This window comes from Acomys minous, assembly GCF_964271855.1.
Source record: "Acomys minous genome assembly, chromosome: 13".
In the NCBI taxonomy this organism is placed as follows: Eukaryota; Metazoa; Chordata; class Mammalia; order Rodentia; family Muridae; genus Acomys; species Acomys minous.
In genome coordinates, this window is record NC_140495.1 from 53549550 (window position 1) to 53656816 (window position 107267).

The following is a 107267-nucleotide window of genomic DNA, read 5'->3' on the forward strand; positions in this document are numbered from 1 at the left end:
AAGCAAAGTAACCTATGGGAGAACATCCACCACTCACACTCCGGGCCGATCTATGTGGCCAGGTGGGTAGAGCAGAGCCCTGGGGAAGAGCCTCGTGCACCAGGTCCCACAGGTCCCACAGGTCCCACAGGTCCCACAGGTCCCACAGGTCCCACAGGTCCCACAGACCGGCTGGAAGCCCATTCTTCTGCAGGAGAAGTGCCCTCTGGGGCAGGCTGAGAGCTCTAACTAACAAAAGGGCAAGGTCGTTTCTAACAAACTGCAGCAAAGAAAATGTGATCAGCACTGCCACCAAGTGGTCATTCCTGGAGGAGGCTTCCTAGGTAAGATGCTAAGAGGTTCCTTACATAATCAACTCTCAGGTCTAGAATCGCCGTTTACTGATAATTGACGCTGGAGGAGACAGTCAGCCAGGCCAAGAATTAGAAAATTTCAGAAAATAATAGTCCACTGTCTCCATCAAATTAATGGTGAGAAGGAAAAATAATGACTGGGCAGTACTAGGAAGCAGGGAGCAGGGAAAAGTCTTACTCCAAAAGACAAGGTTTACACCAGGAAAATATGTATATGTGGTGGTCTCGTCTGAATCCTTATCCTAGCAAGCAAGCTGTGAAAATTGGACTTTTTGAAGGATCTGGGGAAATGGCTCAATGAAATGTTTGCTGCACAAACCTAACCTGCATTCAGATCCCTAGAACTCTCAGAACAAAGCTGGAGCTGCCGCCTGTGAGCCCAGCGCTGAGAAGCGTTGGGCAGGAGGGCACTGAGACCACTTTGCAGACAGCCTAGCCTAACAGGTGAGCCCCAGGTCCAGTGAAAGACATTCTGCAGAAAATAAACAGTCAAGGATGACACCCAACACTGCCCTCTAGTATACACACGCATACATGTACATACACAGCTCATACAGGTTCACGAAGGAGAGGGCACATACATACACACACCATGAGGGCTGAAGCACTGTGACAAGCAGATGTGCCTGGTTGTCTGATGAAAGTAGAAAACAGTAAATCTTGTGATAACGGTGCTGGGGTTATCTTTAGGAGAACGCTTTGGCTATTAGAAAGACAGCATGCATGGCTGATCACACATCAGGGGGCTGCATTAAAGGTTCTGGCAAGGAGTGGGTTAATAACAGGTCAAAGGTGGGAATTTCCCTGCTACAGCTGAGCACTGAGAATCAAGGCGTTGTTCTTTATGCTCTTACAGTTGAGGAGCTCGCTAACAGGTAAAGTCTGACCCTCAAGGGAAGTTACTGTTGATTTGAAACTCAATATTGTGACATGGTAAAATATTTCCACCACGCTAGTGGGCATTTCCTGAACTTCTTGTTCCATGTCACACGCAGACACAGCTGTGCGGCATGGCTGCTGCTGCTCTCCGTGTGGCAGTGTGTGGTATCCACCAAACCATGCAGTTGTAGACTGCTATGAATGTCAATGACACGCAATAGAGATATTTAACCTTTCCTTGTGTGGAAAACCAAGCCATCTTTTCCCCTTTTTAATAGAAACATCTATGTGACGAGGTGGACCGCACACACATCCTCTTCCCACAGGGCCAAACCACAGATGCCCCAAAGCATGGCTCCACATCTCCTCAGCGCTGTGCAAGGTGCCGTTTCTTTCAAACTACCCGGAGACTGAGACGGTACCCGTCCCTTTGTGTGTGAATGTGTTGGATTGTGCTCAAGTTAGTGCAGGTGCCTGAGTCCAGAAGAGGGTGTCAGACCCTTGCTGCTGGACTTACTGCCAGCTGAGGGCCGTCTGGCATGGGTATTGGGAGGACGCTGTTGCTTGAGCCATCTTTCTAGCCCAGTACCTTGACTCTCTCTAGTACCTTCACACCCCTGCCTAAAACATGACTATTTACTGATCTCTCTGCCTTTAAGTTATGAACACAACCACACTCACATTTGCAAGACTGAATGGACGGTGACTTCATCCTGAGCGCAAATGTAACATTCTTTGTTCTGACTTCAATGCTTTTATTTTTGGTTGACACCCTCTTTCAGAAAGATAGAAAACAGACATGTGAGTGAGCAGTCTATTTCTCTTTTTTTTTTTTTAAAAAATAATCACTCCCTAGGCTCATCTTAATATATTTTGCTACTCCATGGGGGAAACAAAAAGCTCTGAAAATCAAATTGGCCTTTTGTATTTAAATTTCAAATAGATGGATGCCTATGATCACATCGTATTTATTGGTTCACCACATAAACCAAAGCAGAAGTCTTTTCATTGGTTCCAGTGTCCTTTGATTTCATGATTGTATTTTGTGAGCAGAAAGACTCTAACCATATTGTGTGTGATCATTGATTTATAAAATGTTACAGATTTGAAGGCAGGAAAATGTCCAAACAGGAAGGGCAATAAAGGGTTTCAACAGAGTTTTAAAGTTTTGACTAAAATAGCTTTATAGTAATCTCTAAATTCTTTTTAAATTTTCTATGTTTTTTTTTCATATGGCTCAGTGGGGAAAAGTATATATATATATATACACCAAATACAGCAACAGCTCTTATAAACTGAACATTTTATCCCTGAGTCAAGACTACTTCATGGGTTTGTGTTGGAAGACTACTGGATGTTTTTTGATGACTAACAATGGTCATTTCATTCTACCAGTGAGAGGGCAAGTGGCATGTGGTGTAAAAGGGGGGACTGTCCTGAAAGTGTCATTGTCTTCCTGTTTAAAGAAAGCACTTAACCTATCATCAGCTGCGTGAGACTCTGCTCTACGGCCCAAGCGCAAGTCCCAGCTCAGCCATTACTAGTGAGTGACCAGAGACACTAACTCCACCTCTTAAGTCCTCATTTTTTTTTAAAATCCAACACAAATCATATCTGTATGCCTAAGATGCTTGTTACCCTGCACCTTCAAAACAGAAGCAGGTGGGAGAATCACCTGGGTCCAACCAGCAGGGGGCGCCCCTCCCCTTGTCACATCACAGCCTCTCCATACCCACCCTCCCACATCCCTGCAGGTAGGACTCAACTCTACCTGGGAGTGAAAAATGCAAGCAGGATGCCTCTCCCCTACCTCATACGTGTGGGCACCTCCTATTTGAATCCTCTACATCCGTTCCCTCTGCCATCTATTCACCCCTTCCTGTGGGGGCACCCTGACAATACTGCACATCTGTCATGCTTACCTCAGCCTCACTGCCAACAACCCAGGAAGACTTTTTACTTAATCTGGGACTTCGCTTCTCTGCCTAAGGTCACAGAAAGGCCAGGCCATACTGCATGAGTCTGGAACATAGTAGGTCCAAATAAACATGCATAATAGAAATCTACACTGTGAGGAGAACAGATACATTTCTATAGCAACCGACCAGAGCACCTGGCCTCTCTCCCAAGAGAGAGGTGATAGCAAGGGCTGTTGGTATGGAAGTTTCTAGAAGGCATAAAGTACTTCTTTCCAATCTGAAGGCAGCTGTAGAAGCCCAGAGGGATTATGGAAAGGTGAAGGGATTGAGGCATGGAAACTTAGGCTACTGACTCAGTGTGTCCACACTTGTCTCAACAGCCCTTACACACTACTGTGTTTTTTTTGGACCATAAGATGCACTTTCTCTCCAGAAAAGGGTGTGTGTGTGTGTGTGTGTGTGTGTGTGTGTGTGTGTGTGTGTGCAGATAAGGGTGTGCCTTGTGGTCCGATTGCTGTTTTTACTGTTTTTCTTGTTTCACTGCTCTGAAAACTGGGTACGTCTTATGGTCTGAAAAATATGGTACTCTTCTACCTCTTAAACAGTCAGATGTATTAGCAGTTACAATTTAGCCCCCATTACAGGTAATATGATTGATATTCAGAGAACTGAAAGTCAAGGTGACATTGCTAGTAAGTAATGGGCAAACATGACCAGTTTGGGAACTGCTCTAGCCACCTGTACCTCCACCCTGAAATACCTGCACCTGCAATTGTCCCTACAGTTGACGGGGCCCCCAGCCACATGAAGAAGGCAGAGGGAAAGAGTTGAGGGAAAGGTCCTTCCCTAATCTATAGTGTAAGCATTTCCTTTTTTGGTATATTTCTTTCAGCCTGTGTAACTGGTCTACCTAGTAATAAATGCTCAGTAGATACTTGTGGATTGACCAAGTACAGGTCTACAACCTAACATAGGGAGAGAACTTACAGGACTGTTTCCATCACTCTTATAAGGGTGCTCGAAGGAACAAATGCATTATGGGGCTGTAGGTAACTCATTATGTTGTCAGTAAGGGCTGTGAGAAAATCTATTGGTGTTATATCATTCTTATCCATGTGCCCTGGTATGCTGTGTTTGCTCACTTGAAAGAGCACATGTCTTCCTCGGGGTTTCTATTGCTGCGATGAAAAAACATAACCAAATACCAAGTTGGGGAGGAAAGGGTTTATTCAGCTTAAGCTATCATTGAAGGAAGTCAGGACTGGAACTCAAACAGGCAGGATGGGAACCTGGAGACAGGAGCTGATGCAGAGGCCGTGGAGGGGCGCCGCTTACTGACCTGCTTCTTGTGGCTTGCCCAGCCTGCTTTCTGATAGAACCCTGGACCACCAGCCCAGGCATGGCCCCACTCACCCAGTGATCACTAATTGAGAAAATGCCTCACAGCTGAATCTCATGGAGGCATTTCCTCAAGTGAGGCTTCTTTCTCTCCGATGACTCTCGCTGTGTCCCTTTGACACAGAAAACCATCCAGTACAAGACACCAGCTCTAGTACACCACCTCCACCCCATAAGGACCAGGGACACCATCTAGGAGGACAGTACAAGGATAGCAACAGAAGCTCCCCCTGCCACAGGCCAAAGTCAGTTATCCCCGTACATAAGCATCCCCAACTCAAGGGTTGGCCATTGCGGTTTTCCAATGGACCAGAGAAGATATCAGGTAGAGTAGCTTTGGAGTTTTATGGGGGGAGGGGAGGGTGGGGGAAGGCAGGACACATATCACAGAATCATGAAGAAGGTGTGTTAGGGGAGAGACAAGGCCTGTTGGCCTTAGTTTGGCTATAAGTCACTGTGCGGAAAGGATACGTCCCGCTCTCCTGTGTCATCCTTCTTGCTCAGGAAAGAGATTCTCCGTCTGATGTCAGGGAAGGTTACAGCAGGCTCAAGCAGCGGGCAGACAGCCTCAAGGAAAAGAACACATTTGGCTTGGCCCAAAGCTCTGGCCTGAAGTGACCATCGCATCCCCAGCCATCCCCAGCCAGGAGGGATTGGCAGGCAAATTGGGCTTCCCGCCTGGATGCAATTAGCTATCGACAGCCTTCAGGACTCCACAAGCAAAGATGCCCATAGTGCAACCTGAGTTCCTCTGCAAAGCCATCATTTTTCTTTCAATCTCATGTGGGGATAGAAATATCTGAGACCAGGAGGCCTGAGCTGACCACTGGGTCACCACGGAGGCTCCTGGTCACAAACCACTATCCATTAATCACCCTGACAGCGGTGGTTACAAAGCACGCATTGTGCGAAGCGAGCCCTGCGCTTCCATGCTGCATGGGAACTGGGAAGAGGGGGGGATAATTGGAAGCATAACGTGGAAGTCCACTTCCCAACTCCCTTCCCTTAGCGAGTCAAACAAGTCTGCATTCCATACAGTCAGTCCACGGGGTTGTGTAGCACCTGGTGCAGGAGGAGATGAATTCTTAAACAATAAGCAATCAAAAGGAAACGAACTACAGGAGCATTCGAGTACTAACCAGTTAAGAGGAACAAAAATAAATAAATAAATAAATAAATAAATAAATAAATAAATTTTTAAAAGGCATTTAAAAACAAGTAAGAACCTTAGCATCTGCTGCTAAGTGGCTTGTCACCAACTGGGCAGATACGTTGTGTACAAGTGGGAGACGAAGTGGGGCTCTCAGCCATCTTCTGGAAATGTTGTGCGAAAGGTTGGTCCTCAGCCAATACAAGTTTGGAAGAAGGAGGCCTCATTGAAGGCTGAGGGAGAGGCTGGGATGGGAGGCCTTTCAGAACCTTGGGTGACAAAGCAGAAATTCCCCGTAGAAAAGATGGAAATCTACTGACAGGGTTGCATGATTTTTTAAGATAGAAATTAGGACAGAGTGAGAAATGACCTGCACTTGGAAGATCAGAAGTACACGGTGAGAGTCAGTCCCCGCTCTCCACATAACTATGGAGGATGTCCTGCCCATTGGCTAGATCAGAGTAGGGGTTTGATGTTTACTACTTGTATTGTCCTTGGTTAGTGCAATAGTTTGAGCAGACTCACCTGGGCCCCGTCCACCCGTGACGACATTTGACCATCTCCCCTTGGTGGGGAGACCTGACGGCACTCAAAGAAAGAATAAACAGACTACCAAGATGAGACTTGATAGCCTATGATCATATAGTGGGGGAGGAGGTCCCCCTCGGTCATGCACCTAGGGGAGGGGAATAGGGTGAAAGCGGGAAAGAGGGAGGAACGGGAGGATATAAGTGATGGGATAACAATTGAGTTGTAATCTGAATAAGTTAAAAAGAAAGAAAAAAAGAAGAAGAACACAGTGAGCAGACTAAATTCTCAACTAAGTATTCGATTCTGCTCTGTCTTCTGCTTGCTAGAGATAACGGCCGTTGGTTTTGAGACTTAATGGGTGGCCAGGGACTATTTGCTGGTAGTGGCTGGTTATTTTATCTTAGATGACACAAGCACACTGAGCTTGGGATGAGGGGCCCTGAAGATGTGTCTGAGAGCCTCGCCAAGGGGAACTCAGCCAACACACTCATCTGAGTTGATGCCTAGAACTTCTGGTCCAAGCATCGGTCCATCAGACTCTATACTCTGTAAATCAAGGCCTGTAGCTCAGGGGCTGAATCAGGACCCTCTCTAGGCCAGGAAAGTCCAAGGAGGAGATAAATGGCTGTACCAGGGCAACTATCAGTAGGTATCCATTGTACAGAGATGCCTGCCATGGCCAGACACCTTTCCAAGTGATACGCAAGACGCATGCTGGCATTGCTGCATTGAATCTATAATCGAATGAATTTACCTATCTGTGAAATGAATCCATTGTGCAGGAAGTAGGGACCATGGGATGCACAGCAGAGAGGTTAAATTAAGAGTTCTGTCAGTAAAGGCTACTACTTCAGGTTTGAAAGTATATCTGAGGAAGTGAGAGGTAAGGGCAGCAGTGATTCCTAACAGAATCCAGAGTGCGTGTTAAGGCTGCGTTCTCATGGCTCCTCTGCACCTTTCAGGCCAGGGACCTGAGTGGAGCCTGGGGTAGGAGTTTGTGACTAACTTCACAGGACCCTCGGCATGTCTGGGGTAGGACACCTGACAGAAACAAATGCTGGGAACTGCACTTCAGGGCAGGGATCTATTTGAATACGGAGCATAGTGGTGAAGGAAAAGTTGAGGCAAGCCCAACCTAGGGTCAGGAAAGAGGGCCAATACCATCAAAGGGAATGAAGAAAACAGAGAGGCCAAGAATATGATACATAATGCCCTTATCTGAGTCCAGGAGGTCAGACTGGAAAAACAGCTGTCCCTGGTGAGGCAAGACCAACCAAGCTCAAGGAGACAAGACGTAGGTCAGATGCTGATGGCGTCAACCATATTGTACACATGATAATCCTGGATGTGCATAATTTACTCAAAACAAAGTAAAAATACTAAAATCACAATGAGGTGGGAACAGCAGTTCATGGACGTGCCTACACTCAGAGCTCGCTAACCACATGGGCTTCTCCCATGAACATTACTGCATTTAACCTTCCCGATTATCCTGTCATGGAACTTAGCTGCAACGCTCAAAATTATGCAAGTTCTCCAAAGCAGCATATACAGAGGAAAGGCAAAGGCAGAATCTGAGTCTATGCTTTAGGAATCCCCAGTCTTTGCCACCGCAGCCCCAGATTTCCTCTAACTGAAAAAATAATGCAACAAAAATATCTTTCCTAGGGAAGAAGTTTTACCTGATCACTACTCTTTGAGATATAGATATCTATCTTTTATTGCCTAGGAAGGGGCCAGGGGTGACGAGGGGGTGGTTGTGGTCAGAGTAAATTGCACACTGTGTCAACGCATCCTAAAATCGTTACTTTGTGTAACTAATGAGCACCACACAGTTGCTCAGTTAGCTCCTAGCTGACGTTTTAGACCTGGAAAGATGGAAGGACACAAATAGTTCAAGTGCAAGGCAGATGTGGTGCGCACACAGCACTGGCCGCTGGAAGGAGGCTTTTGCTCCGTTTATTTTCCTTTACTGTCTGGTTTTTGAGACAGATTCCTGCTGCGTGGCTTTGGGTAACCTGGTATTCAATATGTAACCCAGGCTGTGCTCAAACTCACAGATGCTGGGGTTACGGGGTCCGCTATGACAGCCATCTGAGCATCTCCATCTGTAAATGCTGCATGACTCTTTGGGGTTCATGGTCCTTTGTTTGGGGCCCAGCTCCCTAAAGCGCCAGCCTTTCTTCCCTGGTTTTAACAGTTCCACAGTGACACCTGCTGGAAGAAGGCGCAGCTCAGGTCCCGGTTCTCTGCGGAAGCACTCCTGTGGCTGCAGCAGCGTGGGTGGCTATTCAGGCTGCGCAGCAGTCACCACTTTCCTTGCACACTTGGCCGATGAGGGTGCACATTGAAAGCTGAGCTCTCACATGATAAGGACCCAGACTTCGGGTCCTTAGGGGCTGGGTCGAGTTCTTCCACAATGAAGTCAGGAAGTCCTCAAAGGAAGGGCATCCTCAGCTCCAGGCCCGAGCTCCTCTCACCCGCTGTGGTCAGTTCTTTCCCGGACACACCATTACTGCTGTGGTCAGTCAGCTGTCTCCCAGGCACCACTCCTGATGCTCTGTTTGTTTCCCTGTGGGTCTCCAGGATTCGTGGCTCAATTATAAAGTAAAACTGAAGAGGTCCCTGGCATGACCAAGAAGGCGACAACTTCTGCAGAAAAGGCCAAAATGTTTTAGAAATAAAGCAGGAAACAGTCTTGCGGGTTTCACCAGGTAGCATAGTAATTTGGGTGATGTATTTTTTAACTGTGAGGATTGATAGAGAAATCACTTAAATATAATGTGAACTGAAGATTTGTCAGTTCTGTAGTTCATGCCGTGGCAAATAGAGAAGTAAGTGTGTGTGTATTTGGGGTGGGGGGACGGGCGTGTATGTGTGTGTGTGCCTGTGTGTGCCTGTGTGTGTGTGTGCCTGTGCATGTGTGTGTGTGTGTGTGTGTGTGTACAAAAAAATCAGCTCTTATTTGAGTCCTAACTCCCATGTTGCTGGGAACTTTGTATTGTTTAGAGCAGTCTTGTTTCTGAGAAAGAAATAAAATTCTGCCTGTCGATGGGATGTCTCTTGAGCCAATTTTTCTCCATTTTTGTTTTCACCTCTTGGTTGTTGTTTTGTTTTGATTTTAAACAGACACTCTGATGTCAGGACAGCCTGATGTATGGGGTCTCTCCCAAATTTCTGCACCTGAACATCGTTTACCAGACTGAGAAACCCCGCGCTAACCCGAGTTCCTGCCCTACTTATCCCAAAGGGGGCAGGATTTGGGGAACAAGCAAGACTAACAAGCTTGGATCTCTCCACAGGAGAGTCGCATAGGAACTACTACCTTCTAATTTCTCCCGAGGTTAAGCTGAGTTTTTACCACAGTCTGGAAAACAGACCCTAAAAGCCCTGTAAACACTGAGGGGCTCGCTTTCCTCAAGCCCTCCAAGGAGACAAGTCTCCTTCTCCTGCCACTCTTTCCCACACTCCCTTGTACTCCCTTTCCTGTCTGGCCAGACCTCAGTCATCCTTAGATTTCTAAAGCTCAAGGCTTTAGAAATTTTTCTGGTTTTCCAAAAGGAAGCTTTCCTCATAGGTGCATTGCGCCCTCTTGTGGCAAGCTTAAAAGTTGCAGCCTGTGTTTATGATTTTTAAAGCTATAGGTCAATTGCTTCCTTCTAATGGCTCATCAATAGCTAGCTGTCACTATAAATTGATACCAATCTCAGACCTGCGACTGCCTTTCACCAAAACAAACCCACGACTTGTTCCAGTGTGCAAGCTCTTTAAGGGTCTTTCTTTTGCCTAGACACTTCTCTCTCCCTGGTTTGTTGCCAGAAAAGCACCGACTTCCTGTGCTTCTGGGTTGCAGTTTCAATTAGGGTTTCAGAAGTCCCCCGCTGAGAGTGAGACTGCCACTGGCAAACCGTCAGGTGGGCTAACACACATCTCTCTGATGTGACTCAGCAATGGCTCTCTTCCTAGCACAGCTTGCTTACAGCTCTAGCTCTTGTGTGTGGTGTTGACTTTCTGCGCTGTTTCAGCGTTTACACCTGAGGCCTGTCACGTCTCATGTGGGTCCTGTTTGTATTAATATTTTCAGATCTCACCAATAAAAGAACCATTGTGAAAATGAATTTCAAAAATTTATAACAGGTCTTGGGGAACAGTAAAAAAAAATCTTTATAGACTTTTAAAGCAGCTTGATTTAATTATTCCATAATCTTTCTCACTGTGTCCCATAAATACATGTAATCATTGCTTGTCAATTAAAATGGGAAAAGATAAAGCAACTGAAGGCTTCAGAATTGGTACCATATGAAGACACTTAAGGCAGTAAAGTCAGTTCTGGTCCAGATGCACACCCCAGTGGTAGCGATTGTTATGTCTTCTCATCTTCCAGGCATTTAAGTCAATATCAGAAATCCAAGTCAATCAGAAATCTGCTTGAAATGCTCTGATGTCCTCCTCAGGATCCCATTCAGTCATGGAAGTGGCACGATGCCTTTAGCACCCACTGCTTAGACCATGTGACACCAACAAACTGATAACGGCAAAAAGAATCCTATCCACACTAAGCTTGTGGTCAAACATAAGACAGAAAAAAAACCAAATGGTTGAAAAGCATTTGAGATCTGTTTATCCATAAAAGCGCCGGCATGGCTCTGCCAGTGACTCCGTGCTCTGTGCAGTGTCTTAATCAAGGACACTGGCTCTCTATGTGCAGGAACAGTCAACTTCTTTGCCCGTTACCTGGAGAAGGCACTGGTCCTTAAGTGTCCTTGGACCTATTTCTTTCCCTCGTTTTCACATTCATGATGCGTCCCAAATTCATTGCCTTCTGCTTTTCTTTTGCCAATGGCTTGGTTTAGTCTTTAACGTGTCTGTGTCTGAACAGCTGTGACGCCCTCATAAATTTGTGTTTTCTGCACTCGTGTCACGCAGGCCTTCCTCTCAGCTCTCCAGGGAGTGTCAAAATTATCTTCTGAAATACACCTCTGGTTTGGTTCCTGCCTCAGTGTTGGATTTGTTATACACTTAAAAAGGTTTGGCCGAATGAGCTACCACTACAAGGCCAGGGAAGCTAGAAAGAACCAGCCCAGGACACCAACAGGGAAGCTCCCATCTGGTACTGGGTGGAGTGCTAAGTAATGCTGAAGTTTTTCAAGACACTTTGCATGTTTGCTGCAAAGTTAACCTTAGTCTTGGAGTATGATTCAGTGATTGCTGTCTTCTTTCTAATGCAAAGGAATTGAAAATGTATGTCACCAAAACACTTAACCATGATGTTTGTTACAACTTGATTCATGATTGCTAAATTTTACTTATAATCAGGATGTCTTTCAACATATCAACAAATAGAAAGAACTTTGGGTTATCCAGAAAATAGATTATTATTCATTGCTAGTAATAAGTTACACACACTATCGGGCCATGAAAAGATTGAAAAAGACACTTGCCTAGCAAATATGAGCCCTTACTTTGACTCTTACCACCACAAAACAGAACAGAGAAGGAAAGACAAGAATTGAAAATTAACGTTTATGCTAAGTAAAATAAGGCAGTTTCTAAAGGCATATAAAACATAACATTCTTGGGAAAAAGGATGGTGGTGATGATGGTGATGATGATGATGGTGGTGATGGTGGTGATGATGATGATGATGATGATGATGATGATGATGACTTACAAAACAAAATAAGTGATTTCAGGCATTGGCAGGAGCAATGCATGAGTATAGATGACTTCGAGGCATGGTGCTATTGTGTTGCTATCATGAACTTATCTGAAATAAAATATACAATCTAAAGAGTGAAGCCTGGCCTAGCCCTGAGTTTGGACAATGATGCATCGACAATCATTCACCAGCTCTCTTGGAGGGTATGTGTCATGCAGAGATTCTGTCTGTGGGGACAGAGAACATGGGCAATTTCTGAACCTTCCACCTTCTGCTCCATGTGACTATGAAGCTGCAGCCGATAGGAAGAAACGTGTCATCCCAAAGTCCAAGGCGCCATCACGCCTCAATCCCCATCCCTCCGTCTGGAGATTTTGACGTTCCATGTGGCTCACGAATTTGTTGAATTAAGTTAATATTTGCCAACTGCTTGTATTACCCTGGCCTCTGGGGGTGAGTTTACAGGGATGTCATAATTCTTAACTAGTGTGTGAGGCATTTCCGTAAAGGCTTCCCCCCTCTGGTTTTCTTTGGCTTTTCTGTGAGCTGTTACAATCACTAAGCACTTCCCACGCCAACTTCCAATGCTGCTTTGTGCACTGCTGATTGTGCTCATTAACCTGAGTTTCCAAAGAGGGTGACAAGTAGAATGGTCCTCATCTAAGAGGTGCTATTTGGGCATCAATAACACCTCGGGTGAAACAGGTGATGGGCAATTTTCATCTCTGCATTAAATTAGAAGTAGACCCCAGGAATGTTTCATTACAGAGAAAACAACCACCAAGTGGAAGCCGGAGTGATTCACTAAAGAGCCTCGGCTTTTGTAACAACCTGCTAATAAATTCGGAGTTCAAGCCACCTGCTTACATATTGGACCATTTGCTTCCTCGGGAGCCCTAGCTTCTCTTTCTGGCACGAATCTACAGGCAAGTCAGTAGTGAGCTGAGCATCCACACTCCTGCATCCCAGTGGCTCTGCACCCTTTCCAAGTCAACCTTGCAACCTTGAACCTTCCTAAACAGTTGCTGTTTGTTTGAATGGTATTATTATTATTTCTGTTATTTTTAATATTAATTATTTTAAGGCTTATTTATTATTTCCTTATGGGTTTTGCCTGCATATATGTAAGTGCATCACATGTAGGAGGCAAGAAGAGGGCACAGGATCCACTGGAATGGAAATTGTAAGTGTGAGCGTCTTTGTAGATCATGAGGATCAAATCCACGTATTTATTTACTCTATTCACTCTTAACTGCAGAACCACGTCTCCATCTCCCATAGTGAACGGACCTCGAAGTCAGCACACGACACCCCTGCCACCAGTCCGAGTTCTCAACACAAAGGAGGTTTACTTGTCCCAGATGGAAAAACAGGCAGCAAATATGAGACAAAGACAGGAGATAGAGGATGAGGGAGAAGGGAAAGGAACAGGGGAGAGGGAGAGGGAGATTCGCCCCCTGAGGGACAAAGGACTGCCTCTGGATAGAGAGGAGACAGACATGGCACATGGGCAAAGTGCAGTTGATGAAGGTACAAGGGAAACCCTGTGTTGGGATGGTGTGTTATAGTGGGGCATGTTAATTAGGTGAGCCAAAGGGGACTTCTGCGTGCTGAACTTCAATACTTTTGATAGCTGGGCCTTGGTACTCAGCCTCAGGAGGAGGAAGTGACCAAATGGGAGCGGGAGGGGGATAGCTTGGTGGCTGGCTTTAGGGATGTAACCTAACGGTTTAGCAAGGCAGAGCGAGAAGAAGGGCAAGGCCTGCTAGAGCCATGTTTGCCATGCTCAGGCCTGCTAAAGCCCCTTCACTTAGTATTTGTCCTTTTTATTTTTACACTGTCTGCTTGTCAAGATGGAGACACCCCTCTGCTGTCCCTGCTGGTCTCAAACCTCAGTGCTAGATGGTTCTCCGTCCCACCTTCCAGCCTCCCGAGTAGTTGAGTCCAGCTTGGGTTTTTTTTTCTCTTTCTCTTTTTCTTTTTTTCTTTTCTTCTTTCCTTCTTTGTTCTTCTTCTTCTTTTTTTTTTTATCCATTTGTACAGATTATAATCTCCCTGAATCACCCATCTCCCCAAAGCCAACTGTGCCATTCAAATGAGAGCATACGGTTGGGGTGCGCAGGTGACGAGGGAGTGGGGTCCTTTACATTCCTCCTAGACCCGACTTGAAACTAAAGAGTAGCCAAACACTGCAGCATAACACATTTCTCTCCTTAGGCAGGCTGTGGACACACAGCTAGCTTATTGGTGGGCTGTTAATACCCCTTACAGTTGGTGTCAAGGTAAAATGGGCCTGAGAAATAATTTGCTGAGTTGCCGTACATAGTCATGTTAGGCCCAGAGACTTACACTTATAGACATATTTATGCCCTGATGGCCCCAAGTCATGAAGCAGAAAAAAAATGGAAAATGCAAGCTCAATCAATAATTCAAAGCACTGGGTCTTTGTTTAATGACCATGCCTGCTAATTAACTTACATGCCCACTAACCTAATAGTGCAGGGTCCTTCTGTGACTGTAGCCTATTCACATAGATGGGATAAGATGCCATGTCACTGACGTGGCAGCGTCCCCTGTCATCTCACATCAGTGTCATGGTATCAAATATGCTCTCACTGCGAGCCCTCTGACGCGATTCGCTGAGAGGAATATGACACCGGAACCGAAGCCCCTCCCTAAATCTATGAAAGCATCTGGCATGCTGGACAAGTACTTGACTAATCAACTCTAAAAGCTGTCAAGGTCACAATAGACCAGGGAATTGTCTTTCCAGATGGGTGAACTGCCACAGACCAGAGGAGACCAAGGGACATTGCGGCTTAGTTTATAAAGAGCAGGGTTCAGAAGATGATCTTGTGTAGAACGTTGGAGAAGAGAGGGTGTGGTCCAGGGCTCATACTGCTCCAAGGAGAATCTCTAACCTCAGGAAGGTCCACCCAGCTTTCAAGAGCTGCCACCTGTGGAGAGAACAAGCCAAGCTGTATGGCCTCTCTGTCCCCCAGGACCCCCCTATGCCCCCCTCGCCTTCCCACTACTTTGTAAGTAGAAACTTCGGAAACACACAGCACTTGATCTGATTCTCTGGGAGAAGTTAGGGCATGCTTGGCTTTGTAGGCAGGGAAGAACACCGAAGTAGACGTCTCACTCCACGTGAAGTACAAAAATAACTCAGCTGCTCTTCCAACAAGAAGTAGATCCGTGAGTGGTTCACGTCCCTCCGACAGTGAAGGAGTCAGTGAGAGCCCTGTGCTCCTCTCCCCAGCCCGCCCTCCACCTCCCGAACCCTCCATTTGCCTGGAGGGGGGAGCGCCCCCTCCACGTCCTCACATGATCTCCATTCCGTGTGGCAAGCGCTGCCGCAGCACCCACCCTTCGCTTTTCACATTGTTCCCATGAAGTGTGCTGTTAGGAGCTCGGAATAACAAAGATTGCTGTCATAATTAAGCTCTGGGATGTATTTCAAAGACTCACAGACATCAGCGATGAGAAGGCCCGGCAGGTCACCCAAGCTTGTCTCCCTGCCAGTGCAGGAGGCTGCGCACAATTTGGCGGATCTGTTATCAGGCTATAAAAAAAAATTCTAAACTATTCAAAAAAATTACCACATTGTATAAATTATAATAAAAAGTTTACCTTATTCCAGAGCCATTCTTGGGTGGGGGTGGGGTCACTGAATAGCTTTCTAAAAACAATTACCGTTCTATTTAGGATAGATTTTCCAAGGTGAAAATGCGGTTATTTTCCTTTCAATGTGACAGCCCGTGCTTATTGTTATTCACGAGCTGCCTCTCTGCATCTGATGGTGTAAAGTTTAGCACTGACCCCAGCTGTCCCTCAAACGATATCACAAACAAGGCTTACAAGGCTTCTAGCTTCTGCTGCCTTCTCCTAAAGGGCTGGGCTTGAACACAGTTGATATTTTACAGCCTTTGGACTGCACATCCTAGGTACAAAGACATTTATTCCTCCTCCTCCTCCTTCTTCCTCCTTCCTCCTCCTCCCTCCTCCTCCTCCTTTCTCCTCTTCCCTCCTCCTCCCTCCTCCTCCCTCCTCCTCCCTCCTCCCTTCTCCTCTTCCTCCTTCCTCCTCCTTCCTCCTCCTCCTTCTTCCTCCTTCCTCCTCCTCCCTCCTCCTCTCCCTCCTCCTCCTTTTCCTCTTCCTCCTCCTTCTCTTTCTCCTCCTCCCAATCTTTTTCCTCTTCCTTCTCCCCCCCCTTCTCCTCCACCCCCACCTCCTCCTCTTTCCTATCTTTTAAAATGAAGTTTGGACATCCTCCCCATAGTGAGACTTTTGTCATCTCACCTTGTTCAGCTGGATGGGACCCTCCTCAAGGAAAATCATCCAACCTCTGTCATGTCCATACTGATAATGTGATTTCCATAGAATAGGCCAAAGTCACCATAGTTGGAAGTCTTTACAGGCCACAACGCTTGGGAGAAGCCTGAAGGGGTCTCTCAGATGGAAGGCTAATTCTGACCCAGCCCCACATGTCTGCCAGAAGTTTGGTTTGTGGAAACACAGAGCTAAGGGCACAGACAAAATGCATTGACAGGTGTGATCGCTTCATCAGACTAGATGTTCATCTGTCACTGTCACACTGGGTGTGGAGAAAGAAACCTGTCAAAACATCTCAGTTATTTCAATTACTGTGGTTTATGTTTGCTTGTAGGGTGATGAGTTCTGAACCCGAGACTATGTGCTCTACCCACGAGCTTTAGCTTACCCCTAGTACTCCTTTTTCCCTAGAACGTCCTCTATTTGGTATACACAATGTGCCTTTTTATAATACCTCAGAGAATGTGGGTCGTGTCCTATGGAAAAGCAGCTATCTTGTGGCGAGAGCTACCTCCGGTTCTTCTTAGCTGGACACATTATGTTTACAACAGGCCATGCTGGAAAACCCCCATGGAGCAGAGGGCCCCAAGAAGTCAGTTTTTCACTGAGCCTGCTTCACTGTTCTTCACACAGCCCCATGAAAAATGTGCACGGGCCGAACCCAGTCTCTACGCAGAAATTTCATTTGTCAGCTGGAGAGAGCGCAGCATGTGCTTTCCCAAAGTCCCTGCTTTGTGAGTGAAGCTGACTTGCCATGAAAGCTCACAAATCCAGGATTGGCTCTGGTGCCATGGCCGTGACCACAGCTGTATATAAATGCTTAATACCCATATACTAAAAAATTCCCCTGCGGTTCCACACACTTCTGAATACAGAGGTGTGACTCCTTGAGTAAAAGCGGTCCGTTGAATGACGTTTGTCCAAAATTGATTGGTCATTAAGTCTGAGGATTACGGTATTGAGAGTACTAGGTAAAGCTTTGGGTGAAACCAGCTGCAGGGATAAGGTGTCTCAAGAGCCTTGATGAGGAATGAAAGAAAGATTAAAAGGCAAATCTACCTCAAGACACATAAGCCTTTGGGTAGAACAGAGCAAGCCCTCAGTTTGTGAGTTACCTCCAAGGAACACGGGACCCACTGTGAGCATCTATCCAGCGATGCACTGCAGCCTTTTGGGGCCAACTGCTCCTGTACTTCCTCCCTTCTCTGCTCTGACTCTTGCAGTGTGGGGTCATGCTTCATGCCCGTTGGATGGGGACAGGAAGTTGATTAGACAAATTTCAGAAATTAAAATCAGAGTAACACAAAAAGCCAAGCGGGAGAAAAGTAACCACTTAGGCTGCCTGGAACCCGGAGGTGGGAGCCATAACACTCACAGAGAAAGACCCCTGCAGATTTGTTTAGTAGGGTCTCTTAAAAGGGCAAGCCAGCCAAGAGCAACCTCTAGGGCCTCTGGAGCTCCCGGGACTCCTAGGGAGGTACCACATGCCTGGCGCTAAGATTTTCATCCACTAACCCACATCTCTGGTAGCCAAATTGTTCGCCAATGTGAGGTGCCTTTGTTTAAACTCATTTTTAAAACGATTATATTTTTCAATTGGCTTGTAAATTAGTGTGGATTCGTAAGGCTTCTTCATATCCTTTGGTGAGTCCACCCTCTACCTCCACACCCCTCCTTTCCCACTGCAGCCAAGACCACTTGGCTCCCAGTGTTCCTGCCCTGCTCTTTATATCCCAAGTACTCTCTTTCCTGTTGTTGATGTTGTTGTTTTTGTTGCTGCTGCTGCTGCTGCTGCTACTGTTGTTGTTTCTAGGAATGCAGTATCATAGGTTTCTGAGCAGCTTCCTTCCTGCCCAAGATCAAGCTAGTTAATCCTCCCAGGATGAGGGGAGGATTAACTAGGAAGCTACTGGTAATGGTTGGTGGCTGCAGAGGCAGGAGACTCAATCTTCTTTAGGACTGTGGCCAATAGGAGGCTGCCCATGAGACAGTAGACGATCCCCATGCTGCTGTCCATAGACAACACTAATTGGGCTCACTGAGGTAAGTAATAAATGGCATGGCATTGGGACAGAAATGTCACGGGGGAAGAGGAGAGGGGCAGTCGGGGATGGATACATGACCAAGACTCATTTACATATGCATGTAATTTCATTCTTTTTAAATGTGTATTTATTTATTTACACTAATTCTGATTATTATTCCCTCCCTCTTATCTTCCCATTCCTACCCTCCCTCCCTCTTCTGCCTATTCCCCTCCCCTAGACCTCAGATGGGGGGGGCGCCCTCCTACCCCAACTGTCTGGTGACAGCCTACTAGGTCTCATCAGGATAGCCTGCATCCCCTTCATCCTTGCCAAGGAGCAATGACCAAATCACAGGCACCAGAGTGCATCTCACAGGGTCAGCAACAGTCCCTGTATGCAATTTTCAAAGAATAAATCTTTTAAAGAATATGTTTTTTAAAAAAACAGCCAAAATTTGAAAAACATTATTAAAGTTAAAAGAAAGAAAGAAAGAAAGAAAGAAAGAAAGAAAGAAAGAAAGAAAGAAAGCTGGGCGAACATCCAGGTATGCCAGATGCAGAAGAATAGTAGAAACTGAGAAAGCTACATAAAGATTAATATGAGAAAGAAGACAGAGGGTAATGGGAAGCCCTTCCTCCCACGGCATCATCCACTGAACAGAGCACGCTCAGTGTTACAGATGCTCTGGGCGTCAACTTGACTCCATCTGGAATGAGCTGAAGGCCCAGCCACTGGGTAGACCTGTGAGCTAGTTCTCTTTATTACATAACGTGATGTAGGAGCACCCACCTCTAGTCTGGGCCGCTCCTCCTGGTGGACATAGAAGGAGGAAGCTCTTCGCTCCCTGCCTGCCTGCCCTCACTCTAGTGGGCAGCTCCTCGCCTTCACTGCCTGGAGAGCCTACTTGTTCTGGATCCCAGTGTATACACACAGCCTCGTGGACTGAAAAAACCACTGGATTTTTGGAATTTCTATTTATAGGCAGCTGACGCTGGACTAGCTGGACCATAGCCTGTAAGACACTCTGATAAATCCCTGTGTGGTGTGTGTGTGTGTGTGTGTGTGTGTGTGTGTGTGTGTGTGTGTGTGTGTTGTATCTGTGTGTCTGGGTAGTGTGTGTATGGTATGTCTGTGTGTATGTTTGTAGTATGTCTGTAGGATGTGGTGTGTATGTGTGTGTGGTATGTGTGTGGTGTGTGTATATGTTGTGTTAGTCTGTGTGTGTCTGTGTGTTGTGTGTGTGTGTCTGTGTTGTATGTGTTGGGTGTATGTTGTATGTGTATATTTGTGTTTGTGTGATGTGTCCATGTGTGTGGGGCGTGTCTGTGTTGTATGTCTATTGTGTTTGTCTGTGTGGTGTGTCTCTGTTGTGTGTGGTGTAAATGTGGTGTATGTGTCTGTGTGTGTGGTACATGTGTATGTGTGTGCAGTGTGCTTGTCTGGGTGTGCTATGTGTGTCTGTATAGTGTGTGTGTGTCTTTGTGGTGTGTGTGGTGTCTTATGTGTGTGGTACGTGTGTGTTTGAGTGTGATGTGTGTGTGTGGTGTGTGGTGTGTGATTTGTGTGGGTGGGTATGTGGTGTCTATGTGGTGTATGTGTCTATCTGGTATATGTGTGTGGTGTGTGTCTATGTGGTGTGTCTGTGTGGTATGCGTATAGAGTGTGCATCTGGATGTGTATGGTATGTGTGTGTCTGGTGTGGCATTTGGTGTGTGCATGTGTCTGTATCATATGTGTTGTATGTGTGTATATTGTGTTTGTCTGTGTGGGGCTGTCTTTATGGTGTGTGCGTTCTATATGGTGTGTGTGTACTGTTGTGTTTCTCTGTGTGTTGTGTCTCTGTGTATGTCTGTGTGGTGTGTCTCTATGTATAGTGTATTTGTATGGTAGGAGGATATCTTTATAGTGTGTGTGTGTGTGTGTGTGTGTGTGTGTGTGTGTTATGTGCCATGTGTGTCTGGTGTGGTGTGTGTGTGTGTGTGTGTGTGTGTGTGTGTGTGTGTGTGCGCGCGCACAAGTGCACAGTACCCATGGAGGTGATTAGAGGGAATCATACCCTCTAGTGCTGGCAGTTGTGAGCTGCCCGGCATTGGTGCTGTGACCAGAACTTGGGTCCTAGAAAGCTGTGCTCACTCTTAACTGCCGAGCTGTGTCTCTGCCACACTCCATCCTTCAGAACACTGTAATCATTTAGCATAGGATGGCCCAAATTTTGTTAAAGACCATTTCTTTCTTTATAGTTGTTACTGTTTTTGTTTGGTTGACTCCATCCCCCACCCCCCCACCCCCCCACCCCACCAACCCCCTGCCCCACCCCCGCCTTTGGTTGTTTTTGAAAAAAAAAAAGTCTTTTGTAGCCCAGGCTGGTCTGGAACTCACTATGCAGCTAAAGATGACCTTAAACTCCTTAATCTCCTATGTGCTGGGGTTACAGATGAATGCCACCCTGTCTTCCGTGGGTATTCTGTGGCATCCCACCATAATGTGTGATAATGAAGGTGAGGTTCAAATCCATTCTTTTTTTTTGCTCAGCACTCGCTCCTACTTTCAAATCTCTCATCTGCTTCTTAAGCAGGGGCAATTGTGATTTCTTTTTAAGAAATAGTCTTCCAACATCAAATGACATCCAAAGGCCTTTGGGAAGAAAAGGGGGACAGAGGAGAAACGCAAAGCCCAGCTTTGAGGCCGCACAGAAACTCGTCCTGAAGGGCTGTGAAGCTGGGGAACGTTTGAAGTCATTTGAGAACGCCCTGACTCCCCTTGGCCGGCCATTCCATTCTATTCAGCACTTCTTCGCCGCAATTTATACGTTCTTAAGCAAATGGAGAGGGAGGAAAGGCCAATGTTCCTGTAATACAGAACACCACAATGACAGCCTAGCCGGACTTCTCCGTGCTATGAACAAGAGGGTGTTCCCAAAAGAAGTTCTGCATAAAGAGTAGAAATCACAGACACTGTGCCTTTAATTTCAGAGACCAGGACCCAGTGCGATGCTTTCTGTTGAGTTCAGCCATGTACCAGTTTGCAACATGGGTGCCTGGCGCAGCCACAGTAGCATGATCTGTGCTTTAAATAGCTGCCAAATAGCCCATGTGTGGGCTGGGGGTTGGCTATGAGTGGCAGAGAGAGGACCCAGCCTCAGACTGAAGCTGCATAACAGGGGATAAGGACCAGTGATGGATGGCTGGGCTAGTTTTCTTTTTCTTCCACTCGAATGGATCTCCCATTTTTAGTAGCCGTAATTCCATTTGGAATTGTGTTTGGCAAGCCTATTCAAATCACAGCTTGGGGGACTGCTCTTCTCTGGTGGTCTGTTTCTGCAGTGCAGGCACCATACAATAGTCACCTAGTTTTGAAGTTTGGTGGGTTCTCCTCTCTACCCCAGGCAACCTGAGTCAGTGGAGGCCATGGGGTATACAGATGTTCCCACAATGCTCATGAGAAGGAGAAGACAATGGTCTGGAAAGGAGATTTAGCTGCTGACCTCTGCAGGGTAAGAACAAGGTGTACAGTTACAGAAACTTGGTCATTTTAAAACGACAATAGCAATAGTTGATACCCTTTGTGAAACGCTTACTTGGTGGCAGGCACTGTTCCAGGACCCCGGAGCGGGTCCAATCCCACACACTAAGCGACTGCAGCACAGAGAACTGGACTTGATCACCTGTCCAGTCCCACACTGCTCAGCGTGGAATCGTCGTCATCCCCACGTGGGACCTCTCTCTTTGCAGAGCTTCCCTGTTTCTGGTGCCCACAGCTGGCCTACCCATCAGCAGGTGGGACTCGGTTAAAGGCCACACTGCACAGCTCAGGGGCAGGAGAGCTGTGACAGTAGCGTTGCTCAGAAGACTGCGAGCAACTCAGTGCCTTGCTTGAAAGAACATGGGCCAGCCCTGCTGGAAAGCCACTCTCCTCTAGCTGCCAGTGTGGCCAGCTGGCACTGCTCCAGGCCAGGCGTGCTTTCTAGATTTTCCTCAGATGTTGCAGATGTTGTTCAAGTGGCTTCAGACTCTTCTCTGAATTCCCTTGGTCACTGGGCATGCCACGCAGGCCGAGATGCCTCACCACCCATCACCATACCATCCAGTGTGTCCCACCCCAGTGCTAACCCACCATGGGTCAAGGATTTAAAAGGGACTCCCTTTGAGCAACTTTGCGTTTCCTTCATACAACTAACCTAATGAAACCTCCAAAAGTCTGTTCCACTTAGAAATGCACAAAGCCGTTTTCTTTCCCAATTTCGGAGAACATGGGGAAAAATCGTGGAGCCTCAACCACCTAGAGACTTGCTTTCTAGCATTCTCCCTGTGACGCACCCTCTCTGTTCCTGTTTCTTTTCTCTGGGAAAAACGACAGATGCAGACAAAGTAAGCAGTCCCACAGCCACCAAGACAGTGCACAAAAACTGATATCATCATTTTCAACCGTGTTCAAACTTGCATTTCACGGATGCTTAGAAAGCACTTCTTGTTCCCTGTTGGAATTCTCTGGCCCATGCCTATCTTACTCACAGTCACCTTAGGTGAGGCTTCTTGGATTCTTTCTCTGTAGTGCGCGGGGGTAGTAGCAAAGTCACTAAAAACATGGGCTTAGAGCAGGCCAGCACACATTGGGAAGTATAGCTTGGCCGTGGCTGGGAAGCATAATCAATCTTTGAAATATACTTTGTGACACAAAAGTGTTAAAGTGGTACAATGAAGTTAAAAATAAAGCTTGGGCCGGGGAGATGACTCATCGGGTAACAGCACTATCTGCTCTTCCAGGGGACCCTGGTTCTATTCCTAGCACCTAAAAGGGGACTCATAACCATCTGTAACTCCAGTCCTGGGACATAAGATACCTTCTTTCAGTCTTTATGGATACAAGGCACACATGTGGTGCACAGACATATATGTAAGCAAAACACTCGTACACACTTAAATAAATAAATAAATAGCACACGCATGCACACACACACACACACACACACACAGAGAGAGAGAGAGAGAGAGAGAGAGAGAGAGAGAGAGAGAGAGAGAGAGAGAGAAAGGGACACGTGTGCATGCACACACTACAAGACTTTACTCTGCAAAACCTCCTAGTTGCCTATTAGAACTGCTCCTGGCTCCTAGTGGGCGCCATCATTTGTTGCTGCCTCACCATTCCTTTCCGCTGACTACCTATGAATATGTATTACTTTTGTAAAGCAAAACAGCTTGGAGAATTAAAGGATTTCATTAACATTTTCCCTCTGTCCTATTGTGTGGATTAGGCAGTCACCTTGGAAACTATTTTTGAGAGAGCTTGGTAGGTAGTGAAATCTGGGCTTTAAAGCTGAATATTTCATGATGAAAAACAAACCCTGTAATAAAGCGATGAAGCAAAAACATTGGCTCAGAACATCTCGCTACCTGTGGACTGGGAAGAGACAGGGACTGTTCCTGCTGGAAAGGAGTCAAATGCTACAACAGGCAGAGTGCAGCCCTCCACTGGCCTTCACTCGAAGGGCAGAAAAGCAGCCTTCTCCAGCACTGCCTCCGAGGGGTAGATGGGGATGCAGGCTAGAGCTGCAGGTGTGGCAGAAGGCCGGCCCCACAGATGTGGCAATAGGTTGGCCCTGCTTGTGTGAGGCCCCGTTTCTGCCCAAAGTGAGTAAGCTACAGATTAAGAAATACGAGAAGTTTTCTGTATCTAACGTAAGCCCGTATTTAAAATCGTCCTTCAAATTCTTTCACCTTATCGCCCCCTTTTAATAAGCTGCATGTTGCTTATGTCTCAAGCATTTTCCAAGATCACAAGTGAGCAGCGTGCATATTACAGACTCTCAGTGGCCAGTGCAGGAGACTGTAGTAAAGCCTCTGAGTCCTGCTCTTGCTTTGTCTTATTTTTTTCCCCTTTCTTTTTGCGACAGGGTCTTTCTTGGTGACCCAGGCTGACCTGGAACTTGAGAGAGATGCTCCCAGCCCTGCCCCATGAGATTTACAGGTATGCCTTCAGACTGTCCACAGTAGGAAGCTGAGTTCTCACACCACCAGCAGGAGCCACTATGGTTTGTCTAGATAGGAGTGAAAAATCCAACCTTCAAAAGTGAACCACAAACTTCTTCTTAAACACTTCAGAGACAAGCGAGTCAGGGGGAACGTATCTGCCTCGGGAAGATGGAATGGTCTAGTTGCAGCAGCATTTTCATACTGAATCTTCTGTCCATCTCTGTTACTACTCAGAATTTTAACAGATTTATCTTCCAGTTGTGTTGACTTCAGGATCTTATTGAAGTGCTTTGACAAAGAGCAAAACATTGCTCATTGTGACATTTTCTAGTTATTTCTCTTTATGTGTTGCCGATAGTCCTTGTACAAACCCTACACTGAAGAATAAAGATACCAGGCCTGCTTTACTTATTTTGTGTGTACACATACAAACACACACACACACACACACACACACACACACACACAGCACCTACCACCATTTGTGACATGGTACCTGCTCACATAGCTGAATAAACAAGATAAAAAAACTGATAAAAAGTAGGGTGCAGTAAGTTCTGGGTTATAAATTTAAAGCCCAGGAGAAGGGCTTTGCAGATGCAGCTGTCACTGCTTGCTGCAGCCATGGTCAACCCCACTGTGTTCTCTGACGTCACAGCTGACAGTGAGCTGTTTACAAAGTTCCAAAGATAGCAGAAACTTTTCGTGCTCTGTGCACTGGAGAGAAAGGATTTGGATGGAAGGGTTCCTCCTTTTACAGAATTATTCCAGGACGCATGTGCCAGGGTGGTGATGTCACAGGCCATAATGACACTAGCAGCAGGTCCATCTATGGGGAGAAATTTGAGGATGAGAACTTCATCCTGAAGCACACAGGTCCTGGCATCTTGTCCATGGCAAATGCTGGACCAAATACACACAGTTCCCAGTTTTTGCTGTTTTTATCTGCACTGCTGACTGAGTGGCTGGCTAGCAAATGTGTGGTCTTTGGGAAGGTGAAGGAAGGCATGAGCATCATGGAAGCCATGGAGCATTTGGGGTCCAGGAATGGCAAGAACAGCAAGAAGATCACCATTTCTGACGGTGGACAATTTAATTCTTCTGACCCATGGGCATCTCACCCACCAGACTATCCCTGCTGTAGCTCAGGAGAGCACCCTCACCCCATCTGCTCACAGTACCCTGTAATCTCTGCTCTCACTGAAGGCCTTTGGGTTCCATATTTCCCTCATTTCCCTCCAAGTCTAGCTGGACTGCAGAGTTAAGTTTATTATTGTGAATACAAACTAAGTAAGAGAGAGAGACAGAGACAGAGAGACACACAGAGAGACAGAGAGAGAGAGAGAGAGAGAGAGAGAGAGAGAGAGAGAGAGAGAGAGAGAGAGAGAGAGAGAGAGTGTTGGAAAGCAGATCTCCAGACCAAGGTTTACCACTTCCTGCACATCCAGGCATCTTACAGGCACCCAGATAATCAGTTCACAGTGAACCTAGCTGGCCTGCTCTTCCGTAGAGGGACTGCAAAAACAAACAAGCCAATTATAAGTGAGTATACACCACATGAGTCTTTCTGGGTCTGGGTTAACTCACTCAGGATGATCATTTCTAGTTCCATCCATTTGCCCATAACTTTCATGATTTCCTTGTTTTTTATAGCTGAGTAGTATGCCATAGTGTAAATGTACCACAGTTTCTTTATCCATTCTTCTACTGAGGGACATTTAGATTGTTTCCAGGTCCTGGCTATTATGAATAAGGCTGCTATGAACATGGTTGAGCATATGTCCTTGTTGTATGCTGGAGCATCTTCTGGGTATATTCCAAGGAGTGGAATAGTTGGGTCTTGAGGAAGCCCTATTCTCAGTTTTCTGAGAAAGCACCAAATTGATTTCCAAAGTGCTTGTACAAGTTTGCACTCCCACCAGCAATGAAGGAGTGTGCCCCTTTCTCCACATCCTCACCAGCATGTGCTGTCATTTGTGGTTTTGATCTTAGCCATTATGATGGGTGTAAGATGGAATCTCAGAGTCATCTTGATTTGCATTTCTCTGATGACTAAGAATGTTGAACATTTCTTTAAGTATTTCTCAGCCATTCAATGTTCCTCTTGTCAGAATTCTGTTTAATTCTGAGCCTCATTTCTTAGTTGGGTTATTTAGTTTGGTGGTGTTTAATTTCTTGAGTTCTTTATATATTTTGAGTATTAGACCTTTGTCAGATGCAGGGTTGGTGAAGATCTTTTCCCAGTCTGTGGGCTGTTTCTTTGCTCTGTTGACAGTGTCGTCTGCCTTACAGAAGCTTCTCAGCTTCATAAGGTCCCATTTATTAATTGTTGAACTTAGAGCCTGGGCTGTTGAAGTTATGTTCAGGAAGTTGTCTCCTGTGCCAATGAGTTCCAGGCTCTTCTCTACTTTTTCTTCTAACAGATTTAGTGTATCTAGCCCAAAAGGGATGTCCAATGAAAGTGTTCATTTATCAGGAGATCGGGATAGATGCGGGGACTTCCTATTGGTACTCTAGGTGAGGGAAATATGGGAGAATGGGGAAATAGAAGGATCCAGAGGGTCGTAGAAATCCACAAGAAGAACATCATGATGGGCAGATCAGACCCCAGGGGGGTCTGCTTAAACTACTGCACTAACCAAGGACAATACATGCAGTAAACACTGAACCCTTATTCAGATCTAGCCAATGGACAGGACATTCTCCACAGTTGTGTGAGGGTGGGGACTGACTCTGACATGAACTCCAGTGCCCCATATTTGACCACTACTGAAGGGGAATAGGGTGAAAGCGGGATGGAGGGAGATAGGGAGAGAGGGAGGAATGGGAGGATAAAAGTGAGGGTGTAGCAATTGAGATGTCATCTAAATAAATTAATTATATTTAAAAAAAAAACAAGCTAGATATTCTGCTCTGGAAGAAACTCTTTTGTCCAAAGAGTGATAAGTATTAAATCAATAGATTTTAGCCACCAATTACCAGAGTCTATCCAGAAGATATTTTTAAAATGTCATCATTTGCACTGGGAATTTATAGAAAAGCATTATCCATGGATTGCACATGTAACACCACGTATGCCCTGATCCAAGGAGCAGAGAAAGGCTAGGCCTCACTTCTCACTCACCACCAGGGCAGGCAAACAGAAGCTTATGATGTCCTCCATTTTAGTGAAACTTAAGAGCTCTGTAATGCCTGAGATATATAAATATTTGGAGAAACACACACATACACAATATATATAAATTAATCCAACTTTATACTTACCCTTCTCTAAGACATTTACAAATACTCTTTCCTGGGGCCCACTTCCCTGAACCTTTTGTCAATTGAGATAGTGTATCAATACTTCTCTTATTGTTAGTCTATAGGTCACACTAACATACAAGACAAGGAAAGTGATTCTTTCTCTGTATGTCACTCTTTTTAAGTTGCCCAGTTTAAATATCTATGTGTTCAAAAAGTTTAATGCCTTAGGCACTGATGGACTGTTCCAACAATGGCAGTTAAAAACTGATGGAGAAAATAAATTCAAAGAGAAGGAGAGAGAAAAAAGAGAGAAAGGAAGAGAGGGAGGAAGGAATTAAGGAGCTGTCGGGGAAAGTAGACTGTCACTGTCATGCTCTCGCTGACTTAAGTCACCATCACCCTGGATGCACAGATGCAGGAGAGTATTAAGATCTTGGCTGTGTTTGCTCTTGTTTTATCCTAGTGAGCCATCCTCCCCATGGACAGCCTATCCTGGATGCTGATGCGTTAGCTCTCTGGAGCAAATTTGGACTGTTTGCCACACGTGTGGAACAGAGAGAAGTCATATCCCCACTGAGCCAGGAAGATGCGCAGTCATTCTAATCAGTTTCTTACAAAGACGCTTTATAAATGTATCATATGAGAGAAAAGATGAGGCCTGGGGTTGCCAGCACCGAGAACAAGGAGATGTGTGAAGGCTGAGAGCTCCTGACAGCCACAGGTCATTGCTAAGCAGGGGCCTGCTGTGCTGAGCTACGGTGGTGTCCGACGGCTGTGCAGTGGCAGAAGGCCATCGAAGTCCATGATGTGCACTGACGCTGGAGACCATGCTGAGCTCCATGGCACATGCTGATGCCAGAGGCCAAGAGGAGGTCCATAGTCCACGCGTATAAGTCCATGACCCGTGCTCCCACTGACTAACAGGCAAGGAAGCGCCTTTCGCTATGGGGTTGATGACTGTAAACGCACAGTTGAGAAAAAGAAACATAGAAGACTTCTGTGACAGCATCTACCCCCACACCACATCACCACGGGGGGGAAAAAAGTAACAGCCTAGGCTGAAAGCCATTGAAGAGAACTCTTAAGCACTGTGATAAGTATGCAAAAGTGCAGCTGTTTACAGTGATGGCTTCAGGCTGGGGTTCAAATGGGGAAGGACTTGGTTTTCTTTAAGGAGGTAGATATGCAGACCATGCTCCAGTGAGTATATGGGCAATACAAATTGGACTTGGTTTTCTTCCCTTCCTTTTGGGGAGTATTTACAAGGGTAGGGGTGGACCCGGGAGTACTGGGATATGCGTGTGCTTGTGGTTTATTATGTAAATTCACAAATAAATCAAAATTTATGAATGCGTGAATAAATATATATATCATACTACTATAACTACATTTTACATAAATCAGTTTTTCCATATATAGACCAAAATATATAATTTAGATAAAATGGGTGGAAATAATCGGCTTAGCAGATTTACCATGTGCTTCTGTGCAGGTGTAACATTTTTCAGAACTAAGGTTTCCAAAGCTTTCTAAAAAAAAATGCAAGGTTAGAATTTGAATACCAGCCACACCATCCGAAATACAGGTGACCGAAAAAAGGAGTTCACAGAACACAGTTGGCTTAATGCTGCCTCGGGAGAGGTGAGTCCGAAACTTAAAAGCCACAGATGGCCAGACTCTTCTGCTGTGATTTCAGAGTTTTCCCTAGTATCCACCACTCACCCTCCCGCCCCCCCCAACACACACACACACACACCCACACACACACACACACACACACACTGACCTTGCCACTGAGAAAGAACCAGAGCTTGCTTCTGTCAACGCCTTTGCCCAGAGTCTAGAGACTGAATAGGACTTTGGACCACACTAGGCCACACCTCTACCACTAAGCTGTATTCAACAGCCCCACTCCCTTTTCCCTTTCTATTTAAGATAGGATTATTGTTAGGATGCACAGGCTAGAGTAGAACTCAGTGTGTGGTGTGGTCAGGCCTTGAACACTGAGCTCCACTTGCTTCTGCTCTGAGGAGCTGGCATGGAAGGACAGTGGGCAGCAGCATGCTGGTCTATAGACAGCCTTGACTAGATAGTTTCCTCTCTGTCTTCTTTTCCCTTCTTTTCCATCTATTTTAAAGAATCCATTGTTTAGTGTATGTGCATGTTGTAATATGAAAGGCGTAGAATCTCCCTGTGCCCTCTCTGATTTTGAACAGGTAAGATGCTGTCTTCCTGATCTTTCTGGAATCTTCCCCGACATTTGACTACTACTGAAAAATCTCCACTCATGTGATTCCTCCAGAGAATCAGTGAGAATTCAATTCTCTATTCGTTTCTGTTTACAAACCTCCCATCTCCAGTGAAGACCTACCAAAAGCAAATGTTGTTTTTATTTTCCTCCTGACTATGTTTCCCAACACTGCTGGAGTTCCTCGTACTTCCTGGCTCCTGCATCCTCAGGTCCAGCTATCGATCGGCCATCTGTGTCTGCATCCAGCAGGGTAAGGTCCTTTAGAAGGCCAGTTTGGTAATGTCCATGAAACCTAAATTAAGTTATGGCTGAGTTGAATAAATCGTCATCAGTTGAGTGACACTGTTAGGGTGACACTGAGAAACAATGACATCACTGCTCTCCTCAGAAAACAACCCTGTCAAGCTACCCAGCTCACTTACACTGACTACACCAATCCATTTCCCTTTCCATTTATACCTATAATCACAACACTCTTTGTCTGAGTCTGTGTCTGCCTCTGTCTGTCTCTGTCTCTCCCCATCCGTCTCTCTGTCTCTGTCTCTCTCTGTCCCTGTGTGTGTGTGTGTGTGTGTGTGTGTGTGTGTGTGTGTGTCTGTCTGTCTCTGTCTCTCTCTCTGTCTGTCTGTCTCTGTCTCTGTCTCTGTCTCTCTCTGTCTCTCTGTCTCTCTCTCTCTCTGTCTCTGTCTCTCTGTCACTGTCTCTGTCTCTGTCTCTCTGTCTCTGTCTCTCTGTCTCTGTCTCTGTCTCTGTCTCTGTCTCTCTCTCTCTCTCTCTCTCTCTCTCTCAAACATACACACACACACACACACACACACACACACACACACACATACACACACTCCTGTACCTTTAAATGATAATTGCCAAATGGTGCTATTTTCTCTACTGTATTCCTTCACAAATGAATTTAACCTTCAAATTCAACACAGTATTTCACAGATGCATGGTAAAATGACCACAGAGAGCATGCCAGGCAGTGTGTTATTTTACACTCCCCTGCCGTGGAAACCTAAACTGAACCCCTCATTAAGCTGCACTGTGTAGTTTCTCCAGCTGGCTTTAGTTCATGTGTTTTCTGCTGTTCACTGACCTAAGCCCACTGAGAAAGTCCAATACACAGGGACTTCACAGCTGGCAGAAACAGCAAGGATTCCACACACCTCCCTTGCTCTTTTCACCTGCATCACTGGAGCACTATCTCATCTGTTAAATGGATGCATTACAGTACAACAACAACACTCAAGACAGTTAAACCTTTCCCTTGACTGCTTCCCAAATGGGCACCTGTGCCCGAAACAGAAATGAACACAGCATGGACAGTTGGGATGCAGTGCCCACAGACGTGACACTGTCACACTCATTTCCAAGCCACAGTTTATATACCAGCCCAGCAAACACAACTCAGCCACATCCCGTCCACTTCTTAGGCAGTTGACAATGGTACATAGCATCAGTGTGACCCAGAAGGACTTCTGCTGTGTGCCTCTGCATGCTTTGTCATCCCATCAGCTATTTGGCCAATTGCCTTATGATAAACACACAGTAGCCACATAAGTGAATGAAAAATAAGGGCAACCATCTGAAATTTATAAATATTCAAACTTTTACTAGAAACAGCTTGCATGTGAAATTTAAATGGCATACAGTCCTGAAAAAGGTTCCATTCCAAAGTGCTGCAAAAAAAAGAATTGTATGTTCAGATGACACAAGCTAACCAGATACATCTAAGCATCATCTGGAAAACTTAATGGCATTCCGTAGCTTAATATCACAGGCAATATGCATAACAGAACCCAGAATTACTTTTCTGATAACCAAGCCAAAGAAAGCAAAGAAGTAAACGAAGCAATATCAAAAGGAAACAGAAGACGACAAAAGGAAAGTAACACAAAAATGTACCAATGGTCTTGAAATGGTTTGTGACATGAACAAAACCCCTGGAGCTTTACAAATACCTGGCACCATGTCAGGCAAATCCGATCACTAAAATGCCCTCAATAGACAGCGCAGGCTCTGGATACCCTTGCAATTCTCCCTCTGTGTAGCAAGCAGGCCATGGAGAAGGCTGGGGCAACATCACCATTACGCATACAGCAGATCAGAAGAGCTAATCTGCTCACCAGAACCCCTTCCAGGTGGTCATCCCCCTGACTCAGTGCTGCCTTTCCTTCTTGCTTAAGCACAGAAGGCATCACTAGATCCCCAACAAAGCGCCTCACTAACAGCAAACCCCTCCTTGAGGGGAACTTTCAGAATGTGAGTACCATGGAGGGAGCCTCTCAGACATGGGCTTGATTTCAATCAACAGTCCTGGCAAAGGAACCTCTGTGATATGCAAAATGCCCATGCTAGTGAGTAACAAAGCATGATATTTCCCCATGAAACTTTGTCTTGCATGAAGTAAGAAGAAATTGTATGCTGCGACTGTTAATGCATCTACTGCGAAGAAGAAGAAAGTGAGGGACAATATGGGAATCGAACGACCAGGAGAACTGGATCCCCTAAAATGTTAGGGAAAGGTAATATGCCACAGCCTTCATAAAGCCAGGTTGTTATAGGCCTCACATAGAAATCTGGAAACTTTATAGCTGCACAATATTAAAGGCACGTTCTCTCAATAAATTTAAACATGCTGAACATGTTAGCAATTTCAGTTTTAAATGGGAAATTTAAAATATCAAGTAGAATTATGCGCTAAGCTGAGGCTCTTGGCTTTTACATGTTTTAAATCATATTACAATCCAGGGTTAAAGCCCCCTTTAGCGTTACCCAGTTCTGCTCTGCATTGTGTGCACTTTGTTGCCCTGTGGGTTTGCTGCTTCAAATGGTGTTAGGGTTTCTGTAAACATGCAAAATTAAGAAAAATCTCAAGTGATGAAGTTGGCACTAAATTAGACAGAGCACATTTGGTGTTATTGTTGTGGGCCATTTGAGCTCAGGAGTTCAGAGTTCTGAGAGTGAGAACAACTGTTACCTATTTTTATAAAATGAATCATTTGCTCAAAGATGTCAGTGGGCAAGCATGTGGCTGTGTGTGGGCATGTAGGCGGGGAAGAAACAAGTGAGTCATCTGGCATTTGTTTTCCATCCTTAATCATTCTCCTCATTAAAAAATTAGAAGAAGTACATGTCAAGGAGACCCTGAACTTAAGCTTGGTTTGCTGTGGGTAGCCACATCCACACTCTGCATTTACTCCAAGTCATCTGATGGACCCACCACCTGCTCCCTAGAGACCTAGTTCCTTGCCAGCACAGAGGGCTTTGGGTTCTAGAAAAGTGAAAGGACCTGCTTATGAGGGGCAATCACAAGTAAAGCGATTGACTCGTTCATGAAATTAACAGCTCTAAATGTACCTCAGCTAGCTTTACACAGATACCATCGCTAACACAGACCAGAAAGAGGAAGAACAGTGTTTTGAAATCCCTCCTGGAAACCGTTGTGGTGAGAGTTAATGATGGACCTGGATATGCCGCCCAACAACTAGGAAGAGTAAGCCAGCTAACAGAGAAAAGAATATGCCAGCGGGGGCCAGAAAGAATGACCAGCCATACAGAACGGAAGGCGAGAACTCCCAACAGTCCTTCATTTTCATGGCTCTGTAGCTTTCCATGTCAGCCACCGCCTGGACCCAGATGACATACAACATCACCACCAGGGAGAAGAGGACACCTAGGAAGGAGAGAAGAGCATTAGCCATTCTGAAGATATCACCCTCCAAACTACCCTAAAGTAATCATTTGTTTAAGGGTAAATGCCTCTGTTATGAGCTAAATCAGACACCACGCTACGGTTTATGAGCTAAATCGGTGGTTCTCAACCTGTGAGTCTTGACCTTTTGGGGCCTGAATGCCTTTTTCACAGGGGTCTCTTAAGACCATCAGAAAACACAGGAATTTACATTCCAATTCATAAAAGTAGCAAAATTACAGTTATGAAGTAGCAATAAAAATAATTTTATGATTGGGGTCACCACAACATGAGGAACTGTATTAAAGGGTCACAGCATTAGGAAAGCTGAGAACCACTAAGCTAAACAGACATGCTGTTGGCCTTCCTATTTTAAAGCATTCTGTGGACAGCTGTATCAGCAATAAGAGACAACAGCCGCAGTTGGTGTGCGTTTGTTGAGCGCTTAGTGTTTGCCGAATCTGTTTGACATTTATGCACTCTAATTGATGCTGGGTTAGAAGCAAGCATTATAACCTATCACTATTCCTTTTAATACATACCTGGTCCAGTAGAAATAGTACCATCAGCCCCAGGGCATTAAGTGTGCATGGACACAGCTAGTGGTTTTCTTCAAACTCTTGCTAAACCATGGGTACCCATCTAACGCTAGGTAACTGCAACCAAACGTGGCCATGGACACAAAAGCTATGTGAGCACCACACAAGGACAGACATGACTGCTGGGATATAAAAACATGAAATGACAAGCAAATGTGATATTTTATTTTATGTGTATGGGTGTTCTGCCTGCATGTATAGCTATGTACCATATGCATATATTCAGTACTGGAAGATGCCAGAAGAGGGTTTTAACCCCCTAGGACTGGAGTTGCAGATGAGGGAGAGCCACCATCAGGGTCTGTGAATCACAAGAGCAACCAGCCCTCTTAACCCGTCTCTCCAGCAGCCCTTCCACCCATCCATCCACTCATTGTAATATATATATTAAATGAACTAAACACACACATGCGATGGAATCACTGTCTTGAAAGAACAAAGAAATCATACTAATGACAACAGAGTCTGAGAAATATAAAACCACAGATTCTAATCAAATTCCAAACAGGCTTTATTGAAATGAAAGAAATGGAGGGAGAAAAAGGAGGGAGGAAAGAGGGAAAGGAAAGGGAGGGAGGAAGGAAGGATAAAAAGAGAAGGGGATAATAGAAAGAGGAGGAAGCAAGCAAAGGAATAAGAAAATGGAGAAAAAGAAGAAAGGCAGAGAAGAGGGAAGGCAGAAAAGAAAGGAAAGAAAGTGGAAAGGGGAGGTAGGAGAAGATAGAGAGGAAATAAAGAGAAAGGAAGAAGAGTGAAAGAGGGAGGAAAGAAGGAACAGGAAGGAAAGGAAGAAGAAAGGGCAGGAGAGAAGGGAGCCAAAAGTAAAGGGAAAGGAAGAGAGAGGGAGAGGGGAAGGAAGAAGAGAAAAGAGATGGGTCAGGGAGGGAGGGGGAGGGAGCCAAAGAGGAATAGGGCAGGAGGCAGCATCACAGCTTAGCAACCCCCACACAGCCCATCAGTTCGAAACCCTGCTAGAAATATGAGTGGAGATTTTATCATCCTGATGAGACCTTGACCTCAACCATTGAGAAGACAGAAGCTTGTGAGTAGTGACATCTGAGCACAGCGTTGGGAGCATACTCTTCCAATGTAGCTGCTACTATAACTACCAGGCAATAGTTCATCATCGGCTCCTGAGGCGTCATCAGCTTCTGATGACGTCACTTGATTTCTCATGCACTAGCGAGTGGCTGGCTCCACACAATCTGCACAGCCTGAAGGATTGGGGGCATGTGCTGTTGTCCAAAAGATCAAAGCAAGCATGACAGTTACAGTTATGCTCATTGAATTAGTGGGTGGAATGAACAACTGGCATCGTGTACAGTCCACTGATGTGTCAATAAGTTGGACATAATAGATTTCTAAAGAGGAAGTGCTTATTTTGACTCAGAGTTTCAGAGGCCAGTCCCCGTGGCATCTGGGTGCTGTGGCGTTAGGGCTTGTCACAACTTAAAACATCATAGATGAATCACTTGGCTGAGGGCGCCATTTTGGAAGAGCAGTGAAGCACCAAGAGAGAGGAATGAGCCAACATCCCCCCAAGAGTATGTCCCTAACGGCCTAGCTATCTCCCACTAGGTCCCGTCTTCTAAAGAGTCTACCACTGGCAGTAGAGCCACAGGCTGGCGTCCAAGCCTTGAACACGTATCCATTGAAGAAGACTTCAGATCCAAATGATAGCAAGTATAAAAAGTTGACACTTTAATTTCTATGCGTCTAAAAGCTAACTGCATTTCTATTGCTAAGCAGAAGGGGCAGCACACTGATGGAGGGGAACGGCTTGTGAGAGCTCAGCCATCCAACTTGCTCAGCACATTCTCTCATCATTGTCTTACTGCCCTGAGGGGTGACCCACTACCAGCAGGCCACCAGTTCAGAAAGAATCTTGAGGATCAGACTAAAGAAAGGCCTTCTCCTAATGACCATTCCAGCTACAGATCAACGGGAAAGTAACGGCAATATTTCTCTAATAAGACACCCTCTTCATGCAGGAATCTATATGGTAAGTGCACACGCTGGCCCATGGGATGAAGCAACCACCACTGGGTACCAACTGGATCAGAGAAACAGCGGAGATGTAGCAGGAGAGTGAACGCTTGACAAGGCTTGTCCACAGTATACCTGTGCCATGTGGTATGCAATGACTCTGGGCCTTTGACTACATTTCACAGCACCTACATACACAGTATTGTCTGTGAACGCGAAGGTTGGGGCACTGCCATAACATCCTTTGCCTCCTTCAAACACAGTACAAGTCTCCATGTTATTTGCTGCTATAGTTTTGCTCTTCCTTTCAACACAGAAACATCACCTATTCTGACATTCTTATTAAAATATAAACTTGCCTTTGTGAAAAATCAGTCACCTTATATGCATCTTCTCAAAAGCCATGATTGGATTTAGAATGTTTAAAAGTACATTGTGAGAAATAATGCCGATGATTATTAATAAGAAATAACTTGTACCTAAACAATGCTGTTATTTGGAGAGGAAGTGCATCGTGAAAGCATTAAAAACACTCATTCCGTTCATTCTTTAATTTGGTCATTAATTGACGCAAATTAACACAGTCCATTTAATTTATCTGAAATCAGTTTGTGGTTCTGTCTTACCCATGGGGCAAAACACTTGGAACCTCCCTGCCCATTAAATTACAAATGGTAAGTGAGGGTGGGAGATGGGGTGAGGTCCTTTAACTGCTAATGCAGTCAGATTTAATCACCAGTTTGTGGCCAATAGGGGAGTCAGGTAGCTGCTACACATAGCTAGACAAATCAAACAACAAAATCATCAATTCTAAGTGGAGCTGTGTATCTCACTACTACAGATTTGAAAAATAATAGAAATCAAGGAAGATCTCTGTCCTGTCAGAGGGAAACAGAATGCATCAGAGTAGATTCCCAGGAGCCAGTAGGTGGCTGATAGACATGAGAAATGTAGATGAGACGATGATGCTTCCACGGGCTCAAACCTTCCACAGAATACTAACCATAGAAAAGGGAAGGGTACGTGATCCTAGAGAAACCTGTCAAGTGCCACCCTATTCAAAGCGATCAAAGTTAACCACTGCACTCTATGTCAATGTGATGGTGGCGGACGTGGGGCGAGAGTTGGAGGGCAGTGTCACTGAATCAAGACGCGGAACCTAATCCCCTCATGAAAAGGCATCAAAACCAAGTCCAACACCATTCCAAAAGCCCACAGGCCTGTGCCCTTCAAAAGTTCCAACGTCCCAAAAGTCACAGTAACTAAAGCTGCTTCTATGGAGACCCCGCCACACAGTAACTAAAGCTGCTTCTATGGAGACCCCTGTGACATAGTAACTAAAGCTGCTTCTATAGAGACCCCCATGACATAGTAAATACAATTCGTGCGTCGGATCCTTTGTTACAAAAGAAATTAATAGAATGACAGTTACAAAACTGATAATGGAGGGAGCTGGGTGAAATCACTTGCAACATCAGTATAAAACTGATGACAGTCCCAAAGCAAGAAAAAATAAAATGACTTTAAGGGGAAAATGATGCGAACCTGTGGCCACTTGTGCTGAGAGGAACGTGGGTGGAGAGGGCTGGAGGCAGCATGTGCATCCATCAGGAAAGATGCCCGACCCTTGGCTCCTCATATGCAACCACCACGTGATGTGGAGTGTCTCCATGGGACAGCGCTACTTACACGAACTCTCTATTGTCTCTTTACAGTCTAGGATTTATTTATAGAATGTGAACAATAAAATGATAGGGTAACAAAGGAGCTACAATTCAAACCCACCTGACAATCTGACTTTAGTAGACTAGAAACCAGTGCCAATATTAGGCAGCCATTTATTTTTTAGTAAAATTATTATTAAACATGACCATATTATTTCAAAAGGCCAAATGTATTTATAATCAAATTTTGTGATAGCTGTTTTCTGGAGTATAATTTTAAAAGTTATGAAATAGCTCACCAAAGGAAAAAAATACCAAAGAAGGGTCTCAACCATTAGGATTTATGGTCCTGCCAAACCATGGATAAGGAAGTGAGTGGGGTAAAGGCGCACTGACTCCCTCATCAACAGCATGTGCCACCTAGCCTGCACATTTTACACAAGTCATCTCACAGGGTTACTGTTTTCTTTTATATGCCTAAGTTCAATTTGGAAACCTGCCCCCCATTACCCAGAAACAAAGGGCACAACATCCAGTCACAGATGGACAGTGAGCACAGTCGTTGGCAATGGCAACAGAGAGGATAAGCATCAAGTAGACTCCCCCAAGGCCAAGGCACTCTACACACAACTAGAAAGCTGGTCATTATGTCACAAAACACAGGAACAGAAGAATTCTGACACGACCAAACTTTTGTCACCATGCTGCAAAAAGAGACTTAAAAGTACATTTGTATGCAGAAAATTAAGACAAAGAAAGGGTTTTATTTAAGTTCTATGTTTTCATCTGGCAGTGTGTGTATGTGTGTGCATGAGGGCGTGTGCATGTTTGTGCAGGTGTGTGTATTCCTGTGTGTGTATGTGGGTGCACGCGTGTGTGTGTGTGTGTGTGTGTGTGTGTGTGTGTGTGTGTTAGATTGAAAGGGAATTTATCTTACAGTCTCAAGCATTTGATTACTTGATCTTCTGTTGGAGATTTGGGGGGAGGGTTAGAAGGTTTGACCTTGCTGGAGGAAGTGTGTCTCCAGGGGTCGGCTTTAAGAGTAAAATCTCTCTCCTACTTCCATTTTGCCCTCTTCACTTCACTTGCATTTGAAGATATGATCTCTCAGGGTCTTGCTCCTGATGTTTGCTGCTATGCCTCCCTGGCATGATGGACACGTAAATAAAATAAAATAAATAAATAAAATAAAGTTTTTCTTTCATAAATTGAATTTGTTCATGCTGTTTAATCATAGCAGCAGAAAGGTAACTAATACAATGTACATGAATTATTTTAAAGATATTTGGGAGTGAGTTGAAAGGATAAATTGATCTTCAACTGTTCACGCATGTGCTTAAATTTAAGTCATAGGTGGTGATGGGCTACTTTGCGAATAATTATGAATCCAAGGTAATGCTTTGGTATCTTTTTATTGTGCTGATAGACAAGTTCATTGGCAAATTATTTCAACTATTAATGGATATAGGAAAGGCCATTCAATGTCATAATTTTAAAAAGTGATTTCCAAGGAAGTTAAGGTAAAAAGAAAAGTAGAATCATCACAATTTTTTTCTCTACTTGGAGATGCACAGACACCTTTCAGAGGATGGAAATGAGATTTGTGAGCATGCAGGATGACCCATGCCTGTTCCCAGCTCTCAGGAGGATGATCCATGCCTGTTTCCAGCTCTCAGGAGGATGACCCATGCCTGTTCCCAGCTCTCAGGAGGATGACCCATGACTGTTCCCAGCTCTCAGGAGGATGACCCATGCCTGTTCCCAGCTCTCGAGAGGTCAAGGCAGCATCCAGGATGACCCATGCCTGTTCCCAGTTCTCAGGAGGTCGAAGAAGGAAGTTTGCTATAAATTCAAATCTAGTTATGTAGTGAGTCACCAGACAGATCAGAGATATACAGCAATACCTACCACTCCCAAAAGAAAGAAAGAAAGAAAGAAAGAAAGAAAGAAAGAAAAGAGAGAGGGAGAAGGGAGGGAAGGAAAAGGAAATCTACAGTAGCTAAATGTCTACAAAGACCAAACTTTACCCAAGGGGATAGCTCAGAGGGGAATCTATTGGTAAATTTCTCTCATGCATCTGGCACTATCTCCCAAACACCCAACAACAAGGAAAACACTCCCGGAAGCTGCAGAGGGACGCAGAGACTTTCAAAATGGAGCTGTCTGGAACGGGGGCAGAGACTTCCACTAAGAACAGAAACAAACAAAAGCTCAGGCTCATAGGTTTCTTAGGGAGAACAGCAATGGAGAACCTTCCTTTAGCCAGCAGGCCCGGAAGGCAGGCCAGAAGGGGGCCATCTACTGTCACTTTGTAACAGAAACAGTGACTCATCATGAGATGAAGTCAGCGTGAGAGCTGTGTTACCAACGCCTATCTAAAGGTCTCAGGGCACTGAATGCTTGGGAGTGGGGGGATGCAACATGGGGTTTTTGCCGACAATATACAAACAATCTTCGTAACATTTAGTAACAGCTCCTACCTCATATTAAACTCTCATACTTTGGAGTTTCTTATGTGTAAATTCCTCTCAGGTTTGTTGTTTCCTTTTCTCGTTCTTTTAAAATATGGTTAGATGAGTTTTGGAAAACAACAACAACAGGAAGCCATAATATCTTTCTCCCCTACGGAACCCCTTACGCCCTTTCAGAATCCCATTGCCACTCACCAAAGTGCCCCGTAGTGACTTGGTTTAGACTTTAGGAAATCTTACAAGGGCAGGCCCTACAGTGTGTGGGTTTTCCTGGAACACTTCACCAAGTGTATACAACCCCCGCCCACTGTAGCTCATGTTAGCAGTAAACGCCAGCTTGTTTATCCATTCATCTACCTGTCAGCATTTGAGGGATTCTAGGTGTGGGCTGTTATGAATTAAGCTACAATAAAAAAATTGTTTAGTGGTACTTTGACATATTCATAGAGTTTAAAATGACAGATAGCATTTGCTTAGGAAAATGGTTTTGCAGTGGGAAACTGAATATATATATATATATATATATATATATATATATATATATATATATATATATATATATATCCATGGCATACTGAGAAAATGGCTGTGGGTTAGGATGACACTTGGCGGGGGCTGAATTTACCTTCCCTCCAACCCCAACACCCCAGCTGCCCTGCTCAACCCAGCTGAGGACACAGTTCTTGAAAAGCAGTGGGCTGCAACCTTAGTTACTACACTAACCCAGAGTTCTAAGCAGAGATTTGATGGTCGCTCAATGGCGCTGTTGCACAATTAACATTGTATAAAGCCTATAGCGTGGGGGCTATTTTGTGATCAGTTGTTTGGGGTTTCTTCATTTAAAAAAAAACCTCAACATTTGACTTGGAAAACATAGAACAACGTGTGAATCAATATAAAATATGATGAGGCTTAAAACACCTATGAATTAGTCTCCAACTAGAAATCAGAGCGTTCCCATGCTTGTGCCCATGTGGCTGGGATTCCTCTGGAAAGAGGTGTGTTTTTCCATTACTAAAGAAGCATTTCTAGTCTTTTGTTAAAATATACTAATATTTACAGCTAAGAGCGAAAACCAGGTGACACAGCAACTAACAGAACCTATTTGGATGGAATCTCAGAGTGAACCTCACATTAGCAGGGTGAATGAATTTAGTATTAACATACTAGATAGCATCGTCTTAAGAGACCAGAATGTTTGCAAGCCTGCTGCCATGTGACTTAACGTGTGATGTCTTGAGAGCCTAAAAGACGTCAGTGTTCGAGGTTTCTGTGCATCTCCCCAAGCTCTGTGTGCCCTGCCAACAGGGACTCATGCAAGCTGACCCGCTCTCACGGCTAGTTCTACTGCCAAGTCCAGCACATCTATTTTATCCTCTATATGCTGAGCAGAGGGGACGGGGAGTCCGCCAGTTACACATGTGCCAGACAGTAATGCTTCTTGATATATTCGAATGCATTCACCACGTAGTTTTATGAATACTGCATTCATTAAAAACCAAGACTGCCTTTCTGGGCCAACAAGCTAAACGTCCTTGTGCTTTATAGTAATTCGTTGTTTCTTCTTTACACTAATAGGTTATGATTTTCTCTTAGGATCAAATGATGCTCGCTTACGCATTGTCTTTCAGAAATTCAGAACAACTAATGCATTGTGTCCACCACTCTTGAGCTTCCTCCATCCATTTCCTTAGACGTCTCCCCTGATGTCTCGCAGTCTCTTGGGTCAGTCCCACTCGCTCCTGCAGTTATAATAATTATGCCAGTCTACCTAAATAACACTCGCCACTGCACACACCACCCTACCCCTCCCCACGTACATTAACTGGCTCTTCCCTTTCATTTTATGAAGTCATGATTTGATCTGGTCACCCGACTCTACATAATACCTACAGGGCTTCCCAAATGCTTAAACATCCATGCACGATATAATGAACGCCACTGAGAAGCAGGAATTAACAGAGAATTATCTTTAAGTATTTAGGATTTCACCTGAAAAACTGAGTTTCATTCAACTCTAAGGGGACTTGACTCACAACTACTGAGCTTCATGGTGTGTTGAAAAGGCACAAGTCTGGCTTTCATCACACTTTACTGGCTGGAAAGCTTTCGGCTGCTAAGTAACCCTGGGCGTGTTTCTCACTTCTCCATCTGTTCCTTCATAAGTAAAGTAGCGATCAGGAGATAACATATGAGAAAGAGGTCATGGAGAGTGAGATGACGCACAGCACTCAGCGCTGTGCTGGGAACATGTCAGCTATAGTCCCTGTCCTCGTCTTCCTCATCATCATCGTCTTCGTCATCGTCAATATCATGGTCGTCATCATCGGAGTTCGGCGTGAGTTTCGGCTAATAGCTAGGAAATGTTGTCTCTTGTGTTCTGTAGCATCAGAGAATTTCATGTGACCCTGCTGTTTCAGAACTTGTCCAGAAGCAAAGGAATCAACTTTCCCTGGTTCCTTCCTGCTTTGAGATCTTACAGTAGTGGTTTTCAACCTTACTTTTACACAGTTCCTCATGTTGTGGTGACCCCTCAACCATAAAATTATTTTTTGTTGCTACTTCATAATTGTAGTTTGCTACTGTTATGATTCATAATGTAGATATCTGCGTTTTCAGACGGTCTTAGGTGACCTCTGTGAAAAGGTCTGGGAACATCTTAGAGGATAGGTGCGACATTTGCCTCCCATGTTCTACCAGAAGTGTCCACCAGATGGCACCATTCCCCCCACAGTCTCACCACCATGTATTTTGAGAAAACAGAAAGCAGTCCAGACTTGAGCTCTTCCAACTGGAGAGTGATACCTTACATATCCAGCCGAGGAAGTCCCCTGCCCTTCCCACCAGCCCTCTCACTATAGGAAGTCCCCTGCCCTCCCCACCAGCCCTGCCCTCCCCACCAGCCCTCTCCCCATAAGAAGAGGAAGTTCTCTGTAGAGTGGCCTTCTGGCTTAGGTCATTATGGCTGTCTCACTGGATCTATACTAAAAGGTGCTCCCCACCAAGGAGAACTTAATGGAGGTAGGGCGGGGAGTATAAGAAGTAATAAACGTTAGTAAAGAAACAAATCCAGCTAGGCATGGTGGCCCCTGCCTGTAATCCCAGCACTTGGGGAGGCAGAAGCAGGCAGATCTCTGTGAGTTCAAGGTCAGCCTAGTCTACAAAGCAAGTCCAGGACAGCCAAGGCTACACAGAGAAAGCCTATCTCAGAAAGCCAAATTAATCAGTTAATTGAACAAAACAAATACAATGTCCTCAGTCATTTACTACTTCTTTCTCAGCAAAGTGACTGCTCAAGGGGGAAATCTGGACTGACAGAGAGTCTTTGCAGAGACACAAGACCCCTCCCTGTCAGAGCAAATAGATACAAGCATACACCCTCCTCTGGGAAGAAAAATAACACACATGGGAACAAGAATAACTCTAGCCATGACACAGTATTTAAAGACCAGCAAACCCCCTTGCTGCTTCACACATTGGAAGCCCCTGAAGTAAATGACTAATTATATAGCATAATAGTGTGAGTTGGAATAAATGGTGAAGCCTCAGCTGTCGGTCTCAGAAGGGTGCCACTTCTCAGAGGGGCACATCATTCCAACCTGAAGCCCAAGCTTTCCCACAAGGGATCCCCCAAATCAATGCTTTGCGTGTGAGTGCTAGATATGCCTGGAAAGATCCCCAACATGGACACAGGCTCTGTGCTCCAGGAAGGTGGGGTGCAGCTCTCTGGAGCACCACCCTGTGTCTCACCTCCACAGCTGTTCCTGCACCTGGGAGGATGCTGGTTAGTGGAACAGTCTGAAAGGACCCTCCCTGGAATGCTTCTGGGGGCGTGCCCCCCTCTTTCCAAGCTCCTATCACTTATGCCATATGGTACCCCATCAAGAAGGGCTTCTGAAAGCCTGTTACCCACAATTTAAAAGAAAATACACAAAAAACCAAGGGATCACAGAAGCATCTGGGGTGATTGTAACATTTTAAACTATTTTTGAAATAAAAACCTTTCTGGATCATTCCTGTATAGGATTAGATGAGGCTCAATTACTTTGGCTACCACGTGACATTTGTGCAAAATGTCAGACCCTGGATGGTAGAAAGAACAATTTGAAGGAAAGCTGACCCAAATGACAACAGCGTCAGTACTAAGAAAAACACGTGCAGGTGCAGTCCCACTTGAGGTGCTTGAAGGCTTCTCTCGGCGGAGCATGAGTGTAGAGGGGTCTTGCTGTTCATGTTTCCCCCAAGAGCGCTGCTCTAGGAAGATGCAAACTTCTGCTCCTCAGATGACCCCCCACCGGGGGGGAGCAGGGAGAACTCCTTCTACTCAGAGCCATGTGGCAGGCACATGTCGGGCCACAGACTCTGTCAAGCACTCTTTCAAAACCACCTCCTCCAGCACAGTAAAAAAGACATATCTGGAAGTGGCTTTCGCAAAGCCACTGAGGCCACATATTTGTTCTGAGCTGTTCTCCTCACACAGCATGACACTGTTTACAGCCTGGAACCTTCGTAATGCAAGCACTTGGGCAGCAGGTCCACTGTGAGCCTGGCCTGTCAGCAGCTTCCCTCCTAACCCTTCCCTGCCCTGGGCCTCACGTCACCCTCTGCTCTGATCAGGGCCTCTTGGTGCGGTGAACTTCTCATCTGTTCCTTATATCAAAGAGTATGGCTGTGACAAGGCGTGCACAGAGGTCACATAAGGTGTGAACCTGATGTTCAGTCTTGGCCAGGGGGAAAGGAGCTTCTGAGCTAAACCCGGTGTGCAGAGCCGCCTGCTTCTGCTCTCAACAACACCACTCGGCGGTCACCCCAGGCTGAGCTCAGAACAAGGCAGATCACTGCATGATGAGAAGGGAGAAATAGCATCTGGTTTTCATTTTACATTCATTTGTTTTTATTTTACATGTGTGGTGTTTTGTTGTGCTACAGATGACTATGAACAGCCACGTGGATGCTGGGAATCGAACCCATGCCCTTTGGAGGAGCAACCAGTGCTCTTAGCCATGGAACCCCAGCCCCAGCCCTCTCCTTCCAGTTATGATGGCTTAGCACTCCTGCCACTCCCGTGCACTGTCCAGACTGTGTCACTGCACTTTATTACACACAACCGTGACTTGCTCACGCATAGCAATAGCTACGCTGGTTACATACGCTAATGCTGGGACTAGGACTATTCAGCTCTATAACGATGTCAATATGACTGAATGTTTACATCGCCATGCCTGCTCATTCGAATGCCTCCCCTGTCTTCCTTCCATGTTAATATTAAGAAAGAGGGCGTCTTCATCTTCTCTTTCTCAGAGCATCTCCAGCAGTTGTGCTAAGACTTTCTCGGGTATGTGAGTTACAGTAACCTGGCTGTTACTACAAATTTTGTTCAGATCTGTACCTCCTCAAGAAACATGTGCCTGCCCTGCCCAAGGAGGGATCAGCCCAAGTACAGGGTGGGGCCACACCTGCCCTCCAAGCCCTGCCCTGAGCTGGCGCAGCACAGAGAGACCATGGATCAACCCTTTGCTCCCACCCGACAGCTGCAGTTTCAGTGTCCCCCTGCCAAGCACGGAACGCCCCACACAAGCCTCTGCGGATGACAAAAAGCCTTTGTCTATGTACACACCCCAGAACGGCCATTTGGAATTCTGTCATGCCCTTCGCTAAGATTCATCTTCCTAAATAAAGCGCCCAGTCGTGTTTGTGGCATTGGCATCAGGCCACAGTACCCTGAGACGGAGCCGCGCCTGTGCCTAAGTGCCTGGCAGAGGACAGCAGAGAAACAACAGTCATGAGAGTCAAAAGAGCAGTCAGCAAGCCCTGGAACCAGTGGAAAGCTGAAGCCCTTGGCCCACAGACTGCAATGTCTTCATTTTGAAATTTACAAAATCTAACTCAGTACAGTACTAGAAGCTCAATTCTGCACTCCATGTGGCAAAGGGAAAAGGGTCCAGGCTGCTAAAGCTAAGAAAGAAAAGCTGCCCATGTTTCCACGGTTCTCCATACGATGATGTGTAACGTTGAGAGGCTAAAGTTGTCAGGTTTTAATAATAGGTAGATGCTAAGATTTTAAAGTTCTTCTGCCGATAGATAGTGCTCAGTGTTAACCCTTGAGTTGCCGGCATCACCATTCCTGAAAAGAGTGCGTTTTCCGGTAGAAGCTTCTAGTGGAAAGTTAACGTCCTTTGTCTCTGAACACATGGCTGTTCCTGCCCCAGACGATACAATGAACTGTGATGCTGTCTTCCATGCAGTGTTAATTGTCTTCACATTCTTAGAAAATGATACACATGTGATTTACACCTGTGCCATCAGGGAAATGAAAAGGCAAAGGATCGACTCTCAACATCACCTGCTTAGCTTTCAGAATAGGGACCGTACCAGGATGGAGGAAAATGGTATTTGTGTTGTAAATCTTCCAGAAAGCATGGGAAAGCCTTTACACAAATCATTCCAATTAAGCCAGCACATAAAACAGGTAGGAGATTAGTCGTTTCCTATAGAGGGACAGAGAGGGAAGATGGGGTCCTTTGCAAAAGGATGAAAATATTCTGAAATCACATGGTGGAGACATCTGTCTAAGTCAGTGAATGTACTAACATCCCACTGAGTCACACACTTGAAAATGGTAGATTGAACGGTACGTGAGTTCTACCTTAGTAAAGATGGGGAAAGATTAAATGGCCACAAGCTCTAGCAGGTGCACACAACTAGAGAAGGCATCAGAACAGAAGATAAAGGAAGGACAGAACCGGTCCAGCAGGCTGCTCCGCACAATGATGCTGTGTTAGCAGAGGAACCATATGTGACCATTATCTTTATCATGAAGAGCTAAGCACTGTGTTATGTGAAAAGGGTATTGCTATCTGATCACTGATTGAACTCTGAAGGACAGCATCATGTTCCTGCGGCCTTCCCATGATGCCACAGTACTGCACAACCATGGCGTGTCTGGTCACATGCCACACAGTACAGCACAACCATGGGGCGTCTGGTCAGTCGGTCATGCTCAAGTCCTAATGTCCTGTTTAGTTTTTTGTTCTTGTTGTTTGGTTTTTGTTGTGTTTGTTTTGTTTTGTTTTACTGGCACAAGAGTTACCTGAGAAGAGGAAATCAAAATTGATAAAATGCCTCCATAAGATTGGCCTAGAGACAAGACTGTGAGACATTTTCTTAATAAACATTTGATATGGGATGGATCCGCACATTGTAGGTGGTAATACTCCTGGACTGGTGGTCCTGGGTTCTGTAAGGCAGCAGGCTGAGCAAGTCTGTACGCAGCACCCATAGATGGTCTCTGCTTCCGTTCCTGCCCTGACTTCCTTCAGTGATGTGAGAGTGTAAGTGAAATCATTTTCTTTCATTCCCAAGTTGACTTTGGTCATGGTGTTTCATCACAGCAGTAGGAACCCTAACTAGGAAATTTTGTCATTGTGAATATCAGCGTCCCCGTTTCATATTTGATATGGTATAAAAGACAGGTCACAGATGAGCAATTACAGGCTGTTATCCTTTACAGACACCAAGGTGGATCATTAACCTCAGTGTTTACGTCTGTCTACTGGGGAGTCAATTACATGCCAGTTCATGGAAAATGGGAAGTCTGTAGAAAGGCCAGACATATAGTGAACATGCAAAACCCACAGTTTCTGAGTGTCATTGTATTACTGTTAACAAAAGTCTGCACTCTAGACATAAGCCTAAAATGAAAAACAAAAATGCAGGGAGCATGGCTAGAAATCGTGCCTTGGGTGTTGAACCTACCTGCGGCAATGTAGGAGCCTCCTCCAGCTTTGTAAAGGAAGTGACTGGCAAAGGGGGCTGCACAGATGATCAGAAAGCTCGCAGTCACGGCGGCCACTACGCCCAGGAGCAGGAGGACCGCCCAGAAGCCACGGTAAACTGGAAACCCGAGAACAAAGACAGAGAAACACGTTAGCCCTGTTTGTAGCAGGCTGACACACGAGGAGTTTGTCCCTCACTGTCCTTATTTCACTCAGGGACTTCTGGGTAGAAGCTCACACAGCGGGACCAGGGATCCTTAGCAGGCAGCCATGCTCGGCCACGCCCATCTCAACCACTTCAGTAATGCTTCCTGCTCAGCATCAGCACCACCCACATTCTGAATGTGCCACAGGGAGCTCATTTCTCTGACCACAGGTTTTCCTTTCTGGAAGGATCTGCTTAATGTGACCATCGACCGGTGATTGACACCAGCCACCCAAGGGCCACATGAATGGCAACCCTGTGACTTATGAATACTGCCTCATCTAACTAAGATAACATTTGTACAATGGTGAGTTCTGACAGACCTAACCAAAAGGCTAGCTTCTGTTTAGACCACGGCTCTCTTGGAAGCTAAGATAATAAAAGTTACACTGCTAAGAAAGGCTCATATCAATAGAAGAATACAAAAGCTAAAATGTAAAATTCGACATGCATGCAATGTGGCTTTTATCAAACGTATTACAGGAAGAAAGTGTCAGTGTGAACTTGTTTGGGAGCCTTTTCCTCAAGGACAGACAGGAATGAGGTGCTGCACGCAGCTGGTGATTAATGGATTGTGGGTCTGGTGATTTATAGTAACCAAATGAAAAGGCATCCTAATGATCATTTTTGAGCTGGATAATTACCAATCTATTAAACAAATTCATCATTTCCCTAAGGCAAAAATGCTAACATGAGTTCCCTTTTGTGCAAATGGTGTGGGCTCAGTGAGACATATTAGCCAAATTATAATTTTCTTAAGGAAAATATAGCATCTTTATTGGGAAATAAAAGTTTTTATTTTTTCAGTCCTGCCTTCGAGGAATAAATATGTCAATCAAGGGTAATCCCAAGAGACAAAGGGTAGGATTATAAGAAGTTGAGGTAGAGGCCTCACAGTTTGGTGGGATGAACAGGTCCTGTTGGTTGGGGCGACTCAGCTCTGTGTGCAGGGGTCGAGAGCTTAGCTTGCGACTTACTTTTCAATGCTGACACTTGGCCATAGCTCCCAGGCCTGCTGTGATATATGTCTCGTAGTCAGGTTGGCAAAATATTTAGTAGCCAAGAAACATAATTCTCCCGCGAGAGTGCCTCTGAATTTCTACCTCAGGGAAGCACAGCACTCAAGATCCTGAAGACGATCCATGGAGGAGCCTGGGAAGGGGATCTCTGTTGTCTGAGCAGTGAGGAAATCCTCCTTAAGTATTTCCGTTTGTCCCTTGCTGTTTTTCCACATGGCCCCATTACATAGATCTAAGCCATAGTACTAGGGGCCAAAACTGGACTAGAACTCAATCTAGAAGTGAAAGAAGATCGAGGAAACTGTGCGGGGGGAGGGAGCTGCAAGACTGCAGTTCTATGCTGGACCCTAACTAGCATCGAGCTCACTCCTGAGTTCCCAAGGGACTGTGACAAAGTCTTTGAGAACCAAATTACACTGCGATGTTTACTGCACCTCACCACAGAGCCAGTCCTAGGAAGGGCATGCCAAGTGCAGACCCCAGGGCTTCTGAACAGTCACATAATGCCAAAACTGCCAAGACAGACAGAAAGGATGAAAATCCTGGAATGATGGGTCAATTTTTTTTTGATTTTTTAAATATAAAGTTGAAATATAACATCCAAATCTGTGTAGGCTACAACTTAAAGCTGTTTTCTATACCAGCACCATGAAACTCGGACCAATGCTTTGGGGAACAGACAAGGAGTGAGCAACTGTGAAGGCACGGAGTCACAGCCCAGTTCTTGGGCAGATTCCCAGTGGGTATCAGGAGCGTGAGGGCTGCAGCAAGGGCTCCTGAAATGTTCAAGAAGAGAGGACATGTCTACAGCAGGCAAACCAGGCTGCATGTCTGGATTTCCAGTGACAAGTTCTGAAAATGTGAAAGCCTGGGGTGGGCTTAGCATCACAAAGGAGACAAGGACCTGGAGGGGGCGTGGCTTCTGGGAGGAAGCACGTGAAAGGCTCTGAGGAATGAGGAAGAGAAAAGTGAACAGAATTCCAGACATTTGTGTGCCCCTAAGGCAAGGGCACGAGATTTTAGAGTAGAAACGAAGTTATTGATGAAGCAAAGCCAGTCATCTCCGCAAGTGTGGGGAAAGGCAAAGTCATAGACACAAAAAACTCCAAAGTTCAGAAGGTCAAAGAAATTCTCTCAGACAGCTGAAAGTACAGTGACTAAAAACTAGAGATACAGTGAACATATTTAGAGAGAGAGAAGAATGTGCTGTGTCATATCCAAGGGAGCAGTGACCACAAATTCCTTTTCAAGAAGAGCAGAGGAGATATATATATATAAATAATATTATTTTATATATATTTTTATATAATCTAAAAATAAAAGAAATAATTAGAAAAACACAGGAGAGCACTTTAAAGTACCAGAAGGAAAGATCCCTTAGCCTGAGATTCTGCACCTACTGACAACATCTTGGAAAAATGGACAAAAAATAAGGGTATTTGTGAGCCAGGAAAGAAGCATTCGCCACAGCAGGCCCATCCCACAGGAACTACTGCTGGCATGGGGTTCTTGAGGTTAACGGGATTTAAAACAAGACCATGCATGAAAAATTCAAAATAAGAAAGGAAACAATAATGAGTATGGTGAGCTATCATTTTCTCCTAAGTCCCTTAAAAATGAATATAAATGTTAAGATTTAAGCTGTAGTCAGCAGCTACTCCGCAGTTGGGAGCACTGTTGTTCTTGCAGAGGACCTGCTACACACACACACACACACACACACACACACACACACACACACACACACAAACTAAACAAATTTTAAACTGCTCTCAGCATAAGGTAGTGGAAACTGTAGGTAATAGCATTGGTGTCCTGTGTGTCCAACATTACTTCTATTGATAACCTTGGATCAACAGCTGGGGCCTCTGAACCTCTGTCTCTTCTGTGGAACAAAGATGTTTGTATTCACACATGAGAGCTACTGGAAGGTCACACTAAAAAGTGTGTGGTGTATAAGGCTGTATACGATGGCAAGGCTTCTTCAGGGTTCCCACTCTGGCTCCTTGTATCCAAAGAAACTTTTATGCAACCTTAGTATATGGGTATATAAAATAAATACACAAAACAAACATTTACTGAAGATAAATTATGGAGAAGTTTATTTTAAAATGTTCTTCAGGGAGTAGAGATACAGCTAGCTGGTAGGGTGCTTGCCTAAGATGCACAAAGCACTGGGTTTGATTCCCAGGGTGCCCCAGACTGGGCGTGGTGGCACCTTCTTCTAATCCTAGCACTTGGGAGGTAGAAGCAAGAGAATTATAAGTTCAAGATCAACATGGCTGCATAGCAAGTTCAAGGGTGTAGCCTGGGCTACAGGAAACCCGTCTCAAAAACTGTGTGAATGAAATAAGGTAATGTTTTGGTATACATATAATGTTTACCATTTATTAAAGATGAAAACAAATTTGCATGCTAAGGAGATAGACATATCTGTTCACTTTTTTAATAAAAATTAATTCTTGACTGAACATTCGATATTCAGCATTAGAGAATCTGCAGTGCTTTTCAGAGTTGACCAATATTTTGATTGATAGTTGACAAAGCTGAGAATGCCACCTTACATAAAAAAAAAAAAAATAACAAAATGACAAGAGGTATGTTTATGGCCACTTCAAAAATTGTTGTGAATTTTGTCCTTATCTCAAGCCAAAATTCATTTAACATTTTTTAAATGAAATCAGGTGACAACTCAAATTGGTATTTTTTAAATCAAAATTTTCTGACAGAATACACTCTAAAGGCAAGGTAACCTGATGTCAACATGCTGAGGAGTGATGGGAGGAAAATACTAAAGCGTTTTTGTAACTAAACTATACGTTTTTGTGAGAGCAGAAGCCTTTACAGTGTACAGTCAAAGAAACAAACAGCAGCAGCAGCAACAAAACAAACAGACAAACAAAAACAAAAGCACACCACACGTCACGACATCTGAGCACTTCAAGCCTGTGCTGAGGTATTTCAAGCAGTGCTGATTGGCGATTCACGGCACGAAAGCATGCACAGTGAAAAACACACATGTGTGCTGAGAACCGAAGCTACAGTGAAAACATGCGATGCTACCACAGCGAACACTTGCAAAACCACTGTGGCATCATTATACACTTGATTTAGAATTTGGTTTTGGTTAATGCACATCCAGAACAGGTTAGGGGCACTGCTGGCCTGGGCTTCTAACTGAGCAGATAAAAATAGTCTCCAAGGAAGATTCCTGGGTGATGCTGCCATGTGCCTAATTTTCTGCCTACACATCTAAAATTCTAGAGTGCATGCCTTTGAGCGTATCACGGACTTCCCTGGAACTTCCTGTTTACTTGACACCTTATATTGCATTGTTTTTCCATGTGTCACTCTTTAATCCTGAATTCAAATGACCATTCATTTTTTTTTTTTTTTTTTTTTAATTTTTATTTTTATTTTTTTTAATACATTTTTATTAATTTATACATATTACATCTCAGTTGTTAGCCCATCCCATGTATCCTCCCATCCCTCCCTTCCTCCCACTTCCCCCCCCTACTCCCCTCCCCTATGTCTGTGTCTGAGGGGGATCTCCTCCCCCTGAATATGCTCATACGGTATCAAGTCTCTCCTTGGTGACCTATTATCTTTCCTCTGAGTGCCACCAGGCATCTCCATCCAAGGGACATGATCAAATATGGGGCACCAGAGTTTGTGTGAGAGTTAGATCTTCTTCTCCACTCAACAGTGGAGAATGTCCATCGGCTAGTCCGGGTAGGGGTTCAAGGTTTTTACTGCCTATTTTTTCCTTGGCTGTTGCCACAGTTTGCGGAGGACCCCAGGGCCCAGACTCGCCTGTAGTTTTCCAGGACCCACTGGATCCTTCCATTTCCTCTTTCTCCCAGGCTTCTCACACCTAAAGATTCAATAGGATGTCCTCCCCTCTTACCCATTATTCTGGTAGGTACAGTTTTTCATGGGGACGTACACCTTGGGCTAGTGTCTCGATATAAGTGAGTATATACCATTTAGCTCTTTTTGCTTCTGTGTGAACTCACTCATTATGACAATTTCTAGTTCAATCCATTTGTCCACAAATTTTGGAAATTCCTTGTTTTTAATAGCTGAGTAGTATTCCATAGTGTAAATGTACCACAGTTTCTTTATCCATTCTTCTGTTGAGGGACACGTAGGTTGTTTCCAAGTTCTGGCTATTATGAATAAGGCAGCTATGAACATGGTTGAGCATATGTCCCTGTTGTGTGGTAGTACATCCTCTGGGTATATTCCAAGGAGTGGAATAGCTGGGTCTTGAGGAAGCCCTATTCCCATTTTTCTGAGAAAGCACCAGATAGCTTTCCAAAGTGGTTGTACTAGTTTGCATTCCCACCAGCAATGCAGGAGTGTTCCTCTTTCTCCACACCCTCGCCAGCATGAGGTGTCAGTTGAGTTATTGATCTTAGCCATTCTGATGGGTGTAAGATGGAATCTCAGTGTCGTTTTGATTTGCATTTCTCTGATGACTAAGGAGGTCGAGCATTTCTTTAAGTGTTTCTCAGCCATTTGATATTCCTCTGTTGAGAATTCTCTGTTTAGCTCTGCGCCCCATTTCTCTATTGGGTTATTTGGTTTGGTGGTGTTTATTTTCTTAAGTTCTTTATATATTTTGGATATTAGACCTTTGTCAGATGAAGAGTCGGTGATGATCTTTTCCCAGTCTGTAGGCTGTCGCTTTGTTCTCTTGACAGTGTCACCAGCCTTACAGAAGCTTCTCAGCCTCATGAGGTCCCATTTATTAATTGTTGATGTTAAGGCCTGGGCTGTTGGTGTTCTGTTCAGGAAGTTGTCTCCTGTGCCTATGAGTTCCAGACTCTTCCCCACTTTTTCCTCTAACTGGGTTAATGTCTGTGGTTTTAAGTTGAGGTCTTTAATCCACTTGGACTTGAGTTTTGTGCATGGTGACAAATAGGGGTCTAATTGCATTTTTCTACATGTAGACATCCAGTTAGACCAGCACCATTTGTTGAAGATGCTGTCGTTTTTCCATTGAATGGATTTGGCTTCTTTGTCGAAAATCAGGTGAGCAAATGTGTGTGGATTCATCTCTGGGTCTTCAGTTCGATTCCATTGATCCACTAGCCTATTGCTGTGCCAGTACCATGCTGTTTTAATTACTGTTGCTCTATAGTACAGCTTGAGATCAGGTATGGAGATTCCTCCAGCGGATCTTTTATTGTAAAGGATTGTTTTTGCTATTCTGGGCTTTTTGTTTCTCCATATGAAGTTGAGAATTGTTCTTTCAATATCTACAAAATATTTAGTAGGTATTCTGATAGGGATTGCATTGAATCTGTAAATTGCTTTTGGTAAGATGGCCATTTTTACTATGTTGATTCTTCCAATCCACGAACATGGTAGATCCCGCCATCTTCTGATGTCATTTTCAATCTCTCAAATGACCATTCATAATAAAACACTTGCTATGTGCAACTGGGAGGAGCCGGACCACTATGTAAATTAACCATAAAGGATCAGCAGCAGGAAGTGAACTGGGGGAGCTCTATGTATCCAAGGCCACGGGGTCTCCTGCTTAAGAACGGCATGAGTCTCATGACCGCCTTGGTAGCAAGTGAAATAGTGCTGTCTACACATGTTCAATGTGAGGATGCACTAGGATCATTTGTGAAAAGTGGCTGTTGTAGTTAAGTCCTCACATATGTGTGCTGTGGTTATAACTATCTGCTACACCTTGTAATAAAATGTTCTTATAGTTTGCACTAACATATATCATCTGATCTCATGGATCAATAATGGAGTCAGCTTCTCAGTTCTAATACACTTCTTGTAATGTGGTGTGGTTTGTGTGTGTGTGTTTATTGGTATATCTGTACACATAAGTAAGTTGCCACAGGCAAGAAAGAATTTAATAGCACAATGAGCATAAATTCCAAATTCCTATGTAAAGAGAAAAACAAAAGATATTTATTTTCCACTATAAATCAATAAAACCTCATTAATGTGAATGATGATGGGCAAAACCACCCCAAGCTTTAATTGTGGGTTTCTTAGGAAATTCCATCCCAAGGCACTCGCATCTACCTGGAACCACCTAGAATGTCCCTGAGGTTGTGGTGACCAGACCACTTTGGCAAATGCATGCAGAAGGCTGCCTGTACACAAAGTGCCCAAAACTGAAAGGGCAAGACACAATCCTTTCACAAGTTCGTTACAGCTGGGAAAAGCAGGCCCAGTTAACACTGTGACAAGTGCCCCAGTGGAGGCAGGCTTTATTGTATCTGTATACCGTGCTGTCATTTCACAGTCGAGGAACAATGAGAAAAGATACACTGTGCTTGGCCTCGAAGTCTGCTTGCCATCTCAAGAAGCAGCAGACAGAGGCCAGGGCCATTCTAACTGGAGGAGAGGAAAATTCCATGGGGGACGTAGGAGGAAACATCTCCCACAGCTGACTCTCTGGTAGAATTGGTGAAGAGAAAATGAGGAAGCCGGAAGGACAGAGAAGCCTATCTGACATTGTAGAGTTGGACCTGTGGCTTCACAGGGCTAGAGAGTCCATGGTGGTCCTTAATCAATCATCAGTGATCGTGGTACTGAAATACATGCATCTTTAAACAGACAGGAAGAACGCCAGCACAAGTTACTGCAGTGTTCCCGGTGCTGTGCCAGGTGATGAGCAACCAGGAAGGAAAACAAATGCCCTGGCTGTCTTGTACCCACATTTCCACAGCTCATTCTGTCAAGTTACAAGTGTCTTCTTGACATTTTTGTAGCATTATAATTTAGACAGTGAGACTCACTTTATCCACAGTACAGAGGGAGAAGTCACAATGATCACAATTTCAAATCTGTCGTGTTACAAATATTTTACCTGTAGCTCAAAGATACCCACTATTCACTCTTTGAACCTTGCTACACTGCCTTCCCTGGACACAAAATGTGAAAAGTGTTCACCACAACTTCAGGGGCTGCCAAGGAGGCCAAAGCAAAGGCCACAGCTCCACCTCGCTCCAGCACAAACAAGCACCTTCAGGATATGTTGCTGCGGGCTGAGGCAAGATGCTTGTCATGGAGGCCAGTAATTCTGTCCTTCACCTCCTTGAGCTGCTGGTCTTGGCAGTGACAGGCAGGACTAAAAATACAGGCACGTCTGTTCCAGGGTGGGAGGACAGTCTGTACAATGTGTCCACATCTGTAGACTGACCCAGATCAAACAACCACTCATCACTAGGATGGGACATTTCCAGGAGGAAAGCACAGTGAGCGACCTGGTGGATGTATTAGTCTCCTGCTGTGAAACCAGTTGAGGTACCAAAGAGGAAGCGTGTTGGGCAGGAAGAGCATGGTTCCCTTAACTCTGGCTTGGGAAACCCTGTGTTTCTTGCAGAAGGGAAGAGAATATTCAGATGTGAGTACATTCATGTTTATTATCCTATTAATGCCTCCTAAGGAGCTTTGCAGTGCTGGAGACAGTAATGGCGGAACCTACACTAATCGGAATATTTCTGGTCACCAACTCACATGGCCTCATTTGAAAATTTCCAACTTTAACCACGTGCTAAATGGTCTGCAGTCAGTAGCTACTGTAACCTGGCCTGCTCCTGCCCTAGGCTAGGGGCATGGATCCTGTCTACTGACTGTATGCTGCCTGAGCCTGCTGCAGTGTCCAGTCAGGTCTGTTGTCACAGAAGGAAAGCAACAAGTACCTACAGCTGCCCATGTTTCTCAGCTAGAATGGTGAGCCGGTTAGTGTACTTAACACATTTTCAGCATATGATGGCTCCATCGGGACACATCCCCCTGTAAGTCATGGGGTATGTCTATGATAGTACAGTAAAGCTCAGGAGCAGAAGCATCCAGAAGGTCATCATCCGGGGCAGTGAAGAACGAGACAGTGTGTACAAAGTCCCATGATGTCCAAGCCGAGAAAGCACATGAGTGCCCTGGGCTTACCCCTCAGCTCAAAGGAGGGGCGGTGTTCTCAGCAGGCCTCAAGGGCTTTGCAAAGCTCTTTCTAGCCAACAGTCTTCCTTCCTTGGGGCCTACACGTTTCTCTTTCCTGCCTCATCTCCATATGCTGAAGGTCTAAGCCCAGACCCAGTGAGAGAGCACTGGAAGTTAGGAGCCCTTTGGGAAGGAGATTAGTTTGTATGCGGTCCTCTAATGGAAATAGTGACTTTTAGTAGATGAGGGAAACAGAGCCAGTTCCTCTCTGCCAAGAAAGGGAGGTGTAAAAAGACAGGCAGCAGAGGTCCTCTCGCGAACCCAGGCACAGCGCACTCTGACTCCCTCCTTCCTCAACAGTCACAAGCAAACTCATCTGCTTCTTAAGCCACCCATGCTGAGTGGTGGCCTGCCACAAGGCGCTTCTTCACTTCTAGGACCTGATCACCACCCTTCTCTCTTTGAAGGATGTAGCAAGTGATGTCCTTGCCTGTACATGTAGCTGATGAGCAGGCCAAGCAGGAAAGGAAACCGGTCAAGACCAGTGGTATGACCCGGGACCTGTTTATTGGCCTCTCCAGGCCCATTTCTTCCTTAATATGTGACAATAATGTTACCTATTTGGGGGTGCTATAATTGTGAAGCAGAGCACCTGACCCAAAGATTCATGTACGTTCTTGACACATGCCAGTTTCTAGAATGAACACTTTGCACTAGTCTCTGTGTGTACTTCCAGTCCCACCCCTGAGCCAGGAACTCCTTCTGGGCAGAATGAGATTTACTCATACTTTCTAACTCAAGTGGAAACTTTTGCCTGACATGAAAAGATGCTCAATAAGATATAAACACAGCAGTGAGCACCTATGAGTCAAGAGCGGGGTGTGCGTGTGTCTAGCACCCCCTGCCTTGACTCTAGTCCCGCTCTAAATACCAAGGCAGGCCAAGGTCCCCACCCACTGATTTCTTTCTCATTAAACAAAAAATGGCTTATTGACATCTAAAAAGAAGGCTCCATTGGCCTTAACAGCAAGCCATAAAGGGAATGCTTGTAAAACTGCTTTATTCACACAGTTTTAAACTCAAAATTGTAATCTTGCCCAAAACTGTTGACCTGATCCTAGGAAGCCCCTGGCAAAGGCTCACAGGCAAGGATTCTATTCTAATTGTCCTGGGATCTTGGCATCTTTATTCTTCTATTTCAAATGATTTGATTCTGCAAATCTCTAACATCCTGGAAATTGTCTTTTCAGGAATTTTTGAAGCCTTTCATTAAGGAAGGTGATTATGAAATGTTTCTTCTTGGGAAGTGACTCAAACAGTGTCTCCATCATCCTACCATAGGGAAAACTGTTTAAGAGTTGCCCTTCATGAAGATGCTCTGCTGTTTCCCTCCACCTGTACCAGAAGACATGCAAAGAAAGAAGCCATCAGCAAGTAAGTTGACTGTCATTCTTGAAGTCACCAAATTGAAGCTCTCTCTGTCTTATGTCCAGTGTGGCGGCAGATAACCAATTACTGGTGCTGCGTTATAACATCAGAAATGCATAAACAGCAGAGAAACGCTCCATAGGATGACATCAGTGATCGGCTGCACAACAGGTTCACTACACAGGACATAGGAAGGGTCCCAGGCTCCATTTTAACACACTGTTTAAGGCTTCTTGGTGAAAGTGATTGTGAGAGGAGAGAGCAGGCATGGCCAGGAAGAACAGCAACCCCAAGACAACACAAGCAACGAAGATAGAAATGGAGGAGAGGAATACAGCAGCAGTGGCCAGTGGCGTAGTGTCAGGGTGCACCCCCAGGGTGCAGGGACCCAGGAGGACACAAGGGATACTCGATGGTGTGCCTTGTCGGATACAGTCATTTTCCTAAGCAATAGTTCTGCCTCAAGTTTTATGGCTTTCGTCTAGAAATGTTTTCTTTTTAAATCACTAGCTCTTTAAAACTTGCCTATAGATCCCCTCAATATATTGGTGTCAAAACCATCAAGCAAACAGTTCGGGTTTGCAAGAGAAATGCAAACAAAAAGGCAGAAATCTCACATCTCTTTTTCGTTTTATAGAACTTTTTATCCCCTTGCTTGGAGGCTAAATATGTTTAGATAAAGCACTGAAGGAGATGGCTCGAGTCCACCAGCTGATGTCCCTGAAAGGCTTGGCCAGGAAAGAAGCAGGAGCTGGGTGGGTTCAGATACAACCTCCATGTGCACAGAGCATCTCAGGAAAAGGCACATAAGATATAGGGCTCCTTAGCACAAACAGGACGCCTGGGACATCTCTGATGCCAATGCTTACTCTGTGACAAACTTTCTTACATGGTACATACACACACAATTAAGGAGTCTGGGATCTTTCACCCTAACATGTACTGTTCCTGTACACTGATCATTTTACATGAAAGGGATGAAGAGAGCAGCACATGCCTCTGCAGAGATACTGTGATACCTGTTTCCTGTTACATGTATGGAGCCGCCAAGGAACAAAACATTTTCTTCTGGAAAACTGGTCCTTTTCCAGAATTTTCATTTCTCTAAGCTCTCAGCACAAGAAGAAAACACAAATTGGCTAGTGTGCTTAGACACAGTTCTTCCCATGCATTTTCGTCCCATTCAACAGCCTGAAGACAATTGTTTGTAATCTGGTATCTATTATGCAGGCTGAGGCAACTTTCCTTCCCAGCTATGCGGTACTTCTCCAAACCCACTGTTTACTTCCCCCACTGGGATTCACCTGAATCCCTCATTTTCCTCATCATTTTCACCAAAAGCATATGAAAAGTTCTGACTCATGCTGGGCTGGTGGGTAACTGCACATTATGCCCTCCTTTATCCATGCGTTCAGTTTATAAGTCTTTTCTTCCAATTAATTTTTTGTCAGTCTATGACAGCAAGGGGCCAAAGGAAGGCTTTCCTGTGACCCTTACAGTGAGCTTGCAGCGTTTCCCCACTAAGAAAAAGACGTGGTTCTGGGCCTCCAAAGCCAGCATTGACCAACTGCTGTCAGAAGCACCTGGCTGGGGTCTGCCCTCTTTGGGGGTGGAGCCTAAGGACTGCAGAGGAAATGTGCAGTGCAGCCTTAGCTCACTGTTGGGTTCCTTGCTGGCTACCCAGACACTAACTGTCCTGTGCTCCCTGGCTGTTTCCTCTATAAAGAGGCTGAAGCAGCAGCCTCAGAGGTCACCTCCCTCTCTTCTCTATAGAGCCTTGGTGAGAGCACTGTCAGTACGCCCTTTGTGGTGATCTGCAGGCCTGGAACTTCTGAGTCTCCACCCATGTTAAAATTCTCGTATCTACAACTCAACTTCATTTTACCTCAGAACCTCCCAGCTAACTTGTGAACAGCAGAGATATAGGAAAAGGAAACGTGACATCAACTCACTCAACCAAACTAAGAAGAAAAATGTCAGTATTCTAAATTACTCAGCATGGTGTGCTTTAACGTGTTTGTCATTCTGAGGAGCACGAAATGTTTTCCCTTACAATGTAAATGGAGAAATAATGTTTCCTAGCTTTTTTTAAAGCCACATCCAGATGGAAATTGTACAGATTCTTCAGGCTGCGGAGGGTTAGAACACTGCAGATGGGTAGGGAAATCTATGATGGGTTCTCTTTAGGAGCCATATATGCCCTGGCTCTGTATCTAGCGCTCTTTCTACAGTTACGTCAGAGCACGATTGTCACCTTCTACCAATCAAAGCTAAGCATGTTCTCCCTATTATCTGAAAGCTGCGCTCTGCGCTGTGGTGCCCGACGTCCCACGGGTCTGCTTGGCTAATGCTTTGACCTAATACTTCCTTTTGTTCTATGCTGTATTTGTGCATGTGATCCCCTTCTAAGGTAGAACACGGAGTCCAGCAAGCGGGGCTTGCGTTCTTAGGCCACTTACACTCCTTCTCAGAGCAGAATTGCCTCTCACCTGTTCTTCGGAAGGACATCTTGCTCGTGTTGATATGACCAAGAGATTAACCATGAAGCAAGAAATGAACATGGGGGCAGCTGAGGGCTTAGTAGCATCATTGGATGGCAACAACTAAGCCCTATTTCTTTGGCTTCCAAGTGGCTGTTTCAAATGCTGCATTGGGCCAATCATGATTCTTCTGTAACACACAAACATACGGCCGGGGGAGCGGGGAGGGGGCCTAACATGAGCATTGCATGTAATATTAGCTTCATGCATGTTTCTACTGCTCTTCAGAACTGTAATAAGAAAGAAAATTAAATTATCTCATGGTACTTTTTTAGTTCTTATTAATTAAAAACAAAAACCTGTGGTAAATGTTTTTATATATATTATCAGTGTTAGCAGGTTTCTACAGACAGATAAGATGACATAAGAACCTAAGTAACTAACCGCTTAGAAAGTCAGATGGTGTCACTCTGGCTTTTGGCCTCCAGTTATTGATAATTTCACAAAGGTCAAATTCCTACTATTGGCCCTGAAATTACAGCAGTATTTGTGTTTTTTATGGCTTAAGATGGACTTAGCCTCAGCTTAGAGCAGTGGTTCTCAACCTGTGGGTCTTGACCCCTTTGGGGGCTGTTACTTTGTATATCAGATACTTACATCACGATTCATCGCAGCAGAAGAATTACAGCTACAGAGTAGCAATGGAAATAATTTAGGGGTGGCAACTACAGGAGGAGCTGTAATAAACAGAGCAGTAGGAAGGTTGAGAACACTGGCCTAGAGGTAGCTCTTTGTAAAAGCACTGACTTACTCAGGCCTGAGCAGCCATGATGAGCAGCAATGTGCATTTCCACCCTCATTGCCACTGTGAACTCTGCGTCAGACTCCTGCTCACCTAAGCCTGTAGGCTTGCCAACCACCCAAGGAGAGTGCTTTAAAGACAATAGTCCTCCGTCTTCTATGCTGCGGATGTCAAGGTAAGAATAAGTTATTTCCAAGATTCGAAGGGACATCATAATCGACAGAATTCCAGTGGCTAGTGTTATGTTATTCTATTCCAGACCACGGGTAGTATACAGATGCCTGCAGCGGCTGTCCTAACCCTGAAGGCCAGCCACCTCCATCCTGCCCTTCAGACTGGTTCCCTTTTCCGAGGCACTCTGTCCCACAGTCACTTGAATTCAACAACAGAATTGATGGGTAAGCATCCAATGAGAAATCAAAACACCTCACCAGGTAGCAGCAGCGTTCTTACTGAAGAAAAGCCACTCCTTGACCCACCCTGGTACCACAATCAGCCAGACTGTCACCTGACTTAGATGACCAGCTCTACATACCCTGACCCTGGTGGCATCACCCTAGAACTGGTTTAGTCTTTCAGAAGGAGGGCCTGTCCAGGCACGGTCGGCTGATTTTCTCTACGCTAAGAAGAAATTCCTTTTCCATCTTCATTATCTTCTTCTCAATTGGCATTTGGGAACTAAATAGCTCTTCTAGGCTCCTTGGAAGCCCCAGAATTGGGCCTCTAGGCTAAGAGATAAGTTAGGCTAATGGGCCTATCTAAAAGAAATACAAGAGGTAAAAACGTTTCATTAAACAGTCTTTGCTATTATCCAAGATGCTAAGCTCCAAGATCCCCGTTCTAAGTTCCCTGGGCTGGTCCCTGCTTTTCTCTCTGATCTTGTCAATGGAACATCCTATGTCTGTTCTTACATTGACCTGTCCCTCTGTCCTCATTTTGCAAGGAGTTTCCTCTTGTTTGGAAGCTTTAAAGCTACCTCCACACAATGGTTGCTCAAGGTACACTTCCTGCCTTCAAGAGCAGACTCTGATCCCAAGGCTGACGTAATATTCATTTAGCATGCTTAGGTGCTCGCACCCCAGCCTTCCTTATCTCCAGCACTTGTACTTTCCAGTTGCTAAGGACAAAAAAGAGTTATCACTTGGTGTGTCCTTTCTGTCACACCCACATCTAATCCATCAGTCAATCCTGCCAGCTGTCCCTGCACAACACAACCAGATAAAAAGCCCTCCTGCTCCCAGGGAGATGAGATAAACACACTTGTTTCTAGTCTTTCTGCCTGGCACAACTAAACACCCTGGATATTACACATAAAATGAGTGGTGAAACTATCCATAAAGGTGACTAGCAGAAGACAGGCAAGCTAGGGACCTTGGGATTCAAGGAACAGACCAGAATATTACCCTGTGCATCCCAGAGCTGGAATCAAGAAGATGCACCAATATATTAAAAGGAAAACAAAACTCTTCCACTCTGAAGTTGAGACAAGCGATCAGTCCTGCCACTAGTCCAAAGCAAGCCTTTCTACTTTGCCCAAAAGCTGGAGGAAGAGCAGGGGAGCTCAAGAGTCATTTTCACCAAACACCATGGCAAAGATGTGATTCAGCTCAACCATCTGCATCTGAGAAGCCTGGGCATTCATCCCCTCCAAGTGTCGGTGAGACCACTCTCCTTGGTAGCAGTGGGGAGCACGTGAGGTGCCAGTACATCCACTCACCAGCGCCAGAGAGGAAGCAGAAGCACAACTTTTCTTACCAGCACAGAGTGATGGGAGGCCCACTGCAGGGCCAGGGCATTCACCTCTAGCTGCCCACGTATCTTCAGCCCTTCCCTTATGAGTGAAGGCTATGGGTGGGATTGTAACTGGGGCTTCCACCAGCCATGCCAGAGTCAGAGGGGAGTAGACGTGAGACCAGTCCCTCACTATCAGTCATCAGAACAAGGAACATGCACACACAGGTGTCATGGGTTAGAAACCACCTCCATCATGACTTAAATGACAATTTTTAACAAGGTTTATGATCATATAATAGTCTACTCACTACTTCAGTTCTAATTTAAACATCATCAGTAAAGCCAAGATCTGGGAAACTGTGACATTAATAAAAAGCGAAGTCCTCACACACCAAGGCCGAGATGCAGAGCTCTTTGTCTGATGGGGGCTTTGAAGCAGCTGCTATGAAAACGCCTCAGGAACAAAATTGAAAACTCTAGAATCAGACAAAAACTGGAAAGGACAGTAAGCATTTCAAAATGAAAATTGAGTTATCTGAAATAACTGAAGTGACAATAAATATGCTGATTAGTGGAATGAAGAGAGACAAGGAAACAGGCATGCGCTCTGAACGAAGGGGCAGGAACTCCCTTAACCCAACAAGGCTGGATAGACTTCCAAAGATGAGTAGAGACTCAAAGATGCGGTGAGGTTATGACAAAATATTGAGGATGTTTGTGTTCTGTGCCTCACGGGTTGGAATAAATAGGATCGGGCTGGGAAAAAAACATTCAAAGATATTATTGCTGAAGGTTTTCAAAGTCACCCAAAGAACCAGAGGTATAGATGAGACGGAAGTCAGATGGCATTAAGCCAAAGAAATTCAGAGCAAAACTGTAACAACGGCAAATACATCAAACTCTGGCTCTTGGCGGGTGGCGGGGGAGGGTGGGGGCAGGGGGCAAAAAAAAAAGAATCCCCAACACAATGATGAAGGATAACTCCTTACATTGTCAGAAAAATGGTAACTATGACTGTGTATCACAAGCAAGGGGTCAGGGGCACTGGGGTACCTGGAAGATGACAACTGCCAACCTCAGACATAATACTTTCATTTGGCAATGAAAGAGACACCACAACACTATCAGATGACTAGAAAATGTGAAGCCAGCCACAATCAGAATTGTTCAAAACACCAACGGACTCTTCTAAACAAAAACAGAACATCATCTAGCTAACACTAACTGCCAGAGCCCGCACAAACATTTCTAGCATATAATAGTGTGCAGTCAACAAACATCTGTTGAATGGATTTCAACCAATAACCAGATAAAGAATGCCAGATGTTCATCAAGTCACGTGGCATTCTACTAAAGGATGACGCTACAAGCAGAACTGTAATTATAATGACAACAAAAATGTACTCTGTGTGAAAACTCTTCCAAATGCCTCATGTACACACACACACACACACACACACACACACACACACACACACACACACACACACCACACATACACACAAGAAAGCAGGACAGGAAACGCTGCACTAGGGAGAAGCCATCATGGATGCTTCTGGCCCGTGGCACCTTACTCTGGGAGTTCTGAACAGGGCAGCATCATAGGAATAGCTGGCCTTTGTTGAGTCACGACACAGCAACTGTTTCACTAAGTGCTTCTGCTGTCATCTCTATTCCGTTTACTCACAACTATACCAAGTGGCTTCTATTTTTATGTCCATTTTACAAACCCGTTTGTAAAAGAAGCTGTTGTGAATGCTCTTAGCTCAAGTGCCTGGGCCAGAGGCTGAGCACTATCTGGAAGCTGGGTTTGTTAACTCCCCACAGAAGCTGGCCACCTGCCTGTCCCCGTGTGACACCTGCTCTGTGCAGCCTGTATCTGGGTCCCACAGGAGGCACTTGGGGCCATGGAGACGGTTCAGCTGCCCAGCAGAAGCCTCTCCAGCACAGACCTCCCCTTTCCTATTGCTTAGAACTTACACTCCTAAGCCAGTTTACAACCCTTTACACCCATCAGCATGCTGTGCTGGATAATCTGGTTTGGTTTGGTTTGGTTTTGCCTTATCTATACAGTGTTACCTCTAGGAGGGCAAGAGTTCCAGGCTTCTCCTGGAATAGCACATTAGTGCCCGGGATACTGTAGGTACTTAGTAATAAAAAAAATTCCAGTGGATACTTTGATACTGTCCTCAAGGGAAAGGCCCCAAACCAAAAGCCACTGCAATACTATTTAAAGACAAGAGGCCTGGGGGAGCTCCCTGCGCCCTTTGTGGTTACACATTCTGATGAAAGAAGACAGAAATGGAACACGCATCACCACATGGCCAAGGGCTCAGGACTCTACCCAGACAACATGCAGGCAGGGCGAGTGCACAGGATCCAGGATCCCACTTTGGATCAAAATATTAAGGAAATGAGCAATAATTTTGAGGGCTAAAAACAAAATTATAGATGTTCATGACAGACACGACAGACTTCCAGCCATTCTTCCCAATCAGTGTAGCATAGTGACTACTGAAAACGCTGTCACATGGAAATTGTGTCACTAAGAATCACCTAAAGGACATGGAATGAGTTGCATAGTTTCTTGGCAAAAAAAGAAAGAATTAAAGAAAGGCAGAAAAAAAGAAAGAAAGAAAAAAAGAAAGAAAGAAAAATTTTAATAAAGGACTTGAGCAGCCATGATGTTGGTGTCCATGGGGTAGGTCCTGGAACCAATGCTCCCACATTATTGAGGAACAAATATGTTTTCAAAAGTGTATGCTTTGGGCTGAAAATGCTAGGAGTGGGTATCTCCAAGTCCCCAGGGGTCTTATCAGAGGGCAATATTTGTGTGTGTGCCAACCCCACCTTCACTGCCCAGGATACCTGTCAATATATAGAGATAATTTGAACAGTCACAAGGAGGCGTCACTGTTGGAGTCTAGTGGGTTGAAGCCAAGCTTGTTACAGACCATCAACCTATGCACCAGATAGTCCCCACAGCAAAGGACCAGCTAGCCCACCATGCAAAGATTCCAAGGTTGGGAAGCCCTGCTCTGCCGCCATCTTGAGAAGGGAATTCCACTTCTGAGCACAGTAAGCATTTCCGCAGACACACACAGAGGTGAGACCTGTCCTCCCAAAAGAAAGCTAAGCCGTACTTCTATGAAGGACTGCACAGTCTTATCTTCAGAAGGGAACCACTTTACAATCCAAGGAACGCTTGAATACATTACAAGTAATACAAAATAACTTCCTCTCAAATAATAATTTTTAACTGCAACTGGGGCCTGGCTTGCAGAGCCAGTTCTCTCCTCAGGGGTGACTGTGAGCAGCTCAGTGTAGGTGGTGGGAGTAGTATTTACACCTAAGCCACTTGGAACCTGTGTTGGAGGCTCTCATCTGAAAGATCAGTTATTAACCAGGAACTGCAGAAACCATGCAATATATGATCAGTCTGTGGTCATGGCTGTTTGGGGCCAAATGTTTGAATGACTAGCAGAAAATCAAGTTGATGAGACCATATTTCCAAATTCTAGGCACTTGGCATTATAGGGAAAATGACTAGATATGCTTTCTATTCAGTTTTGAAGTGTGTTTTTTTTCTACTTACATAAATTTGGAGTGTTTAAAATACTTGTGAACTTTAGAACAATGTACAGAATTTACATCTATGAACATTCAAAAATTAATAATAAATAGACCAGAGATAAACAAGAAAGTTGATCTGTAAGAGAAAAATGGGAAAGACAGCCTAGTGTGATTATTAGGCACCAAGGATTGGCCACTGTGTCTCTTACATATTGGAAGAATTTACTTTAACTCCACAAAAATTGAATTCAGTCCTGTGCCAGATCAAGAAGTCAAATGCCAGGACATGTATTTCAAAATGCTATTTTGCTTCGTGCAGCACACTAAGATGAGTCTGCGAGCATGGCTGTTTTTGTAAGGTCCCTCAGTCGTGCTGTGCTCTTATAGTGGTTATTCCAAGCCCCAGGGCTGGCTAACCACAGGACCCTCACCTTTCTCACTGCACACTCCCTTCCACTCCTCCCTCCCCTGCACTCCGCTGCCCCACCCCTTTATGAGGGGCAAGGCTTATTAAGCTATCCCTTGGGAGCAGGAAGAGGCAAGGCGATCCTAGAGTGGGACTTGGCTCTCAGGCGGATTAGGAGGCGATAAACTGAGCAGGAACTGGAAATGAGTTCCCCAGGGGCTGAGAAGGGCATTCCCAGAACAGAGACTCGAGTTCAATTTAAGAATGGGCAATGAGCCAGAATGCACTGTAGAGCAGAGGTCTGGGAGCCCAGGATGGCACCAGCAGGGCAGGCAGGTTTAGGGGAAGAAGAAGGATTCAGAATAGTAATCTTGATGGGCACCTAGGGCAGAGCTCTCAGTGAGGAGGGGCTGTGAGGGTCACCCGAGCAACTGCATTGTTCGTGCATGACCCTGTTCCTTCCTGTGCCTCGGGACCCCTTTCACTCTGCCTTTGTCACTGGAGACCATGCCTCCTTGCTGTTGGCTCTTCTGAGTGTGTCCCCAGTTCTGCTGTCCCCTCGATGTGCTCAAAAGGCACATTAGCAGGAGACAAGCACCATGCTGCTTCTCTGTGTGTGTTGTTTTAACTGGATGACACCTTCTCCTCCTGTCACCCCAGAGTCACCGGGCTTTCTTTTGTTTGGTGACCAAGGTTTTGCTGGTGACCAAACTTAATCCTGTTTGTCATCTCTTTGCAAGGTTCTCTCCCGTGCTTATTCTACCTTGGTGACTTTTCAGCAGGATGCCCACCTCCCTGGGGCGGAAGCCTTCGGTTACCTCAAACCCTCACCTCCTGCTGTTCCTTTTAGTCTTCATCTGTTAGGGGTGCTAGAGAAACCTAAAGGTCTCTGCCCCACCTTTAGAAAGTGTAACAGTTTGATGAATAAAGATAGAGAGGAACCCACAAGCAGATTCTAGACACACTTGGCCGATGTTAGTAAAACACGAAGTGACAGACAAATGTCGCTGGTGAAGGAAAGGAGAGGCCTAGCTCCCACACAGCATCTTCATGGCAGCACCCTCAACCTTCTTGGTGTATGAGGAAAAGAACCGCCCTTGCTTTGATGGGGTGATTTCTGGCACTTGCACGTGCGTTCTAAAGCCCAGCTTTAGCTTGTGAATGGATCTCTCCTGCCTTTCTGCTGCTAGTTTCCCAGCAAGCACTTCAGCCTACATTTTACATGAGGGCAGAAGAGACAAGACTGGAAAAGAATATTCAGTACATAAGCACTGACAATGAGGCAAAGATGGCTGACTGCTGGAAACTGTGCTGGAGACCGAAAAGTGTAAAGGAGAGGGAAAAGGCAATGTAAGAGGTGTCTGATCTGTTCAGTAACAAGGCAACACCAACATGCATCCACAGATGCTTAGGCATCAGCGCTCACATACAGGAAGACATAGTGATACAGAGGATACTGCACAGTCCTGAGCCAGAGAGACGAGACTCCCATCCCATGGAGAATAAGACAGAGTTGCTTAGAAATGTGTGAAAGAAATAAGTATAGTGGTAAGCAAGAAAAAAGTGGGTTTTCAAGGATGCAGTTAAGGATATTGTTAAAAGGGGGAAACTGGTCTAGTCCATGAGCACATAGATCTGCCAGAAGAATGTGGGAATGTCTTCCTCAGAATCGTTGGAACCTTATTCTTTTTTGGTAGAGCAATGGGGGAGGGCTGGGAAGTGGCAAACAGTCATGCCCAGGCAGAGAGAAGAACAGACTCTGCAGGACTCAAAGGTCCAGAAACCAGCCGGTGTGCATATTCCATTTAGCTCAAGAAAAGTTGACATTATGTCTACAAGATGTTACTGATTAGAAAACAGGAGGTGGGTGTGATGGCTGGATCTGTAATTCCAGCACTTGGGAGAATGGGGCAGGAAATAACCAGTCTCAGGCCAGCACAGACTGCATAACAAAACCCTGTGGTGCACACACATTCCAACACACACACACACACACACACACACACACACACACACACACACACGAAAACAGAGTAGAAGGAAGGAAGGTAGGAAGGAAGCAAGAAGTAAAGGAAGGAGGAGGGAGGGAGGAAGGAAGGGAGGGAGGGAGCAGCTAGTGTGTAGTCCTGTGGTAGTGTGTGAGCTTAGCACCTATAAGGCCTTGAGTTCTATCCTCAGCCCTCACCAAGAAAAAAGGAAACCAAGTCTGTAATTCAGTTTTAATTTTTTCACCTAAAAGTAATTAAAATGATATATTACTGAAAGTATTTGATTGATTCATTCATGATTTTACAGGCTAGGAAAATGCTCTACCACTGAGCTGTCTCCAGCTTCTAACAGTAAATTTGATATAAAGTTACTCTCCATAAGTTATTAGCATTTCTCAGTTATGAGGCATTATATTAACTTCTAGAATCACCGATATGAATAAAAATAAGAACCAAAGTAGTCTAGTCTGTTCTGTGCTACTGCTGAGCTAGAAGGGGCTCAGGGGAGTGATTACAATAATCATAATAGCACTAGAGATGGGCAGAAAGGCCAGCAACGATGGGGCACAACAAAGGAAAATGCAATAATTCAAGTTGAATTATCGTGAAAATTAATGCATTCCAGTCTGCCATCACCAAATGATGCAAACAAGTGAACTACGATGAGCATAAGCATTAAAGAGGCAGGAAATCTAAGCCCTGGCAGGTCTCCAATGGGGTTGTCTAATGAACTCTGAAATTCATAAGCCTGTTTCGACAATTGAAAATTAAGCCACCTTCACTAGGCTTGGACAATGGTTCTGTTATATAAATTTGAGAATGAGTGGTTCTCACACTGTCTTTGAAAGTTAAAAATATACAAAGAAAACACTGAATTAGAACCAAACGCACACACAGCTTCGATTCAGAGGAAGATACAGGAAGCACACGTGCGTACTGCTGCTCGTTTGATTGTTTTTTGTGTGTCTCGGTCTAGACTTGAATTCCCATCTGCTTCCTGAACAGTCATGTGCCACCAACCTCAGCCTCATGTCTCTTCGCACTAAGCGACGGCACTCCATCTTTTCTTTCACTGTAGTTTATAAAATTGCAGTGAAACAGAAGCCAGGCATGTGGGCCTTTGTGTTAGTTCTGCCAATAACCAGCTAGCGCATGCGCAGGCGGCTGCTTCATTTTCACAGAGAAACCAATGCTGACCAACGGCCATCCAAAAACTCAACATGAGTGGAAACTCATATGAACAATTTTCTAGGCCATGATACTTCAGATTTTATAAACAATACCTCCAATTTACTGAAAATGACTGTGATACCTGGTAATTACGAAGCTGCATAGAGCTGCCTATAAAACAGCTTTGGGGTCTAGGGAGCATGAGTCTCATCAACTGGGAAACACAAACACAGACGTCAGGTGGGCTGCTATTCAGGAAATCACTGCCATTTCCTTGAATGTAGGAAACAAAGGGCAGGCTTGCTCATCATCTCAAGAACACAGGACGCATGCATCTTAATTCTGCTCTAGAACACATCTTTGTCCAACTTCGTCATTTTTACTCAGTGCCCAATAAAGCTGCTTAAAGCAAATCTGAAGTTACATATGGAGGCCAAACTAGAGTTTGGTACTATTTTTAAAAATTGGATACAATTTTGTCGCTGGATGCAAATTACTGGCCAATAATTACACCAAGTGCTACATAATAATTCTAAGTGTAATTGCAGTGGGATTTCCAGGACATGCATTTACACTCCATCTCTAACATAATTATTATGCACAGATGATGATACTTCTTCATTTTTATAGCTCTCCAGCATCGCCTTAAGGGGCACAAGTTTTTAATGTACGGGAGCTATAATACCTCACCCACTGGAAGACCTAGAAATAAGAACGGTAATGACGATATTGACATTAAGGTAGTGACCCCAAGTTCTGAAAACCCAACTGCATATCACTTCCTAGTTCACTGTATAGAACTAAGAATGGTGGGAAAGGGAAGGCTCTGTGACCTCCCTGTAATCACAATAAGTCTCTGTGCTCCCGCCTGTCTTCCCCATCTCTTTTGCTATCAGGAAGACTGTCTGCTTCCTGCAGGACACAGGAGCCTCAGGCAGAAATGGAGGCTCTGCCTTCCTCAGTTTTCAGTGGGAATTCACATCACGGCCATTGCTCAAGGCCACAGCCATTAGGGCTGCATGGACAAGCACGGCTGCAGGTGACCTCACCCTCATCTGTCTTCCTATCCAGACTACTTACTCCACAGAGTGTCACGGGGCTGCCACAAGGCAAACGATATCGCCTTTCACAAACACAAAATTGTCATGTATGTATTTTTAACAGAAAGAAGAAAAATGGTTGAACCATGATTCGTGTGACACAGTTAATGCTGTGTGTCAGACTATGGTGGCCGGGCCAAACATGTGAAGATGTCACTTTGTAGATTTCATTAGTGCCTGTAATCAGCTGTCTTCAGTTTGAGTACAGCACATCGGTCCCCATAAATGGGCGTGCCTCGTTCAGTAATGTGAAGGCCTAAGAGCAAGGACAGGGCTCTCGAGGAAGAAAGACTTTTGCCACACAACATAAAAGCTTCATGGGAGTGTCCATCCTACCACCGTCCTCACAGACTTCAGACCTCCCAGGCCCACAAGTATCTTGAGAAAAATCCTTAAAATTGATAGACAGATGGACAGACAGAAAGGCAGGCAGGCAGGCAGGCAGGCAGGCAGACAGAAAGGCAGACAGACAGAAAGGCAGGCAGGCAGGCAGGCAGGCAGACAGACAGAAAGGCAGGCAGGCAGGCAGGCAGGCAGACAGATATGTGAATGGTAGACCGTTTTTCTATGCTCCTCCTCTCTCACGCCCAGCTTCCACACCTGTGGCGTCATCCAGTTGTCAGATATAAATACTTAGAAAAGCAGTATGCCTCTACCCAGCATGCCTACACTTCTCATTCTCCTTGTCATTCCATAAATGATACAGCATAGCAATTATTTACATATAATTTGCAAACTTATTAGGTAGTATAAGAAATCTAGACATGGCCCAAAGCATGGAGATGGGTGTGAGCAGGCTGTATGCAATGCTGTCTACTCTATACGCGAGACTCCCAGCATCTGAGGATCTTGGTATCTGGGAATTTCTGGACCCGATCCAGAAAAATATACAGAAAAAGGTTCAAATGGCTCTGCCCTGTAGAACTCTGGCTCATATAATTTTATTCAAAACATTACACAAATTAGGACTTTTTTTTTCCAAAGCAATACATGTGATTCTCTGTAAGGTACTGATAGTTTGTGCTCATCCTCTATTTAGTTGCCCAAAATAATATTTTTAATACGAATTCCAGTTAATTCTGTCGACGGCCAATCACACTTTTGGAGTTAAGTCACTTTTATGAGCAGGGTGGTATAATCACATTCCATGTGTAACACTTACAGAAAACAGTAAATAGGATGCCTGCTGCAATACTTTAGCTACACACAGGAAGCAGCTCTTCCTGATAAATAGCCTAGCTTCCAATCCAAGGCTACATTTAACATCATTTGCATAATAGCTAGTAAACCACAGTAACTCCAGTTTCAGATCGATGTATTCTAATTAAACTTATAAATGATCTGTTAAAATATTAATACTTTACATTTAGCAAGTTAGTATCAGATGGAGCATTATAATTATAGATGTTAAATTATTTTTAATTGTAAACAGTTTTCAGCAAAGCCAGTCCTGGGAGCCCCCTGTAGGTCAGGGTACTTACTAATGGCAGAGTCGTAGGAGGTGGAGTTGTGCTCACCCCTCATGAAGGGGTACGGAGAAAGGTAAGCATGCGTGCAGTTCTTGGACGGCGGCTGATTGGCTAGGAAGAGCAAAAAAATGGTGTCCATTACTGAAGGCTCAGAGATGACTCATGTCTAATGGAATGGGAACCCAGGAACCAGGGACACACAAACAAAACAAAACTACCGGCCTATCAGCAAGCTCGGCGCTGTGCCAGATGAGGAAAACTCTACTGAAAAACATGGACTTGGAATGAGGATTTTCTAAAACAGCTGCCACATAGTGGAAAGAGCACAAGTTGCCATGGGTCCTGAAAGCTCAATGCTGTGCCCGTTTTCATATATTTCTTCTGCCAACAGGATGCCTGGCACACAATAGGTATTCCAAAATGTTTGCTTTAGAAATCTAATAAAGTCGGGTTTGACCTTGACTAGTTTAGACTAGCAGAAAGTTTCCTTTACATTCATTCTAATGTGAGGGAAACGATACAAATGATGGAACATTAAAATTAAGAATTCAAACAAAATTCCAGCATTTGAGGAAACCACAAGAATAACTTTTATGTCCTATAGAATGTTAAAATTTGTCCCATGTGCACTTAGGTTTCAAGATCTAAGTCTGTATTCTGACAGTGGCTAAGATGGCAGAATATAGAAGGAGGATGTAAGGTCACCAGAGATTCATGCAATCCAGTGACAAGTTGCCGTACACACAAAAAAAGCAGAAGCATTTGAAATAGGACCATTGTCTCAATCCTCCCTAAGGTTTACGCTAATAACTAGTTCTTTTATTGAGGAAGATAATAAAATGACTACTAGCTATTTTGGGTGAATTGTTTTTCAAAGGTAAAGACAGCAGAAGAAATACAGTTCAAGGAAAGCATCTTAGTCTTCAAGTTCCTGGACTTCAAAAAGGGAACTTGAAATTTTCCTGCTAGAACACACACATCAAAAGGAAGGCATTTCTTGATGCTGCCTACACACTTGGGTAAAGCCCAATGAAGGTGGCTTTCATCTGCTATCCCTGGTAATTAAGTTTCATTACAAACAAACAAAAAAAAGAGATTAAAAAAACCTTTTAAGCTATGGATATAAAATAATACCCCTATTTCTGGGCTTTTGTATTTGAAATTTCAGTTTATAGCCAAATGGATTTCCAAAACACTTATTTGAAACATAGCAATAATAGACACTTGAATAGAAACTACGATGGAAAAAAATCTTCTTTTTTAGTTAGAGGCAGTATATTTTAAATACAGGCAGAGAAACAGCAGGTACTTGAATTTTATTATAAAATTCAGATGCCTACTTTGATGAAATAATAGAAATTATTTTTAGAGACATTTCTCTTGTAAAGGAGGCTGTTTGTGATCCTTTCGATGCCATTGGACTGAGACTGAACAGTTTAGGAGTCCAATCCACTTGAATGTGGCCAGTGCTAAATTAGAGGCTGCTTGCGTTTGTCTCACTCAAAGGGGGCAGAAGAAAGGCAGCTGCACTTACTGTACCAGAACTTCCAGATGTTGGAGCTGTTCTCTTCCACGATGCCATTGAACCAGCACCTCCAGAAAAAGCCTTCGTGGTGAAAAGTGATGTTCTCTATCTGCACGGAAGAAAAGCGAGCCACTGTCAATCCTTGAGTATAAAGAAGCCTGCTACATCTTAATGCCTGTCGTCCCCAGCATCGATGCCCACCAGCTCCCTACGGAGCTCTTCCGTGAAGAAATAGACACTCCACTGCTATCCCTCAAGATGACGCATAAAGCTGCTCTCATTGCTATGAAGCACTTCGGTATTTTTAAGAAGAAACGCACATTCTGTTCACCTGAACACCTGCCCACTTCGGTCGCCAGAAGCCAATAGTCCGATCCAAAAGCTACCAAAAACAGCAAAACCCCCAAAGCTCCGAAGAGAGCCCCAAAGAAAATGGCAACGTTTAATCTCATTGTTCAAGTTGACTGGTCCTCCTTTCAAATGAAGGAACAACTTGCAAACAGTCAACTTCTCAATAACAACGGCAAAGAGAGAGTGCCACCCTTGAGTCGGCAAGGTCTGGGGAGCAGGTCCTTGCTGGAGCTGTGGCGGCGTCTCATTTCCACCCTGTCCCTTTGCTCTCCCTGGAGGGCCTCCAGCCCAAGCAGCTGAGAATGGCTGGCTATTTTAAGACGCTGATTGAGAAGCTTGCCTTCTCCCATGGGGATCAGAAAATAGCTGACCTTCCCATGACTATAACCAGGCGGGAGCAGGCTCTGACTATCGCTGTGGCTGTTGCGTAGTCCATACAAGTGGAGAGGCCAGGGAAGCCCAGCAGGCCGCGGGGTTCTTTTCTGGCCTCGTGCCTGAGTGTCTGAACAGGCCCCGCTCTATGGCTAAAATGAGCTCCACAACCTGGAGAAATCTGAGAGGCCCTTGGAAATGTAAACAGTCACTACTTAGAGCCAAGAGAGCCCCCCAAAACAGTGAGATTTGTAGCTAACCATTTTTTAAAATTTATTTATTTATTTATTGTGTATAGCGTGCTCTGCCTTCATGTACACCTACAGGTCAGAAGAGGGCATCAGATCACATTATAGATGGTTGTGAGCCACCGTGTGGTTGCTGGGAATTAAACTCAAGACCTCTGGAAGATCAGTCAGTGCTCTTAACCTCTGAGCCATCTCTCCAGTCCATAACTAACCTCTTAATTACCTGTGGGCAGTCAGGGGAAGAAGAAACCTAGGTTTGGTCTAGGTTTATAACTCATACATTCAAATGATATCAGAAAGATCACGTCTAGCCATAGCCATTCAATTCCTGAAAGAACAAAAGTCAATGTTATTCAGTGATCCCTGAGTCATGGGGGGAGGGGCTTGTGATATGGACCTCCCATTTAGGGCTGAGCGCTCTCACTTATTCCCAGCACTTTCACTGGCTGTGGGTCTCTGTTCATTGCCATCTACTGCATAGTAAAGTTTCTCTGATGAGGCGTGAGAGCTACACGAATCTACTGATACAGCGATAGGAACTGAGAGGGCAGTTTGATCCATTCAGTATCAGTGGTTTGTTCACTCCGGGGCCCATGAGCTCCCTGGCTGTGCGTTCTTGGCCAGGTTCACAACACAAGCAAGTTTTTTTTTCTCGTGTGACTGACCTTAAATCTAAGCAGAAAGCAGGTAGTATTATTCCTTACCCAGCTCTGAAGCCTGAACACTGTAACAGGCCTGAGAAGATATAGCCAGGGATGCAGTAGTGGCATAGCTAATGGCTCCTGTGCGGGATGTTTCTCTCCATTGCAGTGCGAGAACAGGCACTGGAGTTGAAAACCAAAGCACTCCTTCCATGGGATTAGCTTGCACAGAACACATGAAGCCCATTGTCGCCCAGGCTTCACTTACAGAAAAGAATATGGATGAGAAAAAAGAGCAAAACACCAAGGAAGGAAGCAGGCGACACAGAAAGGTCCTGCAGCCACTGTGTGCCTCATGGCCCCATGCTGTTCCTGCAGCCACTGTGTGCCTCATGGCCCAATGCTGTTCCTGCATCCACTGTGTGCCTCATGGCCCCATGCTGTTCCTGCAGCCACTGTGTGCCTCATGGCCCCATGCTGTTCCTGCAGCCACTGTGTGCCTCATGGCCCAATGTTGTTCCTGCATCCACTGTGTGCCTCATGGCCCCATGCTGTTCCTGCAGCCACTGTATGCCTCATGGCCCCGTGTTGTTCCTGCAGCCACTGTGTGCCTCGTGGCCCTGTGTTGTTCATGCAGCCACTGTGTGCCTGTGTTGTTCTAGGCTCTGTCCTCAGCTTGCTGACCTTTTGATTCTTTGGCACACTTTTTATTTTTTAAATAAACACTTATTTCTAACCATGTGTCCACAGTTTAATGCTTCACCTGAAACCCTGTGTTCTCTGAACTCAGTATGAGCATGTTTTTCCTTTTCCTTTTCTCGGTTGCTTTTTCAGACACCAACCTAAACGCCCAGCCTGCTTTGTGCTTTCTCCCAGCTTCCCTGACCACATGCTTACCATGTGGTCTTTTCTCTATCTCCCCTCCAGAAGATGCTGGGAGTGAGTGATTTTAAAATTCTTTTATTAATGGGACGTCATTGGCATTTTGAATTTCACAGAGATTCCATTGTTATATGATTGTACTATATGATAAAATAACAGAGAATAAACTCTACATGGGCAACCCATGGTTCTGGTTTTTTTTAGTCTCGCTGCATCTCTAACAGCTGCCATGAAACTGTAAAGGATTGCTCAGCAACTCAACTGTCCATCTTACTGATAGTGACTAGAATTGATTTGAGCACTGCCATCTGCTGGCCATAGGTAAATATTGCATTCTATCGCTTGCTGTCCTCGGCAGACACTTTTACATTTGAATACAACTTCTGACAAGGGTTCTAGCCTCCTTCACTTCAGTACCTCACACTATTCTCCATTTAATTGAGGATTATTCCAATGGCTCACAAAAGGGATATTGCATTACAAAAGTATATTTCACAATCGGCTTCCTAGCTAGTACTGGAATGTTTAGTTAGGATCAGAACTTGGGCCTGGCAACCCTAGCAAGCTAGACCCTGCTATCCATACTCAGTAGGCCTTAAATTAGACAAGTAATAGTCAGAAGGAGAGAGAGAGGAAGTCTATTGAATGTAGCTAATGGGAAGATGAGAAAACACACCCCTAAGTCGGCCTTCCCAGCCTGGATAGGTTGAAGTTTCAATAGAAGTTAAGAAACACGCATGTTACAAACTCCTGGTCAGAGTGTGGCCAGACATCACCACTGTCTTAGATCAGTCTCTCCTGCGAGGTGTCTGGCAATGTGTCTGAGCAATGTGAAATCCCCTTCTGGGAGACAAGGCCTTCTCTGGCTGCCACCAAGCTTCAGCCCTTTCCTGCTCTCAAGATGAGAGTCCCTGAGAAAATCCAATTTCTTTGTTCTCTGTATCGGTTCTTTTGAGAATTTTGTAAAACCCGGGACTTCCATGATGCTGAAAGGTGATAGCCATGGCACTGCAGGAGAAACGTGATCATCAGTCTTACCTAAATGGGAATCCCACAAGCTACAGTGGCGCCTGGACTGACAAGATAAGCCAACCGGTGCTGTATCGCACAAAGGTTATGGGAGTGACCCACTGCTTTCTAACTGAGCCATGGTTCACTTCATGAAATGGAATCCTTTCCTGCCGCAGTTAACAGAGCCCAGAACCTATGGATAAACCAGTCAGGGGTCCTGAAGGAGACCCTAACACTACTACTCTGCTGGATGATATCGCGGTAGACTAACTGCTGGTGACTTTCACTGTTCCCATAGAACAGGAAGCTTCCTCATGCAGGAGCTGGAATTAGCATAGCGATCTTCAACAGGCCCATGTGAAGCAAGTCAGGGACTGTGGTGCAATCAGTCTTAACATGAGGGATCTTCCTGGAAGGGTGGTTGCAAATATGGACGTATAGTGATTGTGACAGCACGCCTAAGACTTGTGCAAAGGTCAAGCGGGACAAAATCCCAGGATGGAGTGGGAGGGGCTCAAAAATCCCCCACTAGCTGAGTTTTGGTAGACAGTGGGAAGGGGAGAGTCAGGTTTCTTTAATGATAGGACTCCTGGTGGGTCAATTGCACTCTGGGGTAGGCCCCACTCTCAAGAGTTGTTGGGTGACACGAAGTGGATTTAATTAATAAAAAAAGAATGAAGGAAAGAAAACCCCATGTTGGTTGGGTAGAAAGGTAAGCATGGAGACAGACGACATAGGAAGAGATGAGGGACAGTAAACATGATAAAAAATATGTGGTATGGAATTCTCATAGAGTTAATATTGTTTTATAAATGTCAATGGGGATAGAGCCTCCTCTAGGTGAGACCCAGCTTGGTTTCTCCATGTTCTGTGATGCAGGCATACAAGAGGACTGTATCATATTATATAGTTATAGAGGATAACTAAAAATCTTGACCATTTCTTGATATATTGGAGGGCCTATGGGACCTCATTGACTGATAGCCTCAATAGAGGTAGTTCACTCCTGGCAGTGGAGTTGTTGTTTGTTACCCTGTTCTGTGGACCAGGGGAACCATTGCCTTTTTATAGTGTAACTCCATTTAAACTATTTGTATATGTGTTCATATTTTAGGGAGCCTCTATAGTTGTCATTTCTATACGACTGGTTTGAATGGTCTTGGTGTCAGTTACTTCTCCTCATATCTCATTGTCTGCCCTGCTATCCCATCTCCTCCCCAAATAACACCCCCTGCTCTCCTATTCCCTTATAACTATTTATGCCACTATGTTCTATCTCCCCTCCCTTAAGTGCTGGCTCCCCATGACCCCTGACTAATTTCCCGATCTCAGTGGGTATTCCAAATGAAACACAAATATCTGAAGATTCAAAGCTAACATCCACAGACGAGGGAGAGGAAACTATACGACATTTGTCTTTCTGTGCCAGGGTTACGTACGTCACCAGTTCCATCCATTTACCTCCAATCCATTCTTCGGAGCTAAGTGGCAGCTCACTTTGTAAATGTTTCCCATTTCATTATCAGCTCACCAGCTGGTATCTAGGTTGTTCCAAATTATTCCATGGAGTTCTAGTGGTAAAAACAGCACGGCATAAAACAGACACACTCACGAATGGAGTGGAATCGAGGGCCACAGATAAACGGACATTCCTACAGACACCTAGCTTTTGACGAGGAGGCCAACAAGAAACACTAGAGAAAAGACAGCATGTTTACCAGGGGGTGCTGCTCAACCTGGATAGATACAGAAGAAGAATGAAATAAAGTTCTTTCACATTCAAAGTACATTTTTTAAAATGACTTAAAATAAGAACCAAATCCCTGGTTCTGGTACAGGAGGGAACAGGGAAAACACTTGGATTTATGGGCACAGGAAAAGGCTTTCTGAGCCAAGGGATTAAGACCAACAATTGATCAATGGTACCACAGGAAGCTAGAAGGCTTCTCTCCAGCAAAGGACACCACCATTCCAGAGAAAAGGCTGCCTACAGAATGGGCTAAAATCTTTGCATCTGACTGAGTGTTAGCATGTAGAATATTCAAAGAACTTAAGTGACTAAACATCAAGAAAGCAACACCCCAATGTTAAAAGCAGGGAATAAAATTGAACCGAGAGCGCCCAAAAGCTGGAAGTCTAAGACATTTTTTTTTTTTTATAAAATGTTCAACCCCTTTAGGCTATCAGTGAAATGCAAGCTAAACCTACTTTGAGATTTCATTTTATCCAGGTCAGAAGAACAACAGCCATTGATAAACAAACACTGGCATGGATAGAGGGGAGGGGGAGGGAGCCTGGTGCATATGAAAATCACTGTGAAGTCTCCTCAAAATCTAGAAACTGATCTACCATATGACCTAGCTGCATTGTGCCTGGCATATTCCCAAAGGACTCTGTGTGCTACTGGAGAGAGGCCTGATAACTACTCCATCGCGGCTCCATTGACAAGAGCCAGGAAATGGAAAAACCAATTCTTTGGGATCAGAGTTTCAACAGAGTGATGACCAAAGGGAAGGCACAGGAGTCTATTTAGGGCATCGTCGGTACCCACATGGACATCACATAGCTGCGTGGTGTCTCATAAAGGACACTGTTGGTGTGTGTAAGTGTTGGCGTGTATAAGTGTTGGAGTGTATAAGTGATTATCTCTAGAAATAATTCCTTATCAGACTCACTTCAGAGGAATCCAAGAAAAACTAGACAGCACCCAACCCCTGTGACCTGAACCCAAGTCACTCAGCCATGGTTTCCTTGCTCAGCCACTAACTTCCTGTTATGGGCATGGAGACCCACTAGTTACCACATGATAAGCTCTGACAGTTTGATATCTGGGAAAACATGAGTGTATTCTTGAGGAAAATCAGGCACACAGAACAAAGAGGGGAAACATGGCACATTTCAGAAAGAAGACATCTTTTGCTTCCCCAAGGAACACCAGATGGCATGACTTCCCTACGACTTAGAAGTTTCAACCAAAAAGAAAAAAGGAAAAGGACATGACTGTTGGCTACAACCACAGAGGATGCGCACAACATCCCTGGCCTGTCTTTCACCCCTTGTAACAATAAAATTCTGTACATGACTTGAGTTTTAGGATTTTTGGTTGTTGGTTTTGAGAGAGGCTCAGCTTCCCAAAAACTAGGAGCACAGCCCTGCACCTGCAGGTAAGTGGTTCTGGGCCTCTGGCTTACTGAGATATTTTTCTATGTTTGATGATGGTGGTGATGGTGGTGGTGACAGTGGTGACAGTGGAAGTGGTGGTGATGACAGTGGTGGTGATGGTGGTGACAGTGGTGGTGGTGGTGGCAGTGACAGTGGTGGTGGTGACAGTGCTGCTGCTGCTTCTGGTGGTGAAGAACATGCTTCTCTGTTAGGTATTCCACTATGTGCATCTTATAGCTCTTCAAATCCTCTGGCCCACGAGCATCCCATTCTTTTCTATAAAATCCTCTCTGTATTTCAGTTTGGGAATTTTCTATTTACTTTTCTTAAGGAAGGTCCTACAGTTCTTGCACTGGGGGAGTCAGGCCTACCAGTGAGCCCCTCAAAGGCAGTGCCTACTTACCACATCATGCTGACTTGGTGCTTTCAGTGAGTTTGCATTTAATCATGTCACTGGCCTGATTCTCACATATTATCTACTCTTAGACTATTAATATAGTCATTTCATGTCGCCTGTCGATTCTTTGACCTTTGTGATTTCTGATTCTATTTCTAATGCTTGGTGCTTGTCTTTTGTGGTTTCTCTTATCTCTCACTGTCCATTGTGAAGCCCGTTGAGGACAAGATGAAGTAGGCAACAGGATCTCAGGCGACAGGGTTTCTATTTCAAGGTTTCACAGTGAGGTGGGTAAGCACCAGGCTACGTGAAATATTTTCATAGGAGATGCCAGAGACTTCAGTTTCTTCTTGTTCCCTTCATTTGGTTTTTCTTCACTGCAGTCTTACATTTCCCTGGAAACCCTTTCATAAGAAATCTTAGCTTTACCCCTGTCTCACTTATTCACTCTTAATACACTGGGGTCCTGATGATATTTTCATAAGATATTCAGGAAGGAAAATGTTCTGTAATTTTGTGATTAACTTTCAGAGGATTAAGGTCCTTGGGCTGTGCACTTAGAAGCAGTCTCTCTCTCTCTCTCTCTCTCTCTCTCTCTCTCTCTCTCTCTCTCTCTCTGTCCTTCCCTCTATCCCTTCCTTCTTTTCTTTTTTTCCTTAAAATATTATGCAATTTCCGCCCGTTCCCTTTTTTGCCTCCAACTCCTCTCTATGTCTCCCTACATATTAGCTAATCTACTGTGCTGAGTCTGCTCGCTGCTGCTTGTATGTACATGCACATGATTTCAGTGCTGGCCATGTCATATTAGATTACCTATTATGGAGCTTCTAACCCGGGGAAGACGATTTCTGCTGCTCTCACTGCCCCTTAGCTGCCTGGAGTTCTTTGCTCAAGGCTGAGATTCCCCCTTCCATGTTAGTCGATTATCGCTGTCCCTGTTCAGGCCTTGCTCAGGCAGCCTTGTTGAGGTACCGTGAGCTTTCAAGTCAGGTCGCAGACACACAGCCTCACAGCAGATCCCCTGGTCCTCTGGCTCATATAATCTTCCCACCCCTTTTCTTCAATGACCTGACCCCAGCAGAAGTTGTGCTGTAGATGCACAGTTGGGTCTGGGCACCTCCTAATCAGTTGCTATCTGTATTTTAAACAGTTAGGTTTTCTTGAATGGTCTCTGCTACAGAAGAAGCATCTTTGGTGAGGGCTGGGAGCTACCCTTACCTGCAAGTAGAAGGCACTTAGGATTGATGCTGGTCTCGTAAGGTGGTAGTGGTAGGTTCTCCTCTAAGACCCATGACCTCACTAGCCCCAGGGAGTTGACTGGGTCAGTGCTCATGCGAGTTTGCACTCAGCGTCCAGTGCACCCTCAAGTCCCCATGGAGCTGTCCCTGAAACTTAGTCATTGCAGCAGCTTCTGCTCCCGCCGAGCTTGGCCCCAATCCTCTCAGTCTTTCTCAAGATTCTAGGGAGTGGCTTGCCCCGCAACAGGCTTCTCTGATACAGCTATGAGAAGCTACCTATTGTGGCTGTTTCCTTCTTCTGTTGTGGGAATGAAAGTGGAGCATCCAAGGGCTTTATCTGTTGGAGCAGAATCCGTAAGTCCTCTATTCCTTTTTAAAGAATTGATGCTCAGAACCCGTCTTCCCTTTGATCTGGCTTCTTTACACAACATACTATGTTGACTCATCTATGCTGTTACAGGAACTCAGAGTCCATGGTTTTTATGGCTAACAGCCCTCAGTTTTATGAGTCTACCACCTTTGTTCATCCACTCACTTGCTGTGTTGCTTCCAGCACAGACCCACAATAGATAAAGCTTGTATGGTCATCTGAGTATGTAAAGCCTTGTTTATGTGTGAGCTCGCATGTCTTTGGAGTAAACATATTAAGGCACAGTAGGTAGTCGTGTGGTGAATGTGTGTCTAATTTAGCTTACTAAGAGACTTTGAGCTTCTTCTCCACGCTGCTACTTCTGCCACTCTGCATCCCCATCAGCACTACTCCAAAGCCTACCAAATGTAGATAAACTCTTTTAAACCTTAATAAGATAAGTTGGCAATGTGGTGTGCATTACATAAGAATGGTTACTGTGGAGTGCCAGAGGAATTGCTCGGCCACTGAGAGCTTTAAATGGTTTTGCAAAGGACCCAAGTTTGGGTTCCGGCATGCAGGTCAGGAGGTTCTAGACTACCTATAACTCCAGTCTCCGCAGGCACTTGCACTCATGTGTGCATACACACAGACACATAATTAAAAGTAAAAATAAATGTTTAAAAAAAATGAAGAATGGCTATTATAATATTCACTCCTCTATCAGAATAATTCTACATATCTTTATTTATTTTGGTCTTCTCAATTATTTTTTCCAATATTTTTCAGGGTCCAATGTACAGGTGTCTGTTGTGTCTCTTTAGTGTGATCATATGCTAGCTAAAAACTATGTTAGAAATCTTGGTCTGGTAATGTTTGCCTTCCCAACACCTGAGGAATAAAGGCAAGAGGGTGGTGAGTTTATGGCCAGCCTGGGCTACAAGCGATCCTGTCTCAAAAAAATCAAATCAAATCAATTAGAACTAGCCTATTGAAATTTCATAGATGCTGGCACAGAACATGAAACCACAGGTCAGAGAAATATGAGGACTCTTCACAGCATGTGAGGGCTCTTCACAGCACAGTCAGCAGCACAAACAGCTCTGTGTGCGCTGTGTCCCTCTCTACACCACTTCCGTGTGATGTGGCAGGCTGGGGGATGCCACGCACACCATGGGCCACTCACAAATGAGCAGCTTGCAGCCGTGGGGATCCAGCACTTCTCTAAACATGAACTCGGCTTTCTTTCTGGAAGGCTGAGGGCTATTACCTCGTCTTTCATGGCTATAAGATCTGTGATCATCGTATAGGCAGCTAGGGACTTCGTAACTGCACATTTGGGGGGGGGGGAATTGTCTTTTGCTATCTCCATGCACTCCCGTGAAGTGTAGGGTTTCTTGGAGCCGAGGAAGGTCACTTGCCTGTGTGTGTTTGTCACTTTATTTCTTCAGTTTTCCAAGTGATTTGTCTTTAAGCTCTACTTTCTAATTGCACACATGATTAAGCCTTCATATTCACCCAGGGCTCTGCAGCGTAGCCTCATCTACTTGGTTCTAGCAAAATGTTTCTGTAGATTTCCTAGACCTTGCCACAGAGACTACTGTGTTTTATTTCTCTTTCATCTTTTCAAATCAAAATGTTTCTTTCTTTGTTATCTTTCTCTGGCTTATTTCACTCACCTCGAGAAGTGACAAAGATCCCTGAGAGCCACCAGCTGAGTTACCTTTGGGAATAGCTTAGAACCACTTGCTGGGCATTTGAAGGATGGAAGCTGATTGGGAAAGTAACTGTCATGTCGTGGTGCTATGAAAGCCACTGAAGACCAAGGGCCACAACAGGTCCCCACTCCTCTGCCTGCCACACCAAATGAGACCCCTCGCTCAGGCAGATGCCCACAGCTCCATCTGTTGGCTATGTTTAACACCACACCACCCCCTGCTGTGGATGGGTACCACAGGGGGCCGGGGAGGATCTTACTGGAACTGAGGACAAAAACTGATGACCCTCTCTGCCTATCTTTTGTCTACAACGCTGCCAACGCATTCTCTAGTTACCACTTTTTTTTCTTTCTTGTTTTGCTTTCTTAATACATGATCCTGTTCCTCGTTCCAACGACTCCCTCTTTCCACCTCCGTGTCTTCTATACTCTGAGCTCACGTCTCAAAGCTGAGGTGACAGGCATGCACTGCCACACCTGCAGTCACCCTTAAGTTACATACGACAATTCTGAGTCTGTACTTCATGAAGCCAGGTGATATCAAGCCCGTCAGTGTCTAGGATTAGTGCTCAGATGCAGTCAGTCTTGCTCAATTGTCTGTCACCTCATCACCAAACTAAGTCAAGCTCCAAATACCTGTGTATAAAATTATACTTAAGAGAAGATGGGGGTGGGGGGGGACATGGCAGGAGAAATGGCTCAGTGGTTAGGAGCACTGTTGGCTCTTCCAGAGGTCCTGAGTTCAATTCCCAGGAACCACATGGTGGCTCACAACCATCTATAATGAGGTCTGGTGCCCTCTACTAGTGTGAGGGCATACATGCAAACAGAACATTGTATATGTAATAAATAAATAAATAAATCTTTTTAAAAAAGGAGAAGACAAAGAGAAGAGCATTGTCATCTTTAAAGAAACCTGCATGCATAATAAATAAATGGAAATGTTAACAATTTTCACTTTTGGAACTTAATATAAGAGTATTGTCAATATCTACAGTTTTTCCAATATTTTACATACTTGACCTCAGCCAAAGTACCATAGGGATGGCATTCTTCAGTTCACTGAGTGAAATGGTCTTTGCTCATGGAAGGCATAATTCTTGAGTATGTCTACTACTTTCATTAGATTGGTATGCATGTGTGCATGTGTGTATGTGCATGCGTGAGTGTGTATGTGTGTGTGTGTGTGATATTTGTACACATATACATGTGGACACCCTTCATTTTCTAGGACACAGATTCTCACTGTCCTGGAACTGACAAGGAGGCTAGGCTGGCTGTCCAGGGAACCCTGGAATCAATCTGTCTACAGTGGATTATAGGGCACACACACACACACACAATCAGACAGTGAAACTACAGTGTGATGTAGCTTTTAGGCAAGAAATTAGTGAAACACCCAAAGCTGGTGAGGGGGGGCGGCGAGGATAGAGACTGTAGCTTTTTTTTTTTGCTCCCAATGCCACAAGAACAAACTGGTACTGTTTCTAACCACTACGTCTGTGGCAATTTATTATAGCATATATAAGAAACAAGCACAGAAACACCGAGAACATTCAGCTAATGAAGAGAATGAATGACCACTGCTGATTGCATGCTCGCTACAAAGACCCGGAAGAAATCCAGAAGATTATGTATCTGCTACAAGAAAGCATGTGTTGTACAGGACAAGTGAGAGGACCGTTCCGTGCCTCTCATGCTAAGGTTTAACAAAGGAACCACGCAACATTTCAAGAGCGTCATGCGTCACTGAATTATGCAGCCCAAATAATAGAGTGGCTTATATTACCCTATGGGATTCCTCCAGAGCAGCGTTCTCAGTGACGCTGCACCCCTTTACTACAGCTCCTTCTCATGTGGTGGTGACCCCAACCACAGAGCTATCTTGTTGCTATTTCATAACTGTAACTTTGCTACCGTTATCAACTCTAATGCAAATACCTGGTATGCAGGCTGTCTGATATGTAGACGCCCTTCCCTCGGAAGGGGTCAAGAGCTACAGGATAAGAACCACTGTCCCAGACGCTTGCTAGAATTGTAAGCTGAAATTCTCTTTCCCCTCCAAGTTGTTTTGGGTCATGGTTGCTTGTCACAGCAAGAGAAAGCACACTAGAACACTTTCTATCTCTTTTACATAATAAAATTAAGCCACAACACAACCATTTTTTATGAGGCCTGTGACTTCTTCAAGAACATTTCAGAATCTGGGGAAATGGACTTGGGGACTCCTGACATAATTCTACCTTGACAGATAGAACATGAAACCATTGTGAGTCCCTAAAAACTAGTATCAATTCAAAGACAAAGTCTGGTAATTTTCATCACACCAGCATGTTCTTTTTTGCACATTATCCTGACAGTGCTGTAGTTTGCATCATGCCTGTCCTTGTAAGACACTTGTTGAGACTGCGTGGCTGTGGCACTTTCCTTGTTTATTCTTGCTTCAGAGCCATGAAGTGATAGCTTTGTTCTACTGTACTCCGCACTGATGCTGTGTTGCCCTGAAAAAGCTGTGAGCAACACAGCCAACTGGTCCCAGACTAATGTGTCAGGAGAGTAGGAACCTGAAAGGGCCACACCAAGATTAACACATGAAAGAAGCCCCCCCCCACCCCGAAAACCAAAACAACAACAAAAACAAAAACCGGGTGTTGCTGTCCACAGCATGAGTCCACAGTCTCAAGGCCCAGTGCTTTGGAACACTAGCCTTTCCCCATATCTCTAGGCCACTCCTATTCCAGGTTCTGTTTTTCCTTTCTCAATAATTTTTCTGTTTCTATTGTAATTATGTTTTCCTGTGCAATCCTTTGTCCTGGGACATATGAATATGAACACTTTAGTAAGTGTCTTCTAAACCCAGATCCCTGTCCGGGTTAGAAGGTTCCAAACTGTGAACCTGGGGCTATCACTGAGGAAAACCTGCTTCTAGCAAAAAGACATCATCCCCTCTTGCCTCACACCAGGGAGCGAGGAAAGATGGCATCATTCACTTGCCACAGAACTTGCCTTTGTCAAGGATCTTGAATTAACACGCCTTCTATATCAGTACAGCACAAGACTGAGGCCAACCCCACGCGACAGGCTCCCACCTGCGCAGGCGCAGGCCGCCCGCTTCCGCTATGGGCGTGACCAACTCTGGGCGTGACCGCCGCGGGGGGCGTGGCCTGCCGACGGCTAAGGCGTCTGCAGCCCCCAGCCTGTGATGGCGCTGGGGGTCCGCGAGCCTGGAGCCTCGGGGCAGGGGCTGACCTCGGAGACCAGGGCGACAGCAACTTCAGCTTCCAGTGCTGCAGGCTCCCGCCGCTTCCTGCTCTGCCTCTACCTGGTAGGCTTCTTGGTGAGTGCCCGCCCTGGGGCTGAGGGAAAGCACTGAGCCTGTGCGAGACTTGGGCTCCTGGAAAGGGTTGCGCTTACCTCAGGTTCCCGGGGATGAACACAGCTCCAGCCCAGAACCTGAAGTGTGCTGTGAGGCGCCTCTGCTTGCCCCTTCACCACCGACCTCAGCTGTGACTCCTTGACCCTGCCGCTGGGAGCGCGACCCCAGTTGCTGTTTGCAGTGGCCAGTGCAGGATAGAGAACAGAGGCTGCTTGAGGCAGCTCGTGCTGCAGGGACACAGGCCTTTCCCCCCACAGCAGTGGTCAGGAAGTCTTTGCTAATGGCTCATCTACCTGCGAGGTCTTCAAGACTGAAATTGAAAGTCACAGTTGTGTGTGAACTGCACACCACTGCCTTTGGCAAAATAGCATGTGCCTTTGTTTTGTTATAATATGTGTGTGTGTGTGTGTGTGTGTGACACACACACACACACGCATATATATATACACACAAATACACACACACACACACATATGTATGTATGTTTGGTTCACAGGCAGTCCTTTCCTTGTAGAATGATAAGCTTAAAAAGTTACTCTTCCCCGTTCACCTATTAATTTAATATTCATGAAATTTCTGAATGCCTGCCATGTCGTTTGTGCCCGGGGAACCGTGGTCTCATAGGCCATGTCTGTTTCCAGAGAATTTACAGTCTTACTGATAGGCATAAGTGGGGAGTCTTGGACCATTTTCTGAGCAGGGACCCTGGTTCACCTGCACTCCTCTTTCAAGTCTACCTTTGGCTCAGAAGGAGCACTCTGTAGGGTTTCCTCATCAGGCAAAGGAACCAGTTAGTGGAGAGGTCAGTGGGAGGCTTTGTGGCTGACCTGACCAGCGCTGGGCCCGGTAAACAGGAACTGCTCACTGTCCAGATGAAATAAGCCTAGTGGGTTTTTTTTCCCCTCCAGACTGCAGAGTAGCTAGAATTAGCACAGGACTACTAGAAGAGCCATCAGAGTGGCCGTGGGCACATCACCAAGCCTCTGGGGCCATAGCAAGTCAAAGCAGAGACTGAAAATCTTTGTTCTCTGCAGTGAACATCCCCTAACTGGTGATCAACCAGTGCAAAGCTGACTTTCGTGTTGGCACTGGGGCAGGCACAGGAGCCTTTGGGTTGCCAGGGGCTACTGTCCAGACAAGGTGTCACTGTAGCCCAGGCTGGCCTTGAACTCATGGCAGTCCTCCTTCCTCAACCTCCCATGTGCTGGCATTGTGGAGCCATCATGCCTGGCTTTCAGATTGCTTTTGGAGAATAGACTGTGTGCTGTGCTTGCCAGTTGTCCAACTTGCAAGCCAGGAAGTGGGAAGCTTCTGAGCTGAAGTGAGCACAGTCATCAGAGGAGTTGCCTATTTACTGTGCCCTTGGACTCCAGCCCGTGAGAGTGGAATTCCTATAAGACAAATAAATCACTCTCATTAGAAGTGGCTTTCTGGCCGGGTGTGGTGGCGCACGCCTTTAATCCCAACACTTGGGAGGCAGAGGCAGGCAGATCACTGAGTTCAAGGCCAGCCTGCTCTACAAAAAGTGACTCCAGGACAGCCAAGGCTACACAAAGAAACTTTGTCTCAAAAAAACAAAAAACAAAACAAAACAAAACAAAACAAAAAAAACATCAAACGGGAAAAAAATGGTTTTCTGCTTTTGTATTAAATATTTAAGGAATGACTTGGGGAAAAAAAGAATTAGGAGGTACATGCTGAACGATGTGGGTGAGGAACAGAGAGACAGCCACTGCACAGTTTGCAAAGGGTCCGACAGGAGCTAGAATTCCGATTGGTTTGAGAAGTTAAGCAGTTCATACCTCGTTCATTCCGTGCACCCTTCCAAGGCTGACTTGGGTATTGACAGCCACTCTCGTGCTTTCTGTGTGTTCTGCACATGGCAAATCTAGTCTGGTGTAAAACTTTGAGAAATAAAATAATATATTCAAGAGCATGCCTTGAGGGAAATACATATGATTTCCAAGTAGTTTTTTAAAAGATGATGGATTTCTTTTCAGTGAGAAATGTTATGAAGGATTTTATCATGTGCTGCTTTATATATCTTTGAGGGAACTAATGCTGACTTACTAATCAACATCCCAGGGGCATTATGAGCAGCTTAGTTGCTGTTTTTATATATTTAGCAACCCCAAAGGCTTGAGGGGAAGGCTTCTGATTTGAAGAGGAAGGACACACGATTGGAGAAGTCATCTGTAAAAGTCCTAGTTTTAGCCTGTGATACTGTGGGTTTTTAATTTGTCTCACGGGGAAGGCCAAACTCATTCATTTGGCGCGTGTTGGTTAGCAAGCCAAGATGGTGCCTCCAGACACCTGGTCAGTTTCTGTCCCCTCTTTCCAGCCTGCAGCAGGTGACAGGTCATCCTCATTGAGATAGCCCACCAGGGAGAAACACTGTTTTCCCTCCCTGCAAAAGGCCCTGAAGCTTGTATGTACTCATCGGTTTCCATGGGGGAAATGCTGATGCACAGGGAACAAAGGTTAGATGGCCTCATCTTACTGTGAGTGGATGCAAGCACATGGCCTGCTGTCAGAGGTAGCATATGAAAAAATGGTGGTTTGTAGAAACTATGGCTCAGGGAGGAGTTGCTCGTTGCAGTGACACAGAAGAGATTTTATATTAGTACTTCCTGAGCAGAAGGCGCCTGCAGCCAGCTTCACTGGCAAAAACAGAGTTACTTAAGACCCACCGGGCACTAACTTAGTATCGGCAGCTTTCCTGATGCGCCTCTGCGTTATCTTCCATAGACCTTAGTCTGTGGATGTCAGTATCTCACCAGCTTTCTATCTTCCGCATGCTTTCCTGGGGGCTTTCCTCTCAGGTACTGATGTGTGACAGATTTGGAAGCCTAGAGCGATGGAACATGCATATGATCTTAGTTTTCAGGAGGCTGAGCACAGAGGCCAACCTGGGCTACGTAATGATGCTGTCTCAAAAAGCACAGACCCTGGTCCATCTGTTCCTTTCTGTGACTTGAGACTCTAACCTAAGCAAAAACAGCTTTGCTAATAAATACAAACCGTCCCTCCTTCGTTACCTACACAACACTGTGAGATTTTCAGTTCATCCTGGCTTCCCTTCTTTGTGTGAAGGACTTGTGTTGTGCAACCTCCTCAGATGCTAAAAGCCAGTCACAAAGAGGCTGAAGTGAAAAACTGATCCTAGGTCAAGTTGGCGCGGGCATTTAGAAGTACCTGGATTTTATCGCAACATATAACCTGGTCACTGTGGTCTACAGTATGGTTTCTTCTTTGCTCCAAAGTTCAGATACGGGTTTTACGTGTGTGAAATTTGAATTACAGTGTAAATCCTGCTGAGCCTCAGGACTCATGAGTCCTCTGGACTTCGGTGTCTCACAGGACTTGTTTGGTGTCAGCATGGTCGTCCCACTGTTGAGCCTTCATGTCAAGTCCCTTGGAGTGAGCCCTGTGGTTGCTGGAGTAGTCGGTGAGTGTGGAATACTGCCTATCGGCAAAATGTGAATTTCAAATCCTCTGTCAGTAACTCAGCCCTTAGCCAAACATCACTCAGAAGGAAGCAGAATGAAATGACTGCCAGACTGTTTCCAAGTACCACCATGAAGCAAATGGCATTCATCTTTGCCCGGTTCACATGCACTTGGGAAGGCTTGGAGGTCTGAGTTATTTCCATAGCCCGTACGATGGAAGCCAGACTTCCTGAGCCTCTGGGCTGGGCTGTGTATGTTGCAGGCGATGCATGGACTCTGGCCTCCTGTGCACAGGCACAGTTCTGGAACTTACTGTGAGACCAAAGGGGTGATATGTGGACGTCACACCTAATGGGAAAAGCTTTGGCTGACCGCTTTGGGAAACTAGCTGTAAGCATCCCATGCAACCAGCGCATCCCAGAAGCCTGTGGACTTTCTGTCCATACAGTGTGAAATTCCGTCTAAATTGTGTTGATTTGTGAAAGAAACAGGAGTCCCAGGGCTTAGAACCTGCCTGCTAAGTACTGAAAAACCTTTAGTGCTAACAGCCCTGTGTCCTTCACAAGATGGAGGGGAAACCAGGCGGTTTTCCACATCACCTGTGCCATGTCCTGATCCCTCCCATGATTATTCTTTTCCTCAAGAGATGTACCTTGATTTACGCTGACCAACTGGTAGCGTGTAGACCGCTAGGAACAGCCAAGTGGACCTGGGAGGGAAAGAACTCTGTGAGTTCGTTATTTAACGAAAGCTTTTTCCTTCGAAATTTTGCTTGGTTTTTAAACAGCTCTTTGGTACTGTGGTCAGCATGTATGACTTACGGCCTATCCATTCATGAATGTCATGGGCTCATTTATGCTACCCTCACCTCTGAGATGCTTGAGCTGTCTGAGTTGGTGTGAAAATTCGATGCTCCGTTGTATTTTTCCAGGGTTCGGACTTTCACTCTTAGACAGAGCAGCACTACTCTCAGTCTTCCCAAGACGGGCCCTTGCTGCCATTCTCACCTGCTTGCTCACATTTTAATTTGAGGGCTTTTAAAGTATTTTAGAAAAGATAAAGAGCAATTTAGCTTCCTGAAGTTGCATTTTTCCCTTCGCCTTCTGCCTGCCTGTTGAGCCACGGCTTTTTCTAATGCTACCGATTGCTTTTCAGGCTCCTTGTACGGCGTTTTGCAGCTCTTCTCCAGCACCTTTGTGGTAAGCTATCCTCCATCCAGTAAGCTGCCCTGTACCCAGCAGCCCATCTCAAGCACCCAGTCATGTCACATGACACGGTGGGTCACCCACTGCGGTGCTCACAAAATGGAGGCTCCAGGATTACTGAAGAGTGAGTGTGCTTTCCTATGTAAGACGGGGGTAGAATGCTGTCCTCTGCCCTTTGAGTGGCTCACGGGAAGACGTGGCTGCTTCTGTGAGGCGCACTGAGCCACTGGTACATGTTGGGGGATAAGGGGCTTTATAACATAGCATGCTGTCCCGGTGACTCGGTGCTGAATTTTTTTTTTTTTTACTGGAGAAAAAAAATGTAGACAGAAGTTATCACCCGTTGCTTGCACCGTGTAATTGGCGGCCGTGAGCTCCACCTACATTTCTACCATTCTGTGTGGAAGTGTGTACACTGAACCAATCGCTGCATTATTTATGAGTAATTTCATAGAAACCACTTTGATTAAATATTTTTTAAAAATGGAGTAGAGGGCCTCAGAGGTGATTCTGTCTTCCCAGCTGCTTGGTAGTCTGACATCCAGGTGTCTCCCCGTGCAGCTCCCCTGTGTCCGTGCCGGTCTGGAGTCATCTGTTGGTTCTCACAGATTGGCAGCGGCACGCCACAGCCTTGTCCCTATCCCGCTCCCTGGCATTTCCATGCGCTGAACGGTCCTGGTATCTGTCTGCATGGTGGTTGTGCTGTTGGACACCTCTGCTTGTTCCTTGCAGGGCTGCTGGAGTGACGTGGTTGGAAGACGGTCCTCCTTGCTAGTGTGCATTCTGCTCAGCGCCCTGGGTTATCTCCTCCTTGGCATGTCCACCAGCATCTTCCTGTTTACGCTGGCCAGAGTCCCCGTAGGTAAGTTCTGGTCCCCGAGGAGGTGACTTAGGTGTATTTCTCTGTATGAAGCTGAGCCTGCTTGATAACGACTCTTCAGTCAGAGCCTGGCTTCAGAGAGCAATGCCTGTAGAAATGACGGCAGCAGCTGCTTGACTAGCAGTTGCTGTGTATTGAGCATTTGCTATTGGCGGGCCCTCTGGTAGCTTGGTCAAGGTTCCCATCCTAGCCTGTGACAGAGCCTCCTGGAGAATTGTTAGTCTGGAGTATCCCACCGCTCCTGATTTGTCTCTTTCCTCCCGCCCTACCTCTCCATGTTTGTTCAGACAATTAAGGCCATGTGGGATGCCTTCGGCCAACCCAGGGATTCACGGTGCTGAGATGTGGCCCAGTGGCTCTGGCTGCTGACTGCAGGAGACTGCATTCCTGTGTAATAGGACCTGGAACTGGTCTCCTCTTTCTAGACCACTCTTGACCATCTCTGACACCTTGAGAGAGCTTTCTTCTTGGACCTTCAGTGCAGCCTTTTATCCGTTGTTAGGTGTCTGGTGGGTGGGGACCTGCTGTGGAAACTGGATTCCCATTTGCCTTTCTTAGCATCCAGAGCCCCGGATCTCATCGGTTTTTCCTTCCTTAACCAGTGCAGCATGGGCAGACCTCGATACTGTGGTCACAGGGATGCTACCCTACACGTCTGCCCTCTTTAGGTTAAGCTTCTTCATTAACACCCCAGGGGAGAGGAGAGCTCTACCACTAACGTACAGCCAAGGATGTTCACTCGGCATGGTCACGCCATCCGGAGTATGCATGTGGAAGTAGAGGTTATTGGAATCGACTTCCCACATCCGTTTCGTTGGTTTTGCTGTTGCTTTACATTTGGAACTTTCTTCAAGGCAGTCCACGGTCCAGCCCCACCAGCACACCCAAAATTACAGTTTACGTGCATCCTGAGGCTGCATCTATTATAGCTTTGCTTGGTTTGCAGTGTTTTTCAGGACCACTCACTGTATTCCTCCATTCTGTTATGCCCTGTTCCTAATTCTCTACAAACGAGTGCAGCAGACAAGTGAGAACCTAAATTTTGTGTGCAAGACAGGTAGAGATTCTTGGGTAGAGTGGGGTTATTTTTCCTTTAGTATGAAGTGTGCCTAGTCCCCCCAGTCGTCGGGGAGTGGGGAGTTCTAATATATGGACATCATGGGCTTTGCAGAAAGGAGTACTATCTCCAGCTCTTCTTGTCCCCACCTGGCCCTTCACAGTGTTTGGGGATCGTGCTGTGCTGAGAGGGAGCACTGAGAGCTTTGCCAGGGTTCTGTGTTTGCAGTCAGCTGCAGACTCAGGTCCTTGTGTCCCGAAATGTACCCCTACTTCATGCCTGCACCAGACTTCTGCTCTTCCGTTCCCAACCTCTTAAGAACACGCCCCTGGGTTGTTTCTAGACTATTCTCCCCAGGGTCTTCTTCCCTCCCCTTGAACCCAGCACAGTTTTAATTTCAAAGAAACACACGAAGTTCCTTAGAGATTTCTTGAGAATCTTCTCTCAGCCCAGACCTCCATGTTTTAGAACAAGGCTACAGAGAGTCTATGTATCCTAAAAGGGATTTCATGGTTTATTTTATGACAGAGCTGTCCACTGTGTCCAGTGCACATCCTCACATTTTGAGCTGGAACCTTGGGGTGGGCACAGGAGGTATGAGTGGGCCTGAGTGGCTGCACTGTGAGGGGACAAGCAAGATGCTGTAAGGAGGCCACCGCGTCACAGCTTGGCATGAGATGCTCTAAGGAGGCCACCGCGTCACAGCTTGGCATGAGATGCTCTAAGGAGGCCACCGCATCACAGCTTGGCATGAGGCGCAGGGAGGGGAGCTTATTCTAGGTCTTACAAGATGACAGCCGAAGTGGCTGGTCTAAGTGTTCCTCACATAGACGTCAAACAATCCTCAGGAGAACACAGCCATGCTGACACAACCGGGCAGTCAACAAACACATTGACAAGTCTCCGAGTAGTGGGGAGCGGTTGGCATTGGTTATCTGAAGACACTGTCATAGTCTCAGGGGTCCCGCTGCCATGTGGCAGTCAGTGTTGACAATATGAAGAGGCCTCGAGTTTCTCCTCTCAGGCATCTTCCTCCCTGCTGCCCCGGCCCCATCACCTTCTCATGCATTCACTATACTTTACCCCAAGAAAAACCCTCATTCCGTGAGGGCGGATTTCACTGTTTATTTGTGGGTTGCTGTTGGCTTTTTGTTTGGTTGGTTGTTTTTTGTTTTGTTTTGGTTTGGTTTTTTTGGCATTTTTGGTTAAGCTCACTGCTTTGTCCACAGATTAGGAGCAGTGATGGCATAGGATAGGTTGGTATGCGTTTTGTAATTTGTTTTGTAGTGAGTAAAGGGAGAAGCCATGGTCACCAGGTGACTTCGAGGGAGCAGGAAAGAGATTGCAGGCATGACTGCCCCCGTTGTATGGTTAAAGGTTGTTATTGTAGGCGAAAGATAGGGAATATGCAGAGCAGAGACAGAACGAAGCAGGCTGAGCATGGTCAGCTGACTGGATATGGCCAGGGCTAGGAGACAAGAGAGAGTCACGGACATAGCGAGATCGCGAGAGAAAGAGAGTAGACCATACTGAAGAGAGATTATTAGTGGCTATCAAGAGGAAGAGGAAAGTACAGTGAGGATGCAGGGGGCGTGGGGAAGACCTTGCCATGATTCGGAGGAGGGAAGTGAGTAGGCTGAGTGGGGCTAGGATGCTGGTGTGGACGTGGACATGCATGATCGACGCTTGTGGGTTTGTGGGAGGTGGAAAGCCGCCATGGACTTTGCCATTTGTCTCTTCTGCCAGGAGTGAGGGAAGTGATTCCTTTGGCAGATGGGGACTGGCTTTGCTTTCACTAATTCCTGAGGAACGTGGGCAGTTGTTTAAATGCTAGAAATCCTCCTATGGTCCATTTCTGGATGTCTGGACTGTCTGAGACCTAACAGCCACCAGGAATTTCAATTGGATGGCAAGGAATGTTGGGGCATGATGGCGAGATATGGGCTAGCCGAAGTCTCAGGCACGTGATGCCAGAGATGCGGTGGTGACCAGCCACTGTCGGGGTGCTGGCTGGAGTCCATTATGATGTGGTGACTCACAGAAAATGGAAGCGAGAATTCCATTTGGCTCCGGAAGGAAGAGTAGCCCCGAGGGCTCTGCTCTGTGCCAGTTCAGACAGTTACAGAGCACGTATTTTCTCCCTTGCAGGTGTCTTTAAACACACCCTCTCCATCTCCAGGGCACTGCTTTCTGACCTGGTCACAGAGAAGGAGCGGCCGCTCGTGCTGGGCCAGTTCAACACGGCCTCAGGGGTAGGCTTCATCTTGGGCCCCATGGTTGGTGGGTATCTGACGGAAGTGGATGGCGGATTCTATGTGACAGCCCTCATCTGCTGCTCCATCTTCCTCCTCAATGCTGGTGAGTTGTCCATTGGGCACATGCTCTTACATCTTCTGGCAAGTTTTTTTTTTTTTTTTAAAATACAGATGAAGCCGACTTACGTGGATGCCCCGACAGAGGTCTGCAGTGGGATCGCAGCAGCTATGTCAACAGTTCACAGCTGTCTATAACTTCAGTTATAGGGATCAGACATCTTCTCTGGCCTCCACGGGCACCTGTACTCACGCACATTTGACGCACAAAAACACATACACTCACATACACATTAATACAGTAATGATGACAGTAATCATCAGATTCCTTGTTTAAGAACAAGAGTTAATTTGATGATCCTCTTTGCTGCTCTCATAGTGACTGACAAGTTTGTGTCCCCCTGGCCTTGAGGTGCCATCTTCTGCAGTTCCACTCTTAACCATTTCTCCTCTCCTGGCCAACAGTGACTAGTACCTACTCGCCCCGAGTGGGACTTTGTGCCCACTTCCCGGCTCCATGCTCCAATTTTGTCTGACTTAATATTAACTGTTTATCAGATATGGGTTCTTAAAATAACCCTTATTCTTTGCACTGACCTTTGACTGTGTCCCTGCTGAGCAGAAGTGTTTCAGTTGGCGGTAGGTCAGCTGTCTCTGTGTGTTTTTATTGTCCTCCTTGTTACTGCACACCCAGAAACATGGTTACCAAGCCCAGTGCTGAGAAGTTGCTTCCCTCCCTCTTCCTCAAGGCATTATGTGTTTAGGCCTTACATTCATCTTTAATGCATTTTGAGTTCATTTTTGGGTATGGCATAGGATAGGAACCAATTCCATTATTTTGTTCGATATATATTATCTTAGATATTATAATTTATATGAACGTATCTCTAATAGATCTGTTAAATTTTTCAATGAAGCATCGAAGTTTGAAAGAAAGCCAACTCTACATTTTCCTGCCACAGACCCCTCAGTGCCTCCTGGCCAGGGTAGTGTCAGGCTTTACTCATCCTGCACAGTGATGGGCAGCATCATGTTCTGTGTCCCACCTGCACTGCCACATAGCCCCACTGGCCTGCCTCACGAGTGCAGCCTGGCTGCACTGAAAGGCTGTGCACTGCTTCATCCCCTGTAACCATGTTCTTCCCGTGTGTCTTTCCCAGCTCTCTTCCTCCTGTCAGTTACTTCACAGACATTTGCTTCATTTGTCTTTGCCGGGTCATTCTGAACAAAACCAGCTTAGAGTTTCTGGTAGCACTTCAAAACCCTGTTACTGTTTCAGCCCCATGTTTCTATTCTCCAGTGTACTGCACAAGGGCAGGCGTTATGCCAGGGGACCTCTCTGCTTGACATGGCCCTGCACATGGTCCACAGTAGTCACCTCCTGCGCTGTGGGATCCTTGTGTGAGACACGTGCCCAACGACTCTTCCTCTTTGCCCAGAGACCCTGGCGTGGACAGGTCTTGAGTAAGCAGCTTTGTGGGTGAGAAAAACCATGCAGACTGTCTGGTTGGCCTTTACTGCAGGGGTTTGAACCTTCTCCTTGGGGCATAGTAATGAGCAACAAATCCATGCTGGGTCACTTTCAGATCCAGGAAGGGAAGTTCAGGGGTTTAATTTTTAGTTGTGGCAGAGCCGCTTTTAATCTCTATCAGGATCAGAACCCGCATGCTCACCCAGGAGGCCAGTCCTGAGAATTGTCCTGAATCTCGTGAATCTTTCACCACTGGCTACTTTAAAAGCCTCAGTTGAAAGGCAATGAGGGGGCAAAGGTTAATCAGTTTCATCCAGAATGTGGTAGGACCTTCGTGTAAACAAAGGTTGTACTCCTTAGCGGGAGATTAAAACATTTGCAAAGAAGTCTTACAAAGAGAGGAAGAAAGAAGGATCTGAGTTCCTGGTCATAAAAAGCAAATTTTATAATACTCGATAGAAGAGATCAATCAATATTTAATATTTCTTATAAGCATGTAAGCATAAAATGACTACGGAGGGTTTTTTTTTTGTAGCAAGACTTCTTTCTCAGAGGAAACTAAAACATGTCCACCCCTCCGTAAAAGGCTCCAGGGAAAAAGTGGAGTACAGTTCCACCCAAGCTCGGCCCGGGAAGCCAGCGGGCTTCAGGGCTTTGTACTGTAGAGCACCAGCTAGGGCTGCAGACAGAAGCAGGAGTGAGTCTCAGCAGCCCCACTGGGAAGTGCATCCAGTTGTGGACAATGCTCCTTTCCAACAGCCACATAGGAGAAGACCCTCCTCACTAACTCCCCAGCCTACAGCGACTAGCACCTCCTTGGACACCTGCCTGTACAGTTAAGGTAGAATTGCACACAGTGGTTTGAGAGGAGCCTTGGAACCATAGTCCAGACCAAGATCCACCCCCTCCTTTTATGAGGGCATGTCTGCAGCCAGCTGTGCCCTTCCTCCCAGCCTTCCCTGTCTGCCTCACTGACTCCCAAGTTGATAGCTGCTTCTTTTTTTCTTTTTGATCGCTACTGGCATGCATACTTAAGTGCATATTTGTTGTGTGATGAATTCTTGCAAGTGGACACGACTGATCTGGTGCTGGTGGTGGCTGTTTTACTTGGAGAGCCACATTCTGCACCTTCCAATCCCAGGGATAGCGCTTTTGGCATTTTGCCCCAGCCTGAGCCTATGGTCAAATGTTGGGTGCCTTAGGAACGTACAGTTGTGTGTATGTGTGTTCCCAGCTACAGTGACTACAGGAATAGAGGTGATGCCCTCACCCACAGAGCCAGAACGGAGCCCCTGATTCCCTCACCCAGTGCTGCCGTCATGCCTTCCTCTCTAACTTGTGTTTCTCCAGCTAAGAAATTAGGCTGTGGTATCTAACAGACTTGGGCTCATTTCCTGCTTGGCTGCTTGATCCCGAGCTATGAGGGTGACTTCTCTGCCTTCTTGCATAGTCTAATGTGTGCTAGCAAAACTTTTGGCCTGGCTACAGGAACCAGGAAGACTTCTCACAAAAGCAGTTTTATCTAAGCATTTATGGTCTTGAGACGTGGCCCCTGGTAGCCCAGGTCAGTCTCCAACTTGTTATGTAGCTGAAGGTGACTTTGACCCTCCTGCCCCTGCCCTCTGGGTGCTGGGATCACAGCTGTGTGTCACCGGCTCCACCGTGAGTGGTAGTGGATGGAATCCAGGGCCGTGTGTACACTAGACAAGCACTGTATTAACTGAGCTGCACACTCAGCACTTGTTTCATGGTTTTAGTTCTACTCTTCCCTCTGAGCCTGTCAACAATTCTTCTCTGTTTTTAATCAGGATTCCTGGATAAAATGGCCCCCATTAAGATAAGAATAGATTTTTTTAAAAATCAGGTCTATGATTGATTGTGGTTCCTTTTTTTTTTTTTTTTTTTTTTTTTTTTTTGTCATAAGCGTGTTCATGCCTGAAATCTTTATATAGTATTATTTGGACAAAGCTGTGTGCTCACGAGGTGTTTGAAAACAACCTGAAGCAGCCATTGGGCCAGACTTAACGTGGAGTGCAGAGAGACCATTAAGAACATGCTTAGAAGAGTGTCTTCGACTAGAAAACACTTGTTCAGATGTGAGACAGTCTTTGAACATGGGTTGCTAAAAAGGCCTGTAACACCCAAAGGGAAAGCATGCCAGGGACGGGCTCAGTGGCTGGTTTGTCTTAATGGCTACGGTAGCTGCTGCGCTAGGCTGTGTGTCATAGTCCCTGACCATGGCACTCTGCGATTTCGTAGGTGTGACCTATGAAAACACGTGGTGGCCTGGACAGAGAAGACCCCACCTGGTGTTCACTGATAGCCACAGCTCTCCACTGGCCCGGGGCCAAGGCCCATCCCCTCTCCTAGCACGGCCCTTACATTGTAAGCCAGTTGCCTGTTGACATGTCTGAATCTCTTCTTAGGTTTATGAGGGCAAGCTTTTCCCTAGGCTTTGATCTGTTTGTGTATGTCTGGTGTTGTCAGCACACTGCAAACGCACTCTGTGAGCCATGTGTGCTCACACGGGTGGACAGATGGGTGGGCAGGCAGATACATAAGCAGAAGGTTTGGTGAGAAAGGCACTTAGGTGTACACTCTAGTGAATGTAGGATCACAGCTTGAAGCGACATCATAGAAGATATCTGCATACGAGCTGAGAAGACAGGGACTGTTTTGTGCGGTTTCAGTAGCTTTTATGGAGTTTAGGAGTCCATTGCTATGACCCTGATGCCACAGTAAAGCTGGGGATGCTGGGATCAATATGACCAAGTCAATCTGGCATGAGATACAGGTGACTGATATAATACAAATACTCACTTATCTCCCAAGGAGCCATTGTAAAAGTTCAGCACATTGCTGCTTTAATGGCTCTCTCACCATTCCGACAGGGCTCGTTTGGCTGTTACCTTGGAAAGAAACAAACCTCAGTAGACCAGAGACCTGTTGGAGCGTGGATGAGAAGCATGCTACCGTACCCATAAAGTCAGAAGGTGCACTGCAGGGAGCAGCCACCACCCCGAGGGCCAGGAGGAGTGAGAGGAAAGCGCAGAGGCCCTGGGTTGAAGTCCTGTCAGCTTTGAAGGACATGAAGAGCCTGATGTTTTCCACATTGTGGGACATATTTCTCGTGCGCTTGCTGATGGGGGTGGCTGTCATGCTGTACTACAGTAACTTTGTCTTGGCCCTGGAGGAGCGTTTTGGGGTACGGCCCAAGACCACAGGATACCTCATCAGCTACACGAGCGCCCTGGGCACCTTGGCTGGCTTTGCTGTGGGGCCCATCCTGCGGCTGTACAAACACAACTCGCACACGGTCCTGCTGCACTCCAGTGCGCTCACCTGCTTGCTGCTGCTGCTCTACTCCACGGCGAGCACCGTGGCAGTGGTGGTCTGTTCCTCCACACTGCTGTCTTTCTCCACCGCCATCGGGAGGACCTGCATCACTGACCTCCAGCTGAGTGTGAGCGGAGCCCAGGCCAGTGGCTCCGTCATAGGTGTGGGCCAGTCTGTGACTGCAGTGGGCCGTATCATTGCACCCGTCCTCTCAGGAGTGGCCCAGGAGATCAGTCCCTGTGGTCCCCCAAGCCTGGGTGCTGCTTTAGCCCTGCTGGCTATTTTAATCATGTCACTAGGCAGATCTCACTTCAGCAGGCACAGGAGCGAGAAACTAAAACCTGAGTAGCATGGACCACATAGAGAAGCAGATCAGAACTGGGCAAATCAAGGACCAAACGGGCATTTAAAGGAGAGTGGGTCGTGTAAGAGCAGTTTTCCCCAGAAGCCTGTGCCCAGGCCTCGCCTGCACAGGTGACCCAGCAGGCCTATGAGAAGTTGGCTGCAGAAAGGGAAGTTTAGATTGAGCATAGTTCTATCCGGGGGACAAGTCGGAAGCTTACCTGAAAGGCATCTTTTCCCACCTGGGACAGTAAAGTTAACATCTGCTTCCGGGGAAAGGCAGCATGCCACAGGAGGTGCAAATGGTGGTGGGTGAGCAACGTGGTGTGTGGAAGGAGGGAAGAGCCCCAGCCAATGCCCGTTGCTTAGCGCTGTGCCGGTCACAAGCTGAGCATCTCTCAGAAGCCTAGAGTTAGCTCCTCTGCCATAATCTCAGAGACTGAACCAGCTGCTTTTTTTTGGCTGGTGAAACATCAGATGCTGACCCCACCCCTAAGACTATAGATACACAGACCTTGCTGAGGCCAGATCTGTAGGGTTTCCCACTGTGGACGAGGGGCACTGTGAAACTTTCTAGTTTTGATCGAAGTAAAATGTAGTGACTATTTAACAATCTAACCACTAACTGAGCGTGCCCCCTGAACTTACTGCTTGCAGCTGCAGCATACCACCTCTCCGCCACCCAAGCATCTGGTCACGAGCGGCAAGCAGCTCTCTCTCTCAGGCTGCCTTCTCTCCTTGCAGCTGACTCAGGACTTTGGGAAGATCTGTGATCCCAGAAGCTCTGGGGCTCTGAGGAATCACATTATTCTGGCACTAACAAGCTGGCAGTGAAGGAGAAACACAAGAGAGCTGTTGACACAAGTATTCTCTCCAGAGAAAGGGGCAGGGGTCGGCACCCCAGGCCAGGGAGGGTGGCCTCTGCTGGGGTATTGGAAGTCATTTGCTTTGTTGCATTTTACTTACCTGGCTAGGACGAGCCAGGCTGACTAAGGGCGTGTAGCTGTGTCCTTCCTTCACCAGCACCCAGGACAAGGCCAGAAGGTGGATACATAGTCTTATGTGGACCTGGCTTGCTGACAGTCGGAGTTACATTGACTGTTCATGAGCATTGCCTGTGGGCCCACCTCTTCACAAACAGTCAACAGTCACATTCCTTTTAATCCTTTTTATTATTCCTCTAGTAAATTATGCCTGTGTTCAACCTAACATAACATGGAGTGGCAAGTTGTATTTCAGTGCACTCATTTTTCATAACTCTAATGTTTACTATTTATAAATCAGAAAAAGGTTTTTCCATAGCTTTGGACATTGTGTGTGTGTGTGGGGGGGGGTATTTATGACAGCTGGAAAGAGTTTTGGCTTGAATGTCATCCCTTTCTTTTTGTGGCTATAAGAAAAACAGTTCTCTTTGAAGATGTTTCCACTGTGAATTTAACACGAGAGCTAAGAATTCTTAAGGGACCAAAGCATGGCATGAGTGGCCATGCCTCCACATAGCATCTCAGTCTCCTAGGGACTGCTTGGCCACGCCTCTACACAGCATCTCAGTGTCCTGGGGACTGCGTGGCTACGCCTCCACACAGCATCTCAGTGTCCTGGGGACTGCGTGGCCACGCCTCCACACAGCATCTCAGTGTCATGGGGACTGTGTGGCCACGCCTCCACACAGCATCTCCATGTCATGGGGACTGCATGGCCACACCTCCACACCACAGCATCTCTATGTCATGGAGACTGGGTCCAGAAGGACAGTAAGCATTATCGGGGTCAGGATACGTTTCAGAAGGGTTTCTCCAAAGACTGTACCCTCAAGGACAGTGGGCGTTTCTTATAAATGCTTACTATAGCCATGCTTTAATTCTTAAAACCATAGCACTTTATATTTTAAGTCAAACCTACAAATTTATTGAGGCTTTAAAATCAGCACAATACAATGAAAACCAAACTCAACTGGTATCTAGAGAAACACTTGTTACCTTGCACTAGTGACTTCAGGAATGTGTTAATGTGATGCTTGGGGGCTGTTTGTTTGTTTGTTTTATCTCCTTATTTGGTAAATGGCTTCTCATATTACACCTTGTCTGGTGCCTTGCTCGCAGCATGGTCCACAGACCAGCATGTCCTAGGGTATGTATATGCTCTGGCTCCAGCCTTTTTCCTCCTAGGGACCACGATGAGGCACTGTCTAGCTGATCCATTTACATGGGAAGCTCGGACAGACCCGGGTTTGATGAGTGGAATTTATATCGTTTTATGAGATAAAATCTCAGGGAAATTAAATCTGCTTTGTTAATGTGTGTGTCCTGTTCTTTAAATTCCCTTACATAACATCCGTAATCCTGTCTGAAGTATCAGATTGAGGCACATGAATTTGTTCCTGGATAAGTGAAAAATAACCTCCAAATAGGAGTTGAAACAACTTGGAGTTGTATGAAACTTGCTTCAGTGATGTAGAGTGTTTGTGAAGGGAGCGCACCTGCCCACCAGCACTGGGGTGCCAGCGACAGACAGATGCCATGAACCAGGCCTCTCTCCTGGAGCTCTATGTTTCAGAGCGTATGCACAGCTCAGTCCAGAGGGACAAGCAAAAGATGGGAACTAGGAGCCATAGTTGGAAGGCTTCGGCCATGAACTGAGTGGCTTGAGTGGTGACGTAGGCATAGTTTCCTGTAGCTCACCACAGGTGATGGTCCTGCTGGCCATTCCCCCCAAATAATAAAAATACTTAAAACAGAATACCACTATTTTATCAAAGCACACAAAAATGATAGGGAATAAAAATCCTAGATTGCAGTAATGGAAAAATTGTACTTCTATCAGTCAACTTAAACTTTTAGATCTTGATAAATAAAAACTCATTCTTCATTTGCATACACCAAAGGAAACCAAGTACAATCAAAGTGAAAGGTGGCAAATGGAAACATGGGCTTGTTTAAGACACACCCACAGTCATAGGTTCACTCTAAGATTCCAAAGAATATCTTTGCAGCCATAGTAGTGTCAAACCTTACATAGCCTGCTTTTAAAAAAACATATCAATTTTCCCCATCTTAATTGCCAAAATGTTTCCAGTTTAAGGGACTAAGGTATTTGTAAGATGAACTTATTTACCCACTTCAAACTTTCACTAACAGTGTTATTCTTTTGTACCAAGTTAAGAGCACTTAGAGCAAGCACCTTATAGCTTCCCTTCGGCAAATCTGAGCTGCATCCTCCATGCAGTAGGACCTAGAAGAACACAAGCAAGGCACATCAGCACAGCTGATGTAATAGCTAAAGTGGCTTCTAAGTCCCTAATATACGGGCTGCATACAGGGGCACCATGGAGACAAGACACAGAGCGGCATAGCACAACTGTACATCGCCCCGCTCGCAATGATGGGCATTTATCTCACATATGGTGGTTATTTCTAGAATCTTCACTTAATATTTTTCAGATCTTAGCCAGAAGTAACTGAAACGACACAAAGAGAGACTGCAGTTATATAAGGAAGGGAGTATTATATTCCATTCTGAATGGTTGGAGCTCGAGGGCATTTTTGTTTTGGTGTGTTAGCTTATTTAACTAAACCAGTCCCAAACTTGGTTGTTGAAATAAAACTCATACAAAGTGGCCAGAGTAAACGTGGTATGGCCAAGTACTGCTGTGAGTCTGCCACCACCATGAACATTGACTCCTAAAGCCAGTTTGTTCCTTGAGGCTGAACACTGGCCCAAGTCAACTGAGACAAGTGCTAGTTAGTGACATCCTTGGCGAGGGTGAGTGCGCTTGAGTCACCATCAGAGCTCCTTTACTCGGCCTGCTCTTTGGGATGAGTAGCAGACTGGGTGTGCCAAGTGGGAACTGCACTGAGAATAATTTTCTAGCTAAGCGTATATGATCAGAGATGACGGGGTAAAGGAAAAGGCACCTGTGGTAGCAAGGCACTAACTTGCTGTGTAACCCATGCCATGCTGGAGGAACCCCTAAAATCTGGTGGGTTCATACATAACTTCATAGTCTCTGCAGATCATTTGGTGGGACAATTGTTACCATCGAGCTGAAAAAGGAAGGTGACATTTCATATTCAGGAGCAGGTGTTATCTCTGAATACTTAAAAGGATCTATTTAAGCATAAAGTTGAAGAATCTAGTGTTATTTCTATAAGATGATATTTAAGATAGGTATTTGGGTCAAACACAATTCAAAATTGTTAGCATTCAAAAATTCTCTTTCACGAACTGCAGCCATCGTGACTTCCTCCCTACAAAGAAGAGTCAAACAATCCAAAACTGGTGTTTCTGGGAGTGCTCCAATTTTCTGTGACACCTTTTGCTGTTGTGGGGTGTTTTGGGCACTGTGTACTGAGATGCTGACTTCTGCGCCCAGAGAACTGGTTGCAGTCCAGACATGGGCATTGCTATTACCCCATCTAAATGTTGTTTACAATTGTTCTCCATCATCCCTGATTGGATAATAAAGAGCTGATGACACAAAGACTATAAGCCCGAGGATGGGGAAAGAAGCCGTGAAATGCCATCTTCTAAACACGACATAGAGTTGCACTTGGGAACTCAGAGCAACTGTTGCTCACCTGGATAGGACAAAGTAATCAACGATGCCAGCAAGGCAGGGGAGGTGCTCTCCTGGCCTCACTCTGGAGAGAGAGAGAGAGACTCCTTCTCTGAGGGTGTGGTTACTGGTAGGTTTTTCATGCTCCCGTGAGTGGCCACATTCATGCATATATGGTCAGTTAGCACTAT

The 107267-nt window shown here is 45.5% G+C and overlaps 3 protein-coding genes across 7 annotated transcripts; 2 read left to right on the forward strand and 1 right to left on the reverse strand.

Annotated features, from left to right (window-relative positions):
• Nucleotides 1-24996: 24996 nt before the first annotated feature.
• On the forward strand, nucleotides 24997-25485 carry LOC311581794 (peptidyl-prolyl cis-trans isomerase A-like; the record flags this gene model as incomplete). The annotated part of the gene is made up of 1 exon (XM_084754332.1): nucleotides 24997-25485. The coding sequence occupies one exon, from the start codon at nucleotides 24997-24999 to the stop codon at nucleotides 25483-25485; it is 489 nt and encodes a 162-aa protein (XP_084610458.1).
• Nucleotides 25486-31300: 5815 nt separating this feature from the next.
• On the reverse strand, nucleotides 31301-88692 carry TMEM182 (transmembrane protein 182). 3 transcript variants are annotated; one of them, XM_084753632.1, is made up of 5 exons: nucleotides 88508-88692; nucleotides 74735-74834; nucleotides 73213-73311; nucleotides 47884-48021; nucleotides 31301-33390 (listed from the first exon to the last, which is right to left on the reverse strand). In XM_084753632.1, the coding sequence occupies exons 3-5, from the start codon at nucleotides 73253-73255 to the stop codon at nucleotides 33170-33172; spliced, it is 402 nt and encodes a 133-aa protein (XP_084609758.1). In that variant the 5' UTR covers nucleotides 73256-73311; nucleotides 74735-74834; nucleotides 88508-88692; the 3' UTR covers nucleotides 31301-33169. The 3 variants fall into 3 exon arrangements, with proteins under 3 accessions (XP_084609758.1, XP_084609756.1, XP_084609757.1); XM_084753630.1 differs by lacking the exon at nucleotides 88508-88692 and adding an exon at nucleotides 75046-75357; XM_084753631.1 differs by lacking the exons at nucleotides 73213-73311; nucleotides 88508-88692 and adding an exon at nucleotides 75046-75357.
• On the forward strand, nucleotides 88243-104817 carry MFSD9 (major facilitator superfamily domain containing 9). Of its 3 annotated transcripts, none has more exons than XM_084753627.1 (6): nucleotides 88243-88430; nucleotides 91830-91917; nucleotides 93074-93117; nucleotides 93856-93985; nucleotides 97209-97418; nucleotides 101735-104817. In XM_084753627.1, the coding sequence occupies exons 1-6, from the start codon at nucleotides 88296-88298 to the stop codon at nucleotides 102526-102528; spliced, it is 1401 nt and encodes a 466-aa protein (XP_084609753.1). In that variant the 5' UTR covers nucleotides 88243-88295; the 3' UTR covers nucleotides 102529-104817. The 3 variants fall into 3 exon arrangements, with proteins under 3 accessions (XP_084609753.1, XP_084609754.1, XP_084609755.1); XM_084753628.1 differs by having other exon boundaries at nucleotides 88243-88418; XM_084753629.1 differs by having other exon boundaries at nucleotides 88292-88430; nucleotides 91773-91917.
• The last annotated feature ends 2450 nt before the right edge of the window (nucleotides 104818-107267 follow it).

Excerpts from the sequence above, each read along its gene's own strand:
- TMEM182 (XM_084753630.1), bottom strand. The coding sequence starts at position 75,177 with ATGAGATTAAACGTTGCCATTTTCTTTGGGGCTCTCTTCGGAGCTTTG. Across the intron at positions 74,835-75,045 it reads GGTGTTCAGGTGAACAGAAT|ATAGAGAACATCACTTTTCA; the intron begins GTGCGTTTCTTC and ends TCTTCCGTGCAG. Across the intron at positions 48,022-73,212 it reads CTCCTACGACTCTGCCATTA|TTTACCGTGGCTTCTGGGCG; the intron begins GTAAGTACCCTG and ends TCGGGTTTCCAG.
- MFSD9 (XM_084753627.1), top strand. The coding sequence starts at position 88,296 with ATGGCGCTGGGGGTCCGCGAGCCTGGAGCCTCGGGGCAGGGGCTGACC. Across the intron at positions 93,118-93,855 it reads TCTTCTCCAGCACCTTTGTG|GGCTGCTGGAGTGACGTGGT; the intron begins GTAAGCTATCCT and ends TGTTCCTTGCAG. Across the intron at positions 93,986-97,208 it reads GCTGGCCAGAGTCCCCGTAG|GTGTCTTTAAACACACCCTC; the intron begins GTAAGTTCTGGT and ends TCTCCCTTGCAG.